The sequence below is a fragment of the Mustela nigripes genome, chromosome 2, assembly GCF_022355385.1.
Source record: "Mustela nigripes isolate SB6536 chromosome 2, MUSNIG.SB6536, whole genome shotgun sequence".
Classification (NCBI taxonomy): Eukaryota; Metazoa; Chordata; class Mammalia; order Carnivora; family Mustelidae; genus Mustela; species Mustela nigripes.
In genome coordinates this window covers 62019472-62161523 of record NC_081558.1, presented here as the reverse complement: position 1 = coordinate 62161523, position 142052 = coordinate 62019472, and the positions used below count along the sequence as shown (strand labels likewise).

At 46.5% G+C, this 142052-nt stretch overlaps 3 protein-coding genes across 8 annotated transcripts; all 3 read left to right on the top strand.

The window, feature by feature from the left end:
• The first annotated feature begins 2520 nt into the window (after positions 1–2520).
• On the top strand, positions 2521–15251 carry SLC22A13 (solute carrier family 22 member 13). 4 transcript variants are annotated; one of them, XM_059390543.1, is made up of 12 exons: positions 2521–2580; positions 4332–4445; positions 6344–6604; positions 11291–11394; positions 11590–11744; positions 11954–12122; positions 12320–12440; positions 12527–12621; positions 12835–13049; positions 13246–13354; positions 13891–14106; positions 14309–15251. In XM_059390543.1, the coding sequence occupies exons 3-12, from the start codon at positions 6350–6352 to the stop codon at positions 14400–14402; spliced, it is 1533 nt and encodes a 510-aa protein (XP_059246526.1). In that variant the 5' UTR covers positions 2521–2580; positions 4332–4445; positions 6344–6349; the 3' UTR covers positions 14403–15251. The 4 variants fall into 4 exon arrangements, with proteins under 4 accessions (XP_059246526.1, XP_059246525.1, XP_059246527.1 ...); XM_059390542.1 differs by lacking the exons at positions 2521–2580; positions 4332–4445 and having other exon boundaries at positions 6176–6604; XM_059390544.1 differs by lacking the exons at positions 2521–2580; positions 4332–4445; positions 13891–14106 and having other exon boundaries at positions 6176–6604.
• Positions 15252–40346: 25095 nt separating this feature from the next.
• Positions 40347–55016, top strand: SLC22A14 (solute carrier family 22 member 14). Its single transcript, XM_059388310.1, has 11 exons — positions 40347–40811; positions 41547–41650; positions 41853–42007; positions 43050–43218; positions 48338–48458; positions 48714–48811; positions 49063–49277; positions 49790–49799; positions 50991–51134; positions 51735–51938; positions 54815–55016. The coding sequence occupies exons 1-11, from the start codon at positions 40347–40349 to the stop codon at positions 55014–55016; spliced, it is 1887 nt and encodes a 628-aa protein (XP_059244293.1).
• A 22335-nt stretch (positions 55017–77351) lies between these two features.
• On the top strand, positions 77352–125006 carry XYLB (xylulokinase). Of its 3 annotated transcripts, none has more exons than XM_059390538.1 (19): positions 77352–77491; positions 79022–79104; positions 88217–88286; positions 90128–90208; positions 92431–92517; positions 93115–93243; positions 93971–94036; positions 95364–95436; positions 97629–97747; positions 101214–101295; positions 104278–104318; positions 104906–105021; positions 105775–105890; positions 106536–106609; positions 107993–108089; positions 115832–115890; positions 116416–116503; positions 119113–119207; positions 124665–125006. In XM_059390538.1, exons 1-19 carry the CDS (start codon positions 77435–77437, stop codon positions 124740–124742), a joined length of 1611 nt encoding a protein of 536 aa, XP_059246521.1. In that variant the 5' UTR covers positions 77352–77434; the 3' UTR covers positions 124743–125006. The 3 variants fall into 3 exon arrangements, with proteins under 3 accessions (XP_059246521.1, XP_059246523.1, XP_059246524.1); XM_059390540.1 differs by having other exon boundaries at positions 107993–108093; XM_059390541.1 differs by lacking the exons at positions 77352–77491; positions 79022–79104 and adding an exon at positions 81874–81894.
• Positions 125007–142052: the final 17046 nt, after the last annotated feature.

Below are 142052 nucleotides of genomic sequence, written 5' to 3'. Positions count from 1 at the left end.
GATGTCATTGCCACAATTTGCAAAAAAAGCTCTATTTAATCAGCGTGAGGAAAATCACTTATATGAAATAAAGACTTCAAAAACTCTTAGAAATATAAAAACTTAACCCAAATATTTTCCAAATTCTGTGATCTAGGATTAATCTTTAGTAAATAAAAGCTAGTTTAAGATTGTTGGGTTTAGGGACGCCTGGATGGCTCAGTTGGTTAAGCAGCTGCCTTCGGCTCAGATCATGATCTCAGCGCCCTGGGATCGAGTCCCACATCGGGCTCCTTGCTCCGCAGGGAGCCTGCTTCTCTCTCTGACTCTGCCTTCCACTCTGTCTGCCTGTGCTCGCTCTCGCTCGCTCTCTCTGACAAATAAATAAAATCTTTAAAAAAAAAAAAAAAAAGATTGTTGGGTTTAATTAAAACAGGCATGTCTTGGGTACGTGGGTGACTTGGTTGGTTAAGCGTCTGCCTTTGGCTCAGGTCATGATCCCAGGGCCTGGGATCGAGCCCCACATCAGGCTCCTTGCTCAGTGGGGAGTCTGCTTCTCCCTCTCCCTCTGCTGCTCCCTCTGCTTGTGTGCATACACACACTCTCTCTGTCAAATAAATATATAAAATCTTGATGATGATGATGGTGATGATGATGATGATGGTGATGATGATGATGATGATGATGGAAACATCACTGTGGGGCAGCCAGATCCTGTGGAGTCCAGGGCCGGGGTTGGGGGGGCAGGCAGTGAAAGAATTCACCCAAGGCAGAACAAAGGAGATAGAAGTTTATGGAATACACCACAGGAAGCAATGGGCAGGACTCAAAGGAGCAATGGTCTGGAGGCAGTAGTGGTGGCATAATAAGAAGGAAGGTGAGGAGGTATGGGAAGGTATGGACTTTTCCTCTTTTTTGCTACCTGTGCCCAAGTGTAAGTAGACCACTGGTGTCAGCTAGAGCTCATGGCTATTTTGAGGCAAGTCACCTGGTGGGCTTATTTGCATTCAGCCAGCCAGCGGGTCAGGAGTCACTGTGAGCCCTTCTACCTAACTCAAGTTTCCAGTGCTCAAGCCTGCTGCCTGGGAGCCAGCTGTACCAGCTCTGCATGCAAGCAAAGTAGCATGTATATTTTTGCTAAGAGAAATTATGAGGAGTGGAAATTAATTTTTGTTGAGGGAAAAGAAAATCATTTTGTTTTTATATTTAAGCTTCTTCCTCCCACCCCCACGATTGGGAAAGAGAATAAACACAAGACAAAATATGAAAAGAAAAAAAAATGAAAGAATAAAAAGGTGTTAGGAGGCTTGTAGAAAAGGAATCTTGGAAAAATAATTTCATGTGTGATCCAACTGGCTAAGATTGGAATGGATCTAATCAAACTTTTAAAAGGGATTAATGAATTTTAACATAAAAAATGTACTGGTATAGGGATGCCTGGGTGGCTCAGTGGGTTAAAGCCTCTGCCTTCAGCTCAGGTCATGATCCCAGGGTCCTGGGATCGAGTCCCCACCATGGGCTCCTTGCTCAGTGGGGAGCCTACTTCTCTCTCTGCCTCTGCCTGCCTCTCTGCCTACTGTGCTCTCCCCCTCTCTCTGATAAATAAATAAATAAAATCTTTATTAAAAAAAAGTATACTGGTATAAAGTTAGAATTGGTGTCATCTGTGCTAAAAGAATGTTTTCTGATACTCTTGGTCTTCTCTTTAAGAGATTATGAAAAGTTTTTTTAACCTTTTAAGTAATCTTTCTAGAAAACAAAGATTTTTGTCTTGTCAATACAATTTCTTTTGTTTCATATCAGATCTTTGATTACTTAAGAAAACTGAGTCTTCTCCATTACAATATTTAACATTCTGTATTTGCCAGTAAAGTTTCAAATTATCACTGTGGTTAAATAGATAACCAAATATTCTTATGCCCTGAACTATGATCCTATTTGACTGTTTTTAAAACCATTTGATATTTTTTGACAAACTTTCCAAAAATCAAATGTTAAATGAAGTCTTTTTAAAAGACTGAAAGAAAAAAGAGAATGGAAGAGAAGGGGAGGGAGGGGGAGGGAAGGAGAGGGGAAAAGGGAAGGGGGAAGGGGAGAGGGGAGAAGGGAAAAAGGGGGAAGGGGAGGGGAGAAAGAATGGAAGAGAAAAGAAATGAGAAGAAAAAAAGGAAGGAAAGAGAAAGGGAGGGAGGAAGGAAGGAAGATTTGTTGTGTTTATAAAAAGGGAATTGTTAAACCAGTTAGGTTTATTTGCTATTAAATTACAGGGGAAGCACTGTCAAATAAGAAGTGATATACCATGCCCTCTTTATGTTGTATTTGTATAGTTATCTGTAAGTGTTCCAGAAACTGTGAAATTCCTGGAAAACTGAAATGTCCTGGTGTAATGTTATCAGTCATAATTTCAGTTTCTATCTTAAAATGTTGTGTAGAGAAATAGCCAAATTTTCTTGTTGATCCATTATGATAAGCTCTCATCTGATCTTTAACTGTTGGCATTATAACTCTTTTATCATTTACAGACAGTTGTTTCACTCAGATGCTTTTGGCCAAAGCGATTCTGCAAAAGTCCTTCATCTTTGGGACACCTGGTTGGCTCAGGTAAGTGTTGACACTTGGCTTTGGCTCAGGTCATGAACTCAGGGTCACTGAGTGTGAGGCCTACTTAAGATTCTCTTTCGCCCTCTGCCTCTGCCTTCCTGTACCTCTCATGCACAGTGCATGTTCTCCCTCTCAGAAAAAAAGAAAAAGAAGAAAAAAGGTGCTTTATCTTCAAGGAGATATAGGGAAAGGACTTTGAAAAGTACAGGTTTCTGATAACTTTAATATCATAAAACAAAACTGGGTAAGGATTTCCAAAACTAATGGAAAAACTGGATTCAAGCAAAACAATATTAATTACATGGATCTGAATGAATGTAGGAGGATGATTATAATTTTTTATGACTTTTTGTTTGAAACATTGCTGGTTCCTTAATGTTTTGTTTTTCTAGATTTAAGGAAACCTTTCCTCTTAAGCTATCTAAGACTTACTTGGTAAATAACACCTTTGTAAACAAAGATGAAACATTTACTTTTTCTTGATCCTGATACCTCCAGAAATCAGAGATTTTTGAGTATTCTTTACATGGTGATATAATTATTTATTTGCATAAGTTCAATAAGAATCTGATCTCCTTGTAACTAGACACAATCTGAACACTGGCAATATTACCAAGGCTCTGGAATGTCATGTGTATAAATTCAGATAGGACTGGACAGCTGTAAGGGAATAAAGTTGACTTTATAAAGCCAGTGAAGCCCCTTGGAAAAATCAGCCTAATACTCTGCCTACAGGGTTGCTGGCAGTCTTACCTGGTGAGTAAGGAAGATCATCTCCTGACAGGCCCAGGAATCTAAAAATATTTGGGGGACCTTGAGAAAGGAAGAATTCACCCAAACCTGCCATAGTTATTGCAGGTAAAAATCTAATAATGAACTCTTGGCTTGGCTTTCTGGCCTCAGAAGCTTTGAGGAGTTCAATATGAGATTCCTCTAAAAGGAGCTTATATTTTGTTTTTGACTGGTTTGGGTCTCGGGGACAAGCTCTGAAGTGCACACAAACGTTGGGAATTATCCCGCTTACACTAGTCATTGTAGTATCCTTGGCATGCTGTAGTCTCTCAAAAGCTTTAAATGCATGCTTGCAGCCACTAACTACCAAGCAAATGATCTCTCCTAAGACCGGACTATCAAAAAGGACCAAAGAGAAAGACCAACTAAAAAATTGTGAACCTGAAGTCATGATCTGTGAACACCACAGAGATTCAGCAAAAAAAAACATCATGACCTATGACACAAAGAGGGTAAGTTAAAGTTGTGAGAACTACAGTGTGGTAGCTGAGAGTGGCACTAATGCCTTACATTTTGATCCCATCTCTTGGTTAAGCTTAGAGTCTGATCTAAAGGAAAAATTGTTTAAAAAGACATCATAGGCCCAAAATAGAGTCACTTGTGCTAAGCCCCATGCCAGCAAACCAAGACTTCACACCTGACCTCATTGCAATTTTTGTCTCTCTCAGAAATGTGACCTTTAACCAAGTCAGTCTGGAATTACCTGGTTAGCACTAGTGAGGTGATCTGATAGACTCCTACCTTCCCCCAAAAGAAGGTGGCTTTGCCGGAAACATCTACTCTTTGCAGGAAATTTTCTTTTTTCTGCCCTTTTGTGCCTATGAAAGTCTTCTGTTTTGTACAGCTCTTGGGGGCTCCTTTCTGCTTGCTAGATGGGATGCTGCCCAATTCATGAATCATTGAGTAAAGCCAATTAGATCTTTCAATCTACTCAGTTAATTTTTTTTTTTTTAAACAAGGAACAGACTCTGGATCACAGTGGATCGGTAGCTGTGCCCGGGTTTCCTGTCTTCTAGCTCAAGTTCCCTTGGTTACTTGGAGCCAAAGAAGCAAAAATCCTCTCCCTGACTGGAGTAAGAAGATGCTGTGGGCTAGGGACAGGCTCCTGTCTCCATCCCAGTTTTCTCCCATGGGGGGGGGGGGCACCATATTAGGCAGTGGCAACTGGCAGCATCTGTTTTCTTGGCAATTCTATTGAGATGATGGTAAGGACAAGCACATGCAAGAAAGCTAGGTAATGAAGAGAAGATAGAGCTGGAGACATTGGTGAGACTGGTGGGGAATTTGGGAGGGGGCAGAGAGGGAGGTGCTGTCCTTATGAAGGGTCATGGGCCCTTGCCTCTGCCCTACCTTGACCTGCCATGCATGCATGCTGGCTGACTAATAAGAAGCCAGAGGCTGTGCTGGCCAGCGAGCCAGATACAGGCATGCTGTGTCCAGAACCACCCCGTATAGGCTTGCTTCCCTGCATTCCCTTTGCCTGTGCTCCTCAGGCTCTCTTAAATTGGTTCAGAATTCAAACATGGGAAGGCTTTCCCATGCACACACAGGCAAATAAGTGAATGTGTGTGTGTGCACACGTGCAGCTACACGTGTATTTTTTCCTGATGCCATCTTCAGTCCTATCATTCCCCATCTCCCATGTCTGAACTAGAAGCTTTCCAAGCCAAGTCTACCTCCAGCAGACCTCTTCCAGGGTAAAAAGTGGGGGCTTTTTACTTTTTGGGAGATGCCTCCTGTCAGAAGTCCTGGTTATTCTCCATTCCTATAAGAATCCTGACCTACCAGCCACATTGCGCCCCATCCCTACCTTGACTCCAGCAAGGGCTTCCACAGCTGAGGTTGTGATCAAGGGAGACTTTGGCCTGTGTACCTCTGTTATCACTGAGATTATCTGTTGTGAATAAAGCTTTCCTGTGGCCAGCCACCCACTTGTGCCTTATCTTGGTCATGTGTTGATTGTTTCTTCCTCAATTAGAGTAGAGCTCAGAATGTACCTCTTGGCTCTTTGGTAATTCCTGCGTGCTCTTGGATTATCTTCTGTACTGAGAAGGGAAGGCATTTGTGCCCTTGGTGGGTCTCTTGGCCTTTTTTTTTTTTTTTTCCTTTAAAGATTTTATTTATTTGACAGAGAGCACAAGCAGGGGAGGGGAGTAGCAAGGGTAGAGGGAGAAGCAGGTTTCCTGATCATCAGGGAGCCTGATGTGGGACTCGATCCCAGGACCCTGGGATCATGATCTGAGATGAAGGCAGACACTTAACCAACTGAGCCACCCAGGCACACCTGTCTCTTGGCCTCCTTGCTGCCCTACCACATGTCAGAGACCCCTAGGAGAAAGAGAAGATCAGCAGCGTCAAGAGGCCAGATTGGGCTGCTGACCTTAGTATGCAAACTGGGTCCTTACTACTCTCCTGACTTACCCCCAATGTCTATTGTGTGCTGGTCCCTAGAAGGGACTTCTATGTCCTCTGAGTGCTGGAGCTACTCTCAGTATTTGGGGTCTATCATAATGAGAGGGATTTGAGCCAGGAATGACTTGTTGAGGGTGTTGCAATTGGAGGGAGCTGCTTGTGTACTGGCTAGAGCTCATTCCTGTGCTGGGCCCAAGAAGGTCCTCTTGTGAGGCTTGTGTTCATCATCCTGTCCATAAATGATCCTCAGATTCTGCAAGCCAGAGTGAGTGAGTTTTTCATCAAACTCTATCCTTCCCAGGCCACAGCCAGGGAGTTGAAGTGTGACAGGTCACGCCAGGCAAGGCTGGATTAAATATTAACAGTCATCACTGCTTAGAGGAACAAGTGCCCCAAAGCCAGGCTGCAGAGCTGTTTGGTGGCCCCAGGCTGACCGGTAGACATGGCTCAGTTTGCCCAGGTCCTGGCTGAAATAGGTGACTTTGGACGCTTCCAGATACAGCTGATGATACTGCTGAGTATCCCCAACTTCCTGTCTGCTTTTTACATGTTCGGCCAGGTCTTCATGTTCCAGGATGAGGCCCACCACTGCTCAGTGGCCTGGGTGAAGAACCACACTTTGAACCTGAGTACCACTGAGCAGCTGACACTGAGCGTGCCTCTGGATGCTGCAGGCAAGCCCGAGCCCTGCCTTATGTTCCGGCCGCCCCCTGACGGTGCCACCCTGGAGGAGATCCTCAGCCACCGCTTCAATGAGACACAGCCTTGCGATGCAGGCTGGGTATATCCTGAGGACAGGCCTCTGTCCCTAAAGAATGAGGTAGGGCTGCCCTTCTGTGCGTCTGCCTGTTTGGGGTTGGTCAGCAGCTCTGTCCGGCCCTCTGCCCTCAGCAGCTGGTGCTGCTGCTTCTCTGTGTGCCCTTCAGCACTCACACCTGAACGATGGACCATTGGGGTACTTTTTCTTTTTTCTTTTTGCCACTCATCCTGCTTTTCTCTTTGTCCTCCAACTATTGGCCCCTTAATCTCTCTGTCCATGCTCTCTGTCTGGTCTGTCTGCCCATCTGTCCATGCATCTCTCCCTATCTTTTTGTTTGTCCCTTTGCCTATGTACCCAGCTTGCCTTCCTTCCTTCCCTCCTGCTTTCCTGTCTTTGTTTCTTTCTCTCCCTCCAGGGTTCCCATCTATCTGTCCATTGGCCTTGGTCATTCAGTCAGTCCCTGAGCTCTGCTGTTTACCTAGCTTCCTGCTTGCCTACCCTCCTGCTTGCCTGCTGTGGGGCCCCTGCCTTCCAGCTGCTCTCTCCAGAGCTATGCCTGCCTGCCCTCTTGAGGATACCCATGACTCTAGGACTCGTCCTGCAGGTGACAACACTTGCTCTGCTGACCTTATTTTCTTAGGAAGGATCCAGGCAGGTCAACAGGTTCCCATTTCAGCCATCTGAGCAAGAAGGGCTCTCTGGAAGCATCAATGCCTACTTTGCTGCTTCCCAAGAAGCAGGGACTGAAGCACAGAGAAGAGAGATGACTTGGTCAGGGCAACCCAATGAGCTGATTGTGGAGGTAGGGCTCCCCCTCAAGTCCCTGCAGGCACAGGAAAGAACACAGACGGTCCAGAATCCTGAGGTATGGGCGTTGTTGGGAAGGTCTAGACAATTTACCTTGATGGTGGCAGATACTGAGCCTTTGTGGAGAGGGGACTTGAGTCCAGAGATTAAACATTCACTGCTCCCCCTGTGAGTAAAAAAGTATTTTACTTTTTAGAGGCTTTCAGAGGATTTTGTTTTAACCAAAGGAATTCACATTTTTTAAAAGATTTTTTAAAAGTAATCTCTGCACCCAATATGGGGCTCGAGCTCACAACCCTGAGATCAAGAGTTGCGCGCTCTACCAAGTGAGCCAGACAGGTGCCCCCCAGGCATTCAGTTTTTAAAGTGTGACCATAAACCTGCCCCCCTGAACCCTTGCAGGCTGAGGATAGGTCCTCCCTGTCTTCCTCCTGACCTTCCACTTCATTCTGCCCCACAGGGGTATAGGCAGCCTAGGAGCTCTCCCAGCAGAGCCCAGCTGGTCCTCATTGCCCTCTCCATATCCCCAGCATCACCATCATGATAGGGTCAGCCTCCCCAGGTCCTCAGATGCCACGGGTGCCTACTTCCACACGTGCTCAAACTCTCCCTACCTGTCCAAAAACCATCCTAAAAGCCCAGGCAAGCAAGCAGACTGCTTGGAGCCAACTCTAGCCCTGTTCATACTCTCTGTGCTGGAGTGTTGGCATGATTTTATTCAGTCAAAGCTCCCTGAATATTTACTGTACGGGGACCAGTCAGAGGAGGGAGGCACCTTGCTCTCCTTCTCTGAGGATTTGAGGCTCCCCCCCTTTTCTTTAATCATCAACCTAGCCTGTGCTAGCACTGGGGTTGGGCTTTGGACCTCTTGTCCTTCCCTATCATGTTTCTCCTGCTCTGGCCCTCCCAAGGACTTCGAGTCTCAGGAGAATGTCCACCTTTGGTCCTTTGCGCCCTGCACCAAATGATAACTCCAGCTTCTCTTCGAGAGCTTCATGGCTGTGAGCTCTTCTACCTCTGTTGCACATCTTGGGGGAGGGGCTCTGCCACACCAACTCAGGGGGCTCTCTCTGAGCTGACATCTCAACTTTCCTTATTACAGCAGCTGCATAATCAAATTGAATTTCAGACAGGTCTAATTTGAGAAGAAAAGAGCAAGTTGCCTCATAGGCTGTGTGCTCTTTTATACAGAGTATATTTCTCCTTCTCAGTCTACCTCCCAACATTTCCTAGGTGTCCATCCGTGGTAAAAGATAGCAGGACTCCCAGTCCTGTTGACATGAGTCTCTAAACACGGAGGGAAACACGTTTGGAGTGACTAACCACAGTGTGACCTGTCCTGGGACGGGAGAAGGGACAGGAATGGTAGGGAAGGAGAAGCCGAGAGAATGGCCATACCCGGGACTGGAGGCGTGAAAATGCTTGGTATGTTTGAGGAATGCTGACGTGCAAAGAGGTGGGGAAGTGGGCAAGAGCTGGCCCTTAAACTGTCTTCAATACAGAGCTGAGGAATTTGGGCCTTCTCCTAGAGACCAAAGGGAGCCACTAAAGCTTTTGGAACAGGGGCAGGAGATGTGACAGGTGTGTACCAAGAACGGGGGCTGGTGTCTGTGTGTCTCTGTGACAGGCCCCAGGGAGAACCATTCACTGTGGGTGTTAGGGCTGGGGAGGTTAAAGGCTGGCGTCCCAAGGGGGGAGCCCTCTTGTCTCTGATCCCTCTGAACATGATCCGCCACTTCTTGGCCCCTCTCCAAGCCTTGGTCTCTGTGGCTGCACAGTGGGAATGATAAGCCTTTATGTGGTTAGAATGAGGGTTTAATGAAATAGCAAGTCTATACACTATACGGAGGTAGTGAACGGTGGCCACTGAGTAGGGGCACTGGCCCTGGGAAACTCCTTTAGATTGGCACCCATGCCTTCAGTCTGAAATGTCTGTCCCCAGCTGTGACTTTCCTGAGCACGGTGGCCAGGGCACCCTCTGCTGAGCTAACATTTACTGAAGGCTTCCTGGGTGACAGCCCCTGTGGTAATAATCATGTTACGCATTCCCCAACAATCCTATTGTTTGCTATAAGTTATAAATCCTGTAAGTTGCTCAGTTCAGACTCCAGAGGCATCTTATTTTAAAGAGTGTCTAACCACAAAGGCAACCTGTGCTTGCTAAATAAAAACCAGACAAGCTGGAGCGCGGGGGAGTGAGTTCCAATCCCCTGTCCCGCCTCATTTCCTCCCAGGTGCAATCAGTGAATCATTCCACATATATTGAAAATTAACAGTTGTTTTTGAGAAGAGAATAGGAGCACAATGGTGTCTCCTGGGTTGATTAATTTCTTGCCAAAAGTTATTTTGACTGATGACGATTGGCTAGTTGGCTAGCTGTAGGTATTTGTTCATTTACTGATTCATTCGGTAAAAATTCTTTTAGCTTTCATGCTGTTTCCGTCCATGTCTGGGGCAAAAGGGGTATCTGAACTCCATTGCCATCCAGCAGTGGACGGAGGATGATGAGCGTAACCTCTCCTCCATCAGGGCAGTGTGCCAACAAATCAAGGACTGTCGTGAGAATTAGGTAACACATGGGAAGAATTTAGGAGACTACCCAACACAGAGGGAGCCCTCCAAAGACATGAGTCATGGAGAAGCTGTCTCCACGGGCTGCGGAGGAGAGCTCATGTGTCTAACCTGCAGACATTCCCATGCCAGGAGCCCAGAGACCAGTGGGGGTAGGGGTCAGTCACACGTGCCTCCCGATGCGCACCTGCAGCAGATGCGTGCGGAGTTACGCAGCCATGCTTTCTCCACTCAGTTTCTCAGATCATCTGTCGGGTTCTCTCTGAGTTGGCAGAGTCTCCGTGTGTGCACGCGAGTGAATCCGCACACACATGAAGGTTTCCTCCCCATATTCCTCCGTCCTAATCTCCTGCAAGTGGCGCATGAGGGCTCCGTGGGATTCTCGCTGCCTGTGAATGATTAGAGTTTCATGGAGATTTCGCAGCCAGATGAGAAAATTTGAAGGGGCCCAAGTAGGTCACAGGGGTGTCCTGGCTGTGGGAAAGAGGCCCGGATGGTCAGGAAGCAGCAATGAGTCCAGTGTCAGAGGTTCCAAATTTTGTATCCTTAGTGTGTCAGTAATTCTCCATGGCATCTCCAAGCCAAAAGAAAAACCTAACGGTTTTATGTGTTAACTAGTTAGGTCCAAACAACTTAATAATTAAGTTCTAAGAACTTAGTAGCTGTTTTAAGAAATAATGTGCATTCAGGGCTCCTGGGTGGTTCATTAAGCATCTAATTTTGGCTAAGGGCATGATCTCAGGTTCCTAGGGTCAAGCCCCTTGTCCTCTGGTTCCTTGCTAGGCAGGGAGCCTGCTTCTCCCTCTCCCGCTCCCCACCTCCGCTTGTGCTCTCATGTTCCCCCTCCCCTTGCCTTCCCCCCTCTTCCTTGCAAAAAATTACAATACAGTCTTTAAAAAATAAAAAATAATACATGCAAACTGAAAGAAAATATTTTTCATTTTTAAACAAATAGTCACCTATTAATAGGAGCTATGTATCTACTGGGAGCTGCACAGTGTCTCCGTCCTTGAACATTTTCTCTCCACATGATGCTTGCTTTTTTTTCCCAAAACAACTGCCAAAAATACAGTGTCACATCGATATGATGTTACTGAAAGGAGTGTAGCATGATCTCCTGTTGCAACAGAACTGTTCTTAATTGGCAGTTCTTGTAATACCAGACAGATGTTAAATATTCCTATATTTCCCTTTAAAATGTTAAATATTGTTCTGTACCCCTTAAATTTATTCTGGTGTCCTGAAGTGACTGCACACAGTTTGGGAACCATGGGCATCTGCCCCAAGAGGTTTGTAAGTGGGTGGGCTAGATGACAAAGGACTTGCTGTCAGCTGCTCCTTGTTCACATCCACCTGTGTCTGCCTCAGTTCAACCTGGTTTGTGATCAGAAGTACCTGAAGGAGACCTCTCAGTCGGTGTACATGGCGGGGCTCCTCGTTGGGGCTCTCATCTTTGGGCCCCTCTGTGACTGGTAAGAACCGTGACCAGCTCCCCCCTGACCTAGCATTCTCCTGTGTTCCTGGCACGGTTTCCCTCCACGCCCTTCCCTGGTGTCCAGGGCAGGACAGTGTGTCCTGCCCTGGATAGAGAGCCCAGGGCAGGGCTGGGTCTCCCTTCCTTCCCCTCCGAGAGATTCCCTCACAGACCTACCTCTTTGTTACTCCAGGATCGGCCGCAAGGCCACTATCCTAGTGCAGCTGCTACTCTTTGCCATCATCGGCCTGACCACAGCCTTCATGCCCAGCTTTGAGCTCTACATGGTCCTGCGTTTTGCCGTGGCTACTGCTGTTGCTGGGTACACCTTCAGCAATGTGTCCCTGCGTGAGTGGACCCTGAGCTGTGAGGTGGGGCCTTGGGGTCTGAGCAGTCCACGGGCGCAGACTGCCTATGGGAGCCTTGTCGGGAGCCCAGGCCACAGGTGGCCACACGCAAAGGGGTCTGAGGTCCATGTGGACAGAGCAGCAACCGGGGAGCGCCAGGGAGGGACAGTGCCAGGGGCTGGCCTGGCCTCAACCTCTCTGTTTGCACAGTTACAGAGTGGGTGGGGCCCTCGAAGAGGACGCAGGCTGTGGTCCTGGCCCAGTGCGCCTTCTCCGTGGGGCAGATGGCGCTGGCAGGACTCGCCTATGGCATCCGAAACTGGAGGCTTTTCCAGATAGCGGGCACTGCACCTGTCTTGCTGCTCTTCTTCTACTTCTGGTGAGGAGGTACTTCCCAGAAGCAAGCCACCCCCCTGGGACTAGTCTTGCGGAAGTGTGGTTGGAGTGTAATACTGACATTCGCCTCACAGAACACTCCGACAGCAAGGGGTGTGGGCTTCGGTGTGCACTGGAGCAGCTGGGACAGCCCCTGGGGCAGCGGGGGGCTCCGAGGTCACAGCCATTCCCGACCTGCAGGGCTCTGCCAGAGTCAGCACGGTGGCTTCTGACCAGAGGAAGGGTAGAGGAGGCTAAACAAGTGATCCAGAAGGCAGCCTCAGTCAACAAGCGGAAACTCTCCCCAGAGCTCCTGAGTCAGGTACTTGGTACAGACTGAGCCCAGCTCTTGAGCCTGGCCCGCACAGACCTTTCTACCTGGCCCCTCACTGTGCATCTTCCTACCAGCTCGTCCCAGAGAAGATAGGCCCCTCAGGGAATGCCCTGGATCTGTTCAGACACCCGCAGCTCCGGAAGGTGACCCTGATCCTCTTCTGTGTCTGGTGAGTACAGTAGGGCCCAGGCCCCTCCCTGAGGCCATGCATCTGCTGCGGCTGCAAAGGGCTGCATACGTGGCTGGGGGATGGTGACTGTCAGGGACGGGCTGTGTGGTGTTATGGGTTTCTCCCGCTGTGATTCCCTCTTCAGCAGGCTCCCCCTGAGAGTGACGATGTCTCGTCACCCAGCAGTCACAGGGATGCCTGGACACTTTGTAGGTTTGTGGACAGCCTGGGGTACTTCGGCCTGAGCCTCCAGGTCGGTGACTTTGGCCTGGACATCTACCTGACGCAGCTAGTCTTCGGAACCGTTGAGGTGCCCGCTCGCTACTGCAGCATCTTCATGATGCAGCGGTTGGGCCGCAAGTGGAGCCAGATGCTGACTCTGGTTCTGGGCGGCCTCATGTGCATCGCCATCGTCTTTGTCCCAGCAGGTACCAGGGCTGGCTCTCCCACGCCCTGGCCCCTCACCCCCCAACCCCTGCTTCCAGAAGCCTGTCACTTCCCTTCTAAGAGTGAAGGCTCCCCTGGGGGCCAGGTGCAGAAGGGAGTTTGGGAGGGCAGGGTAGGGGTGGGGCTCAGGGCATGGGGCCATCTCCCTGCACGCGGCTGACCAGCATCCCTCATTAGATCTGCCAGTGGTGGTCACTGTGCTGGCTGTGGTGGGCAAGTTTGCCACGGCCTCCGGCTTTACCATCTCCTACGTGTACTCTGCCGAGCTCTTCCCCACCGTCATCCGGTAAGGGCTCCTGCCCCGATGCCCTGACTTTGGCCATCCCTCTCTGCCCTCACCACTGTTCCACAGAGAGCTTATGAGGCTGGCTCAGGGGCAGCAGTGCTGGTGAGGCCCAGGGCCACTGTCAATCTAGTCCCTGTGTTATCCTAGGCAGTGGAAGACAGATACAGAAGTAGGCTATGCCCTGGCCTTGTCAAGACGGGGATATGGAGGAAGTCTAAGAATGAGTGGCTGAGAAACAGGAACACTCAGGTGGGGGTTGGGGGGTCAGGCAGGAGGTCCAGTCTTTGGTCTGATATTTGGTGGTGAGCAGGAGGGCAGCAAATGGATAGGCCTAGAGGTGGGAGAAGCGTGGTATCTGGCTGGACTACCAGCAGTTAGTATACGGAAGCAGAGAGCAGAGGCTGGCTGGGCTGGGTGAGCCTAAGGAGTCTGTGGGGCCATAATGAGGGTCTGGGCTCTCTCAAGGTGGAGCTGGGGTAGAGCTGTGGCCTGGAGTTGGGACTGGGTCTGCTCAGCTTGTATTGGCCTTCCCCCAGGCAGACGGGCATGGGGCTGTTGGGCATCTTCTCGAGGATTGGGGGTATCCTCACCCCTCTTGTGATCATGCTGGGCGAGTACCAGGCAGCCCTCCCTATGCTCATCTATGGCAGCCTCCCCATCGGGGCAGGCTTTCTCTGTGCCCTGCTGCCAGAGACACGTGACCAGCCCCTGAAGGACACCATCAAGGACCTGGAGCAGGGCCCCCAGCCACGGTGAGCTGCTTGTTTCTCTGAAGCCCAGACATCTACCTCACCATGTGTCCACTGTTGCCTAGAGGCCAATATGGGGCCCTCAGGAGCCACAGACATCTGACTGACTTTGGGCCAGATCCTCATCCTCTGGGGAGAGGTGGTGAGGGATACTGCCATGTGACTAATTCTTGGCCAGTCAGTGATGGCCCCCTGTTCCCTCCAGGCCTCCAGAGTCAGCACCTTCAGAAAAGGAGACAAAGGCCTTGGGAAGAACATCCAATCCAGGGGCAACTTTTGTGAGCAGTACATACCTCTAATTGTGTCTCTGGAGCTGGAGCAGCAGCAGCAGGGAGCTGCCCGAACACCCCCTGGAAAAGGGTGGCACCTGCCCACAAGTCCCAACTCACAGATGGAGGCAGCACACCCTGGCCTGGTCCCCATGCTGGCTGCTGGCTGCCTGGTCCTGAAGCACATGGACCTCTTCTCGGTGCTTCTCATCAACTTTCTCACCCCAGCACACTCCTAAACCCTGTTCGTGGTAGGACCTCAGGTGTATCTTGGATTTCACTTGTTCTCTGATAGTCTTGTGGGAGTATGGCTCCTCTGGTCCCCTCAGTCTGGGGTTAAGCTCAGAACAGAGCAGATGCTTATAGCCTTTCCAAGGATGTAGGAGGAAATTGTGAAGCTGTGGCCTCCATCCAGGCTGGTGGGAGAAAAGGCTATAGAAGAGAAGAAGGTTGTAGTTTCTTCTCATGGCTGGGCCAGGTCCTGCTTGCTTGGGTGGGGCTGATGAGATAATAAAAGGCAAGTAGAGGGCAAAAAACAAATGCATCTCCCTCCCCCCAAGATAAGAGTAGGGTACATGGGACATTTCTTGGACACTCGGGACTGCCCAAAGACAAAGGAAGGAAAAAGTAAATGGTCACTTGGTGAAGATCACAGATTTTACAAGAAAAGCACAATCTTAAGAATAGTCAGACCTTCAGAAATGCATAAGCTCAATTTCCTGGAAGTCCTAACATCACCTCTGTCCCCCCATATAGGATTTAAAAAAAAAAAAAAAAGACCTATAGAATCAATCATTCCTCACACTTAGATTACAGCCCTTCCTGCTCGAGGGGTCCTGTTGCCATGCTTTAATAAAATCTCCTTTTTATTTATTTTAATTTTAATTTTTATTTTATTTTGCACTGAAAAAGTCTCAAGAATTCTTTCTTGACCATTCACTCTCAGATTCAAACTCCAAATTATATCATTTTGGTGTCCAGTGTGGGGCTCAAATCTTTGCATCTGGAATTTGAGCCTCGGTGCAAACTTGGTGAATACTTACTCTTCCCTCCCTTTCATTTCAGGATCTTTTCAGGAGTATAGTCTTGTTGGAATACTTTCATGTCCATTGCTCAAACTATAGCACTCTAGCCCATGGCTATTCTATGGGGAGGAGAAAGATTGCCTTTTGGCTTGAAGTTTGCACCCTGGCGAGAATTATAATAAGACCCAGAAACTTGTTGCCCTTTCTTCATTTCTGTCCTTATACAAGGTTGTCTTTCTTGGGCATAGGACAGCCACCTCAGTCACTAGGATGGCTGCCAACTGTAAGACTCCTATGTGAGGTTTCCTCCTCACTGGTCTAATGTGGTCCCTTTCACATCTCTGGTCTGGCTGCTTTTGGTGGTGAGACATTTGCTCAGAGCTGGCCAAAACCAGTACCTGATTGGATTAAAACTCAACTTGGCACCATTTCCTAGAGAAGCCAGCTGTAAGGACCAAACCTGTTGGAATGGTGCTTAGATCATGGTGGATTTCTGGCTTCATTGTTTTGTGCCAGTGTCCCCTACTAACTACTTAAATTACAAAATTGAGTAATTTCCCCCTTATAAAACATTTTTAAGTGTTTTCCATGAGCTAAAAATGGTGGGTTCTTCATGTCATGGCATTTCAGTCCATTCCAGCAACCATTTATAGCGTAGGATGCAATGGGGAAGCAAGGGAACACCAGCATCCCTCCTACAAGGCAAGACACTTTTCCTAGCAACTACTTAGGGGGACACTGCTGGTCACTTTGACACCAGGAACCTCTGACATTTCGTGTGTGGGACACCACCTGGGAGATAGGGGGGAATTTTTTATAATGGACCTTCTCTACTTTTCTAGGAATATGGTATCATCTTTAGTCCCCAAGGATTCTCTTCTGAGATACCTTTTAATCTACTGGAGTCAATTTGGATTACAAGAAAGAGAAAATTGACATTCTCTAACTTTGAGTGACTTAGTACACTCTAGGAGATGAGGGAAAATGGCCCATTAATGGGACATCTATCTATCAGTTAGATCTCTTCTGCAGAAAACAGAGCAAATGGACTGAGGTACCCCATGCCCATGCCTTCATGGTCCCGAATCAGGATCTGGACCTAAGAGCCTCTTACAGAATGTGTCTAACCACCAATCACTTTCATTAGCCTCCCTTGGGACATAGTCGATGATGATTGTCTAAGGAGGCCCATTCCTCCTAATAAACTTGGGTTGTTGGAAGAGTCACTGACCAATCCAAACAAAGAAAACACCAGCTCTGTTACCACCCTTCCTCCTTATAAACCTCAAGACCCATCTGCTCCCAGCCCACCTGGACTTACCCTATCTTCCAGGACTTCAACTAAAATCTGGATTGCATCTTTTTAGGGAGGTTGCTAATGGAGAAATGGATACAATTAGAGTCCATGTCCCATTCTCCATGGCAGACCTGACACAGAAAAAACAACAATTAGAACGATATTCTGAAAACCCTTCTCAATGTATTGAGGGCTCCCAACAATTGTCTATTATGTTTAATTTGACCTGGCAGGATATAGCCATCATATTAACTCACTGTTGCAACCCTGAGGAAAAGAACCATATCTGGGCAGGGGCTCGAGAATTTGCCAATAAACTAGTAGCCAGAGATAGAGATCATTATCCAGTAGGAGGCACTGAAGTTCCCAATCCTGAATCTCACTGGAATTACCAAGAAGAAAGCAAAGTGAAGGAGCAGACCATATGGTCACCTGTTTAATAGAAAGAATGAAGAAAGGATTCTCTAAACGAGTAAACTTTGATAAACTTCTGGAAGTTACTCAAGGACCCGATGAAAATCCAGCTCTGTTTCAGGGTCATATGATGGAAGGCATCCATAAATATACAAATCAGGACCCAATCTCACTGTGGAAACAACTATACTAACCATTTTATAAGTCAGTCAGCACCTGACATCAGCCAAAAAGTGATTAAAATGGCTAGAGGTCCTCAAACCCCCACGAAGTGAGTATAGCTACTAGAGTCTTTAGTAATAGAGATACGGGCTTACAGCAGGAAAAGGACCAGAGAGCTCAATTGCAGGGTAAAGTACAGGCTCAAGTGCTGGCTGGTTCTCTTGTAGATTCACCACACCACCAAACCCACCAGGCACCAGAGAAAAAGTCAGTATCAGACACAGGACAAGGTAAGACCCTGCGCTACAAGTGCGGCCAAATCAGACATTGGAGCAAAGAATGTCCAAACAAAGGCTCTCCACTGGGGCCATGTCCTGTCCATAAGAAAAAAGGACCTTGGAAAAGAGACCGTCCTCCTCTCCAGAGAGAGAGAAAGACAGGAACCCACTTCCCCACCCAAGAGCAGGCACCGGAGAATCTGGCATGATGGGCCCTGAGACTGGTCCAGCTCCCTTGACATCAAGCTGACTGTGCCCCAGCTTTCCCTGATGTGGAAAGTAAGGTTTATCAATTTCCTTATTGACACATGAGCCACTTACTCTGTCCTCATTCAGCACTCTGGCCCTACTTGTCTTTCTAACCACAAAATTGTTGGCAGAGAAGGAGAAACCAAAATGTGCCACCAGACAATGATTTTAACCTGTAAATATAGAAGTCAATTGATCACTCATGTTTGTCTAGTCCTTCTGTCTTGTCCCACTCCATTGCTTGGCCGAGACTTAATATATAAACTAGGAAGTTTAAAGAAGAGGGTGGCTTGTTCCCTTTAACACCCGGAGAAGTAAAACCTTACCCTGATATCCCTTCTAATATCTGGGAGGAAGTAAATCCCCAGGTCTGGGATTATGATGTCCTGGGATGGGCTCTTAAAGCCCAACCAGCTGAAGCGACCTTAAAGGACCCAACCACTACACCTCATAAAAAACTAGAACCTAGGGGCACCTGGGTGGCTCAGTTGTTGAGAGTCTGCCTTCGGCTCAGGTCATGATCCCAGAGTCCTGGGATCGAGTCCCATATTGGGTTCCTTGCTCAGCAGGAAGGCTGCTTCTCCCGCTCCCATTCCTCCTATTTGTGTTCCTTCTCTCGCTGTGTCCTTTCTCAAATAAATAAATAAAATATTAAAACAAAACAAAAAACTATACCTTTTAGAACCTGAGGCAAAGGCTGGGTTGCAACCACTTAATGAGAAGTTTCTTAAATGTGATATTTTAAAGCCTTGTCAATCTCCTTACAGTGCTCCAGTTCTACCAGTAAAAAAAGCCAAATGGGGGAATTTATCAAATCGTACAAGATTTAAGAGCTATAAATAAAGTTGTTGTGCCTGCTCATCCCATAGTGCCAAATTCATATGCTTTTCTCACCCAGGTCCCTGGTGACGCCAAGTAGTTTACAGCACTTGACTAAAAGATGCCTTCTTTCACATTCCTCCAAGTAAGAGAAGGCAGCCACTATTTGCCTTTAAATGGGCCTCACCTTCAAGCCCTGCTCAGTGAACTTGGACAGTCTTGCTGCAAGGAGATAGAGGCCGGCCTCCCTTGTTTTGGGCTGCGCTTAACAAAGACCTCCATGGTATTTCCCTGCCTCAAGGGACTGCAGTTTAATATGTGGTAGATACCCTTTTAAGATTTATTTATTTATTTATTTGACAGACAGAGATCACAAGTAGGCAGAGAGGCAGGCAGAGAGAGAGGGAGAAGCAGGCTCCCCGCTGAGCAGAGAGCCCAATGTGGGGCTCAATCCCAGGACCCTGGGATCATGACCTGAGCCAAAGGCAGAGGCTTTAACCCACTGAGCCACCCAGGTGCCCCAATATGGTGGATATTCTAATCTTAGCCCCGCAAAAGAAATGTCTGATGGTAGTTCTATAACTTAATTTCCTGGCAGAGGGTATTTTGTATCCCTCCCAAAAAGGCACAAATACCTGAACAGAAAGTACAATAATTGGGACATGAGCTGACACCAGGTCACCATACTTTGTCTACTGACAGGAAAAAGGCTCTATTAGATCTTGGACCCCCAGGTACCGAAAAACTACTCTGTCCTCTCCAGGAGCTGCCTGTGGGTTCCTGGATTTGGCTCTTAGCCGGACCATTGTATGACTCAATTAGAGGCCCCGATGAAGAGCCTTGACTCTACACTAAAGCCCAGCAGACAGCCTTTCAAGCATTAAAAGCAAAGATTTTGTCAGCCCCAGCTTTGGTGTCACCAAATTTAGAAACACCTCTCGCTTTATACGTAGCAGAAAAACAGGGACATGCTTTGGGACTTCTTAGGCTAGAATTCGGAAATGAAACAACACCGGTGGGCTATTTATCAGAGCACTTGACAATGGGGCACAAGGGAGACCAGATTGTCTGCCGGCAGTGGCTGCTCGGCCCTCTTGGTAGAAGCAGCTTCAGGACTTACTCGGGGGGCAGTCCTTGACAGGGATGACTCCACACCAGGTCCAAAGTGTCCCAGAGACCGAAGGCCACCAATGGGTTACCGGCGGCTGACTTACCAAATACCAGGCTATGCTTTGAGGCAGACCTGAAGTAATACTTTAAAACCTGTCAAACTTTAAACCCAGCTACCCCAAGGCCTGCACTTGACCACTGTACTTCGTGCCAGAACACGACCGCCCAGAGATGATCGATTTTGTTCATTCCAGCAGATCAGATTTCAAAGATTCCTCTATTGACAATACAGATGATGATGGGTTTACTCATGGCAGTAGCTTCAGGGAGGAGGGAGAGAGAAACGCTATAGTTTAACCAAGAGCACCGAGGCAAAAGCCCTCCAATAAATACTTCCGCTCAAAAGGCTGAATTAATAGCACCTACCAGTGCCCTTCAATTGACAAAAGGCCTCAAAATTATTATGTTTATAGACTCCAAATAAGTTTTCCTGGTGCTGGGCACTCATGGGGCAATTTGGAAGGAAAGGGGATTATTATCAAGCCATAATTCCCCAACCAAATATGGGCCTGAAATTTTTTTTTAAGATTTTATTTTTTTTGTCAGAATGAGTGCACAAGCAGGAGAAGCTGCCGGCAAAAAGAGAAGCAGGCTCCCTGCTGAGCAAGGGGCCCGAGGCGGGGCTCGATCTCAAGAGCCCAAGATCTTGACCTGAGCTGAAGGCAGATGTTTAACTGACTAAGCCAGCCAGCGGGCTGGGCCTGAAATTCTTACTCTTCTTGAGGCTCTACACTTACCTAAGGAGGTAACTGTGATTCACCTCAGAGGACATCAAAAGAATATGACCTTAGAATCTAAAGGAAACACTTTGACAGACTGTATAGCCAAGCAGACAGCACAAAATAAACAAATGTTAAATCTTGTACAGTCCTAACTCCAATAAAGTACATAACTCCAGTCTATTCAGACCAAGAAACCCACATAGCCCAGGAATCAGGATATTCAAAGAATACATGGGGTTGGCTTATTAATGAGGGAAAAATCTTTATGCCCAAAATAACCAAGGGGATATAATACACGGTTTACACCAGACTAATCATTTGGGCAAAAGTGCTTTAGAACATTCGATTAAAGATATATTTGATGAGTAAATTTAACAACTACAATAGAACAGGTCTGCTGATCCTGTATTGTTTGTGTACAAGTAAATTCAAAAGGCGTAGGGCACCCCCTCCTCCACTTTTGAAACCAGTCCAGAGGCATGGAAGGTATCCAGGAGAGGGCTGACAGCTTGATTTAACACAAATGCCTCCCTGCTAAGGCTATAAATTCCTACTAGCATTTGTTGATACTTTCACTGGCTGGATCGAGGCCTTTCCTTGTAAAACTGAAAGAATCACAGAAATAACAAAAGTTTTGCTGCAAGAAATTGTTCCTAGATCTGGCCTTCCATGATCTCTTCAAAGTAACAATGGTCCTTGTTTTACTGTGCAAATAACTCAATACCACAAGTTTTAAAAGTTAAATATTTTCTACAGTCAGCCTGGTATCCACAGTCCTCTGGAAAGGTAGAGAAAGTTAATCACACTTTAAAACAACAATTTTCGGGGCCCCTGGTGGCTCAGTCAGTTAAGCATCTGCCTTTGGCTGAGATCATGATCCTGGGGTCCTGGGATTAAGCCCCACGTTGGGTTTATTAGGGACTTTGTCTCACTTTTCCTCTGCCTGCTTGTGCTTTCTCTCTGTACCAGATAAATGAATGAATGAATGAATGAATGAATGAATGAATGAAATCTTAAAACAATAGCTATCTACACTTAGTCTAGAGACCCAGGAAAACTGGATTATACTCTTACCAATAGGACTTCTCAGGATGAAGACTGCTTCAAAACAACCTTTAGGACTTAGCCCTTTTGAGTTATTAGATGGAAAGCCATGTCTTACAGTGGACCTGTTATTAGATGAAGTTTATAATTTTTAAATGATTCATTCGAGGTTGGTTTAATTCCCAAGTTACTTAATGAATATACTGATCACATGGTCCCCAAACCTGATTTAACCGTAACTGAAAGTTCACCCCAGAAGTCTGGGAGACCTGGTTTAATTAAAGATTGGAAGTCAGATACAGCAGGGAACTTAAATCTAAAATGGAGAGGTCCATATCAGGTCATATTATGTATCCCCATCGCAATGAAGTTAGAGGGGCACTCTTCCTGGGCTCAGACTCTAGAAGAAAGCCTGTGCCTCCTCCACAGGAAACCAGTGAACTAATGTGCTTCTTACTTTTGTGAATGTCCTAAGAACAGCACAAGGAGGTACCATTATTAAGACAGAATGCTGTGTATACACCCCAGGTTATCATAAAAAATGTCACAGAACTACCAAAAAACATGAATACTCAAATTAAGGCTCTATAAAATCCTTCCCTCTCTTTTGATGATTGGTTAAACTCCTGGCTCAGGGGAAGACTGTGGTCAACTCTGAAGGCTTTCTTTGTTGAACTTCTCAGTCTTACAGCTGTTTTGATTCTAACATGTTGCCTTTTTCAGTGTTTCTCTGCTTGGTGCCCAGACCCAATCACTACAATCACTTCACGTCAACAGATGGTCCTCACCAGCCACAGGTCCTTCTTTACTGTCCACACTGGGCTCAGCTGCCTCGACCTTTTGTAACTCCCCTATGCATTCCCTAACTGATCTGTGTTGACCCACAGGTAGGGACATCTCTACGACCCTATTCAACAGGAAGAAGATACAGAAGATGAGACCTTACGCCTTCAACACCATTAAATATTTAAGTGTCAAAGTCGTTCAGTGCAGGGGGTAGGGGGATGAGGAGATTAAAAAGGCAAGCTGAGGTCAAAGACATACTGACATTCCACATACCACTCTCCCCTGTGAGATGAGAGTGGGATACATGGGACATTTCTCAGGCACTTATGACCACCCAAGAACAAAGAAAGGAAAAAGCAAATGGTCAGTCATGAAGGATCATCATGAAAGATCATGGTCAGTCATGAAGGACATCAAACTCCATCAGTTTGTAACTATCTTACTGATTTACAAGAGAAGCACAATCTTGGGGCATCGGAATGGCACAGTTGGTTAGGTGTCCAACTCTTGGTTTTGGCTCAGGTCATGATCTCAAGGTCATGACATGTTCCCTGCATCAGGCTCTGTGCTCAGTGTGGAGTCTGCTTGAGACTCTCTGCCCCGCTCAAATAAATAAATTTAAATTTATTCATTTATTATTTAAATTAATTTACTTTAATAATTTAATAAAACCATAATTTTGATTAAATTGAAATTAATTTAACTTTATTTAAAATTATTTAAATTAAAACTAGTTAAAATTAAATTAAATTATTTAAATCGAGCCCTTTTTCAGTGTTTCTCTGCTTGGTGCCCAGGCTCCATCACTGCAATCCCTTCATGTCGACAGATGGTCCTCACCAGCCATGGATACTTCTTTACTGTACACACTGGAGTCCTGTGCATAGGATAAAAACCCATATGTAATCAGTCACTCCTCACATTTAGAATGCAGCCTTTTCTGCCCACGGGTCCTGTCCCCATGATTTAATAAAATCACCTTCTTTGCACTGAAAACATCTCAGGAATTATTTCTTGGCACTTCGCTCTCAGACCCAAACTCCAAATTACTCGGGGGCCCCGAAGGACATTTGATCCTGCTCAGAGAGGACAGTGTGTGCTCCCAATCAAAGCTTGGGGTTTCCGTTACCCTCAAAGATCCTCCACCCCCTGCCCCATGTTCAGCTCCGTGGTGGGGCAGGAGAGAAGGTTGGTTGATCCTCTCCTCGCCTTCCTCCTCCTGTTCACCCTTAGCTGCCTCTGGCTCCTGTGGAGATGGCTCATACAGGGCCAGGGGAAAGGGCAACTGTCTGGCTACTTGGCTGTCGTGGGCTGTGGTTCCCTCCGGGCTTGTACTGGCTAATTGCCAGGGAGTGCACAGCGGTGGCCTTCAAAGAGTTCTCTCTTCCATGGGGACATTTTGCAGGATTCCTCAGCGGTGCTCCCAGCACCCTTGCCTGTCCCTGCCTCTGAACAATGGACTCCCAGCAGACCTCTTGGGTCCCTCCTCAGCTCCCGCCCCCAGCACTGCTCCCCGCACAGTCTGTTCCACTGCACGCACCCCTTTCCTTATCAGACAGCCCTCCTGGCTGGGGTCCGTCAAGCCACAGCCGGTCAGGCTGCCTTCCCTGGCCACTACGGGGCCCACAAGAGCACCATACATCTTGCATCACCACACAGCGGAAAAGTGCCTTCCCAGCTTCACACCCCACTTTGCCCTACCCCCCAGGTGCCTCCAGCTAGCTTCCCAGCAGACCAGGAAGTTCAGCATCTCCTCCTGAGGACGGAAGGGTTCGTTCAGAACCCCGCTCCCCCTCTCCCACTTACCTTCTCCTGTGGAGACTAGAGGGGTGGTTGGTGCTGGGCTAGTTTCCCCACCTTTGCAAATCTGGCCTCTCTTGAATACACAGATATTATTACTCACAGATTTGGCTTTGAAGCAATGGGAAGAAGTTTCAGTTAGCTTCCTGTCTGACTTCAGCTTGGGATTCTTGCGGAATCCAGAGCTAAAGTCATCACTGGAGACAGTTGAAAGTCTTTCGTGGCACAGTGTGGCACCCAGGCTAAACCTGCCTGGCTGGGAAAAGCTGCATGGGATTTGTAAAGCAGCCACTTCAAAGCTAGAGGCCGTTTTCTCTAAAATGGGGACACTCACATTCTTTTGAAGCAGCTGAAAAGAGACTTAACATATCCTTCAGGACGCAAGCATCCATGAAAAGTTTCACCTCTTGCCTTTGGGCAGGTCTTTGAGGACTCTTTTTTTTAAAGACTTTATTTATTTGACACAGAGAGAGAGAGAGATCACAAGAAGGCAGAGCAGCAGGCAAAGAGAGAGGAGGAAGCAGGCTCCCCGCTGAGCAGAGAGCCCGATGCGGGGCTCAAACCCAGGACCCTGAGACCATGACCTGGGTCTAAGGCAGAGGCTTAGCCCACTGAGCCACCCAGGCGCCCCAAGGACTTTTTTTTTTTAGGGATTTTTGGGCTGTTGGGGGAAAGATTTTTCTTTTTTTAAATTTTATTTATTTGACAGAGAGAACACAAGCAGCACGAGTGGCAGAGGGAGAAGCAGGCTCCTGGCTGAGCAGGGAGCCCGATGTGGGGCTTAATCCTAGGACCCCAGGACCCCAGGGCCCTGACCTGAGCCAGAGTCACATGCTTAATTGACTGAGTACTCAGGTGCCCCGGAAAGATTTTTCTCTGAATGTACTAAAAAGTGCCCTGTGGCTCATTCTGTTTACATGGGAAATGTCTGTCTTTTGCCAGTTGCTGACAGAAGGTCAGTAGCTGAGAACCTGGGACCTCAGGCGAGAAGAATTGCAGGCCCGTCCTAACTCTACCCTGAGGAACATGACAGAAAGGGGGCCTGACAGGACGAGGAAGTTTCCAGTACAGACGGGACCATGGTGATTCTCCACAGACTGTGTTGATCAGAGAAAAGCCCAGGGTTGAGGGCTTTTCAACCACTAGCAATGGAGCCCTTATGGTTAGCTCCATAAGGGCCCCGTATGGGGGCAAGAGCACGGCTCACCGCTCAAGCCTTGGCGACAGGAGCCTGCTACATAGGCTTCCCATTTTCGAGTGGATGATTTTAGAGGTCCCTTTACACAAATTCTCAAGGACTCTAATCTTGAGTGTGAAAGGTGAAGGGCTCTGTTAGTCTGCCCCCGAGGTCCAAGGAGATAGGAAAGGAGTGCCAACCCTCCACCCTGCCCCACACCCATGGCTCTCAGGGCTGAGTCCTAGAGCATGACCCTGACTTACACACCCTGGGCTTGCCTCACTGACTGACCCACTCACCCAGTCCTCCGCCTTGGGGAACACGCTGGACCCAGAAATGCACGGCATATGGAGCCATTCAACTGACACCCCTGCTCTGGGGCCCCGGGAGAGTGTTGTGGAGGAGGAGAGGACATAGTGGGGTTATGCAAGGCAGCTGACCCAGTGTGCAGTGCCTGGGCAGTCCCCCAGGAAGGGCTTCTCGGTGGAGAAGGAAGTGCAGGGCAGATGAAGAGGAGGCAGCAGGTGCAGGAGGGCTCCGGGGGAGGGGACAAGAACAGGCACGTGCCAGGCTTGAGGGGTTTTGGAGCTTCAGAAGGCACACTCAGGGTTAATTCTGAACTTCGTCCTGAATGCAATAAAAGGCACTGCTTTGTTTTGTTTTTTCTTTAAGGAAGGGAGTGGCCTGAGCTGATCTGTTATAAAACTCATGCTATCTCTGAAGAATATGTTGGAAGAGGGCAAAACCAGGAGCAGAGAAACAAGGCAGGGCGACATTACAATGAGCTCTGGCGCACACACTTACCAACTCATCTTCTCTGATGATTAGGTGGGGTGATGGCAGTGGGCTGGAGGAACTAGGAGGTGGACAGCTGATTGGTGTTCCGCCCTGGCCTGAGCCCGGGTCACCCAGCTCGGCTTCTCTGCGCCTGCATCTGAGACCAAACCCACCGATCTGCGAAGCTTGTATATCCACGTGAATGTCCAAAGCCTAGGGAGCCCTGCTCTTCTCCAGCCAACTCCTCTATGTGTCCCCCTGACCTGGCTCCATACCCGTGCCCCCAACCCCGTGTCTCTGGAACTACTGCCGTAAATCCAGAAGAAGCTCCTGTGTCCTTAGTCCCCTGTAGAAGGTACCCGTCTCCTGCTTATTGTCCTGGGCACCTGGGCTCTCACGGCCACTACTCGCTGCTGCTCTGTCCTCCGGCAGAAACCTCCTAGTCCTGACTTCCAGCTCATTCCCCTAAAATGTCCTGGTTCCCCACTGTCCCTCCCACCCCAGCTCCTACCGTCCTCTTGGAAAAATACACGTCCACTTCCAGAGTCCCAACAATCGCTGGCCCATACGTCAAGAAATGGAGGCCTCTGGGGCGCCTGGGTGGCTCAGTGGCTAAAGCCTCTGCCTTCGGCTCAGGTCATGATCCCACGGTCCTGGGATAGAGCCCCGCATCAGACTCTCTGCTCAGTGGGGAGCCTGCTTCCCTCTCTCTCTCTGCCTGCCTCTGCCTACTTGTGATCTCTGTCAAATAAATAAATAAAATATTAGAAAGAAAGAAAGAAAGAAAGAAAGAAAGAAAGAAAGAAAGAAAGAAAGAAAGAAAGAAAGAAAGAAAGAAACGGAGGCCTCTCCTACCAGAGAAAGACAATTATCAAATGATCTTGCTGGTACCTGGAATTTGAGAAACAAGCCCGAGGATCAAGGCGTAAGGGAGGGAAAGTGAAACAAGCGGAAACCAGAGAGGGAGGCAGCCATAGAGCCTCTTAATCTCAGGAAACAAACTGAGGGTTCCTGGAGGGGTAGGGGAGGGATGGGGTGGCTGGGTGATGGACATAAGGGAGGTATGTGCTGTGGGGGGTGCTGTGAATTGTGTAAGCCTGGTGATTCACAGACCTGTACCCCTGGGTCAAATAATACATTATATGTTAATAAAACATGTTTAAAAATAAATAATCACTGTGATTAAAAAGGAGAAGAAGAAATGGATGTCTCTAATTCATGTTTCTAATCCAGACAGCCCGTCCTCTGCCCGCAGCCCCCGCAGTCCCATCCTCCGGGCTCACAAACTCCATTGTTCCTCTCTGCCCGCTTCTGCCCATGCTGCGATGACAGAGGGCCACAAACTGGTGGCTGAAAAACACGCACGTGTTTTCTCTCATTTCTGGAAGCTGGGTGCTGGCAGCATCAGGTTCTGGTGAGGACTCTTCCTGGCCACCTTCCCGCCACTGATGTCATCCCAAGGGCCCCACCACTCTCATGACCTGATCTAAACGGAATGGCCTCCCGAAGACCCATCCCCAGATCCCATCACGTTGGAGGGCTAGGGCTTCAACCTATACATTTGGGGAACACAGACATTTGCTCCACATCACCATCCTTAGCCTCACCGGGCCCCCTGGGCTGCTGACCTTGGTACTTTCTCCCCACCCCTGTCCTCCCTGCTCAGATTAGAGGGTGTCCGCTGTGGTTTTCAGGTCTACCCAGAGATAGACACCATTTCTCCCTGTTGCCAGAAGCCTACTCCTCAACCCTTCCCCTCTGGTTGCACCCAGCTAACAAAACCACAGCAGCGAATGAGCCCCATCGTCTGCCTCCTCTCTCCCAGCAGCCCAGGTGGCTGGTCCTGGTGCCACAGTCACCCGCCCAGTGGGCCTAGCCTGTGAATTCCCAGTTGCCAGCCTCCACTGGGCTTAACAGCGCCCAGCCTTCCTGCCAGGCTTTTCTAGTCTGCTTATTTTCCAGCCTTCTCCAGGGGCCATTTCTACCCTCCATCTGCATAGCTCATTTCCTCCTACCTTTCTAACAGGTAGCTTCCCTCCTTTCAGGAAAAGGAGAAACCATCCTAGGGCGGGTCCCCAAACTTCCCACCACCAAATCTTAAACCTACACTGCCTCAGGCCTCTGCTCTGTTTCCACCTCTGTTCTCAAGGCAGTTGAGCTCCTCTTTTTTTTAGTATATGTGCTGCCAAAGCGAGCACAGTTGAGCTCCTCTGACTCTCCCCCGCCACCTCCACCCCAGGTATGGGGAGCAGAATGGGCAAGTCGTGTCTGGAAGAGTGGGAGAGCTTCCCTCAGTGGGGTTTATGAGGACAGCAGGTACTCCAGGTGCCAGAACTGTCTGCCCTCACGTGGAGGCTTTCCCAGCCCACCTTGCCCCATTCTGTTTCTAGAGTCTGTGTTTCTAGGGTGTGGAAGGTGGCAATTATGATGACACCTGGCAATTGTGGGGCTGAGTTCTCAGCACAGATGTGGACAGGAGCCTGCTGGGGCCTGTTCAGCTATGAGAAGTCTGTGGAAGGAGCAGGCTGCCCTCACAGGAAATGACTTCTCAGGTATGGTAGTTGGCCATTTCCTGCCCTCAGATAAAGTGCTGCTCCCGACTTTACCTTCCTTTCCTGGGCCTCTTTTGTACACAGAACCAAATGCTTGGGGCCTGGCCACCAACAGGGGACCGTTGGTGTCAGCAGAGGAAGCAAGTGCTCTAGAGCCTTGCAGACTGGCAGGGTCCCGTGAGGGGCACACTGAAGGGGACCCTGCAGGAGGAGGCTAGTGCAGCTGGCTCCAGGCCTGAATGTCAAATCTCTGAGTAGAGCCAAGTTCCCTAGCTGGGGGGTGGGGGGGGTGTGTGTCCTCTATCCCCACCCCCACCTCTCCAACCTTACACGCATACACACTGTATGGGTTTCTGAGCCCTGCTGTTAACAAGTTACTACAAATGTAGTGACTTACCACAAATCTGCTACCTTCTAGTTCAGGAGGGTAGAAGTCCAAAATGGGTCTTACTAGGCTAAAATCAAGCGTCAGTAGGGCTGCATTCCTTTCTGGAGGCTCTAGAGGAGAATTTATTTTCTTTCCCAGCTTCTATAGACTGCCCATATTGCTGGGCTCCTGATCCCTTTCGTCTTTAAAGCCCATGGTGGTCAAGTCCTAATGGATATAGCTAAAGTATATTCATTTTCATTGTTGTACTGTAGTCCATTCATTATTCTGTTGATGGGCATTTATGTGCTTTTTTTTTTCATATTTAATGTGTGTCATCATGAACATTTTGGTGTCCGTTCCTGGATCGTATGTAAAAGTGTTTCCCCAGAGTTTATACCTAGAAGTAGAATTGCTGGGTTGTGAGATATGCAAATATTTGACTGTATAAGGCAATGCCAGATTGGTTTTCAAAGTGAAATTGTGAACAATCCTGCCAGAAATGATGCCTTGTCAAAACTTTTTAAGTCTTGTCAAGCAAAGGAGTGTAAATTTCTCATTATGGCTCTGATTTGCATTTTCCTCCTTATTAAAGAGACCGAACACTTGTGTGCCACAAGAATTTTCTGTTCTCGAAATGCCCACTCATGTCTTTTACCCAGTTTTGGATTGTCTTCTTATTATTGATTTGTAAGGTTCTTTGCCTATTCTTGATTCTCATTCCCCCCCCCCCCCCCATAATGTTTTTTACAACGTTTTTTTTCCATTTGTGGCTTTTTTTTTTTTAATTTTCATATTCCAGTAGTCAGATTTATCATTTAACAACTTTATGGTTAGCATAAAATAGCACAGCTTTTGCGTCTTAGTTAAGAAATCCTCACCCAAGGGACACCTGGTGGCTCAGTGGGTTAAGCATCTGCCTTTGGCTCAGGTCATGATCCCAGGGTCCTGGGATTAAGTCCTGTGTTGGGCTCCTTGCTCAATGGGGAGTCTGCTTCTCCCTCTGCCCCTCCCCCTGCTTGTGCTCTCTGACAAGTAAATAAATAAAATCTTTTTAAAAATCCTCACGCAAAAGTAAAACATATATTCCTTATATTTTCTACTAGGAGTTTTGTTCTTGAGATTTAAGTCCTTAAGAGGGCTGGAGTTTTTGTTTATGATGTGAGGCATATTTCTTCCATTTTTGTTTAGTCATGCTGCTCTCTCTTTCCTTCCAAACTTTTGTTTGCATAGATCTATTTGTGGGCTTTCCATTTAGCTATTCCTGAACTGTTACCACTGTGCCTTTAATTAATGTTAACTTTATAATAAATTCAATATCTGGTAGGACAAATCATTCCTCCCTATTATTCTTCAGAATTGTCTTAGGTATTCATGCCCTTTATTCTTTCATATTTTGCAATCATCTTGGGAAATTTCACAAAACATATTTTTTGGATTTTGACTGGAATTTTACTGAATCTAGAGATCAGTATGGGAGTTGACAACTTTTGTTCACGACCATTAAATATCTCTCCACGTATTTTGCTTTCTCAACATATTTTCATAAGCTTTTTTGGGGGGGCGGAGTGAGAGGGAGAAAGAGAATCTTTTTTTTTTTTAAAGATTTTATTTATTTATTTGACACAGAGATTACAAGTAGGCAAAGAGGCAGAGAGGGAAGGGGAAACAGGCTCCCCACCGACCAGAGAGCCCGACATGGGGCTCGATCCCAGGACCCTGAGATCATGACCTGAGCCCAAGGCAGAGGCTTAACCCACTGAGCCACCCAGGCACCCAGAGAAAGAGAATTGTAAGCAGGCTCTACACCCAGCTCAGAGCTCAGTCTCACAACCCTGAGATCATGATATGAGCCGAAATCAAGGGTCAGATGCCTAACTGACTGAGACACCCCGGTGCCTCCATGTGTTTAGGCTTCCTGAGCCAGTTTTTAAATTTGTGTAACAAATGAGTTGGAGATGCAATTTTTTTTCATTTTTATTATTGTTTTTTTAAAGTAAGCTCTACATCCAGCATGGGGGCTTGAGCTCACGACCCCAAGATCAAGAGCTGCGTGCTCTACCAACTGAACCAGCCAGGCATCCCTGACATGCAATTTTAAAAAGCAAAACAAAACACACACATACACAATTGGGGAAAAGTCACAAATAAATGATTCTTTTTTTTTTTTTTTTAACAAATAAATGAATCTGTGGAGACAGAGGTTTTTTAGAAACGCTATTCATGGTTTAATAGAATTAGGAGTTTGCTACCATGCTGTTTAACAATTACTTATATTGCTCAATTTCTGAGATTTCATTCCAATGAGAGCTGCATATTGTTAGCTTGGTTTAATGGCTGCTGATAGATTTCCCGGAAATGGAATACATTTCCAGTTGTTATCTTAAATGAATTTTGCTTATTGCATCATAAAAGTTGGGCTCTGATGAAGTTTCTTCTGTCGGGGGCACACTGAATACTTGCATAATTCCTCCCCAAGCCCCCACCCTCACATCTTGCACTTTTCCTGCTCCAGCCCTGGGACCAACCACGTCTCCAAAGAACCCTCATTCTTTCACTTAGAAACCTAGATCTGAGTACTGGGTGTGATCATTGCTATGAGGTGTTACTGCTTGTGGGCCTCTCAGGGAGCAGGGCTAGAAAACACAGATCCAGCATCTCTCTAGCTCTTTGTCTGTGTCTGAAGTCATGAGTTCATACTGGTACCTTTGATTCCAATCCAACGCCATGGTCTTCATTCTAGTCTTCACCTGTCCTCAGTTGTAACTCTTCTCTCTAATAGAAGCCTAGCTCTTATTACCCACACCATAGCTATTTGCTTAACCCCAGCAAATAGGCAGGTACGTAGAGTAGCTTCAGCATTGCAAATTCATACCCCTGTGACAAACAGATGCACTGACCAGAATACAGTTTTGTGCAATTCTTATCTTCAGTTTTATATCCTCGACATACTGTTTTCCAAAGTTACTTAAGTTAGTTCTTTTCTTCTCTGTCTCCTTCAATGTGGTTATGATGTTTATTTATAATACACTTAGTTTGCCATTTGGATTTTTGCCTCGTCCTGTTAATTTCAATTATTTATTTGAGGAGGGAGGTGTATGTGAAACATGCTAGGGTTCCAAGTACAAAACGTTGTACTTAGGGAAGCATCACTCCCCCTCCTCCCTTTACCCCCATTACGTGTTTGCACCCGCTCTCTCTCATAGATAACCAATCTCTTTAGCCTGTGACTTACCTTTGCTGGATTTTTTTCCTCACAAATGAGCATATACCTTATCTCTTCCTGTATTATATGAAAGGTAGCATATTATACATGTTCTTGAACATAATACTTTTCTTACTAACCACTGTGGCCTGGAAGTCATTCCATATCACTTCATAGACATTTTCCTCCTCCTTTTTTTTTTTTGAAAGCTGCATAATATTCCATTGGGCAGTTGTACCATCTTTTATTCAACCACTCTCCTCTGTATGGACATTTAGATTGTTCCTAATGTATTTTCTTATTGACTAAAGTGTATCTTCAGGGTAAATTTCTAGAAGTGGGATTGCTAAATCCAAAAGTTAGTGCGTATATAATTCTGTCAAATAGGTCACTGGTCTCCAAGACCACCCCCAGTTCTGGGATTCACTAGACCCACTCACAGGCTTCAGAAATTGTTATACTGGCAGCTAAAATGTATTACAGTGGAAGGGTACAAAACAAGGTCAATAAAGAGGAAAGATGCATGGCGTGGAGTCTTGGGGAACCAGGTGCTACCTTCCAAAAATACTCTTTGAGCAGAATTACACAGCACACTCTTACTACCCCAGTGATGGACAGCAGCAACATAGGTCAAGGCTTTCCTGCCTGGGAACTTTCCTTGAGCCTGAGCTGAGGGTTTTTACTGGGGGGTGGGGGGCGGGCGGGGTGTGGTGTAGGGAGGGGCTAGTCACATAAGCACAAAGTACCTTCATGATTAACTGCAGTTACTGAAACTTCCTGACTCAATTTCAGACCTTAGGAAGGAAGGAGATGTTCCTCATAAGGCACAAACCACATAGACAAGTCAGTACAATGTGGTTCAAAGTTCCAAGCAAGGAAAATATTCTTGTCAGTCTGTAGCACATGGCTCGATTCCCAGAAACCAGCTGAGGACTAGTCCCACATGCAGGTCCTATGAGAACGTGCAAGAATGAAGAAACTCAGGGCAGCCGGGTTAACTCTCCTGCATATTAGGCGTTGCCAGGTTGTCCAGAAGGTTTGCACAGGTTGCATTCCCATCAACAATGGGAATTTGCAGGGCGCCTGGGTGGCTCAGTGGGTTAAAGCCTCTGCCTTCGGCTCAGGTCATGATCCCAGGGTCCTGGGATTGAGCCCCATCATCAGGCTCTCTGCTCAGCAGGGAGCCTGCTTCCTCCTCTCTCTCTGCCTGTTTCTCTGCCTCCTTGTGATCTCCGTCTGTCAAATAAATAAACTCTTAAAAAAAAAAATAGGAATTCGTTTCCTCACGGTCTCACCAACAAAATGTGTTGTCATAGTTTTAATTTTTGCCAATCTGATAAGTAAAAAATGCTCTTAGCATTCTTGTAATTTGCATTTCTCTAATTTCAAGTGAACTTGAATATTTTCCCATTAAAATGGTTTATTTTTACAAATTGAATGGCTTTAGGTTTATAGACATGTAATTGACTTACATATATTCACATTATACTCAGCTAGTTTGCTAATTTCTCCTTTTGTTTCTAATTATTTGTAGATTCTTTGGAATTTTATTTTCTTCTTTCCAATCTTTATGCTTTTAATTTCTGTTTATCTCATTGTACTTACTAGGGCTACCGTACGATGTTAAATAGGCGATTGTGGACACTTTTGTCTTCTCTCTCATTTTTAAAGCGGATCATTCTAATGTTTCCCCATTTTAGGATATTAGGAGGGGGAGTAGATTCCCTTTGTTGAATTTTCAAAGAAATTGTAATTTTTTCTAGGATTTACAAAAAATCATGAATCAGTGTTGAATTTATCAAATGCATTTTCTGCATCTCTAAACATTATCGTATGGCTTTTCTCTACATTTATAAGTGTTTATGTATTTTCTAACAGTAAAACCATCTTTGCATTCCTAGTTTAAAACTGATCACTGTAGTATATCTTTCCTTTTTACACTCTATCAAATTTGATTCACTAACATTGTACTTAGAACTTTTACATCTATTTTTATGAATGAAATGGGTCTATAATTTCCAATGTTTTACTATAGTTCTCTAGTTTTGTTATTGAAGTTAGAATGATTGGGAAGTTTCTTTCTCTTCCTATTCCCTGAAAAACAATTGTATACACTGGAATAAATTGTTATATAAAAGTTTGGTAGACCTTCCGTAGAACTTTTTGGGTCTGGTGTTTTCTTTAGGAAAAGGTTCTTAATTTATGCTTTCATGTCTTCTAAAAAAATTATTCTATTTTATATTATTATTATTATTATTGTTATTATTTAGAAAGAGAGAAGAGAAAGAGAGAGATGGGGGTGCTGCACAGAGGGAGAGGGAGAGAGATAATCTCAACCAGCTCCACATTGAGCACAGAGCCAGATGTGGGGCTCCATCCCAAGACCCTGAGATCATGACCTGAACTGAAATCAAGAGTCAGACACTTAACTGACTGAGCTACCCAGGCACCCCTGCTTTCATTTCTTTCATCACTGTAGAACTTGTAAGGCTTTCTATTTATTCTTGAATTCATTTTGTCTTAGGAACTTAATTCATCGTTTCAAATTCATTGACATAAAGTTGATGTTAGCATTTAGTTAATATTTTTAATCTTCCTGAGTCTTTATATTCTTTTTTGCATAGATAAAAAACTTTACTGTATTTTGTTTTTAAATTTTTTATTTTTATTTAATTTCACCAGGGGTGTGTCTAATTTACTGATCTGCTTAAAGAACCAATTTTGGACTTTGTTGATTCTTTTATTATATTTTTTATTTCTATTTATTTCTCTCTTAACTTTACTATCTCCTTCCTTTACTTATACTACTTTTAGTATAAAAGTAGTTTATACTACTGTTTTTTTCCCCACTTTTTATCATAGGCATCTTACTTATTTTCAGTTTTTCTGATTTTCTATTATAGTTAAAGCTATAAATTTCCTACAGAGTACCACCTTTTATACCACGTACAGGTTTTAATATGTTATCACTCATTATGACTCATTTATAAATATATTAAAATTTCCATCATGATCTCCTTTTTGACTTATGACTATTCATAAATTTTTAAAAACTTATATGTATATATTTATAAGACTTATGAATATATATATATATATGTATATATATATATATTCCATGTCCATGGATCAGAAGACCTAATATTATTATTAAGATGTCAATTCTTGGGGCGCCTGGGTGGCTCAGTGGATTAAGCCGCTGCCTTCGGCTCAGGTCGTGATCTCAGGGTCCTGGGATCGAGCCCCGCATCGGGCTCTTTGCTCAGCGGGAGCCTGCTTCTCTCTCTCTCTCTCTGCCTGACTCTCCGCCTACTTGTGATCTCTCTCTCTGTCAAATAAATAAATAAATAAAATCTTTAAAAAAAAAAAAAAGATGTCAATTCTTTCCAACACGACCTATAGGTTCAATACAAGTCTCAATAAAAAATACAGTAAGCTTCATTCGCTTGGGTGGCTCAGTGGGTTAAGCCTCTGCCTTCGGCTCAGGTCATGATCTTCAAGGTCCTGGGATCAAGCCCCGGATTGGCTCAGCAGGGAACTTGCTTCCCCCGCTCTCTCTGCCTGCCTCTTTGCCGACTTGTGATCTCTCTCTCAAATAAATCAATAAACTCCTTAAAAAAATATATACAGCAAGTTGGAAGGGTGCCTGAGTGGCTCAGCTGAGTGTCCAACTTTTGATTTAAGCTCAGATCATGATCTCAGGGTCCTGGGAGGGAGGCCCGCATCATCCCACATCATTAGGCTCCCTGCTGAGCAGAGAGCCTACTTCTCCCTCTGGCTCTACCTACTTCTGCTCGATCTTTCTCTGTCAAATAATTAAAATCTTTAAAGCCTATGTGTTCCTAGGTATTTATCCAACTGATTTGAAAACTATGTCCACACAAAATCCAGCATGCAAATGTTGAGCAACTTTAGTCACAATTACCAAACACTAGAAAGAACCAAGATGTTCTTCAGTAGGTGAATGAATAAACTGTGGTAAGTGAATACAGTAGAATATTATTCAGTGATTTAAAAAAGAGCTATCGGGGTGCCTGCGTGGCTCAGTGGGTTAAGCCTCTGCCTTCGGCTCAGGTCATGATCTCAGGGTCCTGGGATCGAGCCCCATATCAGGCTCTCTGCTTGGCAGAAAGCCTGCTGCCCCCCCTTCTCTCTCTGCCTGCCTCTCTGCCTACTTGTGATCTCTGTCTGTCAAATAAATAAATAAATAAATCTTTTAAAAAATAATAAAGAAATTAAAAAGAGCCATCAAGCCATGAAAAATTATGGAAGATCCTTAAAGTGCACATTGCTAAGTGAAAGAAGCCAGTCTGAAAAGCTATATACTGTATGGTTCCAACTATACAACTTTCTGGAAAAGGTAAGATATGCAGTAAAAAGGCCAGTGGTTGCCCAGGGTGGTAGAGTAGGAAAAACAGTTTAATAGGTGGAACACAAACTTTTTTTTAGAGCAGTGAAATTCCTGTATGATAGTCTATGGTGTCCTAGGGGACATGACCCTATACATTTGTCAAAACCTGTAGGATTTTGGAGAGCAAAGAGTGAACCTTTACATATACAAATTTTAAAAAAATCATTTAGGAGACCAAGGGATCCCAGGATGGAAGGCAGACTGACAAATGCCTACAGCAGTATTACAAATGTATGTGACATACACAAGAATTCTAAATTAAGTTATTAAGCTCTGTTAGTGATTTCTAATGCAATTGTGTGTAGTCAAAAGACAATTTCTATTCTTTGAAATTTGTGGAGGCTTGTTTTCTTGCCTGGTATATGATAAAGTTTTCCAAATGTCCTAAGTAGGTACAGGAAAAATGTGTATTCTGTAGCGATTAGATGCAGAAGTTTACAAATGGCCACTAGAAAAAGCTCATTAATTGTGTTATGCAAATTATCTTTGCTACGTTTTTGTACACCTGACCCCGTGGAAAAGATGCACTGAAATTTCTTATTATAATATCAGAGCTGTCAATTTCTCTTGTTAGTTATACTTATTATTGTTTTATATATTTGAAGACAATATCAGGCTCATACTTACTTATTTATTTGAAAGGTTTTATTTATTTGTTTGACAGAGAGAGACAGTGAGAGAGGGAACACAAGCAGGGGGAGTGGAAGAGGGAGCAGACTCCCAGGGAGCAGGGAGCCTGATGCGGGCCTCGATTCCAGGATGCTGGGATCATGACCTGAGCTGAAGGCAGACACTTAACGACTGAACCACCCAGGCTCCCAGGTTCATATATTTTTAAAATTAACATTTAGATAATGAATTTCTCTATTCCAAATGATACTTTATCTTTTTATCTGGTAGTAATATGGCTAAATCAGCTTTCTTTTGATGACTGTTTGCCTAACAGAACTTTTTTTAAAAAAGATTTTATTTAATTGAGAGAGAGACAGAGAGAGCACAAGCACGGGGAGAAGCAGTCTCCCTGCTGAGTGGGGAATCCGATGCGGGGTTTGATCCAAGGACTCCGAGATCATGACCTGAGCCAAAGGCAGTCACTTAACCAACTGAGCCATCCAGGCACCTCACCTAATGGAACTTTTTTCAACCTCTTATACCATCAGCCTGTCATGCTTCTTTAAATGTGCCTTCTTACAGGGTGACCAAATTGTCATGAAAATCAAAACTCTTATGAGAAATGAAGGGGACACTATGAGTCATTATGCCAGCCCAAGGGATGGGAACTGGGTGTGTTCTGGGAGAACTGGAAAATACTGGCCATCCTCTGTAAAAACAGCATATGAATTTAACTTTTAAAAGGCTTAATCAGATGCCTGGGTGGCTCAGTCATTAAGTGTCTGCCTTCGGCTCAGGTCATGATCCCAGGGTCCTGGGATCAAGTCCTGCATCAGACTCCTTGCTTGGCAGGGAGCCTGCTTCTCTCTCCGCCTCTACCTGCCACTCTGACTGCCTGCCTCTCCCTCTCTCTCTCTCTCTCTCTCTGAAAAATAAATAAATAAATAAAATCTTTAAAAGGCTTAATCCATGGGGGCATCTGGGAGGCTCAGTGGGTTAAGTGTCCAGCTTGTGATTTCAGTTCAGGTCATGATCTCACACAGTAGGAAGTCTGCTTGAGATTCTCCCTCCCCCTCTGCCCTTGTTGCCTGCTCTCTAAATTAAAAAAATAAATAAATCATTAAAAGGCTCAATCCATGACAATCAGTGTACCATGTCTCATTTCTCCATACGTTTTCCCACTACTGCTCTCTAGGTATATCACTGGAATGGTTGTCCTTAAAATTTTATCATGCAAATATGCCTTCGAATGCTGGTTTCTCTGTCCTACACCCCAAACAATAGAAAGGTTGTAGGTTACTTTGGCTCAGATTGTCCTCCTCTTGACATATATTATTGTTGCCCATCATTCGATCTTTTTTTTCCTGCCACAAATGGACAGGATTTTTACGATTTAATACAATCAGTAGTTGGATTTGCTTACATGTTTTCCATGTTCGATTGCTCATTATTGGCATCCGAGGCTATCCTCGCGTGATAGTTTTCCTCCTCCTTGTTCTTTAGGACCTCTGTGAAATCAGGTCTCTTACATGAACACTCCCTCAATGTCTGAGTAGTTACAACTGTCTTTATTTTGCCCTAGTTCTTGATGGATAATTTTGCTGAGTCAGCAATTCTAGATTGGCTATTTTCTTTTTTCTCAAGACTTTCACTCTCTTTTGGTTTCCTTGTTGCTTATCTTGTTTCCTAACAGAAGACTGTGAACACCACACTGCCCCTTTGTCAGTGACCTGTCTTCTCTCTAGATGTTTCTGAAGACCTTTGTCACTGCCGTTCTGTGGCTTTATTACAATGGGCGTGGCTATGGGTTTCTTTTTTATGGATCCCACCTGGGATATGCTGCTTCCTAAGTCTATGGATTCATGTTTTCCAAGTTTTTAGAAAATGTGTTGCTTTTATCTCTTTAACTCTTACTTCTCCATTGCTCCTACTAGGCCTCCAACTGGATGCCTGGTAAACTTTGTATCCCCTGAGTCTCTTTGCCTCTTTCACATTTCATCTGTGTGTTCCAGTGTGCCAATCCTCTGTGTCAAATTTGACTCAGCTTTTTTCCTTTGAGTGTTTCCATTTTAGAAGTTCAGTGTCTTCCCCCCAAAAACGTCTTTTTGCTGATTCTTTTTTTTTTTTTTTTAAGATTTTGTTTATTTATTTGACAGAGAGAGATCACAAGTAGGCAGAGAGGCAGGCAGAGAGAGAGAGCTCCCTGCTGAGCAGAGAGCCCGATGTGGGACTTGATCTCAGGACCCTGAGATCATGACCTGAGCCGAAGGCAGCAGCTTAATCCACTGAGCCACCCAGACGCCCCTTTTTGCTGATTCTTATCATGAGTTCATCTTGTAATTAGGACTTTCGTGTGTTTAAAAAGTTTGTACGATAGTAGTTCTATAAACTTGGCACCTGACAGTTTCAACACCTGCAGTCAGGGGCTGCTGGTTCTTTTTTCTATTGACTCAGAACAGATTGCCTTCTCAAGACTTTTAGAACGCTTCCTTTTGAACTCTTTGCTTGATCTGCTTATATTCTTACAGTCAGTATTGCTCTCTCTCTCTCTCTCTCTCCCTCCTCCCCCTTACCTGCCTTTCCAGTTAGGCTCTATGCTGCTCTATGCCTCTCCACCATTTTGATGCCCCAGGTGTCCCAACTTCTGTGGTCACCTGACTACTCCTGATCCAGATATCTTGGGGGGTTTTGCTTGTTTTTTTGGAAGACTTTTCCCTGGAGATCTCTCCTACCTTTTATAAGACTGGTGTCTGTCTGTCGAACCAAAATTTCAGTTGTGGGGAAGCCGTGGGTAAGAAAGCTCTTCGGAACTTATTAATGACAACAGAAGCATAGCATTTTCTAAAACATTTACAAAATGCTAAGTGCACTGAAAATCAGGGATGGGTAGGGCCCCTAGGGAACAAATTATGTTAACGAAGAAACTTCCTACTAGAAGGAACTAGAGAGAACATCGAGGCTGGAATCCAAAATTCTGGTTAGTGGCTCCCCAGCCAGTCTCTGATGTCTGGGAAGTGGGGTCAGCAGAGACTGAGCTGTATCCTTTCTTTGAACAGATGGCAACAGAAAATGGCTGCAAGGTAAAGCACAGATCCCACCATTCTTCCATGAACTCGAACCAGCTTGAGGTACCAGTGCACACCCAGTCCCCGTCTCTGGAGAAGCTGTTACGCAGACTGAGGGCCTCGGACGCCCAGCAGGATGACAATTTTACCAACATCCTGGATGTGGTGGGGGAGTTTGGTACATTCCAGCGGAGGCTGGTGGCCCTCACCTTCATCCCCAACATCCTGTTGGCCTTCTTCATGTTTGCTGACATCTTCATGTTCGCAGCCCAGAAGCCCTATTGCAATACTAGCTGGATACTGGCAGTGGAACCCAATCTGTCAGAGGCTCAGCAGTTGAATCTGACCCTGCCCCGAGAACCCAATGGCAGTTTCCAGACATGCCTCATGTACTTGCCTGTGACCTGGGATCTGGATTCTATTATCCATTTTGGCCTCAACTACACACAGTCATGCCAAGACGGGTGGATCTATCCTGAGGCCAAGAAGCGATCGCTGGTCAATGAGGTGTGCCTTCTCCTGAGTTGTCTATAGCTACCCCCACAGGCCCAGAGATGTGCCCTTACCCTCCTTGAACAGATGGGGATATTAAGGCTCAGGGAGGGGAAGCAACTGGTCCATGGTGACCTTGCAGAGACAGGGCCAGGGCAGCAATGCAGGATCCCTGTTGTCTAGGCCTGGCCTCACCTGTCTTTGCCAGGAAGCTAGAGTTGACGTGGGGGTCAAGGCAAATGTCAGCTGGCAGGCTTTGCCATCTGTCCAGGGAATTGCTCCGTAGCTATGGCTCTGCCCTCTGTCTGAACTCACACACAACAGAGAACTGGGGAAAGAAGCATCTTGGATCAAGTACCTCTTGCAGGGTTTCTCCACCACAGCTGTAACCTGGGGCCTTCCCTGCACAGACCTGCCCAGTTTGAATCTATGGGCTGGGGCCGTGACATCTGCATTTGAGAAAGGGTCTTCAGTGATTCCAGCCTTTGCTCAGTTACATTTCCACCCATTCCCCATCTTGGCCTGGGCCTCTAGTCCCCTCTCTCCAGGCCTCAATTCCAGGGTCTGCCAGATGCAGGATGGGCACACGCACAGCTGCCTGTCCCTGTCCCAGGCTCCTAAAGGCCCACCCTGCATGGGGATGATGAGGGTGTGGTGGTGGTGGTGGTGGAGGGCTGTTGGCTCAGTCCCTGGACCCAGAAAGTTGATCCTGGGTAAAGGCCTGTATCCAATCTTGTGTAAAACTCCCAGTTTGACTTGGTGTGTGGCAAGGATCGGAACACGGAAGGCGTGCAGACCATGTTAACGGCCGGCCTCCTAATAGGGTCCCTCATCTTTGGGTTCGTAAGTGACAAGTGAGTGTCCTGGAGTTCCCTCTGGCCCCTGGAAGCCCCTGCCTCCTCCTCGTGGGCATTCTGAGCTAGTCTCAAGCTGGGGGCGGCGAGGGCAGGGACACTCCGGAGGCCTATAGGCTGCTCCAGACCGGCCCCGGGTGTCCTGCTGGGCCAGCTCAGGGAGGTCCAAGCACTTGGCGCGCCCTCCGTTGGACGCCCGCAGGCTGGGCCGCTACCCCACCATCCTGATGTCGCTGCTGGGGCTGACCGTCTTCGGCTTCGGGACAGCCTTCGTCAATACCTTTCGCCAGTATCTGTTCTTCCGCTTCGGCGTGTCCCAGGCCTTGGTGTGCTACGCCATCAGTAGTGTGTGTTTAGGTGAGGCCCAGCTGCCTGGTAGGGGGATGGGGAGAGGGATCCCCCTGGGGGCGCATAGGGGGCGGGGCCTGGAGGGGCGCGCACCGCGGGGGCGGGGCCAGCGTGGGGCGTGGCTGGATCGTAAGGAAGGGGAGCTGGCAGGATTAATGGAGTTGCAGTCTGTGGAGGCTGGCAGTGGAGGGAGGAGCTTCCACCCGCAACGTCCTGGAGATGCTGGAGAATCTGTGCTCAGACTGCCCTTCCACCCCCATTCTCCATCCTGGCCCCTCATACCCCACACATTCCCTGTCATACCTCTTGTGTTCCCCTGTGCCTCCCATGGCTTATATGTATTGAGCCCCTCAGACGGTCCGGGCCAGCTGCTATACCCTCTCTATGTACTGTCTTCTGTCACCGTGACAGCACTCTCTTCGGGAGGTACTCTTCTCTTACCCCTTTAGCAGAGAAGCCTCATGAAGTTAGCCAACTTGCTCAGGGCCACACAGCAGTTACATGGAGGAGTGCCATTTCATCCCAGGCCTGTGGGGTGCCAAAGCCCCAAGTTCCCATACACTCATTCAGCTTCCAGCTTCCGTGGCCTAGTGAGCTCAGGGCGCCCAGGCAGGAGACCTTTTTTCCTTGGAGCTTATCCAAGGGAACTCGCTTCTTCACAGAGGCCTGAGGGACTAAAAACAAAGCTAAAGGCACACACTCCTTGCCTCACCACATGTCAGGCCACTTGTGAGGAGTTGTACCCAGCAATGGGCCATCTCTGCGAGAGAGACACGTGGTCAGGGAGGAGATGTTGAGAGGGAGCTGTGAGGTCAGGAAGGGACTGGAGTCTATATGTGTGATTGGGAGGTCAGACAAGGGGCCTAGGACGTGTCCTGGGAGCACAGAGGCACTCCGCTTGGCTTTAAAGTCCTGTTGACCTTGGGCAGAAGAACCTTCACCCAGATTGAACTCTCCCAAGCAGGGCTGGGGCATCTCAGAAGGCTGGGTGCCGGGGTAACCCCAGGGACTCTGAGCTGACCGTGATTTTGTCCTCTTGGCCTACATACAGCTACCGAGTGGCTAATAGGCCAACACCGGACCCACGCCATCATCCTGGAACACTGCTTTTTCTCTGTGGGATTCATGTTCCTGAATGGGCTTGCCTACAGCCTCTCCCACTGGCGGTTGCTGTTTCTGTTGGGTGGGGCACCCGTGTTCCCCCTCATTTCCTATATCTGGTGAGCAAACATGGCCTGCGCAGGGATGGGTCTGATGGGCTAGAAGTTGAGGGGTCTGGAGGGTCCTTGAAGGGGGGTGGAGGGGGTAGAATTTTCCTTTGGAGAAAATACATGCAGATGAAATGAGAAAGAGCCCAGGGCAGAACTTCTGAAGCCCTAACATTAATCCCCACCAGAGATGCTCACAGAGATGTCAAAGAAATGGTCAGAAAAATCAGAAGCCAAAGTGTTGAAAAGGCAGGGTTGAAAGCAAGAAAGTTGATGCTGGGGAAGAAGGCCTTTGTGACCCTGAGGTGGCTTCAGTGCAATGGCAGGGGATTGACGAAAGAGGAGGGACTGAAGGATGGGGCCTTCCAGGAGAAGTGCTGGGAGAAGCCCACAGTGCTGGGCTGAGATGGGCAAGGGGATAGTGATGACGTGTTTGGGCAGCAAAGACAAGGTAGAGTACGTGGTGTTCTGAATTGTGGGGGGTCACAGACAGAAACCTGAGACTCCCAAGCTAGGAAGGGACAAGTGATGGCAGAGGGAGAGAAGAAAGCAGATGGAGAGTGAGAGGAAGAGACAGAAGTCTCCTGGGTAAGGACAGCAGTTCTGTGTGGAGAAAGGATCAGGATTCACCTTGACATCATCTCGGTTAATTTTTTCAACTTTGCAAAAAGGACGGGTCTCCTGTCCTGGGGGCAGAAGGGGTCGGGGGTGGTGAGAGGAGAACTGAAGCTTCAGAGGATCAAAATAACTTTCCCAAGGCCACACAGCTGCAAAGTGGCAGACCTGGGATTTGACTCAGCCTGTGTGGCTCTGAATTTTACCCACTGTGCCATGCACAACATGGATTATAAGAGGTGGTGTTACCTGTTAAGAGCAAGAGCATGTATGTGGCTTGGAGATCTTCCAAATACCAAGGCTGGCTGCATATCTTTGGCAGTCACTGACATTCCCAAGTGTGTACTGGGGCCCCGCTGTTGCCAGGGGGCATGACTCTGTCATGGGAGCTAGAAAATAGTGTTTGATGGCTTGACCTTAAAACATTTTTTTTTAAAAGCAATAAATGCATGTTGTTAAAGTCTTTATACCAAAAGGTTGTGGTGAAACATAGTCAAAAATTACAGCTCCTCTCAGCTCCCCCAGTTCCTTCCCCAGAAGCCATCACACTGTGGACTCTCAGCCCTTTCTTCTGATAGGTGCCTACAGAGTTCTACATTCTGTGAGCAGACAACTCATTGGATGGGGCACATTTTTCTTTAGACATGTCCTGTCAGCTCTTCCTTCCCTGACACTTGACAATATCTTGGGCAGCTTCCCTCTCTTTACAGTCAATTTTTTTTTTTTTTTTTTTTTTTTGGTCAAAGATTTTATTTATTTGGGATACTTGAGTGGCTCAGTCAGTTAAGCATCTGCCTTCAGCTCAGGTCATGATCCCAAGGTTCTGGGATCAAGTCCGACATGGAGAAAAAAAATCCTCGCTCAGCAGGGAGCCTGCTTCTCCCTCTGCCGGCCCCTTCCCCTGCTTGTGCTTGCACGCTCTCTCTCCGACAAACAAACAAAAAAAAAGTTTTAAAATCAGATTTATTTTATTTATTTATTTTAGAAAGAGAGAGCAAGTGAGTGGGGAGAGGGGCAGAGGCAGAATCAGTGCTAGCCCAATGTAGGGTTGGATCTCAGGACCCCAGGATCATGACCTGAGCTGAAATCAAAAGTCGGACGCTTAAACTGAGCCACTCAGGCACCCCCTCTTTACAGTCATTCTTCATTGTAAGGAAAAGTCTCATTGTGGCCATTCAGACTCACTTTGAAGCTTTGAAAAATCCAGTCTCGTCCAGTTTAAACTTAATCTTTCATCTAGTTCACAGCTTCTCCCTGGTGGCTAACCAGCTCAGGTGAGGGTTCTGACCTTTGCCCCTCCTCCTTTGTCTCCCTGCTCTGACCTTCCAGGTCCTAGGCAGGGGCTAGGGCATCAGAGAAAAGAAAGAAATGTGGGACAGGGGCTATAACCGGTGGTCAGCGTGCTCTGTAGGGCAGATATTCGGAGGCTGATGCTTTTCATGGCCCATATGTAGGTCTTCAGGGGTCCACCCGGTGTTTCCCAATGCTCCAGACACCGTCCTTATGACCTCTCCGCATCCTGTCGCTGACAGTTTACCCATAGCTTCTCTCTGCAGAGGTCTCCGTGCCCTAGCACGCGAGGTGACTTCAAGATAGCAGGGTCCACTTGGCCAAAAAGGCTCTCACCGCCCCATCCCCCAGCCTGCCATTGCAGGTGGCTTCCACCAACTTCCTGCCTGACCATATTCAGGTTGACCTTTGGGTTTGCATAGGCACTCCAACTTGAGGGCGTGGGAATTAACTCTCCCTGTAAATGAGGGCAGTCCCCTCATTTCTGAATCAGTAAGTTCCAGGCAAAGAGTGGGAGGGCAGACTCCCTTTCTCGAAGGTGGTACCCTTCACCAGGTTTGAATAGATGAAAGCGACCTGGGGAGGGCAAGAGAGTCTCACTGCCACCAACCGGAAATTTCCAACCTCTCTTGGTGGCTGAGGGAGGTGGCTACCAGGCTATTCTGTATTTTTATTAATTTTTATTTTTAGTGAATCCTGTCCCAAATGTGGTAACACCTCTCTTTAGAATAGGAGATTATCAGTCATTGTTAATAGCCTTGGGACATCAGCAGAAATTCCAAGACAAAATTTCCATGTAATGTTCAGTTACCCAGCTCTTCCTCATTCTCTGATTTTATTATTTTCTCAATAGCATTGGAAACTTGTACTATGAAGATAAAATTGCAAAACTTTCTCAGATGTTTTGAGGGATACAAGTTAGAGTTTTCTTTTTTTTTCCTCTCCTGCTCCCTACATTACCTGTGTCCTCTGGGGTAATTTTTGTTTTCTTGCTTGATTTTTTTTTTTTTTTTGGGGCCCCATTTACATTGAAAGGTCTTTTTTATTTTCCCCAACATTTTGGTGATTTTTGATCATCCCTTCATCTTTAAGAGCAAGTTACAAAGATGCTAATGGGAAGCTGTGAACAGAAGCTGATTGCCTGGTAATCCTGTAGGGCAATGCATCTCAAATTTCCAATAGCAGCAGAATCAATCTCATGGGGACTGGTTAAAACATCAGTGACTGGGCTCTGCCCCCAGAGCGTCTCAATCAGTAGGACTGGGGCAGGGCCCGTGAATCTGAATTTCTAACGAGTTCCCTGGGGATGCTGATGCTGCCGGTCCACTGACCACACTTTGAGAATGACTACCTCGGGGTGACCAAACAGCAGGCGCCTTCTCTTTGAGGGATCCCAAAGCCAGGGCGTTACCTAGCTCAGGTAGTTTTGCTCCCCAGTGGGGTTGGGAGTGGGGACTCTTGTCTTTGTCACTGATAGGGTCCGTGATCAAAGGAGCGAGACTGATACAAAGCGAAGGTCAAGCAAAGCTTTATTTTGTGCCAAGCATAAAGAATCAGACCGGTCGGGGCCCCTCTTACAGAAAGAGCGACCCCTCCCAGCCTCACAGACTAACTTTTATAGAGCAAAGACCATGTGGTTGAGCCTGGCCACACACAGGTGGCCGATGAGATTGCAACACACAGAGAAAGCTGCACAGTCATGCTAGGTCACACACCGGTGGTCAATTGAATTACAATTCACCCTGTAGCAGCCATTTGAACTAGCCTATCACCTTGGTCAGAATTGGCACCCAAAAGGCGGGGTCCACATTCTTTAGGGAGATAGTGATCGGATGTCTCCACCTGACCTGACTCATCCTTGCATTTGGGCTCTGTTATCTCCACCTGACCTGACCCTCCCTTGTATTTGGGCTCTGTTATCAGGGACTGGTCAACCATATTTTACTGCATAAACAAAAAAATGGCTGTTTAATCCGAGATGGAATCACTCTGGCTAAGTAGGCCCTTACAGTCACGCAGTCACAGGGCCTCCCCTCCATTCCCCTGTGTTTGTCCTCAGCCTGGCTTAGCCTCTGGGTGCAAACCACAGAGGGAACTAGAGTCCCATTTGGGAGGACTGGGTGTTCCAGGTGCCCTGGCTGTGTGCGGTGCCTTGTCGCCTGGTCACCGACCTGCCTCCACCCACGTCGGGGCTGTGTGTATGTTTGTGAAATCTTTCTTCTACCCGCCCTCTCTCCCACTCTCTTTGTTGATATCCACTTTCTTTCCTCTGGTTTAGAGTGGGCACATACTCAACCTCCCATCTTTTTGAAGCAGTCCCAGTTGGGTGACTTTCTTTGGGCGTGTTCCCAGACTTACCATGGAGAAGGATGGCAGGGGGGCTTCCTGCTGGCCCCTAGCTGAGGGCAGGAGCAGGGGCAGGCAGAGAGAATAAAGTTGCCCCTAGTGTCAAGGGCATTGCCCAGCTGGCCACAGGAGTTGAGGCTAGAGCCTGGATTGAGGGAGGGGGTGCATGTACAAGAAGTCGGCTCACTGATGGCACAGTTTGTAAAGAGTGCCTCATCAGGGCACTGAATTCCATGCCAGCTCTGCCTCTGTGACCTTGGGCAAGCCCTTACCGCCTGAGACTGGGAATAAAATGGAGATAATTATACTAGGTCCAGGGTTGGGCAGGAATTAAACTAACTGATTTGTATGTAAGGGCACCAAGCACATTCCCAGGCACATCATAAGTGCCTTAAATGCTTACCTGTGTGGATTCTGACAGCCTGGGAGGATCGGGAAGAATCAGGAGACCAGAGTTACTCCAAGGTCAAGGGCGGTGGGCACTGTGGGAGGGGAGGAGATGGCACAGAGGGGACCTCTGTTCACCTAGGCACAGGCTGGGCCCTGGGGTCCCCTGTATTCTCCAGGCTATTAGGAGACAGAGAGGGACAGGAGAAATGCCGACCATGAAAATGGGGCCCGAACAGAGGGTTGTGAGCATGAGCGCTCATGGAGGTAGCAGAGGGGGATGAAGCTATAGGACAGAGGCAGCTAGGCTCTGGGGTGACCCTGAGGGGCACTGGGGGCTGTGTGTGACCTGGGGAAGGGCTGACTGCCAGCAAGGGGCAGAGGCACTTTGAAGTGGAGGGTTACTTTCAAGGCCTCCAACATCCATCTCACATTACGTTGGAGATCTCTGAGGCAGCTTAGAAGGATGGCTAAGCATGGGTGGGCCACACAGGATCATTCCGGAGTCCCCTCGGTGGCTGCTGATGAAGGGGAAGGTGGAGGAGGCCAAGCAGATGTTGTGCTACGCAGCCGGTGTGAACAAGAAGATCATTCCCTTAAGTCTGCTGGATAAGGTAAGAGGCCTTGGGCCTGGAGCAGGGCCAGGGTTAGGGTGTGGAGGAGCCTCTTCCTCCTGGGACCTCTGCCCAGAGGCTGTCCCCAGTCCACCACTCGAGGAGAATGGTGACAGCAAAATTGAAGCCTGCCAGCGGAAAGCCAGAGACCAAGCTGACACTGGGCGGGGCAGGGGTGGGTGTTGAGGTCCTGTGAGGGTGGGGAGCAAGCTGGGGTCTCAGTCTGGCCTCTGGTTGGTCTTGCTTGTCTTGTAGCTGCAGCCACCCGGAAAGAAGGTGATTAAGGCCTCTGTCCTGGACTTCTATAACAATAAGTACCTCCTCAAGGTGACCTTGGTGATGGGTTGTGTGTGGTGAGTACCCGGGACTGGCCAGCAGGGAATGCAAGTAGAATCTGCCAGAAGCTCTGGGGAGGGGATGGGCAGCTGCAGGGGGGCAAGGCCCAAGGACACCAGCTTGGCTACAGATCCAGAGCTCCGAGCTTCTTTCTGTCCCCCATTCCCACCCTGCTCCACTTGTCTCTGCCCCATCTTTATTCCTGCCCTGTGTGCTGCATCTCCCTCTCCCTCTCTCTGTGTGTGTCTCTCTCCTGGCTTCATTTTAGGTTTACTGTGGGTTACAGTTATTTTATGCTGATCCTCAAGTTGAAGGATTTGGGCATAAACATCCACTTCACTCGAGTGATTCCTAGCATCGTGGAGGTGCCCGCCCGGCTGTGTTGCATCTTTCTCCTTGAGCAGATCGGGAGGAAGTGGAGCTTGATTGTGACTACCTTCCAAGGCTCCCTTATGTGCTTGCTTGTCCTTATCCTCCCCTCAGGTATGGCTCACCCTCCCCTGGGTAACCCCCCCCCCGAAACCCTCCTGCTTCCTGAGACCCCTTCTTCCTGCCCTGTTTGGCCAACAAGACACCCTGGGAGTCAGCTGCTGCACCCACGGCCTTGTTGCCCTCCTGAGCTGGTGCAGATCATTGGAGCACTGCCCTCCTCAAGGGAGAGTCCCAAACTGGGCGCTGGAAGCTCTCTCAGAAATGGGGAAGAGAAAGGGGTGCTGTCCCTGAGAGAGAGAGTGGGCAGCCTTCTTCCAGCCTGTGTCCGATCTGATGGTTGAGTGTGAACAGAGGCCCACCGATAGTCCTTCAACTGGTACCCCCAGGGCCTGCCTCTTGTCTATAACCTCTGATTGGGAAATGTCTGTTATCTGGAACTTCACCAAGAAAAAACAACCTGAGTGTGAAGGGGCTAAGCCCTCAGGAACATTCTTACAGGGAGGCCTCTCCTTCCCAAGAAGGCACAGTACCCTTCAGCTCAGAACTACATAAGGAAACTGGAGGGGAAGGGGGGTGAAGGCACAGCAATATTTTCAAAATTTCAGAGAGTCCTGGGCCGATGAATATGACCCAGGTCATAGGGCTAGAGAGTGGGATGTCAGTGTTCACTCAGTCAGAACTGCTAGCCATGAGAGCCCCCTCAGCAGCTGGGGCCAGAGCAGGGAAGCTGTGTCCAGGGGCTGCCTCAGAGTCTGCCTCCTGCTCTCTCAGGGCTAGAATTACATGTCTTGCCTGGGACTGGTCCTCTCCCAGATGTTGGCAGTGTTAAGCTGCTAAAACAAAATGGGGTCACACATGCATTCTTTTAAATTGCTGTGGCTTGGTAGTTTTTGTAAAAAGTGGGCCTATAGGGGCGCCTGGGTGGCTCAGTGGGTTAAAGCCTCTGCCTTTGGCTCAGGTCATGATCCCAGGGTCCTGGGATCGAGCCCCACATCGGGCTCTCTGCTCTGCAGGGAGCCTGCTTCCTCCTCTCTCTCTCTCTCTCTCTCTGCCTGCCTCTCTGCCTACTTGTGATCTCTGTCTGTCAAATAAATAAATAAAATCTTAAAAAAAAAAAAAAAACGAAAATGTTTAAAACTCTCAAATGTGTGAGAGAAACTAGGAGTAGAATCCCCAGTAGGTAAAACTAGATTTCTGGTTTCATCCCAGAGCCAAGAAAAGCTGGGGCCAGAGCAGGGAATGGGGTGGTGGCAGGGGCCTGCAGAAGCTCCCAGAACTGTAAGGGGTCCCCTCCTAGTCAGTGAGCAGGTGCAACCCCCCCACCAGGCTTCCCCAAGCCTGAAGAATGGGCTTTCCTGGATATTTTCTTCCTCCTCTTCCTCCCTCAATGCATACCTCTGGCTGCCCAGGGTTGAGAATCCCGCTCCAGGGACCTAACACACCCCTCCACCCCAGTACACACCCCTGCTTCCTCCACCTTGCAGAGGATAATAGGGAAGGTGGGAGGGCCCTGAGCAGGCCATGGGGTAGGGGAAGCTGCCTCAGGTGAGGTTATGGAAGACAAGAATGAACCTGGAGGCGGAGATGCTGGGGCTGAGAGGTCGTGGAATGAGCAACTCTCCCACTGCAGATGTACTAACTTCTGGCCTGGCTGGGCCTGAGTGTGCTGATCAGCTGCCAGGGTTGGGGGGATGGGGGGTGGGGAGGTAAGGGTTGGGAGCGTGGGGGGTGGGATGGGGACACGGTTTAGATGCCTTCAGGGAGGCCCAGGCTCAAGTGGCCACGTTGTCTGACCACAGACCTGAAATCCATGATGATCATCCTAGTCGTGCTTGGAGAGTTCAGCCTGGCGGCCTCAGTCTCACTGTTCTTCATCTACACCGCGGAGCTCCTTCCCACAGTCCTCAGGTAGGCGGCCTGGCGGCGGGGCCATGGGATGTGGCGAGGGCATGTTCCAGGAGCTAGCTGCAGTCTGCAGGCGCGTGCTGAGTGGTTTCCCTGGATCTCCCCATTACACCTTACAAATACCCCGCAAACTTCGTCGTTAGCCCTCTCTCAGCCAACAGGGTCAGGTCGAGGCCAGCCCGCAGATAGCAGAGCGGGCAGCCTGAGGGCAGACTCGGCCTTGCCCTGCGGTCTGAATGTGTGTGCTGCTCTGAGGGTCCGGCTGGGCTGTACCCCGTGGTGGTGGGTGGGGGTGGGTGAGGGTGGGATGGGGGAGGGGCAGGGAAGTCCGTGGTTCCGTGGTTAGGGTGGCGGCTCTCCCTCCCCACCCAGCTCCACCGCTCTGTCTTCTGTCTTCTCCTGCACACCTGCCTGCGCCCTGGCTCTCACTTCCCCTGCTCCTGATCCTGAAGCAGGCCCCAAAGCCAAACTCTCCACAGACCCTCCGTGAGTAGGCTGGAGACTGGAGCATGTGAAGTCTGGGGAGCCAGGGCTTCCACCCCACCTCCACCCAGTCTCTGGGCGCAGTAGGCCTCCTAGATGAGCTCTCACTTCCCCTTCCAGGGCGACAGGTCTGGGGCTGGTGTCTCTGGCCTGGGCAACTGGAGCCATCTCATCCCTGGCAGTCAGCTACCAGAAATTCATCATCCTACCCATCTTTCTCTGCTGCATCTCAGCCACCCTGTCCTTGTCCCTCTGCTCCGTGCTGCCAGAAACACAAGATCAGGCTCTCCCTGATAACCTGGAGCACTACTTCCTGCAGACAAGGTAGGTGTGCAAGGCCCCTGGCCCTGGCCCCTGAGACTATGTCAGGCACTGTCCACCCTTGCCTGTTGGCCAGAGGGGCCTGTGACCCCAGGGCCACTCTGTGTCTACAGCAGCTCCCCCAGCTCTCCTGGATGTCGCCACCTGCCTCCTCTCCACAGCCTGGCCCCTGCCAGCTTCTGTCCTTTTGGCTCTCCTGACCAGCCTGGGCCAGGCCTTCTCCTTTCCTCCCACTCTGCCTCCCTGTCTGGCCTTGGTGCTGCTCCTGGAGATAACCTGGGCTCTCTCCCTCCCAGGGCACAGGGCCTGGGCGGGGGGGGACTAGCTCTCTGAGTACCTCCCCTTTCCTATCTGCACTTTCAGCTTCTCAAAAATGACCCAGTCTTTTAAAAATTATTATTAACATATAATGTATTATTTACTTCAGAGGTACAGGTCTGTGAATCATCGTCTTACACAATTCACAGCACTCACCGTAGCACGTACCCTCCCCAGTGTCCATCGTCCAGCCACCTCATCCCTCCCCACCACCCCCAGCAACCCTCAGTTTGTTTCCTGAGATTAAGAGTCTCTTATGGTTTGTCTCCCTCCCAATCCCATCTTGTTTCATTTTTTCCATCTTTACCCCCCATGACCTACCACCCTGCCTCTCAAATTCCTCATAGCAGAGAGAGCATAAGATAATTGTCTTTCTCTGATTGACTTATTTTGCTCAGCATAATACCTTCTAGTTCCTTCCATGTCATTGCAAATGGCAACATTTCATTTCTTTTGATGGCTGCATAGTATTCCATTGTGTATATATACCACATCTTCATTATCCATTCATCTGTTGATGGACATCTAGGTTCTTTCCATAGTTTGGCTATAGTGGACATTGCTGCTATAAGCATTCAGGTGCATGTGCCCCTTTGGATCACTACGTTTGTATCTTTAGGGTAAATACCCAGTAGTGCAATTGCTGGGTCATAAGGTAGTTCTATTTTCAACTTTTAGGAACCTCCACACTGTTTCCCAGAGTGGCTGCACCAGCTTGCATTCCTACCAACAGTGTAGGAGGGTTCCCTTTTCTCTGGATCCTCGCCAGGGCACAGGGCCTGGGCGGGGGGGGACCAGCTCTCTGAGTACCTCCCCTTTCCTATCTGCACTCTCAGCTTCTCAAAAATGACCCAGTCTTTTTAAAATTATTATTAACATATAATGTATTATATATTATATATTATAATATATAATGTATATAATATATAATTATATATCATATATAATATATAAATAATTATAATTATAATTATATATAATTATATATTATATATAATATATAATTATATATTATATAATATATATAAATATATATAATGTATATAATATATATAATTATATAATGTATTATATATTATATATTATAATGTATTATATATTATATATTATAGCCACTATATCTGTCTTTTCCTGATTTGTTAATTTTAGCCATCCTGACTGGTGTGAGGTGGTATCTCATTGTGGTTTTGATTTGTATTTCCCTGATGCCGAGTGATGTGGAGCACTTTTTCATGTGTCTATTGACCATTCGGTTGTCTTTTTGCAGAAATGTCTGTTCATGTCTTCTGCCCATTTCTTGATTGGATTATTTGTTCTTCAGGGTGTTGGGTTTGATAAGTTCTTTATAGATTTTGGGTACTAGCCCTTTGTCCGATATGGAGGACCCAGTCTTGATTCATAACTCTACCTCAAGGTTCCAGTGGCCCAGAGCCCTATTTGGGAACTGGGCTCTGCCCCCACCGCTACAGAGGCACTTCTGGCCTCTGGTCTCCTGGTCTCATGACTGGAAGAACCATGCCTTCTGAGGTTTGGGTCAACATGACCATCACTCTCTCCCTGGACCTGAGGGGACCTGAACACCAGTGAGGGGCAGAAGCTATTTGATGTTCTCCAGGGACCTGGGCTCATTCCACAGGGTAGCTGCCTCTGGTCATCTTCTGCCCTCCTCCCCACCACCCTTCTCCTCTTTCCCTCCCTCCTCAAACTCTCACTGACACCATCTGTGCTGGGCATTGTACTGGGGCTGGACTGGTGGTCTCCAGCCTTAAGTGAGAGAAAGACATGCCAACAGTCTTCCCTTAATGGGCTCTGAGAGAGGGACGCACAGGACCTTGGGAGGAACTTTAGTTTGGGGAGTTGGGGCAGGCTTCATAGAGGAAGTGGCAATGGAGGAGTGCTTTGAAGAATGAAGAGGGGTTTGCCCCATCATAGAGAGGAGGAATGTGATGCTGCAGAATGGCTAAGAGCACAGACTCTGGAGCCAGAGGGCCTGCATTTCTGTCTCTGCTGCCACTTCCTCACATGTGCCTCAGAGACTCACCTGCTTCATTTGCAAAATGGAATGATAACAGAGTCATAAAAATCCCTAGTGCTTCCTGAACCTTGACTATGTGTCAAATCCTGCTCCATAGAGGCCTTTTCATATGTTGTCCTAACAACCACATGCAAGGTAGGTTCTGACCCTGTTCCCCATTTTACAGATGAAGAAACTAAGGCACAAAGAAACAAAGACATGTGGCCTAGGCTTTCTCTGTCTTGGGGCTTTGGGCCAGATTAAGCCCACATAACATACTTGGCGCAGAGTCTGGCATGAGCCCAGTGCTCCATAAATGCTAGAGCTGAACCCCCAAAGATGCAGCAGTGTGAGGGGCCTGGGTACGGTTAGGAGATTGCACAGCCCGGTTCTGGTGGTGAGGGTCCCTCTCGGGCACGTGACAGAGCTTGGCTGGGGACACGCAGGCGTGGGAAAGCTAAACGTCTCAGGCATGCAGAGCCCAGCATGGTTTTCCTTAGCTCCTAAAGATGCAGGGTCCTGACTTGCTCTCCAATGGCTTCTTCAGGAACATGGCGGAGGACATGTTCACCGAGGAAGTAGTAAGCAGTGAGGGGACTGCGGAAGTGATGAAGAACACCGTTCTCAGTTCCACGAAGCTGAAATCAGACTCGGACAGTCTCTTCAGCGTGTCCTGGCAGGATGTGTCTTGGCCTGGCAGAGGAAAGGAAACAGACCCACGAATGACTGATGGCCTGGCCCCCAGATGATCTTGGTGGGAGCTGAGGGTCTGGGTGTGGGGCTGTGGACTAGAGGCCACGAATTCCAGGCCCAATCCAACTGAGGGACAGGTCCGTCCTGCTCCAAGGCCAGCCCTCGAGATCCAAGAATGGCCCCTCCTGGGTGAGCTAGGGTGTGATTTATTCCGATAAATGTGCCATGTTGGACCTGAGATGGCTCAAAGTTGGTCAAAATTGGCTGTGTGTGGAAAGCCCAGAGACCCAGGGCTGGAGAAGGATGGGCCGAACAGGCTCCCTAGAGTCCTTCCTGTCCTTAGCTAACCTTGGGGACTGCGAGGTGCAGGGGCGCTCTGGATGGGTCTGTCTGTGAGGGCTGGGAGTGAGCAAGGGCAAGACTGTGCCCAAGTCACCTGCATCCTCTAGCCCAGGCGTCTGCTAGTGTGGGCAGATTTCCAGTTCATGTGCAAGCTGACATAGACTTCAGCCCCACCATATGCACTTGTCAGGGGTGGAATGTAGAGGAGTAATGATGACCTTTCCCACTTGAACCATTGCACAGAGCTTTCTCACTCTCACTTTCCCCTTTGACACTCACAAATAAGCATGGCTTTGGGGATTACCCATCTCATCCTCATCCTCAGGGTTCCTTCCCTCATGGTCCCAGCCTGGCTGACCTCTGACCACCACCACCCCAAGGATAAGCTCCCACATCTGTTCACAGTCCCCTCTGCCATGCAGGTTAGTCTGCCCTTCCCAGCTGGGGTGGCAACTTCCCCAAACAGGGTCCAGGGCTCCTCAATGATTAGCCAGACCCGAAAATCTTTGGGTTAGGCCCCGATCCCCACATCCTCTCTCCCTGGGAGTGCAGGGCCCTGAGGGCAGAGCCTGGCCCTTCTCCTCTTTCTCTGCTCAGTTTTTTGGGAGATCATCAGCTTACAGGGAGGAGCTTTGGGGAGAGGGACAGAAGAGTGCCCATCCTCATGGAGAAGAGGAGCAAGGGCAGCTCTCATGGGCAGGGCTGGAGAGTAGTGCACAGTGATGGCCCTTAGTATCTGGTCCGAGCACACTGCTCTGGGAGAGTGTTCCCAAGCTTTGGCACAGCAAGAAGCTGTTGCCCACACCTTCTCCTGCCCACATCATTTTCCAGTCCCTCGGTTTCTTACCAAGTTTCCCAGGATTGCCTCCCAGGTGGGGTTTGAAGTTCCCAGAAAAAGGAGTCTCACAAGTTATCTGCTTACGGGATGACAGGATGTTTTAAAGGCCTCCCTTGCTCTTTCTTGGCAGGGGGTCATTGCGGGTGGGGGGGATTGTCTGTGGGCTGTGATGACCAAGACAGTAGCCGTGTTTAAACACTTCACCTCAAACTACTTTGCTGGAAGGATCCAACCAAGGAACAGGAGGGGAACTGGGTTGGGACAGAGGAACAGAAAGCGGACAGGCCCTGCTGGTGTGATGGAGCTGGTGGCCTCAGTTGTGGCTGCCGGCAAGACCCAGCCCACCCCTAAGTGATTTAGATCTCCCATGGATAGCCAGGATTTGTCCCTCAGTTACAGATAAAACTATCTTGTTTATTTATCCTATCAGTGGCTAATGTGGCTCAGAATTTGACATTATGTATTTTAACCTATGAGACCCACACTGTCTCACACAATAGCCACTAGTCAGATATGGCTGTTGAGGGCTTGAAATGTGTATAGTCACAATAGATAATGCTGTGAGGGTAAAAAAACCACTAATTCTGAAAATTTCATTCAAAAGGAAACAGACTATCTTGTCAGCATTTTTATATTGGTTGTGCATAAAAATGATAAGATTTTGGATATATGGGGTAGATAAAATATTAAAATTAATTGCACCTTTAAAGAAAAACTTTTTAATGGCAGAAAATCTGAAACTACACAGACTTGCATTTGTGGCTCCAAGTTATATTTCTATTAGACATCACTCAACTAGAATCTTTTTTTATTGGTCTCCCACATCAATCTTGTCACATGGGTTTCTTAATGAAATATTGAAAATTAAATGCCAAGATTGTAGGAAGCTGCGCATTGCACAATCCTGTGAATCTGGTATCTTTATGATATAATTGATCTGCAGCAAACCTGTCAGCCAGGGGGTCCCGATGTGACCCACAAACTTGTGATGCCTGTGACTTTGTGGGGCTTTTGGCGCCCAGGTCATGATAACTGGCTTATGTGGAACTCTGTTGTCTGTGTCTCTCAGCTAGCTGCTCGGCCATTTCTCCCACTGCCCAGGCAGCAATCTACACATGGGACCCAGCTTCTTATGTTGTCAGCCTCTAACCCCAACCCCAGAGGGGTGAAGCTCACAATGTATAGAGTGCCCCTAAGCTGACAGCAGGGTTGAAGCAACTCAGAAGGGGGCTCGGGTGCTGGCCCCATGGATACCAGCCCCAAGCCCAGAAATGAATGTGAGAAGATGTGGACCTTGGAAGGTCCTGGCAGAAGCAGACACTACACCATTTCCTAGAGATGCTGGCCACAACAGCCCAAGACTCGTAGGGCTTTCTAGGGAAGATGTATTTCACCCAAGATAAATTTTTAAGTAAAAATTACCGAGCACAGGACGAAACAAACTGGTGTGAGACAGAAACAATAAACCCAAGGATTTGCCATCGGTGTGCCATCCAGGTGGGGTAGGGCTCTCTGAAAAGGGATTGACATGTCTTTAAGTTGTTCAAAGAGATGAAGCAGCCTAACTCCTAAAACACTCACTGGGAAAATGACACCATAAATCCTTGAAATGAACGATGTCATAAGTGAAGTTGAAAAAACACAATAGAAAAAAAAAAAAAAAGAAAAAACACAATAGAGAAGTGAAATTATAATAGATACAACTGAAGAAAGTGAATTGTTGCATATTCTCTGTGGGTTTCCCTTCTCGTTAAATAGCACCCCTCATCTCTACTGATACTTTTGGCCATCAATTCTAATTTGCCTGAAATTACATTTATGCCAATCTTACAAGCTTCATTGAATAACATGCAGAGAAGTGCATAAATCAGTTAATGTTCCATTTTATGAGTTATCACAAGCACATGGTATCCATCAACCACATGGAGAAGAAGATTAATAACACCTCAAGGTTCCCTCCTGATACTTCCGTTCACCCCCTTCCCTTCCTCCAAGGAAACTACTTGACTTCCAACAACAGAGGTTGAAATATAGCTAGAGTCTTAACACTTTTTCTTTTTTTTTCTTCTCACTGTGCCTCCACATGGTGGAAGGGACAAGTTAGCCCTTGGAGGCCTCTTTTAGAAGGGCATGAACCTCATTCATTTGTGCTCCACTCTCCCGACCCAGGAGAAGGGTTTTGAATGGTAGGAGGAGCCACAGTTCAAATTCCTGCATCTGGCTTCTTAGATTCATCTGGTGCCCTGTAAAAACTTTGTTTATAGGCTGTAGAGAATTCCAGTATCACAAATTGACCATAATGTATCCATCCACTCTAGTCTTGACAAACATTCTGGGCGTTTCCAAAAGTTAGACCTGTACTGTGATGAAGAATGTTTCTGCTGTGGTCTGAATGTTTGTGTGGCCCCAGAAAAGTATGTTGAAAACTTAATGCCCAAGTGATGGTACTAGGAGGTGGGGCCTCTGGGAGGTGACTGGGTCGTGAAAGTGGAGCACAAATGAATGAGATGCATGCCCTTCTAAAAGAGGTCCCCGAGGGCTAACTTGTCCCTTTCACCATGTGGAGGCACAGTGAGAAGACAGCCCTGTGCAATCTGGAGAGGGCTCCTCCCCAGATACTGAGTCTGCTGGTGTCCAGCCCCTGGAACTGTGAGAAATAAATTTCTGTTATTTGTAAGACATCTGGTCTATGGCATGTTGTTATAGAGGTCCAAACGGACACAGACAGCTTCTGTGAACTTTCTCATAACTACACTCTAGAGCACAGAAACCCATTTTTCTAGGCTCTATTTGGGAGTGAGATTGCTGGGTGGTAGGGTATAAAACACTTCAACTCTGACCTGTCATGCCATTCATCATCCAAAGTAGTTGCTTCAGTGTACACTTTTTAAAGGGGAGGTAGACGATGTCCTATGTCACCTCTTTGATAATACTTGACATTTTCAGACTTGAAGTTTTACCTAATCTGTGGCTGTGTAATGGTATCTCTTTGCGTTACAGTTTACATTTTTGTGGCTGTGTAATGGTATCTCTTTGCGTTACAGTTTACATTTTTCTCATGCTTAAGGAGATTGAGTGCCTCTTGATAAACCTATCGGCCACTTGGAGTCCTTGTTTTATGAAATACCTAGTCAAGTCTTTTGCCCATTTTTGTGTTAGGCTGTGTGTTCTTCATATAGGTTTGCAGGAGGACTTTATGTGTTCCAGGTGAGTCTGTTGTCAGCTATATGTGTTGCAAATATCTTCTCCCACTTTGGTTTGCCATTTCACTCAAAATATTTTTACAGTTCCCTTTTTTCAAGAAATATAGGTACCTAATTTTGCCAGGATCTCTTATTGAAAAGATTTTCCCAGCTGTCCTCAGCACCACCATAAATCAAGTGACCACGTATGTGGTCTGAGTCTGGATTCTCTCTTCATTAGCCTGTTTGTCATTCTTGTGTCAACACCATTTTTTCTTGGGTGCTGTGGTGTATTAAAGTCTTGATATCCAGGACATCCTATATTGTTTGTGTTTAAGAGGGTCTAGGTTTTTGTCTGCCCTCTGCAGTTCCTAATGGATCCTGGAGGCAACTCATTAAGTTGCAGAACAACAAATGAAAAACACCTATTGGAGTTTGGACTGGGATTGGGGGGAAATCTATAGAATAATTTATAATACTGAGTATTCCAATCCAAGAACATCCTAGATTATCTCTCCACTTATTTAGGCCTTCTTGAAAGCTCGTCAGCAAAGTTTGATAGTTTTATGGTTTTCTTTATAGGGCCCTGTATGCTTTTTATTTTTCCTTGGGTACTTAATTTTTTGAAGCTATCATAAATACTACCTTTGGTTTTTGTTTTTAATTTCATTTTCTATTAGTTGCTGGTAGATGGCCATGCCATTGGCTTTTGTATATGAATTTTATATCCATAGTCTTACTAAAGAAACTATCTCTTCATTTCCAATATTTATGTTTTATATTTCCTTTTCTCCCCTTACTAGACTCTCACTGGTTCTTCTATTATAAAATGGAACAGAAGTGGTGTGAGCAGGCATCCTTGTCTTACTCCTGATTTCTGAGAAGACATTCAACAAACATTTTAACATTTAGTATGATGTTTGTTGTCAATTTATTGTAGATAGCCTTGATCAGATTAAAGAAGTGCTTTACAATTTTTCTTTTTCTAGAAGTTGGGTTTTTTTTTTTTCCTTCTCTGGATCCTTGCCCTTTTGGAAAGATGCCCCTCCATCCTGGGAGCTATTCAGAGTAGGTGGAGGTCTGAGATACCAGCTAATTCATTCCCCAGTTTGTGGTCTGCTCCAGCCACCTGCTCAGCAGAGCTACTTCTGAGCTCTGGGCAGTGTTTTATTTCTAATTCTGGGAGACTAGGGCTGGGGTGCAGGCCAGAGCCTCAAAGCTGGTGGAGCTTTGGTCCCAGAGGTGCAGGGTGCAGGCCTTCTCACCGAGCACAATTTCCACCACCAGCCTGTACTCCTGTAGCTCACTGCTCCTATGGGGAGTTGGGGGGCTGAGGTTAGGAAGGGGGCCTGGGACCCAAGGGTGATGGTATTTGGGGGCCTGTTGACCAGTCGTGCCTCCAGCAGCTTGCTGTTTGGAGATACCCTGAAGGTCCTAGGGTCCTTGTCTGACTCCTGCTGGCCTGCTCCAAGGGAAGGGAGCACACAAGAGCATAGGCAGCTCCGTGTGCTGCCCCAGAGAGCCCCCCGCCCCACAGCTCAGGCGTGCCTTTCTGGTCCAGCCCAGTGCCACGGGGTGAGGCTACCCTGGGATCACTTGGGGTCTGGGAACCGGCCATGGGCAGGACCCCCTGGGTGGTGCCAGCCTGTAGGGGACATGGGGGACAGGTACAGCCTACCCAGTAGCTCTGACAGCTACTCATTTTCATGAGGTAGACCTCCCGGACCTGTCCCTGGTTCACAAAGCAGGTCCTGAAGTCCACCCAGCTGGTGGAGAGCGACAGCTCGGGCACGGCCATATGGGGGACAAAACTTGGAATGTGGGGCTTCATCCCCTCCATCTGGGCTCAGGGCCAGGGTCTCAGGGATGCTGGGCCCTGCTGACCCCAAGTCCTGACACTTCGGAGGAGCACACGGGCAGGAAGGGGGTTGGCACCAGCATCTAAAACCAGGGCTGGTGGGGGTCTGCACCGATAAAGGGTCCCGAAGACGCTATCTGCTCTCCCTCCCCCCCCCCCCCCCCGTCCCCTGCCCTGATCAAGCCCTGTGGTTTCTGCTCCCTGGTTAGGCCACCCTTCCCCTCTGCCCCCATCCCCTGGGGGCCCAAGGCTCAGCCCTTTGCTCCTCCTGGGCTCTGGGCCATCTCACCTCTTCCCTTGGCCTTGGGCCCCACCTGTGTGCTCACCTGCCCAAGCTGCCAGGGATCCCCCCACATCTGCCTCAGGCACTGCCACATATACCTCATCACCTCAGCCTTCCCCACCCCCAACCCCCGAGCCCCAGCAGCCACCCAAGGACCGGGCTGGAGGGCCTCCCTGGTCACAAATGGATTCTTCCTCCGCTCGGGCCTCCCTAGAATCCACCCCTTAGGCTATTCCTTTCTGTTTCCCGCCTGGACCTTCCCGCTGGGAGGCTTCATAGGCCACATGCCTCCTCCAGGAAGCCTTCCTTATTTCCCACCCTCCAGCACCTCACCTGGTTCTGTGCTGAGACCGGTAAGGAAGGATGACCCTCCTCTCTCCAGGGAAAGGCCTCTTCCGGGGCAGACCAGGCCCTCGGGGCGAAGAATGGGGCTCTTCCAGGGCAGACCAGGCCCTCGGGGTGAGGGCTGGGGCTCCTCACTTCTGAAGACCCAGTGGGCTCTGTCCCCCTCTGACCCAGGAGAGTGGAGTCGGGCCCATTTCTGTCCTCTTGGACATGGGGCGCCCAGGACTGACCTGAGTGGTCTGGTTGGCGTACTCCAGGAGCAGGTTCTGAGTGAACACCATCTCCTTCTCCCGGCTGGCAGCATCTGGTCAGCCGGCAGCTTCTGATAGAAGAGAGGCTCCAGGGACAGCGAGAAGGACACGTGAGCCAGCTGGTCACCCGAGGGTGCTGGAGGCAGGCGGCAGCTTCCCCTCCCCCTGGAGCCCCAGCCTCCTTCCCTCCATGGCCCACACCCAGCCCATGGGGCCAACCCAGACTGAGCCAGCCCTGCCGGGCCAGCAGCCCAGCATCGCTGTCTGTGGCATTCAGTCCACAGACATGGTGCCCTGCTCTGTGCCCGGCACCTGGTAGTCCAGGGGACAGGGCCCTGCCTGCCCTCAGGAGATGAGAATCGCTAGTGGTGACTACAGACAAACTGCCCTTTACACCTTGGCATGACCAGGGCTTTGGGCAGGTCTGTCAGCCAGCTACTGCCTGTCTTTAATCTGAGGACAGCAAGGAGACCCTCTGATGGGTTGTAGTCAGGGGGACATCCAAATCAGCTTTCCCTTCCTCGGAGGTCACTCTGGCTGCTGTGGGGAGGTGGGCCAGGGGACACAGGAGTCAAGGGGCCAAGGTATAACTTGATCCAACAGGATGGGGCTCGGATGTGGGACTTCCACACCGATCAGTGGATTGAGCTCAACAAATGTACCTAATATATCTGTTAAAATACAGATTCCTGGGCCATGGGGTCAAGAGCAAGTCAAAAGTACAACCAACTGTAAGACCCTTTATTACGACTTTGAAAGATTTAAGGCTGTGCCTCCTAGACCCTTTAAACCAGACCCAAGAGGGTGGAAATGGGTCCAACTCCACTCTCCCAGCTGGTTTATCTTTTTTTTTTTTTTTAAGTTTTATTTATTTATTTGAAAGACAGAGATCTCAAGTAGGCAAAGAGAGAGGAAGGGAAACAGGCTCCCCGCTGAGCAGAGAGCCTGATGCTGGGCTTGATCCCAGGACCTTGGGATCATGACCTGAGCCAAAGGCAGAGGCTTTAACCCACTGAGCTACCCAGGCACCCCATCCCAGCTGGTTTAGTAGAAGCTTCTAGGCAATGTTCTATATGTGTGAGGTTCAAAACAGTAGCCACTAGCCAAATATAGCTAGAGTCTTAACACTTTCCAAGAAACAGGAAAGACTGAAACAAATGAGTTAGGTATTTCAATGTAAGAAGTTAGAAATAGGATAAACATGTCCATCAAATACACAAGGAATGAAATGATAAAGAGCAGAGAGTAATGAAATACAAAAGCAAATAAGGCTGAAAGTTTGTTATTTAAGAAGATTAGTTATGGAGACATGGAAAAACCTCTGCCAATAAGAATTCTTTAAACAGAGGGAGGAGAGGGGGGGCAGACAAAAACCAACCAACAAACAAAAAAACAATATTAAGAATTAAAAGCGAAAGAAAGGGCAACGGGTTGGCTCAGTCAGTTAAGCATCTGCCTTCAGCTCAGATCATTATCTTGAGGTGCTGAGACTGATTTCCGCATCAGGCTTCCTGCTCGGTGGGGAGTCTGCTTCTCCCTCTCCCTCTGCTGTTCCGCCTGCTTGTGCTCTCTCTGTTTCTGTCTCTGTCTCAAATAAATAATAACTTTTAAAAACCTTTAAAAAATTAAAAGGGAAAGAACCTCCGCAAGAGGTCAGACACGGTCCGACATTTGGATATACTGTGTGGTCTAGCACCCCCACAAAAGAAATATATACCCAAGAGAAACGAAGCATCCACTCACACAAAAACTTGTGTGAGAGTGTCTGCAGCAGCACTTTGTGTTTTTGTTTTGTTTTTTAAAGATTTTATTTATTTATTTGACAGAGAGAGATCACAAGTAGGCAGAGCAGGGGCGCCTGGGTGGCTCAGTGGGTTAAAGCCTCTGCCTCCGACTCGAGTCATGTTCCTAGGGTCCTGGGATCAAGCCCTGAATTGGGCTCTCTGCTTGGCAGGGAGCCTGCTACCTCCTCTCTCTCTCTCTGCTTGCCTCTCTCCCTACTTGTGATCTCTGTCTGTCAAATGAATAAATAAACAAAATCTTAAAAGAAGAAAAAAAAAAAACAAGTAGGCAGACCAGCAGGCAGAGAAAGGGGGAAACAGGCTCCACACTGAGCAGAGAGCCCGATGCAGGGCTCAATCCCAGGACCATGAGATCATGACCTGAGTCGAAGGCAGAGGCTTAACCCACTGTGCCACCCAGGTGCCCCTGGTTTTTTTGTTTGTTTGTTTTAAGATTTTATTTATTTGACAGAGAGAGACACCGTGAGAGAGGGAACACAAGCAGGGGAGCAGGCAGAGGGAGAAGCAAAACCCCCACTGAGCAAGGACCCCCCCCCCCCCAATGGGGCGCTCGATCCCAGGACTCTGGGCATGACCTGAGCTGAAGGCAGCCGCTTAACCGACCCAGGTATCCCCATAGCAGCATTTTAATAAGAGCCTAAAAGTGGAAACAACCCAAATGTCCATTATCTGCATAAATAAAGTGTGGTATATACATGTGATAAAATATTTTGGGGCTTAAAAAAAAAAGGAATAAATACTCACCCTGCTACAACATGGAGGCATTTTTGAGAACTGTATGCTAAATGAAATAAATCAGTCCTAAAAGGCCACATGTTGTGTGATTCTGTGTATTTTAAATGGCTGGAACAGGGAGATCCTCAAAGACAGAAAGTAGAATAGTGCTCGCTAGGGATAGGTGCTGGGGGAAAATAGGAAAGGGTGGAGAATGGGATTTCTTTTGGCAGGTGATGAAAATGCTCTAACCGGTTGTGGTGATGAAGATGAAGGAGGGCACTTGTGATGAGCACCGGTGCTGTATGGAGTGTGGAATCATCAAATTTACACTTGAAACTAGTATTAGGCTACATGTTACCTAACTGGAATTTCTTTTTTTTTTTATTATTAAATTTATTTTCAGCATAACAGTATTCATTGTTTTTGCACCACACCCAGTGCTCCACGAAATCCGTGCCCTCTATAATACCCACCACCTGGTTCCCCCAACCTCCCACCCCCCCGCCACTTTAAACCCCTCAGATTGTTTTTCAGAATCCATAGTCTCTCATGGTTCACCTCCCCTTCCAATTTCCCCCAACTCCCTTCTCCTCTCTAACTCCCCTTGTCCTCCATGCTATTTGTTATGCTCCACAAATAAGTGAAACCATATGATCATTGACTCTCTCTGCTTGACTTATTTCACTCAGCATAATCTCTTCCAGTCCCGTCCATGTTGCTACAAAAGTTGGGTATTCATCCTTTTTGATGGAGGCATAATACTCCATAGTGTATATGGACCACATCTTCCTTATCCATTCATCCGTTGAAGGGCATCTTGGTTCTTTCCATAGTTTGGCAACCGTGGCCATTGCTGCTTAAACATTGGGGTCTTTTTCTTTTTCTTTTAAAAGATTTTATTTATTTATGACAGAGAGATAGCAGGAGAGGGAACAGAAGCCAGGGAGCGCTGGAGAGGGAGAAGCAGGCTCTCTGCTGAGCAGGGAGCCCAACTCTGGACTCTACTCCGGGACCCTGAGATGGTGACCTGAGCCAAGGGCAGCAGCTTAACGACAGCCACTCAGGCGCCCTCACCTAACTGGAATTTAAATAAAAACTAAGCTAAACTGGGGTGCCTGGGTGGCTCAGTGTGTTAAGCCTCTGCCTTCAGCTCAGGTCATGATCTCAGGGTCCTGGGACAGAGCCCTGCATCGAGGCCCACATCAGGCTCTCTGCTGGGCGAGGAGCCTGCTTCCCTCTCCTCCTCTACCTGCCTCTCTGCCTACTTATGATCGCGCTCTCTCTCTCTCTCTCTCTGTGTCAAATAAATAAATAAATTTTTTTAAAAAAATCTAAGCTAAACTAATTGCACGACTCTGTGAAGACACTGCAAACCATGGAACTACGTACTCTAAATAGGTTAATTGGGTGGAATATGATTACGTATCAAGAGGGGAGTTAGTTTAAAAAAAAAAAAAAAAGATTAGCAGAAGGCAGAACCGTGAAGAAGCAGAGAGCAAGGGACTCTCCTGGGCAGGAGAGCAAATTGTGCAACATTTCTGGAGGGCAGTTTGGCAATACTTGCAAACATTTAAAATGTGTCTACCTTTGGACCTGAAATCCCCCTTCTAGGATTTACTCCAAGGGGATCATTACCCCAGTATGAACGTATGTGTATACAAGGATGTTCACTGCATCTTTGTTATGTTAAAAAGACACTTTTTATAAAAACAACCTTTAAGTCATCATCAGGAGCCTCTACAGTTCTGAGGAAGTAATTGACACAATTTAATTCCAACAAAGTAACTGATACAATTTACGATAACACTCTATTTCCTGGCATGCATGGTGTCAGAAGCATAATGTTGTGGGAGGTAAGCAGTTTACAGAACGACATGTAATACATCCAGTTATATAAAATTTAGACATATATTTATACATAGAAGAATTTTCAAAATGTTGAGTGATTTCCACTGGATAGAAGATTTTAAGGAAATACTTTTGAAAAATTTTTATTTGTATTTTTCTATTATGCTGGAAAATTTTTTAAAAGATTTTATTTGTTTGTTTGAGAGAGAGAGAAAGAGAGAAGGACCAGGGGGAAGGGGCAGAGGAAGTAAAAGAAGCAGACTCCCAGCTGAATGGGAGGGCCGATGTGGAACTTGAGCCCAGGACCCTGGAATCATGATCTGAGCCAAAGGCAGACACTTAACTGACCGAGCCACCCAGCCAGCCCCATAATATTGGAAATTTTAAAAATATATATGCATGATGCTTATAAGATGTTAAAGCTATTCCCAAAGAAGAGAAACATTAAAAAAATTTTTTTAAAGGAAAGAAGATAAAAAGGTAAGTTCCACTCATCAAGGAGTATACAGTCCAACCTTACACAAATTTCTCCAGAAGACAGTGAAAGACAAAATAGTTGTGAAATGTTTATGAGGCTTGTAAAGTCTTGATAACTACAAGGGAACAGCTTAGGATTATTTAGAAATGGAAGAGTACATCTCATTCTCATTCATGAACAAAGATGTATAATTTTAAGCAATCGATTACAAACAAAATCCAGGAAAATATAAAAAATGGAAATATATTCTGACCAGGTTGAATTTATTTCTGAAACTCAAGATTGACTTAACCTTATAAAATAGGTTAATATATTTTGGGCGCCTGAGTGGCTCAGTTGGATAAATGGCTGACTCATTTTCAGCTCAGGTTATGACCCCAGGGTCCTGGCATCAAGGCCCCTATTGGACTCCCTGCTCAGCAGGAAGTCTGCTTCTCCCTCTCTCTCTGCCCCTCCCCCATGCTCGTGCACTCTCTTTCTTTCTCTCTCTCTCAAATACATAAACAAATAAATCCTTAGAAAAATAGATTAATAGGGGCGCCTGGGTGGTTTAGTTGGTTAAGCCACTGTCTTCGGCTCAGGTCATGATCCTGGAGTCCTTAGATTGAGTCCTGCCTGCATTGGACTCCTTGCTTAGTGGGGAGTCCGCTTCTCCCTCTGACCCTCTCCCCTCTCGTGCTCTCTCTCTCTCTCAACTAAATAAATGAATGAATAAATAAAATCTTTTAAAAATAGATGAATATATTTGACTGCATTAATAGAATTAAAACTATCATTTACAAATCCATTAATTTCAAAACAACTGTTAGCATAAACTCAAGGTGAGAGAATTTGTTTAACCTAATGAAGGGCATCTGTGATGATGTTCTGTGTTAACCTGACTGTGCTAAGGGTTGCCCGGGGAGCTGCTGAAAACACTATTTCTGGGTGTGTCTGTGAAGGAGTTTCTAGATCAGATTAGCATGTCGAGGAGTGAAGAAGAGGGCCCTCCCCACCTCCAGTCCAATGAGCCCTCTGACATAGGCACACTGGGTTCTCGGGCCTTCAGACGGCACAGGAATTTACATCACAGCTCCTCAGCCTTCCAGCCTTCCAGCCTTCAGACTTGACTGGATTACACCACCAGCTTACGGGGTTCTCCAGCTTGCAGGTGACTGACGGCAGGGCTTCCCGGCCTCCGTAGCCATAGGAGCCAAGTCCTATAAGAAATCTCTTATCTAGCTCTCTATGCATCCTATTGGTTCTGTTCCTCTGAAGAGCCCTGGATGTTACAGTGTCTATATAACACTGTACAACAGAGATTGTACTCAGTGGTAAAATGTTGAAAGTGTTTTCTTTGAGATCAGAGAGAAGAACATCTGTGCTCTCACTGCTTCTCTTCTGCAGCTACTCGACATCCGAGGCAGTGTGGCAAGACAAGTAACAGGACGAGCATGTTGAAATGTCATCATTATAGTTGCAGATGATATGGGGGTCCCTGCAGGAAGAGTTTAAAACTCTGTGAATAAATGAGGGACGCCTGGGTGGCTCAGTCGGTTAAGCATCTGCCAGGGTCCTGGGATTGAGCCCTGCATTTGGCTCCCTGCTCAGCAGAGAGCCTGCTTCTTCCTCTCCCTCTGGCTGCTGCTCCCCCATTCCCATTTATGCATGCACTCTCACTCTCTCTCTCTTTCTGACCAATAAATAAATAAAACCTTTAAAAATAATCATCATAAAATAGAAGGATAAAGAATAAAGAAAAAATAAAATAAAAATAAATATAAATAAAATAAAAATAAAGAAAGAAAAAAATAAAATAAAAAGAACAAATGAAATGAAAGATACCACTAGCTGTTCTCCATGCAGATTTCCAGTCCAAATCCACACACCGTCCATGAAGATCTTGGGAGCATGTTAGCCAAGGAGCAAGCCTCCTTTCCAAGTCCAGGCCCAGAGTGGTACCCAGATGGGGAACCTGTCCATCTGCACCACTGCTTGGTGCAGTGCCCTTATTAGGCAACTTCTGGAAGATCGTGGAGTATGAGAAGAGGGCTTCAAACTTCAAATTTCACCAAGACAGTGACCTCAGGAAGGGTTACAAAATTTTGTTGAGGTGTGTTAAAAGTTCAACATTATATAAAGTTTTTGAAAAGACAGGAAAGATCTTTGATGGGGCATCTCCAAAGCACAGGACAGCCTTACCCCTGCCACTAAGTGGGAGTGTAGGGGTGGTGAGTGATACTCAGTTTAGCATCTTTCTTGCCCTCATGTTTGCGCTTAGATCTCCAAGACCCGTGGACTCATCCTCCCGAATGTCACCGGGTTCTGACCTGTTCTTCCTTTCTTGTTGTCGCCTCCACGTGAGCAAGCATCTAGGAAAAAAATTATCAACTTGCAGGAAAACAGTGAGCAGGAGAACATTGTAGGTGACACCCCAGAGTGCATTCAACAAAATTCACATCCTAAGAAACCCTATGGAGCAATCAACCCATCTTCCGCAATGAGTCATCTGTGAGGGAAAAAAGATGGAAGGAGAACCCGCAGACGGAGGGAGGCATAAAAGACGATCAGCTGATCGCAGTGTGTGCGTGTGTGGGAGTCCAGACTCAAATAAATATTTATGGCATTCATGAAACTATTGGAAATTTGAGCATTGACTATTCTAAGACATTCTTTAAAGTTTTCCTTTAGGTTTCATAATGGGGTTGTGGTTGTTTTTTAAAAGGTGGTTTTTTCAGAATGCTGAGTGGCTCAGTCAGTTGAGTGTCCAACTCTTGGTTTCAGTTCAGGTCATGATCTCAGGGTTGTGTGATCGAGCCCTGTGTCTGGCTCTGGCTCTGGCTCAGTGGGGAATCTGCTTGTCCCTCTCCCTTTGCTGCTCCCTCCACTCTCCCTCTCTCTGACTCTCTCAATAAATAAAATAAAATCTGTTTTTTAAAAAAAGGTTATTTAAAAAAATTACATTGGTATGAAATGATGTAGCATCTGGAATTGCTTCAAAATAATAATAAAGTACCGGAAATGATGGGTGGAAACGTGTGGCTGGGTGGGGGTTGGGTGATATGGGCCATGGGTGGTGGATTTGGGGGCTGTTTGATGGGTCCAGAGGGGTTCATTATACCATTCTATCTACTTTCATGGATTTTCAAAGAAATCTCCACTAAAAAGCCTTTAAAATTTTAGTGATATAAAAAAGAGAAATGGGTTTGAGCAAGACTAAGCATTCTTTTGGGAAAACATGAATATTTTTTGCCAAACCCTCTAAGCGTGTACAAATACTTAAAATGTAAAGTATTCCCTAGGCTATGGTTTGTCAAAAGGTTATACCAGCAAATTAACATTTCACTCACATATAGATATGATTCTATATTGCCAATGTCTCAAAATTAATATAGTTTCACAATTTCATTTTTCAAAACTAGACCCCAGTTTAAACAGAAGCACACCCTGACCACGTCCTTGCCCTGTTCCCGTCTTCCAGTAGCATCTGGTTGTCCTCAGCCCCTGACTCACCACTGAGGAAAGGCCACTGTCTCTGCTGCTCACCTCCCTCATTCACCCGGATGAAGAGGGGGAGCACAGAGACTCACAGGGCATGGGACCCAGGGCCCAGTGGAGAGCTCTCAGGGAAGGACCATACCCCGGGCTTCATCAGAGCCAGGAGGGCTGGGTCCTGGATGCCTGCAGACAGCCTCTCTTTAGACTGGAGACCAGCAGTTTCCTGTACCCTTTGAGGACTGAGCTGGTGACCAGGCCTGAGTGCTGTGATAACAGGGCCTGGCTCAACATTGTGGTTTTTAACCTTAGGAAGTTTTTGGGTTCTTTTTCTCTTTTCTGATTTTGTTTTTTTTCAAGAGGTTGATCTTTTTCTCTGGAGTCAAAGACTAGCTCCTGGATTATTTATCTTTTTTGTGAATGGGCTATATTCTTATTGTTTTTGTCTTGTTCACCTTTGTTCTGTTTTCGTTCAGGCTCATGTTTTTGTTTTTGTTTCCTAACCTCCTGAATTATGGGGTGTATTAGTTTCTTAAGGCTGCTTAAAAAAAAAAGTACCATAAACTAGTTGGCTGAAAGGGAAACAATCTTTCACAGTTTTATAGGCTCGAAATCCGAAATTAAAATTTTGGTAGAGCCACACTCCTTCCAAAGGACCTAGGAAGGAATTCTTCCTTGCCCCTTCTAGGCTTCTGGTGGTTGCTGGCCTTCTCCCCTGTATGTGTGTCCATGTTTAAATTTCCCTCCTCTTATAAAAACACCCATCACTGGTGGGCCCCCCGGGGGGCTCAGTTGTTACATATCTGCCCTTGGCTCAGATTATGAGCCCAGGGTCCTGGGATCAAGCCCTGCATCAGGCTTCCAGCTCCCTCTCCCACTTCCCCCGCCCCCACCCATAGTGTTCCTTCTCTGTGCTCACTGTCTCTCTGTCAAATAAATAAAAGCTTTTAAAAACCCAAAACAACAAAAAAACACCAGTCATTTGATTCAGACCACCCTAATCTGATATGTACCTCATCCTAACCTGACTACATCCACAAAGACCTTATTTCCATAGAAGGTCACACTTGCAGGTACTATGAGTTAAAACTTGAACTATATTTTGGGGGGGAGCACAATGATGCTTACTACATAGAGTTAATTTCTTTTCACTCATTAATGAAAACACTCAAGAATCTGCATTTAAGAATATGACTCACCTCTGAGTTAATCCCAAAGATTCTGCTAAAGATGTTTTTATTTCCTTGCTTCCTAGAGAGCATGTTAGATTTTGATTTCCTTTTCAACCCAGAATTTTTTTTTTTGACCCACAATTATTTAAGAGAATGAGTTAAAAGTCCTAAACACCTTGAGATATCCCATTATTGCTGTTTTGTTTGCTTGTTCTCTTTTTTAAAAAATTCTTTTACGGTGCCTGGGTGGCTCAGTCAGTTAAATGTCTGTCTTCAGCTCGGGTCAAGATCCCGAGGTCCTGGGATGGAGCCCCACAACTGGCTCCCTGCTCAGGGGAGAGTCTGTTTCTCCCTCTCCTCTTGCTCCTCCCCTCTGCTCATGCTTTCTCTCTCTGTGTCGAATAAATAAATAAAATCTTTTAAAAAGTTCTTTTAGTCCAAAACTTGAAAGTTCAATAGTTTATCAAACATGGTAAAAAAAAAAAAAAAAAAATCCCCACAATACTGAGTTAATTAAAATGGCAAAGTTACCCACTAACCACCAGTTTCTAAATCCCATTCACACAGATAATTGTTAATTACTTGGAGTTAATCTTTCCAGACCTTTCTTTCACATATACATGTTTAATTATCTGCCTCAAATGCTCATGGAGGGCGGAAGGGCAGATACCAAGGCACAAATGCAATAAAACCAGAAAAATGCAAGATACCCACACCAACATTTAATTTTCCTAAATCAAGTTTGTTTCTGAGGGGAGTACAAACACATACACAGCAGGTGTATCCACACTCTGATGAAAATAAGCACTTTCCTCCTCGCGGCTCTTGAGAATTCGTTTGCTTAAACATTAAAGTCCATCAAACTTTTCTCCAGATATAAACACAAAAATCAGCTTCAAAAAATCTTGACCTCAGCTAAATAAGTTACTGATTTAACTGGAGGCTGGACCACTCTTTACCCTCAAACTTAGACAAACAAATCTCTGTGACATCTGCCCTGTTAGGGATTATAGTTCAAAATATTTCTTTTCCCTCATAACAGCTTCCCACTCATTTTACAAAGAATTTGTACTACCTTTGATATAGAATAGACGGAAGAACTATTTAATTTGTAACATATCCCAAGATGAAATCTATAGAATTTCAGAGAGATATAATAACTTAGTGAACCTGAATTATAATTGTCTATTTCATTCCCTAATTTCTGATTATTTTTTTAAAAGATTTTATTTATTTATTTGATGGGGTGGGGTGCACAAGCAGGGGGAAGGGCAAAGAGAAAGCGAGAATCAGACTCAGGGAGTCCAACTCAGGGCTTGGCTGGATCCCAGGACTCCAGGATCATGACCTGAGCTGAGGGCAGATCCTTAACTAACTGAGCCACCTCGGCACCCCCTGATTATTTTTTATTTTATTATTTTATTTTTATCTTTGTCTTAGAAGTGAAAGGAGTGGGAATTAAAGCTATCGACTGTTCCTAAGTTTTCACTCTTAAGACTACTTATTTAGAAAAAAATATTTATAAGCCTGGATGATTTCAACAGTTCAGTTCTAACGAACATAGATTCAGCCTGGGTGGGATAAAAAAAAAACACAACTAGTTTTCTATTTTTACATGAACGAAATAAAACATTTTGGAATTTATACACACTGCATCTTTAGAAAGAAAGCATATTTTCTTCAGGACTTTTGCAAAGAAAAAAGGATTATTTTGAGAAAAATCCATGTTTACGTAGAGAAAAATCCATGTTGTGTCTGCCAACTTCAAAAAATGAACAGATACTCTGGTGTTGCTTCATTAGAGACCAGATTTGAATTTAGGCTTGTCTCCATTTTCCTATGTTACAATGAATTTCATTATTGTATGTACTAAATGAAAAGTTTTTTCTTTCTCTGAAACACTTGTATCTAGTGTTTACCTCAGACTGATTAATTTTCACTGATTTCTGTATTATGATGTAATTTATCCAGCTGACATGCACCTACATTCAAAGAAAACACCATAATTCAAAAATCAAAGACCTTCCTACTGATGAGGGAGCAGGAGGCTGGCTGAGAACGGAGCAGGGGCTGGCACCTTGCACCCCCTCTCCACCCACTCCCCTTGGTAATATGTGTGACATTTCACAGGCACCCCTGACTGCCCTAAAAGAAGAGCAAATGGTTATCTTGCAGAGATCACAGTCCTGCAAGGCAGGAGTCTCTCTTGGTTTACAAATGTCCTTGAGATTTACAACAAGAAGTTGCCTTATCAATAGCCCAATTTCCAAAGATACATAACTCAGTTCCTCAAGCCCTAATGTCACCCTCCCCTCCATAAAAAACCGAAGGAGACGGAGGTAGAAGGAAAAGTAAATAAAGTTAAATTTCTTTTAAGACCTAAATCTCATTAACAAGGAAGCTTGATAGCAGGAATGTAACATTCCACCAGGAGACTCCCAATTGTCATTATGTTAGTGCCTCATTAGAGGGAAAGTGGCCTTGGTTTGATAGTAACCAGGCCTTCAATATCCTGACAGTCTTCTTTACCCCAATAGCCCTTCTGGACACCCCTTTGTCCTCACCTACCCAACTCCTGTGTATATAACCAGCCACTCGTCACATGCCCGGCGCAGCAGCATCTCCGTCTGCTCACGGGTCCTGTCCCCGTGCTTTAATAAACCACCATTTTGCACCAAAGATGTCTTAAGAATTCTTTTAGTCGTCAGCTCCGAACCTCACCCCACCTAGGTTCAAGAACTTCATCACTACTAGAAGAAAATGTAGGCTGATATCTCTGTAGAAAAAGTCAGATAATAGCTCTGTGGTCTGACAGCAATACTGTTTAAACAAGATCAAACAGCTTTGACACTAAGGAGAAAAATCGATAGATTTTATATTTCAGTTAAAGATTTCCAACCAACAAAGGTCAAAATGGAGAAAGTCAGAAGATAAATTACATACTGGGAGAAAAGATTTGCAACATCTGAAAGAGACAGGGGATTTATACCTTGAAATGTCAGGAACTCCTGCAAATTCACACAAAAAAGCAAAAACGTCTTAACGTCCTTTGCCCAACTGAAAAATGGGCAAAGGGCATAAGCATTAAGTCACTGAATGGAAAATCCCAAATGTCTAATAGGTATATATGAAGAATTGCTCAAATTCATCAGTAATGTGGGAAATGCGAATTAAAACAATGAGAAATCACTCCTCACTTACTAGATTGACAAATATTAGAAGGATAGTGTTATCCTTAAAGTAAAAAAAAGTGCCCATCTCATCAGCAAAAGCTGGTTTATTTGGGAACAGCAGAGGAGAAGTGAAATCACGTACAACCGCACTACCAGAAAACCGTAGGCAACTTTGCGGAACGCAGGAGAGGACCACTCTTTTATAGAGGAAATGGGGGAGGTGGAGGCCTATGATGTAAACAAAAAGTCCATTGGTGGAAACTAGGAGTTTGAAGTATGGTGGATTTTGATTGGCTGAATTGTGATTGTCTCTCATTGGCGGGGCTCTTGATGGGGGGATGGGGATGAAGAGGCCTTCCTTCCTCCTGCTGGGATAGTAAAGTAGTAATTAAAGTAGCCTAGGGTAAGGTCCTTGTCTTCCTATGGAGTCTGCAATTGACTAGTGGTAGGGTGTGAGAGCTCCCCCTGCTGGCCTCTGTTCTTTATTCGAAATGAAGTTTGCAGTGGGAATACCAAGGACTTTATGTAAGATGTGGGGTTAGAGATACCTTTGTGCACTGTAGCCGGGAGTGTAGACTGGCAGAGATTAGGAGTAATCCAGCACTTCAATCAAACTAGTTATGCACACACAGTAGAAATCTTACTCTTGGATATATAACCCTGAAAAATTCCCCCACACGGATCCATAGAGCCATGGATGAGGAGGTTGTGTGCAGTGCTGTTTGCATTAATGGGGAGCTGACGTCCACCCAGGTGTCACTCATGGGGTGGCACAAAAATGCGGTACAATGAAATACAGTAAAATGCGGAGTTGGCATACTATTGAGTATGATGAAGCAGTTAGAAGCTAACAACGAGATCAGGGATTCCCAAATGTTCTCACTTCACAACACCCTTAGAATCCCAACAAATTTTTCATGCAACTCCTAGGCCAAAAGCAATGGCTATGAATTCTGTGTATTAAGTAGTTACATCCAAATAGGTGAATATATATTTATGTTCTAACAACTTAGTAGTATTTGAAGAAAACAATGCACATAAATTGGAGGAGAAAATAATATTTCACTGCATTCTATGCAAATCCGACCATTGACTTCCTAGGGGTTGGCTTTGCCCGGACGCTGGAGTATCAGTTAGAGCCCCAGATGAGGGAAGGAGCCTCACTGGGGATTGTGAGTATCTTGGTCACTGAGAAGAGACTTCACGAGGGCAGTTTCTGCTTTGTTCCCAAGTCAGTGCAGGGGCTCTCTAATGGGTGCTGCGCAGGGAGACAGGTTCAAGCTTGGAGTAAAATAAGCAAAAGACTGTCTTCACTCAGGCCACAGCAGCTCTTCCGCAGGGTCCCCCAGAAACACCTCTACTGCTTGGTGTGCTTTCTCAGGGCATCAGAAGAGAGGACAACCTGAGAGACAGCAACGACTTGGAATTACACTTTCTGTCCTCATTCCTTGCTAACGGGCTAAGTCGCAGATGGGTGCTTTCTTATGTAGGCAAACGGGCCCTCAGACTTCCAGCCTTCTCTGGCCACAGTGAAAGGGCTGTTACACCAAAAGAAAGGATGAGTCACCAGAATGGGGTGGGTGCCACAGCCCACAGAGAAAAGCACCCCTGAACAAGAGAAGGCCTCCCTGTGAGACAACTTGAGACCGAGCCAGCAGCCTTGTCCTTCAAAGAGATTTGTATTTTGCCATGGGCCTTCTCACAAGACTGCCCAGAAAATTGTCTTGTTTTGTGGTTAAACACTCAGATTCTGGAGTCAAACTTACTGGTGTTTGAGCCCAGTTCTGCCACTGATCTAAGAACCTCTGGCAAAAGGGAGAATCTAGGCTCTAAGCAGTTCAAGTTCAGCAAGAGGGACAGCAAGGTAATCAGACCTTTGCAAAAGTGTGAGAGAGGCTCTGATGGGCTGGGAAGGCCCTGGGAGAAGCATCTCACCTGGCAGATCTTCCCAGAAGTCAGTCCTGGGAACAAGAATGACATAGCCAGGTAGAATGTGGGAAAGAGATGATGTTCTCGGTTCCAGGGGAGAAGGGAGTGGGTCTGATTTTGTTTCTCATGCGCCCGCCACATGTCTGGCACACATTAGACTACCAATACTTGCTGACCCCAGGAAGGAATGAGCCTCCCTGTCCAGAACATGGGAAGCTCTGATTTTAAATACAGAGGCGGGATGTGGCCCATGTCAGACCTGGGTAACCATTCAGATTTGCTAGGACCTGACAGGGCCCACTAAAGCCCAGCGCTCCAGGGTACATTTGCCTGTGACCTCCGTGTCACCAGCATGAGGGGACAGCTGCCTTAGCACCCAAGAGACAGCCATGGAAGCCTCCAGGGTCAGGGCCACGAGAAAGACAAGTAGGGATAAACTAGGTTAAAGGTGGAACCTCTGGCCCAGACATCCTCCTAGGGAAGCGAGGCTGCGTTAGGGCAAGAGATGTGCAGGAGAGCACAGGCATAGGTGGATGAGGGGGAGGGCAGGGGAGGAGATACCTGTGTTGCACAGGTGTGAAGCGCGCCAGGGCCCGGCGGGACGCGTGTCCCCGTCCCGTCCCCCGGCAGGCGGCGCCAGAGCGCAAGCCCGAGAGTGACACGGGTCCGGGAGTCCAGCCGGGCGGAGCGAAGGGCGGGCCCGGCGTCTCTGGGCGCTGGAGCGCGGCGACACTGCGGCCCCGGGAAGGACGGACGGACGCGCCGCCGGACCGTCCGCGGCCATGGCCGAGCACGCCGCTCGCCCATGCTGCCTGGGCTGGGACTTCAGCACGCAGCAGGTACCGTCGCGGGCCCCGGGTCCGGGCTGGGCGGGGCGGGGCGTGCTGCCTCCTCCGGGACGGCGGGCTGGCTGGCGGGACCCGGGCGCGGGGAACCCTGGGCCGAGCCGCGGGCGAGCCTCCCTCCTGCGCTTCCTGGGGGTGCCGGCGACCCCTTCCCCCTGATGTCTAACCCGTGCCGCCTGCCGGCTAGATGCGGCCGCGACCCTGCCTGGACTCCTGCCCTCCCGGAAACGGTGGGCGCCCCCACCCCCAGCCCCGGCGGATCCCGCGGGCACGTAGCGGGAAGTGCCCGGAGCGGCCGGGGTCCCGAAGCGCTCGCCCCTCGAAGGAAGGAAAGGAAGGACAGGAAGGACAGGAAGGACGTTAGTCGGCCGCCTGAGACTCGGCAACAGACAGACGGTAGACGTGCACGCGGGCATAACCAGTGACCTGGAACCAGATCACTGCTTGAAACTTTTTAGGTGGAATGGGCACGATGTACGCATGAACTTTGTTCCACCCGTGGTTGGCACCAGCATGCCCAGGTCAACGTACCCGGCACTGCTGGCCCCAGGACGGGCTGTGCTGCTCCCGGGGCTCTGCGGACAGAGAGCAGAGCCAAAATGCCTTCAAACTGCGTGTGGGGTGCCATGGGGCTACTTTTCCTTAACTTGGGAAATCAGCACGGGTGCAGTCAAACCCCACGGTCTCCGAGATGGGTCTGGGAGGGCAGGGTTAGACCAGTTTTGACCAGAAATTCCTATGGGACTGGGCAGTGAGGTTGCCTTGCTGGGTCTCAGTGCCCATCTGTCCGGGAGAGGAGCTGTATACACCCCAGAGTTTGGAGGTCTGCTCCATCCGGACCTGTATGTCTCTGGACCATGATCATGGCCTGTGGGAACAGCCCAGGGACTTTGTCTGATCTCTCAGGTCCCTGCAGACGGGGTCCCCAGAGACATCTCCAGATCCTGCCTCTCATTCTTTCCCCTACAAGACTTACTCAGGAATCCTTGCCAGGCTCTGGAATCAGCTCATCTATGAACATCTGGTTCTAAGACGATCTTGGCTTTGGTTGTTTAGGGGGCAAAGATGCCTTGAGCTGTATGGGTGTTTCTACTTTGCCTCAGCCTCTTCATTTTACCTACTCTTTGGGTATGTTCCCAGAGGAGGCCTCTGTTACTGTGGTTACAATGATGTACCCCCAGCCTTCTGGGAGGTCTCCAGGCTGAGCCACTCACTGGGGTGTGGGGCTTCACCTGGTGATGTTCCTACCCCTGGACCAGTGTAGAAGCTGAGGAAAATTCTATACACCATTTTTTAAAATTATTTTTTTAAAGATTTTATTTATTTATTTGACAGAGAGAGATCACAAGTAGGCAGAGAGGCAGGCAGAGAGAGAGAGGAGGAAGCAGACTCCCTGCCAAGCAGAGAGCCTGATGTGGGACTCCATCCCAGGACCTGAGATCATGACCTGAGCCGAAGGCAGTGGCTTAACCCACTGAGCCACCCAGGCGCCCTCTATACACCATTTTTAAAAATGCCTTGCAGGTGAAAGTTGTTGCTGTTGATGCAGAGCTGAATGTGTTCTATGAGGACAGTGTGAATTTTGACAAAGACCTTCTAGAATTTGGGTATGTACATAGTATATATGTGTTGGGGGGGTTGGTTTTGGAGTTGTCCCTTAACCTTTTACATTCATTAACCACACTATTCTGGTGTGATATTGTGATTTAGAAGAAATACATATTTGGTCATTCAGATGGCCAAAATATATTTCTCACATGCATTTGGTCTTCATCCATAGTTCCTGCCTCACAGTTCCCCAAACCCTTGGAACTTCCTAAGAGTTGAGAGTTAGAAAGGTGTCTTTTGTTATGTTAATGGAGGTGACTTTTGGACCCCACCTGGGGGTAGGGGCTGGTTGCCCAGAAGACCAACCATGTGATTAGAGGGTTGGAATTTTCAGCTGGAGATTGAAAGGTCAATGGCCAATGACTAAGTCCTGACTGTGTAATGAAGCCTTCACAAGAACTCAAAAGGACTGGGTTTGGAGAGCTTCTGGGTTGGTTTGGGCAGAGTGGCGTGCCTGGAAAGGATATGGAAGCTCCCTGCACTTTCCCCATACCTCACTCTATGTACGTACCTCTTCATCTGGCTGTGGATTCCTGTCCTTTATCATGTCCTTTAATAAATTGGTAAACCTAAGTATGAGTTTCCCTGAGTTCTGTGAGCTGCTCAAGCAAATTAAAAGAACCTAAGGCCACTGGAACCAACAATCTGTGACTGGTTGGTCAGAAGCTTAGGGCTTAGGGAAAAGCTTAGGGCTGGTGCCAGGTATCTAAAGTGGGTTGGGTGGGCAGTGTTGTAGGACTGACCCCTACACTGGGATTTGATGCTGTCTCTGGGTAGATAATGTCAGATCATCTTCTGGTATCCAAGAATTGCTTGGTGGTGTGTGTAGAGGACCACCATCCCTACCTGTCCCCTACCATATTAGAGTTGCGTCCAAGAATCTGAGAGCTGATATATCTATAGATCCATTTTTATCAAACTGCAGGCGTGTTGGTCTGGGAAGACCTCTCAGCATCCTTTTTTTCCTGTGCCCTGAATGTGTTTTCCATTCCTTCCCAGTTCCATGCACTTGTTCATCCATACTTGCAGTAGGTATCAGTTGAGACTTGCTTTGTGTCAGGCACCATGCAGGGTATCAGGATTTGATGGTGAACCAGGGATGTGGTCCTTACTTTCCCAGAGCTTCCTGTTAAGTAGGGGAGACTGATACCAATCAAGGACTCTGACAAAATATTTGATTATAGACTCAGAGAAGGCCATTAGAGGAAAGGAACTCACTTCTCCAAATGTTTATTAGAAAGGAATGTGACCCAAACTTGGGGAGTGGTCAGGAAGCATCCCGAAGTAGTGTTTTAGCCAAGGTCTGAGTAAGTGGAGTTTGCCTGGTGATGGAAAGGAGAGAGCGTTTTAGGCAGAAGCAGCAGTGTGTGCAAAGGCCCTGTGGCAAGAAAGAGCACTGCTTATTCAGTGAATTGAAGAAGGCCAGTGTGGCTGGAGAGCAGAGAGGGAGGTGGAGGCTGGGCTGGATCACATAGGCCTGGGTACAAGTTTCTCTATTAGGATACTAATACCTATGAACAGCCCCCAAAGGACCATACAGATGGGAGTAAGTTGTGACACAGTTGTATTTGTATTTTGAACAGATCTCTCTGGGTGCAGTGGGAAATCAGTTGGGGTTTGGTCAGTATGCATGTTGGGAGACCATGGAGGTGTGTCAAGATCATCTGGATGGGAAATGATAGCATCTTGGAAGAGAGAGCTGGGTGGCAAAATTGACAAGTCCTGGGGAAGAACTGAATTTGAGATATGAAGGAGAGGTTTCTGGGTGGCCTTCTGGATGACGGTAGACTGAAAAGATTTTGTCTTAGGGAGAAAGATCATGAGTTTAGCTGTTGTATTAGTTTGCCAGAAAAAAATACCACAGACTGAATGTCTCAAACAACAGAAACTTATTTTCCTATAGTTCTGGAGCCTGGAAGTCCTAGATCAAGGTGCTCGTAGGGTCAGTTTCCTCTGAGAGGCCTCTCTCCTTCATTTGCAGATGGCTACCTTCTTGCTGCCTGTCACACTGTCATTCTCTGCCCCTGCATCCCTGGTGTCTCCACTGTGTTGTGTCCCCGTCTACTTTTATAAGTGCACCAGTCATACAGGATTAGGGTGTACCCTGATAACATCATTGTAAGTTAATTGCCTTTCTCAAGGCTCTTTCTCCAAACACAGTCACATTCACAGGTACTAGGGATTAGGACTTCAACCTAAGAATTTTGGAGGATATAATTCAGTCCATAATAGCTGTGGACTTGTAGATTCTGAGGTGTCTCTGAGAGGGGGTTGTGGTGGAAGTGTCCCTCCACAACTGTTTTAGATGCCCCAGAAGTGGGGCACCTGGCAGGATCAGTCAGTAGAGCGTGCCCCTCTTGATCTCAGTGTTGTGAGTTTGAGCCCCTTGTTGGGTGTGGATATTACTTAAAAATAAAATCTTAAAAAAAAAAAAGATATTACTTCCCTGTTGGCTCTTTGGCATGAATCACTGCTGCTCATGTCGTAGACTTGCTTTGAGCCGACGTTGGAAGCCATCTTGCATTTGTAGTTTGTATTACTGTAGACTATGTATTTAAGTTTTGGTAGTTTTGTCTTTCAGGGATTAGTCCATTTTTTTTTTTTAAAGATTTTATTTATTTGACAGAGACAGACACAGCAAGAAAGGGAGCACAAGCAAGAGGAGTGGAAGAGGGAAACAGGCTTCCTGTGGAGCAGGTAGCCCAATGCAGGGCTCCATCCCAGGACCCCAAGATCATGACCTGAGCCAAAGGCAGACACTTAATGACTGAGCCACGCAGATGCCCAGGGTTGGTCCATTTTATTTAAGCTTTTAAATTTGTGGCTACAGAATTGTTCATAATATTCCTTTATTTTCCTTTGGTGTCTGTGGGATCAGTAGTGATGGCCTTCTGTCATTTCTGATATTGATCATTTGTGTCTTCTTGCTTATTACCTTGGTTAACCTGGCTAGAGGTTTATCAGTTCAATGATCTTTTTGAAATGTCAGCTTTCAGTTTTGTTGATTTTTCTCTACTGCTTTCCTCTTTTCATCTCTCATTGATCTCATTGATCTGTGTTCTCATTTTTAAAGACTTTTTTTTTTTTAAGATTTTATTTATTTATTTATTTGTGAGAGAGAGAGAGCGCGCACAGGAGAACACAAGCAGGCAGAGGCAGAGAGAGGCAGGCTCCCCACTGAGCAAGGAGCCAGATGTGGGACTCGATCCCAGGACCCTGGGATCATGACCTGAACTGAAGGCAGTAGCTTAACCTACTGAGCCACCCAGGCATTCCTGTGTTCTCATTTTTAGTATTTCTTTTCTTCTAACATGGGGTTAGAGGTGAAGGTGTTTCCTGTGCTACTGCACTTCTCAGCCTTTTCCTATTGCTTTCAGATTTTGAGTCACAGTTTGAAAGGCCTTCCCCATTCTGAGATTGTGAAGCAATTTGCCTGCATTTTTTTCTAGTTCTTGCAAGGTTTCCATTTTCTTACATAAAAATATTTGAAGTTTATCTAGGTGTATGGCATGACATTTGTATCCAGCTCCAATTTTTTACTGATGACTCTCCAATTGTCTTGCTACCATATTTTAAAAGCTCATCTTTACCTCACTGATTTGAGATGCCAGCTTTATTTGCTAATTTCTGTGTATGGTTAGGTCGATTTCTGGGTCTTTTCTTTTGTTCCATTAGTTGGGTCTATTCATGAGCCAGTAACGTGTTTTAATATTCCAGCTTTATAATATGATTTAATATATAGAATTGTTGGTCCCCTCTGACTGTTGTACAGTGTCCATGGACATTCTTGTTCTTTTTTTTATTATTATTATTTAAAGATTTTATTTATTTATTTGTCTTAGAAAGAGAGCACAGGCAAGGAAAGTGGCAGGCACAGGGAGAATCAGGCCCCCCGCTGAGGAGGGGGGGTGTTTTTTTTTCCCCCAGGACTCTGGGATCATGACCTGAGTCTAAGGCAGATGCTTAACGACTGAGCCACCCAGGCGCCCTCTTGTTCTTTTTTGATATATACTTTTGAATCAGCTTTTAAAGTTCCAGAAAGCAAAATTACTAATATTTTTATTGAAATCATATTACTTTTATAAATTAACAGTTGCAGAGAGTTAGCAACTTTATGAGATTGAGTTTTCCTGTCAAAGCATGTGTTTGTTCCATTTGTTCAAGCTTCTTTTGAATACTTCACATGGTCTGGATATGTTGTTTTTTTTTAATTACTGGAAATTTTATTTATTTCTTTAAATATTTTGTTTATTTGGGAGAGAGACAATGAGAGAGAAAGAGCATCAGAGTGGTGAGGGGCAGAGAAAGACGTAGATTCCCCAACAGGCAGGGAGCCCGATGTGGGACTAGATCCTGGGACTCCAGGATCCTGATCGGAGCCGAAGGCAGTTGCTTAACCAACTGAGCCACCCAGGTGCCTGGGTTTGACATATGGATATGTTGCAGAAAAGACCATTCTACCCACCCCTCCCTATACCCAGCCCCTTTGCAAAGTGAGTTTGTAGCTCCTTCCATCGAGAGATGGGAGTCATTTCCTGACCTGCAGATTTTTAACCAGTAGAATGAGAGGAAAGGAACATTGTGCAGTTCTAGACCTAAGCCTCAAGAAGGCCTTGCTGACTTCTGCTCTCATCCTTGGAACCCTGCCCAGCCACCACGTGACCAAGCTCGGGCCAGCCTGCTGGAGAATGTGAGGCACATGACTAAGTTACCCGGTATCCCCAGCCAAGAGAAGCAGCAGCTGGCCCCCAGAGGCAGAGCCCTCTGGCCCTCTTGCTACTGCTAGCCGACACACAGAAGGAGCCCAGCCAAGCTCAGCCCAGTGACCCACAGAATTGTGAGCTAAACAAGCTTAGTAGGTTCAGGTTACTTAGCCATGAGGTGGTTTGTAACAAGGCAAAACCACGTGGTACCTCTAATTCATTTTAAACTTTCTGACTGTTGTATCTTTTTACTAATGTAGATGGGGACTTTTCTGTAGCGATTGAGCAGCAATCTACCAGGCTTCTTTCCTTCTCCTGGGCATACCCCCACCTTGCAGTTTTGGTCCGTTGTGTGACTTAAGTCCTAACCAGCAGAACGTGGGAGAAAGTGAACAGGGCTCTCTATCAGAACATACAACCCTGGCTGTGATCCTCTGCCCTGTGTCTTTCTGGGTCCTGTGGCTGGATGCGAGTGTCCAGGGCACCTTGGAAACCGCTTAGAAGATGAGAAGAGCCCCTGTCCTCCTGGGTATCTGATTAACCTCAGAGAACAGAGAACTGCCCCCGCCCCCACCCCCGCACTCCACATTCCTGGTCCCCAGCACTCCACTGATGATGCTTTGCATGAGTGGGAACTAACTTCAACTGTGTCAAACCAGGGAAATTACAGGGTCATCCCTTCCCATCACTTGTTTTTTTTTAATGCTCTATTGAGATAGAATTCATGTACCAAAAAATTCACTCTTTTAAAATGTACAGTTGCATGGTTTTTAATATACTCATAGAACTGGGTCATAGTCTCCACTATTTAGTTTTAGAACATTTTCATCTCCTCAAAAAAAGAAACCCTGTATCCACTAGCAGTCACTGCTTACGCCCCCTCCTCCAGCCCTGGCAAGCAGTCTTGGCGGATTTGACTATTCTGAACATTTCCTATCAATGAATTTGTGCAATGGCTGGTAATTTTTGGCAAGTTTCTTTCACTTACCATAATGCTTTCAGAGTTTCTGTTGTATGCTATGAGTACTTCATTCCTTTCTATAATATACTCAGTAACGCTCCATTTAGTATAGTTATTACATTTCGTTTATCCATACATCAGTTGCCAGATATCCAGCAAAGATAATCCAGATAATCTTTGAGCTCTTATCAACAATCCTGCTGTGAACATTCATGGATGTTATAAACTATGTTGTGCCCCCTTCCTGTCCTCTGAGAAATCCTGTTGAAGCCCTAACCTCCAGTGTGGCTGTAGTTGGTATTTGGTGATAGGGCCTGTAGGGAGGTAAGTCAGGGAAATGAGGTGGTAAGGATGGGGCTCTAATCCAACAGGACTGGTGTTCTGGTAAGAAGAAGGTCTCTTTCTCCTCCCCGAGTCTGCACAGAGGAAAGGTTATGTGAGGACACGGTAAGAACATGGCCCTCTGCACATAGGAAGAACACTTTCACCAGAAACCAAAGTTGCCAGCACCTTGATCCTGGGCTTCTTGCCTCCAGAACTGTGACAAGATAAATGCCTGTTTAGACCACTCCATCTGTGGTAATTGTTACGGCAGCCAGAGCTGACTAATCGAGTGTATGAGTTTTTGTGTGGACATGTGTTCTCATTTCCACTGGGTATATACCTAGGAGTGGAATGAACAGACTTTTCCGAAGCAACAGTACCATTTTATATTCCCATGAGTGGTATAGGAGGATTGCAATTTCTCCCAAGTTTTTGCCCAACTTGGTTTTTTACTATTCTTCCAATTACAGATTATAGCTGTACTAGTGGGCATGAAATGGTGGTTCATGGTGATGGTGATTTGCATCTTTCTAAGGACCAATGATGTTGAATATGTTTGGCCATTTGTGTATCCTTTTTGGAGAAATGTCCATTTGGATCCTTTGCCCATTTTTCAGCTTCCTTAGTTGTCTTTTTATTATTGAGTTCTGAAAGTTCTTTGGCTAGTCTGAAGACAAGTCTTTTAACAGACAACATGATTTCAAAACTTTTTTCACATTTCTGTGTGTTGTCTTTTCACTTTCTTGATGATCCTTTGAAACAAAAGTTTTAAATTTTAATTGTCTATTTAATCTTTTTTTTTCTTTGTTGCTTGTACTTTGGTACAGTATTTGTTAGGTTTTGGTGTTGATTTTGTATTTCACACACAAAAAATTGGAAATTTCCAAGGTGCCCTGGAACAATATAAATACTATTAGAAATACTTGTTTTTTAAAGGTTTCAGAGCATTTTCTGTGAAACATTTGGGCCTGGTGCTTTGGCAGGTGTGGGGAGCTCCAGTCTTCCCTCCTAGCAGAAATTGCCAATTTTAAGTTGTTAAATACATGCGGACTGTTTAGTTGCAATTATCATGTGTTTTGTAAAGGCAACATTTTTTTCTGATGGTTTTTATTGTCTCTTTTTATTGGGAAGTTTGCTGCTCTTTTTCACCTTTTCCCTATAGTATCTTTTCAAAAATGTCAGTATTATTTAGTATAATTTGTGTATAAAAAAAGGACATCCATTAAAATGTACACTCGAGTGCATTTTCATAGAGGCAGACCTATAGCTGGGAAAGTGCCACCAAAATTATGATATACAGACTATCTACGTCGCTCCGAAAAGATTATTTGTGCCCCTTTGCATTCCATCCTTTCTTCCCCGCTGGACTTGGAAAACCACTGACATCCTTTTCCACAACAGGTGGATTTGTGCTTTCTGGCATTTGATATACATGGCGTCATATAATATGGACTCTTGTGGGCCTGGCCTCCTTCACTCAGCATGATCATTGGAGATTCATCTCTGTCAGTGTGTGTATCAGTAGTTCACTTTTTTTTTTTTTAAGATTTTTATTTATTTATTTGTCAGAGAGAGCAGAAGCATGGAGAGCTACAGGCAGAACTGGCAGAGTTGGCAGAGCAGGCAGAGGGAGAAGCAGGCTCCCCACCGAGCAAGGAGCCCAATGTGGGACTCGATCTCAGGACCCCGGGATCGTGACCTGAGTGGAAGGCAGATGCTTAACCCACTGAGCCACGCAGGTGCCCCAGTAGTTCACTTTATTATTATTACTATTATCATCATCATGTAGTTCTCCACCACACACACACATACATACCATAATTTATCCATTCACTTGCTTGGGGACACCTGAGTTGACTCCAGATTTTTTTTTTTTTTTTAATATTTTATTTATTTGACAGAGAGAGACTCAGTGAGAGAGGGAACACAAGCAGGGGGAGTGGGAAAGGGAAAAGCACACTTCCCGCTGAGCAGGGAGCCTGATGCAGAGCTCAGTCCCAGGACCCTGGGATCATGACCTGAGCCAAAGGCAGAGACGTAACAACTGAGCCCCCCAGGCGCCCCTAACTCCAGTTTTCTGTTGCCACAGATAAGGCTGCTGTGGAAACTTGTGTACAAACCTGCCTTAGAACTTTTACTTTCATTTCTCTTGGCTGGAAAATTAGGAATAGAATCTCTGGGTCCCATGGTTATCTCATAGCATCTAGCTATGGATTCTGAGCTGTTTGTTTGTTAAAGATTTTATTTATTTATTTGATTGAGAGAGATTTAGAGAATGAGTGGCAGGAGAGGCAAGAGGGGAAGCCGACTCCCAGTAAAGCAGGGACTCGTGGGACTCGATCCCAGATAACCCCAGGATCATGACCTGAGCTGAAAGGTAGATGCTTAACCGACTGAGTCAGTCAGGCTCCCTGTTGTTGTTGTTGTTATTGTTTTAAACTCATCCTTGAGGGGTGCCTGGGTGGCACAGTCGGTTAAGTGTATGCCTTTGGCTCAGGTCATGATCTCAGGGTCCTGGGATCGAGCCCTGCATCAGGCTCCTTGCTCAGTGGGCTTCTGCTTCTCCCTATACCTCTGTGCTTTCTCTCTCTCAAGTAAATAAACAAAATTTTAAAAATAAAGATAAACGCATCATTGAAAGAGTTGGATTTTGTCAAATCAGTTATTTGCACGAGGGCCTTATGGGGGGACGAGGGTAGGGAGAGGGGTCCAGGCAACTTTCCAGGCTTGCAATTCAAGGACTCCCTGGTCTGATGGCCAAGAACGTTTCCTGCAGACGCAGTACCTCTGTGTGGCACATCCTTTCTACCTCTCCAAACCCAGTGGGCTTGGGAGGGTTTTAATCCAGCTCTGCACCCCCTAGTGCCCTCATGACCACAGTGCAAGTGGTGCCATGCCTGCCTTCCAGGGCGAGCCCCTCATATTTAGAAGGCTTAGTTTTGCTGGTGTCGTCTGAGAATCACCACCCCTGAGCAATTCCCTAGGTCTCCTCTTTCCCTCCTGCCAGCGTTGTTCAGCCTCGTTCAGTTTAAAGTGTTCCCACTGACGTTGGGGAAGGGGCATTTCTATCCCCACCGGGTCCCTGCCCAAGGCCCTGCCCAGCACTCTGTCTTGTTCTTGTAGGACTCAGGGTGGAGTTCACATTCACGAGGATGGACTGACAGTGACCTCTCCAGTCCTGATGTGGGTCCAGGTAAGCACAGGGAGCCCAGACTCTTTGTTGAGACCAGGTCCTCATTGGGTGAGGGAGTCAGCCTGGCTCCTCGGGCTAGACTCCCCTCAGCACTCAACACGTGTCAGTACTTCCAAGCCAAGAGGGCACAGAAAGATCTAGCAGATCTGGTGCTAGAGCACTGGCAGGCCCTGCCGGGAAGTAGCCATCCTGAGAATACCGCCTTTCCCAAACCTTTGCCAGACACTGCGGGAGGCCCTCTGGCCAACCTTCAAACCCTGAGATGCAGACACAGCACTGGCGTTTTAGGGTTCGGGCTCAGATGGACCCCAGGCCAGGCCTGCTTGCTCAGGACCAACAGGAAAGGAAGTTGCCTGTTGCCGAACATGGGTGACCCATGGTGCCGTGGGACCAGGGGTATGGCCAGTACAGAACAGCATGATAGGGCTAGGTCTGCCTCGGGGGTCCCGAGACCCTGAAACTGGAAGCCAGCCAAAGGCAATGTTCAGTGTGTCTGCCAAAGCTGGTCCAGTCCTCTGGTACCTGGTTAAGCAGTTCCCTCTCCTGAAATCTTTCTGTTAAGATAACTAGTGTAATTTAAAAATTTTTTTAAATCAACTTAACCCTGACTCATACTGGAGGATTAGGGTAAAAGACAGCTTTCTACCGGCCAGGCCAGCTAGAATGGACTTCCCAAGGCTAAGCCAGACCAAGGGGTGCTGGGGTGACAGGCAAGAGTCTGTGTCTAGAGGTCCCAGTGATAATGTCAGGGACTTTGATAGATTGGGGCCTTAACTTGAGGTGATGAGCAATAGGTAGAGAGCCAGACTTGGGGGTGGGGCCCCATGATTTCTCATTGTGAGCAGCGCCCCAGGATTGGACCTGTTCTAGCTTTGCCAGTCCCCTGTCCAGCTATGCCCCATCCCCTGCTCAGGGTTTGGCCAGGAGGGCCCAGTTGGCACAACCTGGGCTGCGAGAGGAGCCCTCCCAGCAGAGGGTAGGGATGGTGGAGTCAGGTCAAAGCTCCAGTGGCTGTTCTACCCTCGAGGGAAACACAGCCTGGAGTGACTCTCTGATTCCTGCCCTGAAGTCTTAGGGAGCATTAGGCTGTGCTGGGCAGCATCATCAATCCCACAGTTCGGGTCTTGCAAGAAAGAAGATTGCACCCAGATGGTGGGGGGTGGAATGGGGATTGGGACAGATGGCCATCTCTGCCTACCCTTTCCAGCCTGGTGCTCCTGGACACAGAGTCTAGGCCTGGTCCCCTCTCCCTCCGATGGGGGCTGTCTACTTTGCTCTTCCCCTCTCTGTTGCAGTGAAATCACACCAGTAGTTCAGAGGTTGAAAATGCAAATAAAAGAAACCACAATTTTTTTTAAAACATTTTATTTATTTATTTGTCAGAGAGAGTGAGCACAGGCAGAGTGGCAGGCAGAGGCAGAGGGAGAAGCAGGCTCCCTGCTGAGCAAGGAGCCCAACTCAATCCTAGGACGTTGGGATCATGACCTAAACCGAAGGCAGCCACTTAACCAACTGAGCCACTCAGCCATCCCAAGAAACCATAATTTGATGCACTTTGTTTTTGCTCTTTCTGAGTGCTTAGGCATCCCAGATTGGAGAAGCAGAATTTGAGGGGCCCATGGTTTCTGACTCCTTCTATTTAAGCTATTTTTACTGTGGTTCATCTTTTTATTTGATTGGTGCTGACTTTAATGAATTATTCCAGGCCTTATCCATCCTAAGCAATCAGCTCTCTTGCATCTCCGGGATAACGGCAAGCACTAGGGTTTCAGGGCTCAGCCCATGGGTTTGCATGACTCGGTGGTTCTGGACAGTTATGGTGGGCTCTGTTTGTCTTTCAGGCTCTGGATATCATCTTGGAGAGGATGAAGGCTTCAGGCTTCGATTTCTCTCAAGTCCTCGCCCTGTCTGGGGCAGGCCAGGTTTGTCTGTAGCAGCCCCCTGTGGCGTGTGGGCAGCCATTGGGAAGGGGTGCGGGGCTCCCCTAGAGGGAGTGCTTTCCTCGAGAGTCACTGCACACTTTCTATTGTTGGTAGAGCCCTGCTGCTCTGCTACCTCGGAGAATGTAGAGTGTGTGCCTTCTTGCAAAGGATCGGAGGTGGCTGGAAATGTGCAGCATTATCCAGAACAGGACCCTGGGTGAGGAAGAACTGGATAGAGGTCGTCGATTGAGGTAGAGGAAGCATTTGGCGTGCATTGATGATGCCTGCCTGGAAGCACTGGCATTGCTTTTCTGTTTCCTGGAAGTAGAGGCAAAGTCAAACATTCGACTTCTAATGAGAGCAGTTTTAATAGTAGTAATATTTGTAAAAATAATAACAAAACATACCGTCTGAGCACTTAGTGCAGGCCAGGTGCCGCGCTGAGCGTTTTACATAGACTGTCTTTTTGTCTTTTTAAGAAAGAGAGAGCATGAATAGGGGGAGCAGTAGAGAGAGGGAGAGAGAATTTCAAGCAGACTCAGTGCTCAGTGTGGAGCCCAATGTGGGGCTCACAACCCTGAGGTCATGACTTGAGCCAAAACCAAGAGTCCACTGCTTAACTGAGGAGCCACCCAGGCGCCTCTTACTTAGACGATTTAACCTAATCGCTACAGTGTTTTAGGAGGCGGTGTCAGGGTGTGGTTAGCATAGGAGCACTGGGTCTGCTGCCAGGCTCTATCCCCAGGCTCGCCATTTAAAAGTAGTGACCAGGGCATGTCATCGAACTTTCTGGGGCCTCTTGTCCTCCTCTGCCTGAGGTTCAATGTGAATGTGAAATACTTAGTGCATTAAAAACTTCATGTAAGTTTTAGCTACTACCTTTAGTATCATTGCCATTTACCTGAGGACACTGAGGCGCAGAGGGGCGATGCCACTTACCCAAGGTCACACAGCTGCCTGGTGGAGGAATCAGGACCCAAGCTGAGTCTTACCCTCTGAATCACTTTGCTCCGTGGTGGATTAGCCTGCTTTCACATCCTTGTGAGAGAGTGCTTACAGATTTTTCTGAGCCACCTCTTCTCCTCTGTCCTCCAGCCTAATAGGAATTTAACGCTCCTGTCCTGTTCGACAGATTCCCCGGGAGATCTTGCCCACCTCGCTCATCTGAACCACAGGCTGGGATACCCTGTCCCTCCTGGGCATCCCCTGATCCCATGCCAGGTGTCCCCAAGAACACCTCCAGCTTACCCCAGGGCCACAACCCACCTGTCATCTTTGACTGTCTAAGGGGTCTCCGTGCCCTGTTGATTTGTTATATGACTCTTGAATCTCCCACCTCCTCTCCAATTCTGCCTCTCTTGCCCCAAGCTGAATATCTACGATTTTTCTTTGGGACTCTGCTTGGGCCTCTCTGGCTCCCAGGTACCTTCTCCATGACTCCTAAACCCTTTCATACACTCAGCCCTGGCCATGGCACTCCCTTGCTAACCCAGAGTTCCCACACCTCCGAGATAAGTCCCCACCTCCAGGCCCTGGCGCTCAGGCTGCCACCTCCCCCCTCCAGCCCCCACCACCTCCCTCTTGCCCAAGACTAAGCCCACTGTGTCAGGTGCCACCGCTCCCTACACTTGCCAGCCTCTCTCAGCCATGCCTGCTCTCTGCATGGAGCACCCATGCGCTTAGCTCCAGCCCCTTTCCTACTAAACAGGGCCCCTTCTGCCAGCGCGTTCAATGGCCCTCCTCGGTGTCCCCACTGCCCTGCCACTGCACATCCACAGGGTTTTGTAATTGTGTGTTTGTGTCTTCCTCCCTGACTCACTGACCACATCGTAGAGAATAAGGACAGTACTATTCTCTTCATCCACCCCGTTGCCCGGCATGACCTAGGTGCTCCGTAAATGTTCGTTGAGTGAACGAACGGGTAACTGAATAAAGGAATGAATTTCAGGTACTATTGTGAGCGATATGTTTTTACAGTACAGTTTTATGAGGATACCAAGATCCAAACCACTAATTCTTTCTTGGACCCTTCCTTTAAATTTTGAGGGGGACAGGGCAGAGTTCTCATTTTCTAGAGCTGATAACCAAGTCTCAGAAAGGGTGAGTTCTGTAAGAAGTGGCAGGGCCAGGCTTGGAGCCAGTTCTTTGGGGTGTGGTCTGGACTCTGGGAGGTGATCCCAGTGTGTGGCCATGTGAGCATGTGCTTGGTTTTCCCTTGACAGCAACATGGAAGTGTATACTGGAAGGCTGGGGCCAGCCGCGTGCTGACAAGCCTGTCACCAGACCTCCTGTTACATAAGCAGCTGCAGGTAACCGTGGGAAGAAGGGCCCAAGCCCCTCTGGGCCCTGAAGTCTGGGGCTTTTGTGTATTGTCAAGGGTTTGGGAACTTTGGCTCAGGTAGTAGTGTAGTAAACAGGGTCTGCCCTGCCTCCTGCTGGGTACAGCTGGTGTCTGGATGGAGGGTCAGGTGCTGACAGCCCTCGTCTTGGGTCCCTTCCTGGTAGGCATGGCTCTGGCTAGCTTCCCCCTCAGAGAGCTTGCCTTGGCGTGTGATGCCTCTGGGTGGTGCTGGGAAGGCAGGCTCCGTCTTCTCCATGGTTCCCCGCCGCAAATGCCCCTGGGAAATGGCACTTTGTGGCAGCTCTAGCCCTCCCCTGCTTATCTCCAGTATCGCCAGTGGTGCTCAGGTGTCCTCCTCAGAACCTTCTACCTTGAGCTTTCTGGGGAGAGACACCAGTGGACCAAGCCGAGGTTTGGGTGGGAAGGGCTTAACCACGGGTCTCCCAAGGTCACGTCCAGTGGGGAGGTGACCCTGCTGTCATAGGTGGTGGAACCACCAGTGCTGGGGCGGCTTCCAGAGTCAGCAGGCAGAGTTCAAGCCTGTGCCTTTGTTCCTCCTTTCCAGGCGTGTTTCTCCATCAGGGACAGCCCAGTATGGATGGACTCTAGCACCACAGTCCAGTGCCGCCGACTAGAGGCCGCCGTGGGTGGGGCGCAGGCTCTCAGCTGCCTCACCGGCTCCCGAGCCTATGAGGTAAGCAGTGCCTGCCTGGGGCTGGGGGCCAGGGTTGGTCCTGGGAGGAGGGTCCTGTTGCTGGTTTTGGCCCCCTGTCCCTGGGTGTCTGGGACACAGCTGGTGACCTGCCCCAGTGGGGATCCCATGAGGCCCTGTGTGTATTGCCCCTGCAAAGCCAGCCCAAGGCTGTCCTGCCTCCCTCTGCTGCCCACAAGCAAGGATGGGTCTCTTGTTGCCCAGCAGGGGACCGAGGTGGGATCATAGCCATGCTCTCTGCAGGGTGATGATGGCACTTCCTCTGACCTGGGGATAAAAATAGCACTCATGCTTGGGACAGTTTTGAAGCCGAAGGGAGTCAATGTATGCAAGGCATTTAGTACAGCTCCTGGAAAAGTAAAAGAGGAATGAATAAATAAAAGGAATGCCTCTTTCCTGCTGGCTTCAGCCCCTGTTCCTGGAGCTGGCTCTGACTAGCCCAGTTTGGCTCATGATTGGGGGTAGCGAACATAGCCTCTTCTCCTGCACAGGTGCTCTTGGTCAGCACAGTCCCTGCGGTGGGGGGTGGCATGGGGTGGAGCAAGGCGTTTCCAGTAAGGGTGTGCAGCAAACATTTCTAGGTTTGAGGCCTTTGTAAAGCGTTCACGATACTAACTCACATCCAGAGCATGCTACGGCGACCTCACTTTGTGGAGATGATCACTGCACATAGGATTTGGGTTTTTAAGAATTTGCGCTCTTTTTCCAGCGTTTTACAGGAAACCAGATTGCAAAGATTTACCAGCAGAATCCTGAGGCCTATGCACACACAGAGGTTAGTTAAATGATCTTAATTTGATTTAAGTCCTAGTTGAATTTCTTTTATAATACTACCTTTAGCATAAATAGATCTCATGTTCATTGGCCAAAAATATTGATTAGCAGACATTAGAACTGGTGTATGTTTGGCTTACTTATTTCTCACTGGTAAGCCATCTCCAAAGAGGAGGGGAAAAGGAAATCATGGGAAAGAAAAATCAGGGCCTTTCCCCACCAGTGGGGTGGAGGTCAGGGGCAGAGGTCAAGGAGAGGGTGGGAGCCCTGAGGACTGGTGTCTTCCTGGGGCCTCCTGAGTAGGAGATCCAGGTGCACCTCAGTTTCCTGCCTGCTTTGTGCAGGATGGCTACCAGGCACTCGATTGGCGCCGGCTCACTGTTTTCTTTGGAAATGGGGAAAGCTGGACCCATATGGCTGCAGCTGTGGCCCTTCTGCCAGAGCCTGTGTCCCAGGAGCTCAGATTCATTCTTTGATCCACAAGCGGTGGAAGGCAGCACTTAATGCTGCCTGGGAAGTAGTTCCATACCTTGGCTAGTGATTTTCATCTCCGCATCATTAGAAAATGATCAGTGTATATTAAACCAAAGTGCCTTTTTAATATTGGAAGTTAACAACATCCCATTTATTACGTGATGACTCAAGTTTCCAGATTTCTCTGCAGCATTAGCTGTGTAGATTCCCGGGGAGGAGAGGGCAGAGACAGAAAAACCCTCTCCACATTCTCTGTGTAGAACAAAGGTGGCCTGAGTGGGGACAGGAGGTGTTGGCATTCTGCTGTGATTCCTGCCTGGAAGCACAGACCCTCGGGGACATTGGAAGTCTGTTATCCATTCCTCCAGCTCATGCCTGGGGTTTGTGGCTTCTGAGGAACTGACTTCCACTCACACTTATTCTGAACCCCCAAGAGTGTCTTTGTTGGTTCTGAATCCTGTGGCCACGCATCCCACTTCCCTTGTGACTAGATATAAAGACCACAGAAACAGAGAAAGGAAATCAGGCTCCTTGGATGCCCGGCAGAAGGGCCACTTCTCTGAGCACGGCTTTTCTACAGGCCTTGTTGCTCTTCCTCTTTGCTGGACTTGATGGTTCTCTGGCTGGTCAGAAACTGCAGAGTGAGGCACTCCCCCAAGGACTCGGTTCTTGGTATTCCAGATACATATGCCAACAGTCCTGTCTCCAGGATACTCTCTCACCGCCATTACTGGGCCATCTCGCTCCACGTTTCCGCTTCCCTCCCTGATTTAAAACTCTTCTCAGGTGGTGGGTATCAGAGTATTAAGTTGCTTATGGTATGGCCTATTTCACTGCCTCTCTCTCTTTCACAGAGAATTTCTTTGGTTAGTAGTTTCGCTGCTTCTCTGTTCCTTGGGTCTTACGCTCCTATCGACTACAGTGACGGTAAGCCTTCAGAGTCCTGGCGGGGGGTGCCTGTTCAGTATGTGGGTGGACGGGTGCACCTGTGGGCAGCGTGGGCAGGGCAGACTTTTAGCCCTATCATCTTTTGCTATGAAGGGAGTGTGTTAGTTATCTTTTGCTGTGTAATGAATGCTCCAATGCTTAGCAGAGTAGGAACTTTTTTTTAAAAGATTTTATTTATTTACTTGACAGAGAGATCACAATTAGGCAGAGAGGCAGGCAGAGAGAGAGGGGAAGCAGGCTCCCTGCTGAGCAGAGAGCCCGATGCAGGGCTCGATCCCAGGACCCTGGGATCATGACCTGAGCCGAAGGCAGAGGCTTTAACCCACTGAGCCACCCAGGCGCCCCAAGTAGGAACTTTATTTCTTAATATTTTATTTATTTGAGAGAGAGAGAGGGAGAGGGAGGGAGGGAGAGCACAAGCAGAGGGAGCAGCAGGCTCCACTGAGCAGGGAACCTGTTGCCAGATTTGATCCTGGGAGCCTGAGATCATGACCTGAGCTGAAGGCAGACGCTTCACCGACCAAGCCACCCAGGCCCCCTGACTGCAAGTGTTTATTATCTCACAGGATTTCTGCAGGTCCGTAGTCTGGGAGCCGGTAAGCTGGGTGGGCCTGGTCAGGAGCTCTCATGAGGTGGTGGTCAAGCTGGCAGCCAGGACCAGCCATCGAAAGGCTTGACCAGGGCTGGAGGATCCATTTCCAGAGCCCCAAACTTCTTAGCCAGAGGCCTCACTTCCTCACCACATGGGCCTCCCATAGGACATAGTGACAGTGGGTGGATCCCCGCTCCCCCACCCCCGCCTGAGCGAGGGATGAGACAAAACTGTGGCCAAGCAGAAGCCGCAGAATCTCTACACCTTAACCTTGGAAGTGATGTGCCATCCCTTCTGGCTCACCCTGCTGGTCGCACAGACCTTCCCAGGTGCGGGAAGGCAGGGACCTCACTAGGTGGGAACAGCAGGGCTCTGGGTGGGCCTAGGCCGCTTGGAGCCTGGTTCTTACAGGGTGTTGTTTCTTGAAGTTATGTTCACACCTGGGGAACTCAAGGGAGTGGTGAGTTTCTGAGTCAGTGCCTTGCCAAAAATTAATGTAAGCAATGCCAGTGAGGAAGGAGAGCCGGGATGAGGCTGCCGAAGGTAGTTTTGCGTGAGGCCATGCTAAAGGCCAAACAGCAGAAGGAAGCAGAGTGCAGAGCGAGAGCCCAGACCGATGCTTGTGACCTCAGAGGAGTCTCGGAAGGCTCAGAGCCCCCTGGAATCCAGCTGGAGTTGTCCGAATGCTGTCGTTGGCCACATACTATTCTAGCGTTCAGGGAGAGAAAGTAAGGTGTCAAAGAGGTGGTCCCCGAGCTTCACTCACAATCTGGGGAAGACAGGGTTCCCACAGGTAGCTGCACACAAGTCAGGCTAGCAGGACCCTGAACCTAGAATAGCCCATGTCCACCCATCTTCGCCATACCCACCCTGGGGCTGTTATGTGCTGCTGGGAAAAGTCACAGCCTGGCTCCCGTCGGTGTTCCAAAGTTCGGGTTCTATAGCCTTGCTGGGCCCTTGGCTCCACTCTCCTCACTCCCCCGAGAAGTCACTCCCTGATTTACCAGGCATCTCACTTCCTTCCTTGGGTCCCTGCCGATGGCTGTCAGCCTCCACCTGGGCCCAGTGGAGGAGGAAGAGAAGAGCCCTTCTCTGCTCTGGCTTCTCTCCCCTTTGCCATCCTCAGGAAAGCGTTGGGCGACATAGATTGTTTTCCGACAGACTTTGGGAGCTGATCCCCGTGATGTTCTTGAAAAGTTAGAGGTGACTAGGGAAGCCTGAGGGCTGACCCACATCGGCATGGAGCCATCTCTGCACAGACCCCTCGAGCCCCAGGGGACACGGAGAACAGTTCCTCATCAGCGTAGTGCCAGGTCTTAGGACCACAGATTCCTAGGCTGACATGAGGAATATTTGGAGGAGGTGGTGGGGCTGTGTGTTTCCAAGGCCCCTGCTGACCTCTGGTTCTCCGGCTTTCTAGTTGCCTAATGACCCAGGCACACTGCATGCATTGCATTGGGAAAGAGCTCCAGGTATGATTTTGTGGCAAGAACTGGATCAGCTTTCCACCAGATGGGCGCATGTTCACCACAGGTCCTTTGCAAAGATGTTTCTGTTTCTCGTTTCCTTCATTCCTTAGGTTCTGGAATGAATTTGTTGCAGATCCAGGACAAAGTCTGGTCGCAGGTCTGCCTTCGCGCCTGTGCACCTCATTTAGAGGAGAAGCTTGGCTCACCTGTACCGTCATGCTCTGTGTTGGTAGGTCCCCGTGCAGGTGACATGGCTCATTTCCAAGCGGGCAGCTACTGGGGCAAGCAATGCAGAATACACACACACACACACACACACACAGAGTCACCCTCATTCATTTCTTTACACACAGGCATACAAACGCGGATTTTCAGGCTAGTGTAAGGGAAGTATTTGATGTACAGCAAAGCCAAATGTCTGGATCAGTGCCTTGCATTTAGCAGGGACTCAAGTGCACATACAGATGACTGCCTCGTGGCAGCAAGGTGTGGGGAAGGGGACCTGGGAAAATTCCACTAGAAATTTATTAGAACAGGAAGAAAAGTAGAAGGTATAAGTGGTGGGTGATTACGCACTTTAGGAAAAAGTACACAGAATGCTGACATTCTAGGGCTAGATACCACCTCTGAAGCTTAAAACGGGCAGTCTGGAGAAAATAGAAATATGAACAAGCTGAGGGAGAACGCAGGCTGTGTGGCAGACTGCCCAGGCTGGATTCCTGCCTCGGCTGCTCACCAGTTCTGTGACTTTCTTCTGTACCTCAGTTTCCCCATCATTTCCATAATTCCTGAAATAGTGGGAATAATGATATTCTCTGTGTCATGCAGACTTGTGCAGAATAAATGAGGTAGTGCATTTAAAGCGCTTAAGATGGGGTGTCTACCTAGCTCAGTTAGAGCATGCATCTCTTGATCTCGGGGTTGTGAGTTTGAGCCCCACTCTGGGTGTAGAGATCACTTACAAATAAAAGCTTTATTTATATGTGTGCCTGGGAGGCTCAGTGAATTAAGCCTCTGCTATGGTCCTGGGATCGAGCTCCACATCAGGCTCTCTGCTCAGCAGAGAGTCTGCTTCCCCTCCTTTTTCCTGCCTCTCTGCCTACTTGTGATCTCTCTCTCTCTCTCTCTGTCAAATAAGTAAAAATCTTTTTAAAAATTTAAAAAAGAAGAAAAACAATTAAAGTGTTTAAGATAGTGTCTGGTCCCAAGGGTAATATTAAAAACATTTACGGCAGCCACATGCAAAAGAATGAAATTGGACCCCTGCCTTACACCGTACACAAAAATTAACTGAAAATGGATTAAAGACTTGAATGTAAGACCTGAAACCATAAAAACTCCTAGAAGAAAACGGGTGTTAGTGACAATTTTTTGGATTTGACACCAAAAGCAAAGGCGAGAAAAGCAAAAATTAAGTGGGACCTCATCAAACTTAAAAGCTTCTGCACAGCAAGGGAAACCATCGATAAAACAAAAAGGCAACCTATGGAATGGGAGAAAATATTTAAAAATCATATATGTGACAAGGAGTTAGTATCCAAAGTATATAAAGAACTCTGCTCCACAGCAAAAAGGCAAGATAGTGTGGTTTAGAACATTTAACCATTAGCACAGAATCCCCATTCAGCATAGACATCTAGTTAACTACATTCGTGGCTGTTCTGTGGGGAGAATGGAGTAGAGGGAGACTGGGCCCTGCCTTCAGAGGACCTTTGGTGGGAGCACACACCACACATTCAGAAGAGCGAGAATTCTCAGTGTTTCTGAGTGTCAGTGGGAAGGAAGCAGAAGGTCCCTGAAGCCCGCTCGTGCTGCCTGTTCCAAGTCCCAGCCACTCTTTGAGATTGACTCCGATGTACGGAGCTGAGGGAGGAGAGGCCCCTGCCTTGGAAGGGGACAGTTCAGGACCCAGGCCTGCTGAAGCCCAGTAGAGAGAATAAGAAAGGGCCAGCAGGAACTGGCCACGCCTCTGAGATTGGTATTCCATGCATGGCTTTTGGTTTTGTGTGAGATGGAGAGCAGTGTTTGGTCCATGGCAGCGGGCTTTGTTTGCCTTATGCCAGGAACACATGCCTCCAGGAGGGGGCCTGTGCACAGACCGGCAGCTTGAGGAATGGAAAAGAACTGACTCTGAAAGGGTCTTTTCATTTGTACATACGTACCCACGTGATGGGGGGAAACAAGCCGAATTCATGTTTCCCAGCATCCCTTCTTCTGCAGGCAGTGCCCATATAGCTTTGTCATTTCCGGCAGGAACGGGTTTGGGATATATGGTATCGGACTTCTCCAGCCCCAGTTTGCGGCCTCCTCACCCAGTTATTTTGCCAGCAGCCGTGGCTTTGTGCAGGTGTTACCCAGCAGCACCCTGCCCCAGCTGCGTTCATTTGTCTTACCTTGCCTGGGGCTTCTGTGACTCCATGTTTGCGCCCTGCAACCCTGGAGATCCAGGGAGTTAACACCCCAGGGGGACAGCCCCTGCATCCTTCACACACAGCTCCTTGGACATTGCCCACAGTGAGGACCAGCTTGACAGTGTACCTTTAGGTGGGCTCTCCTGCCTCCCCACTTCCCCTCTCGTTTCTTGGGATTGCTTCTCCCAAATAAGCCACCTGCACATGAACCCTGTGTCAGGCTCTGTTTCCTCAGGCAACCCGGGCCAACACATTTCTCTCCTGGGAGATGGCTTATTCTGATGTAAATCTGATTTTTTTCCTGGAAGGAGCAAGATTTTCTCTTCCTTTTTTTTTAAAATTAATTATTTTTATTAACATATAATGTATTATTTTGTCTGTGAATCGTCAGGCTTACACGTTTCACAGCACTCACCATATCACCTACCTCCCCTACAATCAAGCAAAATATTCTTTCCAGACACCAGGATGGCCCATCATTCATTTAAACTTTTGGAGTTTCGGTAAAGTCAGGGAAAGGGGAAAAATGTTTTTCTTTTATAGCTATGCTCTCTAAAGACCCCTCCAGAGGGGTCACTGCTGTCTGGTCCCACAGCTCCCCTGGGAGGAGACCTGGAGGCCATGTTTCCCCAGGGGTGTTCCCTCCCCACACTGCTGTTTTTGGTTTATTTTCCTTAGAAACTTGACCTGTGCACTTGTGTGTTTGGTTAATCAGATTGCTGGGCTGATAGAGCAAGGGTATGGGGCCTTCTCTTCTTCCATGAATTTCTTCCTGTGTGTCCTCTTGTTATTTATTTTAAAATTTTTTAAATTAATTTTATTTATTTATTTGAGAGATCATGAGCAGGGGGGAGGGGTGGAGGGAGAAGCAGACTTCCTACTGGGAGGGAGTGTGGGGGGAGTGGATAGCCCAATGCGGGATTCCATTCCAGGACCACCTGAGCCGGAGGCAGACGCTTAACCTACTGAGCCACCCAAGCACCCTCCCCTTACTTATTTACCACTAATGCTGTCTCAGAATTTGGAACTTACAAAATAAGTACACATTGGGGATTGGTTTGTTCAAGCTGCCTCTCAAAATCCAATGGTGTTCAAGGCGGGGTGACCTAATATTTGTGCTTCCAGTCCTGGGCTGGGCTCCTCTGGCTTCTCATGAACGGGAGGGACATCCCTGGTTTAGGACAGGGACTGATGTACCTGCAGGCGTGGTGACCTGAGGCTTGGAGGGCTATGCAGAGTAGGTCAGATTTACCTCAGGAGGGCATGCTTGCTTTTCTTCCTCAGGGAGCCATTTCCTCCTACTTTGTCCAGCGCTATGGATTTCCTGCAGGATGCAAAGTGGTGGCCTTCACTGGGGACAACCCTGGTGAGTATCTTGAAGGATTTCACTCTCCAAGTAGCCTGACTTGGTCCATGCTGGACATTTGAGAATGCCAACCTCTGGAAACCCTTCTGTGGCAGGCCCCTTCCTCCCTGGCCACCTGCCACACTGCTGGCCTGAAATCTGACTCCCTGTACTGCCCTATCTTGGCTCCGACTCTGTCCTCTGCCTTTCCCTTCCAGTGTGAATGATCAGCAGTTAAGGCAGGCGGTCATGCCCACCCCTCCCTAACTGCCTTTTCTGTTCCAAGCTAATCTTCTCAGTTCTCCAGCCTTTCCTCTAGGACTTGGTTTTGTATCTCCTTCTCGTCATTTGATCTATAGGTGTGAATTACTCTCCATCCAAACACCTTATCCTTCCCCTAGCCGCTCCAGGAAGAGTCATCAGGTCTCTGAAGAAAGGGCAGGTGGCCGCACTGTGCCGTATGTGGTGGCACCTCAGCCCCACCCCTGCAGCCCTTTTCCTAGAGAGCCACCAAATTCAGGTTGCCAGGCAAATGCAAATACAGATACAAGGACACCCAGTGTGCCTTGACTTTCAGAGGAATTATGAATAATTAGTGTAATAAGTGCATTCCATGCAATATTTGAATTTCACATAAGAAATGATCTCTTAGTTTAAGTATGGCCCAAAGTATGTCTCTCTGAAATTCAAATTTGCTCTTAGAAGGTCAATGTAAAGTACGTAGTAGAGGACCTGGGCTGCTGCACAGGTGGGGCCAGGGTTTGCTGTCCTAGGGAGGCTCACTTCCTTCTTAGAGCCTCTCCTGCTTCTCTCTGTAGTCAGGGAGTGTGGCTCCCTATTTCTTATGCTTTGCTCTCCTTTTAAACACATTTAAGTTTTTTTTTCTGCCTTCAGCCCTCCTTCCGGTTTCAGCACCCACCAGCCTCCCTGTACTCTCCTCCTGTTGGCTGTGTAGACAAGCAGGACAGGGGCATCCAAAATAAATAGAGAGAGATGCATATGTCTGCGAGTTGTATGCCTCAAAATAGAGCGGATGGTCCTTGTTAAAATTCATTCTTAACAGCGAGAGTTACTTTATCAGTATTATTATTAGAGTCCCTATTTTCTTCAGTGTTTCTGTATATTTTTGTGATCAGGAAAAAGCACTGAAGTCGCTACTGTTGTTATATGCGTCACTAAGAATAATGCTCATGGCGTTCCTCGGTCTCCTTCCAGCCTGGAGCTGAGGGCATGGCAAGCTCGTCCCTGCCACACTTGAGGCCACCTCAGTGTCCTGGGTGTGACCCCTCCCTCCTGGGACAGCCTTGGCTCTGGCATCTGGAGGGAACCCCAGGAGCCAGACAAGGGCCTTTCCCATCCCTGAGCCATTTCTGGAGACGGTCATGCGGGACCTGTTGGCCAAGCACAGAAACTAACAGAGCAGGTTTGGGAGAAGTGATCCCAGTGTTCCTGGTAGGAAGGTGGAGGGGAGGCAGAGGCTGGTGTTTAGAAGCCAGATTTCCACAGTGACAAGGCATGAAGGCCCAGGCTGTCCCTGGGGTTGAGAGGAGGCTCCAGGCTGCAGTGTGTGGGTTCTGGTGCTCCTGGCCCCCATTTCCATATCCCTAAGAGCTGGGAGGTCCAGCCTCCCTCAAAGAAGAACAGTTGGTGTAGGAACACCAACTTAGGAAAGTTTTCCACTTCTGTGGGCCACATCTGTTTTCCTTTCAGAATGAAAATAACTTTGTTGAGTCTCATTAGGCCATGTATAGTCTCGTACCCCCTCTGTCAACTAGAAGAATGTCGGGGGAAGAATGGGCCTTTATAACCACTGAAGTGAGCACCTGGGTTTGTCTGAGCAGGAATGACAGAGAAGCAGCTTTCCTATCCTACCTCCTGGACCTCGGTTTCAGGCTGAAGGTTGGCGATGCCAGGCAGGTAGCCCTCAGTCAGTCCCTCCCGAAGTGTGACCTTGAGGGTGCGGCTGTTTTAAATGATGCATTAGTTGCTTCTCCATTAAAACAACAGCAGTGATGAGCAAGCAGACTAACCAAGCTCATGCTCTTTGTCTTACTCACAAGGGATACCTCTTCACTGCAGGGAAAGAAAAAAAAAATTAAACACTGACAAACCAAAAGAAGGATGTAAAAATCATCCATAATCTCTTAACCCAGAGATAATCACAGTTAAAATTTTGATGGCTATCCTTCCACATTTCTTTCTGTGCTCATAAATAAACATATTTTGTTTTAGTGGGCAGCATCATTTCAACGGTTGCCTAGGGCCCAGTGGTCCCACATTTATCTCCCTAGTCCCCTGTGGTGGAGGTCGGTGGGGCTTCTGTGCGCTGGCAGTGCAAACAGTGATGATGTGCACACCCTGTCCTGTCCCTCATCCCTACAGGCTAAGTTCTACAAGATGGGGCTCTTGGATCCAAGGCTCTGACACACACGGCAGCAGTGGTGGAGGACACCTGTCCCTCCCACATTTCTCCTTCACTCGCTCAGTCAGTCACATTTAGTGAGCAGCCCCATCCACGCCCCGCCCCCGGCCCGGTCCATGCTAGACCTTCTTTTAGTTCCAGAGTGCATCAGTGAGCCCAGCAGATGCGGACTGCTATTCTGGGCCCCCTGTCTCGGGGACAGACCGCTCTTTACATTCTGCCCCTTCACACTCCTGCCTCACCTTTGTCTTTCCCTGCCATGTGTCTGATGTCTTGACTCGGTTCCCTTGGTTCTCTGCACTCTTGGGAGCACCTGATGGTGGGGAGTTGGACCCTTTTAGAAGACGCATCCCAGCTCAGATCAGAGGCCCTACTGATCTGAGACTACAGGGACTCTATCCTTTCACACCGGGGTCCTCCCCTTGGGCTCTCCCAAACCCTCAGCTCATCCTTTCCTACCTCTACCCTGGTATGTGGCTTGGGGCGGGAGGTTCGGAGCTGGCTCCCACCTGGGGGTGACTGGTTTGCTTTGTGGCTCTGTGTGACCTCCCGCTAACCAGAGGTTCCCCTCCCATTCTCAGCATCGCTGGCAGGCATGAAGCTGGAGGAAGGTGACATTGCGGTAAGGCGACTTCTCACATCTCTCACCCATAAGCAAAGCCCACTCTCTCTGCCCAGGGGGACAAGGGCCCCAGCAGCATCTTTGTTGCCTATTAGAGGGTCTGGCGGTCCCAAAAGGCAGCTGAGGGAGGGGATAGGAAGACCCAGGCCCCAGGACCTGCTCATATCTCCTCTCTTAGAAGGTCATGGCCTTTGCCCGGTAGGCAGGTCCCCTTATTGGCCAGTTTTGGTGGATACAGTGGCAGAGAGGTCAGGCATTGGAGCGGAAGACTGTGAGCTCTCCGGATGAATAAAGAAAACAGAACCTGTGCTCTTCTGGGTCTAATGGGAAAGTCATCTGGGAACCAGTAGTCACCCAAACAGTTAGTTAGATACAACTGTGGTTAAGTTCTAGAAAATGGGCCCACAGTTTCCATGAGAGCCTAAATCTGGTTGCTAATTGGTTTGTCTGGTGTGGGAGGGTCAGCAGAGGTTTCTCTGAGGAAGTGGTGTGTACTCTGAGGTCTGCGGCATGAGGAGTGAAATGATGGAGGTTTGGGGATGGTGGAGTGGGGCAGAGGTGCCTCATCTCTGGCCATTTCTTCCCAGGTCAGCCTGGGCACCAGCGACACCCTATTTCTCTGGCTCCAGGAGCCCATGCCCGCCCTGGAAGGGCACATCTTCTGCAACCCGGTTGATGCCCAGCACTATATGGCGCTCCTGTGGTAAGCTTGGTGGGCAGTGGGCACGTCAGGCACTATCTGGAGCCCTCGAGCTCTTCTTAGCAGGCTTTCGTGGCAGCTGAGACGCTGGGACTCACTGGGTTTTTCTGACAGCAGAGCTGGGTGGGGAGGAACCCAGGACATGGAGTGCTCCCCAAATCCAGATTCGAATCCCATCCTCAACACCCATATCCTATGTGGCTGGGGGCAGACCCCAGAGCGTGTCTCAGCCACAGTCTCGACTCATGAAATGTGTTGTTAGGACATGCGTAGCACATGGTAGACGTTCAGTAAATAGTAGGAAGCACGCCCTGCCCCTTATGGTTGTCATGGAGGATGTGTACTCTGCACCCTGATCACAGGCCTTTGGAAACCCACCAGAGGCACCTAGGGAGGTTCCTGAGCCTCTAAACTCTAGGAACCATTGGAGAATATGTAGGTCTAGTGAATATAGCTGGCTCTGTTCCATTGTCCAGGTGGTATAACGTGTAGAAGCTACAACTCCCCATATTTCCCTGGGGTGTCTTCGTGGCAGCCTCTGTAAACAGACCCCAAGACAGGCCTTCCCCAGTTACTCCCAGGGACCTTCGCTGGGCGTAATACCTGAGGGAGAGCCTCAGATCTCTGCTGTCCACTGCCTGGGGTTGTGGTCCAGCCCGACCTGCAGCCCTTCAACCTGGGACTCTTCCCCAAAACACATGGGTCCAGCCAGCAAGCACTGGGTGCCCCCCCCCCGGGTTCTGTGCACTTCTGCAGCTTTAAAAATGGCTCCCTCATGAGAGAGAAGATCCGCGATGAGTCCGCTTCCTGTTCCTGGAGTGATTTCTCTGAGGCGCTGCGGTCCACGGAGATGGGCAACAGCGGGAACCTGGGTAGGCTGTTTGGTGATGCACTGGCCTGTGAAGGGCAGCAGCTGCTGGCAGGAGGGCCCCAGGGGAATGGGGAGAGAGGACCATGGAGCAAGCCAGGGGAGCCCCAGCTGTCCGTCCTTCTGCTCCATGGGCCTTCCAAGCTAGCATGAGACCCAATGATGTGAGTTAGTAGGGCCATTCTCTGTGCTTTGAGTGGAGGGCCCTGTCTGCTTCAGAGCCCCTGGTGACTACCTCAGGGATGGCAGCCATGGCTCCTGCTCCACTCTGGTGTGCACCCATCCATAGCTTTCTGCCCCAGCTGCAGCGTTCTGTTCAGAAGAGGGCCCAACCTTGGGCCAGGCCTCCTGAGCAGGGAGGGGACGCGCCACCCTTGGCCAAACCTGAGCTGGTGTTTTCGGGGCATTGGGGCAGCTGCCTCTGGTCTGGGCTGTTGGGTGAGTGTTGGCGGAACTGTCTCTAAGAAGATATAGCCCCAGCACTTCCAGTTCCTGTCTTTCCTGCTAGAGAGCAAGACGGGAAGTATTCCCGTCTCTTCTGGGGGCCAGAGATGTGGGGTCACGTCACCCTATTCCGTCCTAAGTCTTTGAGAAGCTTATATTTTGCTTTTGATTACTGACAATGAATCTCTTCCTGGTCTGGTTTCAGGTTTTTATTTTGATGTAATGGAGATCACCCCTGAAATTACTGGGCGCCACCGGTTTAGCGCAGAAAACCGCCAGGTATGTGTGGTATGGGAGGGACATCGGCTCCAGTTCTGAGTGTTGAATTCAACAATTGCCTCCCAGGTTCTGCTACTTGAGGGACTTCCTGTACTCCGCTATTGCTTGAGCAAACATTTGGATGGGCCAAAGTGCATTTCCGTCCTGGGGAACCCACAGGATCTAAGACACTGTTGTCTCTCACAAAGAGGAGTACAAACAAACAAACAAAAAAGCCTGCGGGCTTTCCCCTGAGCTAACACATGTCCACGCTGACCGCCACTGAGAGCCGTAGAGCCTGTTCCCTCTGCAGGCTCAACCCTGCACCCCCAAAGACTCACACTTTCTCCAGATCAGGAATTCCTTCCTGATCGAAAGCCTTGGGGACAGGATGCATGAACATTTACTGAGCGCTGTTTCCCTCCAAGCACACCGTGCCGGTGGCTTCCCGCATCCTCCATTGACTGCTCAGAGCATCTTGAGGTCCAGAGATGCTGAATCATGTGCCCAAGTCAGCAGGACCTAGGAGGTGGAGGGAGGGGGCCTCCAGACCCGATCCTCCCTGGCCCTGAAGCGCTGTTTCCTTTCCCCTCCACTGTGCTGCCTTTCCTGCGTGGGCCTGAGTAATTCCCTCTGTCTAGTAACTGTTACAGTTAGAGTTGGCATCAGCTTTGTGGCTGATGAAGTCACTGTATGTTGGGTTGTAAGTGGAAAGCCTTATACAAACTCTAGCGGGGAGGGGCTCATCTCAGTCTTCTGAGGAAGGGTCTCTTTGGTTTCTGTTGTTCCAACAGAGAAGACGTGCCTGTTCCCTTTTGCATAAACCCATCAAGGTCTGTCAGGGAGAAGGTAGGGTTTGTCACTGGTCTCAGGGGCTAAGGCCTGGGTGAAGCTGGGGTTGCCACCTAGCAGCAGTAGCCTGCACGACACTCCACAGTGTTCTGTGGGTTCTCAGCATAAGCTCCGGGTTCTCACTTGGGACCAAACACCAAGATCCAGCCCTGTTGTGTCATTTGATCTTTAGAACCACCGTGAAACTCAGGTACCGTTATGGCCTTGGTTTTGTTAAGAAAGAAAATGAGAATCCCAACGAGATTTACAGAACTTATTCGAGGTGGCAGAGCTGAACCCTCCGTGGCCTGAGACCAAGCTCCCCAATGCTCTGGCTCCCTGAAGTGAGCACACCTGAGGCTGGGGTCACGTATGTGTGGGGGACATGCTTGTGTGCACACATATGGCAGGTGCTTAGTGGGTCAAGAGCTCCAGCTGTGTGTGAGCTGCCCAGGAGACCCGATCCCTGAGTTCCGAATCTGGGCCACATATGCACACGCACGCACAGACGCGTGCACACACAGTGAAGGGACAGCAAAGGTTTTCACGGTGCCTACTTTCTCTTGGGGACAGGTCTCAGCATTCCCGGGGGCTGTGGAGATCCGGGCACTGATCGAAGGGCAGTTCATGGCCAAGAGGATCCATGCTGAGGGCTTGGGTTACCGAGTCAGTAAGTGAGTGGCTGGCGGGCTGTGTTCTGGGGCGGGGACCCTCACACCCTGAGGTGCTTGTGATCCTTCCTGGCCTTCAGGTCAGGCACTGTCTGTCGAGGCTTCACTCCAGGGGCTGGAGGAGAGGGAGCCCAGCCCCAGGTGGCTAGGGAGAAGGTGAGTCAGTGGGCAGGGATATGCAGGCAGGCAGGGGATGAGGGGACACTTGTTCCTGCTTCTCTGCTCTGTCCCCAGTAGCCTGACCTCTTAGCAAGTAGCTGTAGCACTTAGAGACCTTTCTGTAGCCCAGACCTGAGACAACATGATATCCCAAGCCCTGGACCCTGAGGACATGGGCAATGCCAGTGGGAGAGGTCTATGCTGGGGCCACCTGCCTCTGGGGCACAGCCTAAGCACTTCAATTTGGACAGAGAAGAGTGGGAATACAGAACCACTGTCCCCACTGAGAGATCTGGAATGGAAAGGCAGGGCAGGATGGATTGGGGCAGGCACCCACGGAAAGAAAGGGATTTCTAAGAACTTGAGCTATGGAACGGGCAGCCTCAGGGGGGCAGCGAGTTCTCCTTACTGCTGGCCCTGGAATGGTCTGGGGCACAGGCTTCTGCCCTAAGGGTGGAGTCCTCATGATACTTTTGTGGACAACCTGAGCTCTGTGTAGTATGTTTTCTGCTTTTGAGCCAACCAAGTGCAAGCGTACTCTGGAAGTCAGCACTAGGTAAGCCTTTCCGGGAAGCCGCACATGCACACACACCCCGGCAGTCGCGCCTCTCTGTGAAGGCCTAACGGAGATGTGTACCCGTGGGCTCTAGAGACGTACAGGAGAGCAATCGTCGTGGCTGGTGCCCACCGGCCCCATGCTGCAGCCCGGCGCCTGTGGGTGGTAGGCAGGACAGGTGTATTGTGGGCTATTCATGCAATGTGACGTGACAGAGAAATGAAAATAAACCAGCCTCCACCCTGGGCAACGAAATGGATGAAGCTCGCACATGTCTCTCAGTGCGAAAGAAGCCAGGCACAACAGTACGCGGGGTGGGATTCCATGTCTGTCAAGTTCAAAACCGGACGAAACGATTTGCTGTCACTGGAAGCCAGGGTGGCGAGCCTGCTACCTTTCAGAGGTAGAGGGCCTCTGTGGTGCTGTTGGTGTTCTCTAAGTTACACGCGAGCCTGGAGTTTGTGAGAATTTGTCAAGCGGTCAGCTTATGAGGCGTTCTGCATGTTTTTTGGGGTATATAAGTTCACCACAAATTTGAAAGTAAATAAAATGAGCATGATAAACATTTCCATTTCTCTCCATTCCGTCACTCAAAGTCTGAAAAGAAATTCCCTGGGGCACCTGGGTGGCTCAGTCGGTTAAGCATCTGCCCCTGGCTCAGGTCATGATCCCCAGGGTCCTGGGGTTGAGCCCCATGTAGGGCTCCCTGCTTAGCAGGGAGTCTGCTTCTCCCTCTCTCTCTCTCCCCATCTCCCTCCACGTGCTCTCTCTCCCACACCCTCTCTCTGCGTCTCTCAAATAAATAAATAAAATCTTAAAAAAGAAAGAAAGAAAAAAAGAAAGAAAGAAATACATTCTCCAAAGATCTCCAAAGATTTCAGAATCTCCTGAAAAGTGAGACTGGTGAGCAGGGCAGGGATGGGGCTGAGGTTGGCGCTCACGTCTGGCATGAAGGGTTCTCCGGCCAGCAGAAGGTGGCACTTCGTCGGGAGCTGGCCCTGAGCAGTGTGCAGGAAGAGGCGGTCAGAGTAGAGAAGTCCTCCTGGGCACTGGAGAGGGGAAGGGATTATGCCACCATTCCCAGCCTTTAAAGCATTTTTGTGCAAACCCACATAAAGTTCTTTATCCTCTTAGCAAGCTTAAAGGCAGTGTCAAACCTGTCCTGCCGGCTCTGCTGGGTTCCTCTCCAGTAAGATTACATAAATGAACATGCCTGGAACCAAGCAGGGCTACACGAACGTGAGGCATCATTCTCCCAGCTGCTGTGTGGACTGACCCGTGTTCTTAGGGGACTTGCTTCTATAACTCGACATTATGTTTATGAATTCCTCCGTGTGAATACTTTGCTCATTATCGGCTCTCCCGGTGGTGTGGCGATCCATCACGGGCTTGTACCGGGATCGACTGATCCACTGTTCTCTGACGGACGTTTGCGCTTCCCAGCTCAGTGTCATGAACTGTGCCGTGAATGGTGCATGCCCTTGGCTGATTTTTCTTTACTTCATCCCTCCTGTGTGACAGGGATCAGTAAACTGACCACCTGAGTGTACGGATTTTTTTTCTAGAACTTGTCATGTTTGGCTAGCATAATGTTTACTTTGCTAATCAGATACCTTTGGGCTGGGCCTGCTCACTCCGGGGCCAGTGTGGCACAGGTGCAGCTGTTCCCTAGCCCAGTCCCCTCAGTTACTCCCTTCTCCTGGCCCCGCAGATGGTCCTGTTGTCGGCACCTGGGCCTACAGCTCCTGCTTCTTCTTTTTTTAAATTAGATTTTATTTATTTATTTATTTGTTTGTTTGAGAGAGAGAGACAGCACGAACAGGTAGGAGGAGCAAAGGGAGAAGCAGGCTCCTCCATGAGCAAGGAGCCCATGTTGGGACTCCATCCCAGGACCCCCGGGTCATGACCTGAGCCGAAGGCAGACGTTTCACCAACTGAGCCACACAGGTGCCCTCTTGTTTTTTTTCTAGTAATGACTTAAAATTTCAACCTAGATACCAACACTTAACTGCTTTGGATCACTGTTTGGAATTTATATTCTCTTTAGTAATTATATCCCCCACTAAAAGACATTATATTATGCTTCTTCTTTTCTCTTTTTTCTTTCTTATTTAAAGATTTTATTTATTTATGTGAGAGAGAGAGAGAGTGAGCACAAGTAGGGGGAGGGTTAGATGGAGAGGGAGAAGTGACTCCCCACTGAGCAAGGAGCCCAGACGCAGGGCTCAGTCCCAGGACCCTGGGATCATGACCTGAGCTGAAGGCAGAGGCTTAACCTCCTGAGCCACCCAGGTGCCCCCTCTTCTCTCTTTTCTTTACCTCCCATTTTCCAGTTCCAGAATGCTACTGTTCAGTGTGCATTATGCATCAATAACTATTTAAATTGTACACTTGGTGGCTTTCCTTGATTACCACTATTTATTATATCACACATCTAAGTGGTTTTGTATCTTTCATCTTTGCTTCAGGACATCCTTGATTAATTCTTTCATGTAGAGGTGGAGGTATGGGGTATGGTCTCTGTATGAAAATAGGTTAATTTTGCCTTCACACTTAAATGCTACTTTTTATAATATGTGGAATTCTGAATTCAAACATCATATTATTTTGCAACTTTGAAAATAACATTCTGTAGTCTTCTGACTTAGAGTGTTGCCAGTGAGAAGCCCATCTGAATGATTTTGTTTACAGAATCTTCTAGAATCTTCTTTCTTAGGATTTTGAAATTTCTCAACTTAAGTCTAGATATCAGGCCTTATGCTTTCATTGTGCTGAGCACCTGCTGGCCCCTTTTGCCTGAATATATATGACTTTTTCTAGCTTGGGAAAATTTATTACATAATTTCTCCAATGATTTCATTCCTTCATTTCCCCCGTTCTTTTTACTAAGATTTATATTAGACCAGTGGTTTCTGACTAAGGTGGTTTTGCCCCCCAGAGGATATTTGACAATATCTGGAGACATTCTGGTGTCACAAACGGGGAGCCCTCCGGCATCCCACCAGCCTGGACGCCGCTGCACATTCTGCAGTGTGCGTGACAGCCTCCCCTTCTCCCCTCCCCTGCGCAGCCAATGATTATCCAGCCCAAGTGTCAGCTGTGCCCAGCTTGAGAAACTTGTCTAATACAGGCCAGGTGTGGGCTCTCTGGCCCTAACTGCATGTTGCTTTATTTCATCATAGACTTGTCATTATTGGGGGCCCCAGGCTCAGTCGGAAGACCATGCAACTAGTCATCTTGAGGTCGTGAGTTCAACCATGTTGGCTTTAGAGATGACATAAATAAGTAAATAAAATTGTTAAAAAATGAACTTGTCACTATCATACTCAGTTTTTAAATTCATTTCTTTATGGACTGTCCTTCCTCAACTAGGAAATAGGCTCTTTGAGAAGGAGAATCTCATCCATCTTGTGGAACCATCTATTCCCACTTAATAAACCACTGCCAGGTGGTAACTGGGCACCCCCTAAGTATTTGCAGACTGAACAGCTCTAAAGGATAAATGAATTCTGTGTCTTCTGACTTCATTCTGTCACTTTCCTTGTCATTTTAAATCATAGGGAATTTCCTGGACTGCATCTTTCAGTTTATTGTATTAGATATGGCCGTGTTTATTCTACTATTTAGTTTTTCCACCTAAACGTGTTTGTCATCATGTATCATTTTTTATTTTTATTTTTTAAAGATTTTACTTATCTATTTGAGAGAGAGAGAGCGCGAACACAAGCAGGAGAGGGGCCAGAGGCAGAGGGAGAAGCAGACTATCCGCTGAGCAAGGAGTCCGATGTGGGACTTGATCCCTGGACCCTGAGATCATGACCAGAGCCAAAGGCAGATGCTTAACCGACTTAGCCACCCAGGCGCCCCTATATATCATTTTTTAATTTTTAGAACTCTGTCTTGTGTCCCAGTTCTTCTTCGTAGTGGTTTATTCTTTTTAATGGATTATATACCTGTTCAAGTACACGAGATGATAAAATATTGGAATTTTTTCAAATTTGCCTTTTGTTGCCTGGGTTCTTTTCCTTCTGAGGTAGTCTGTTCACAGTGATCCTTCTCTTTCACACCGTTGGTTTTTCTCAATCACTTTGGCTGTGGGTTGGTAGTACCGAATGAGTAACTGGGTCTCAGTGTAGACAGGGAGCCTAGGTTGCTGTTCACGTACGAGGCCCCTCCTCCGTGTCCCACCCGACCTGCCCTCTCCAAGCTGCAGAAGTAGATGGTGTGACAATAGGCAGATTTAAGTTGAAACTTGTGAGCATCGGATAAGCTTTAAAGCTGGAGTCCTCCCTACAAAGGCTCTCCACATGCTAAAATCAGCAGCATTTCATTCTGTTTGTTTTTTTTTAAGATTTTATTTATTTATTTGACAGAGAGAGATCACAAGTACTCAGAGAGGCAGGCAGAGGAGGGGGGGGCGGGAAGCAGGCTCCCCGCTGAGCAGAGAGCCTGATGCGGGGCTCAATCCCAGGACCCTGAGATCATGACCTGAGCTGAAGGCAGAGGCTTAACCCACTGAGCCACCCAGGTGCCCCAGCAGCATTTCATTCTGATTGGAAGATGAATGCATCTTATTTCTCTGATAGGTGATTGCCTGTCCCTTTCCATGTCTGCCCTCTTAGCTCAGTATTACTTCAAGTTCTGATTCCCCTCAAGACCTCCAGGCCCCCTCCCAGGCAGCAGCTCATTTTGGCTGGAGGGCAGTTCTTTTTTTTTCTTTTTAAAGATTTTATTTATTTATTTGACAGACAGAGATCACAAGTAGGCAGAGAGGCAGGAAGAGAGAGAGAGGAGGAAGCAGGCTGCCCACTGAGCAGAGAGCCCGATGTAGGGCTCGATCCCAGGACTCTGAGATCATGACCTGAGCCAAAGGCAGAGGCTTAACCCACTGAGCCACAAAGGCACCCCAGAGGGCAGTTTTTTTTTTAATCTGGGGGTCAGATGCTGCTGCTGATCAGTGGAAGTGGGTAGGGACAGAGGCTGAGAGTCTTGAGGTTCTGAAATCACTGGTATATTGTCAGTGCATGAGGGCTTCCGAGTCCCCACCAACACTTAGCATTAAGCACCTTTGAATCCTTTGCTAATCTGAGGGATATAAACTAGTATCTCAGTGTTACTTTCATTTGCTTTTTTTTTTTTTTTCATTAATAATGATTTTGAACAGCTCTTTATAACTTTGGGTTTTTTCCTCTATGAATTGGCTGTTTGTATCTTTTACCATTTTCCCCACATTGGACTTCCCATCTTTTTCTTAACCATTTGCAGGAGTTTGTCATATACTTCGAGTAGTACTAGATCCTTGTCAGCTTTCTGTGTCACAAGCATCTTCTGTCATTTGTCTGTTATCCTTATTTATAGTGTTGGCAACTGAACAGAATTTTGATTAAATTAAATCTGCCAATATTTCTTTTTAAATTTTATGCTGTTGAGATGCTGTTGAAGAGGTTTTTCCCCTCTTCCAGTGCCACAGAAATTTTTTTTACATTTTGTACTGTTCGTGTAACTTCCACGTTTAGAACTTCTGGAGTTCACCTTTGTGAATGGTGTAAATCAGGATCCGGTTTAATTTTTTTCCACATGATGACCCCATTCCCTTTTCCTTCACTACTTGTAGTGCCCTTTTATTCATATAGCAAGTTTTTATATATATATGTGGGTCTCTCTCCGCATCCCCTTTGCCATTCCATTGGTTTATTCATCTGTTCTTGGGACAAACCATCATTACAGCTTTGTAGTATGTACTAGTTGGCCAGGTTTGCATGACACAGTACCATAGACTGGATGGATCAAACAACAGATATTTATTTTATCACAGTCCTGGAGGCTCAAAGTCTGAGATCAAGGTATCAGCAGGGTTGGTTTTTCCCACGGTCTCTCTCCCTGACCTGTAGATGCCTGTGTCTTCACATGGTTTTCCCACTGTGTATCCTAATAGACTCTTCTTATAAAGGCAGCAGCCATATTGGATTAGAGCTCACCCTAATGGCCTCATTTCAATTAACTACCTTTTAAAACATGTATCTGTCTTTATCTCCAAATACGGTCACATTCTGAGGTACTAGGAATTAGAACTCCAACATACAAATTTTGAGGAGACATAGTTCAGCCCCAAACATGTCTTAATATCTAATATAGCAACTCATCCCTCACTTTTCTTTTTTCATTGTTGTCTTAGCCATTTTTGGGTCTTTATTTTTCCATAAATATACTAAATTGATTCAGTTCTTTTATTAAAAAAATCCAGTTGGAATATATGTTTAGGTTGCCTTGAATTTATAAATTCATTTGAAAAAGTTGACACTTTGATAATGTTAGTTCAAATCCATCCAAGACCATGGGACATCTTTTAATTTACTTAGGTATTCCTTTTGTACTTTAATAAGTTTCCATTTTTTTCCCACATAGATACTTCTGAATTCTTTGCTAAGGTATTTCCTGGCTACATTGTATTTCTGGTTGCCATTGTGAATGGCAACTATCACATTTGGTAATTGATTTTTGCTAGAAATGCCATTGTTTGTTATAAGTTGGTTTTTGTATCTGGCAACCTTATTAAACTTTAATTAGTTTGCTTATTTTTTATTTTTCTAAGTAGTTTGTTATCTGTAAAATAATGGTAGTTTTATTTATTTTCTTTAAATCCTGATACATTTATTTATTTTTCTTGCCTTATAGGCATGGCTAGTATAACTAGTACTATGTGACAGAGTAGTGGATGATATTAAGTCTTTGTTTTGTTCCTACTATTTATTATCTATTGCTATGTAACAAATTTCTTCAAGACCTAGCAGCTTAAAATAACAGTGAACATGTATTATCTTACGTGGTTTCTGTGGGTCAGTAATTTTGGATTAACATAACTCAGTCATTCTGGCTGAGGTCTTCTTCTCAAGAAGACCTGAGCCCTGTGTGATAAGCAAGAGGCATTGGCTCAATACAAGCCCTCTGTGGCTGAAGAACTCTGCAAAAGTCTTTTTTGTCTTGGAGAGATTGTTACAGCCATCAATGTTTTCTTCTTCCTTGCAGTGCCCAAGACAAAGATTCTGGCCACTGGAGGGGCATCTCACAACAGAGACATCTTACAGGTATGTGATGATAGCAGCCCAAGCAGTAGGGCCTCTTCCATGTCTGTTACTTCTAAGAGCCAGACACTGTCCTTATTGGACTGCCTCTGTTCCCACTGCTGCAGATGTCTGAACACCAGACTATCACATCATGGGGCTGTCAGTGTCTTACTGGGACACTGAGAAGTTTCGGATGTAGCCTGAGGCTGTGTCAACTATTGACTTATAATATACCTGTCTTAGATAAAAATTCTCTAAAAGAAGAGCCCAAGTTGGGAATTCTTCTATAAGTGGATTGTTGAGAAAGTGCTCCCAGGAGACAGTGAGGGGGGCGGTAGGGCCAGGGGAGATGCTAAGGCCCCCAGGCCACCCTGACTCTATTATTATTAGGGTGGCATGGTCGAGTATACTTACTGTAAGGCAGTAGAGGTGGAATGGAAGGCATCAGAAGACACATGAGGAAAGAGAGCATAGAAAATGTGTGCCAAATGTCTGTGTTCCCTCCGAGGAACAGCTTACCCCAGTAAGAACCTCCTTCCTTTTCAGGTGCTTGCAGATGTGTTTGGCGCCCCAGTATATGTCACAGACACTGCCAACTCAGCCTGTGTGGGCTCCGCATACCGAGCTTTCCATGGTAGGTCGAGGGATGGAGAGTAGAGCCTTCTGGAAGAGTTGGGGCACTGGTTGGGCTAAAGGGGATAGAAAAGGGGAAATTGGAATGTTCCCAGTCTTTAGGGACATTGGAGTCTTGAGCTTCAGTTTCATTTTTCTCCCTCCTAGCAGGCAAGAACCAACTTCAAATCTTCTGTTCTTTTATTCTGTATTTAAAGTGGGGAAAGAAAAGTAGGTTCCTAACTGAATGAGGCTTGGTCACACTCAGGCTCAGCACAGGGACATTGGGAAAGGACGTGGGACATGCTGGAGGGCACATGGGGGGGGGGGTCTGGACACCTGGTGGGCGGGAGAAGTGGATGAAGTCCAGGGCCATCATTTCAGCAAATGCAGGAAGTGGAGACAAAGCTGAAGGCTTCAGAGCCAAACAGTCCAGTACCCTGGACAGCTCCATGAGGGCCCATCGCTCTGATGGAGGCCTTGCTGAAACTCTGATCCCCCCTTCCAGGCAGGTTCTCCTGGGAGCTGCCCCTGCCCACAAGGGGCCCATTTAGTCAATCTGCCCTGTGCTCTGCTGGCTCCGACTGCTCCTCCAGCTGCCCATTTATCTCAAGGGCTCTCTTCCCTCTGGCAGTTCTATTCATGCATTTACTCTTCGCTTTTTAACACACCAATTTAAACTTACATGTTTCTATCAACATTGAGAATTAATCAGGGACCAGCTCCTTCTCTTAATAATTAACCTCTTACTCTTTGACACCCCTCCCTCCTTACCCTGTCTACCTCACCCCACCTCATGCCACCTCCTGTGTCAAGATCACTGGGTAATTTATTTCCAGATTGTGTTTTTAATTAAACTTTACATCATATTGGCTTTTATTTGTATTTCCTTATGAATCTCTCTCTCTTTCTAAATCTGTGCATTTTCTTTCTCCTTTTTCTTTTCCATGGTAGTTTTGTTGGACTCTACAACCTAGATAAGTTTAAGAGGAAATTTAATAGGTGATAATTTTGGAGGCGTTACATACCCTGCATGGACTTTGTTTTACCCTCTACAAGAATGCTACCTTCTGGGGCACCTGGGTGGCTCAGTTGTTTAAACATCTGACTTTGGCTCGGGTCCTGGAATTGAGCCCTGAGTCAGGCTCCCTGCTTAGCGAGGAGTCTCCTTCTCTCTCTCCCTCTGCTCTTCCCCCCACTTGTGCTCTTCCTCCCTCTCTCTCAAATGAATAAATAAATAATATTTTTTTTAAATGCTACCTTTTTTGGGCAAAGGACCCTAACTTCAAAATTCTCCCAGCACCTTGAAAATACTGTTTCCATAATCTTCTGGCCCTTAGTGTTGCCCATGAGAAGCAGCTCAGGGCCCACTTCTCACTCCTCCTCCTGCTAAAGTGGGAAAAGCGCTGCCCTTTAGGGCCTCCACTGCTATGTGGCACTGCATTTCTTTTTTATTTTTCCCTTTCTTTGCCTATTGTTTTGCCAGAGGTTACCTGGGGCAATACCCCACTCTGCCCTTCAAAACTGCAGCCCATGCAAAGTCCAAGCACACCGGCCCTCACCCTGAGGTGTCTCAGCCACTTCATGTCTGTTCTCCCAGCTGCGTCCAGGCTGAACCTCACACATAGGCAGTCTCTGAATGAATAGACAAGGGACCAGTGTCTTTTGAGTGGTATCTCTGCTGCCCCCCGCCCCACCCTGTTCCCAGGCAGCTCTAAGCCGAGATATCCCAGCATTTTCTTGGAAACTGGGCCTCATGTCTTCCCCAGGCCCTGCCTCACTCACGGTGGTCTTATGTTTCCCTGCCAATCTGATAGCACTCCTTAAAAACTGTCTAGAAATTCCTCACTTTTCTGCCCACTGATGGTAGACTTCCCTCCTTCCCAGCCCTGTGCTCATTTGCTTGGGAGTATTTATTGAGTGTCTCAGGTATGCAGGTGCTATGTGAGGCCCAGTGCCTGGCTTCACAGAGCTTTGGGCTCAGCAAGGGCAGGACCTTAAATCTGGGGCCAGAAATTGTACGAAGTCTCTGGGGACAGCAGATGGTACTTAGGGGTGGAGGGTTAGGGAGCCTCGGAACAGGTGACATTGTAAACCACAGGTTGTCTGAGAAGAGCATAGGTCCATGAAGAGAGGAAACGGAGACTCTCCATACAGTGAAAAGGCTCTGAGGTAGAAGGAATCCTAAGAAGCCTGGGGTGGCTTCAGTGCCCTGAGCCATGGGAGCCAGGTGAGGGAGGAGAGGCAGGCAACTCCTCCTGTCAGGTGTGGGGTCAGGGAGGTGGCGGGGAGTGGGAAGGGGGGTTGGTGTTAGCTGCCCTGCTGGGACAGCTGCTGTCCCAGCGAGCAAGACAACGTAGGCCCCGCTGGGGAGAGGTCTGCACATCAAATTTCTCTCTCTTCTCTCTCTTTTCTTCTCTAACAGTTTTACTGAGGCACAATTTATATGACAAAAAAATCACCCAATTTTAAGTGTACAGCTCAGTGATTTTTTAGTAAATTTACTGAGTTGTGCAACCATCACCATAATCCCATTTTAGAATAGTTTATCACCCCAGAGATAAGATGCTATTTTTAGTTAATGTCTTCATTTGCAACATGCACTGATATGAAATGAGCTTTCCCTTCTAGGCCTTGCAGCTGGAACAGACGTGTCCTTTTCAGAGGTGGTGAAGTTAGCCCCAAATCCCAGATTAGCTGCTACCCCAACCCCAGGAGCTTCTCAGGTGAGAGACCTTCAGAATCTGGTCGTAGCCTTTGCATTGTGAAAACCAGCCACAGTTAACTCTTGAAAAACACAGGAATGATGGATGCCAGTCCCCTTGCAGACACAAAAATGTGCATATAACTTTTGACTCCCTCAAAACTACTAATAGCCTACTGTTGACCAGAAGCCTTACTTATAACATACCTAGTCAATTAACACAAATTTTCTATATTATATGTGCTATATATTACTATAACCAAATAAACTAGAGAAAAGAAACTGCCAAGAAAATAATAAGCAAAATGCATTTACCATTTACTCTATTGAAAAAAAAATCCACCTGTAAGTAGACCCACACAGTTCAAACCCATGATGTTCAAGGTCAACAGTAGGTTTGGTTCTTCTTTCCAAAAGGTAAGTTTGGCTCTGTCACTTAATGTTGAAGTTGATGTGTTCAGCTAATGGGGAAATCATCCTTTTGGGGTTTTAACTGTCAGGGAAACAGAGCAAAAGGAGCCAGGTTGTCAGCTGAGATTCACAGATACTGATGATTTTATAGCCCCAGGGGTCAGATCTATTGCTGGGTATGTCTTCAGTGTTCCATATGCCTCAGAACGAGCCCTTATACTTCGAGGGTTACAGAAGCCACAGAAGGACTCTGTCACTTAAGCATAAGACGTGCTGCATTTGTAGCCCTCAGATCTGAAGTCTGGATCCAACACAGGTGTGCAGAAAATCCAGGAAATCCCCCCTTGTTACAGCTTGGGTTCTCTGGAAAGCAGACCCTGAGATGCTAATTGGGGTGCAGGACATTTATTGGAGGTGCTCTTGGGATCTACATCCATGGAGGGGGAAATGAGGAGGCAGGTCGGGGCACAGTGAGGAGGTGAGCCATGGGGCAATCCCTGTGGAGACCTCAGCCAGCCCTAGGGCAAGTTCTGAAGCTGGGCTGACTCTTTGGACTCTAACCTAGCTAGGGTGAGGGGGCTGGGCCATTACACCTCATGTCAGCTGGTCTCCGTATGCAGTCCACCCCAGGATGGGGTAAGGCAGCGCTCTCTAGCCAAAGCCATCCCCAAAGGGGGCTGTCAGCTGAGGGCTGGACGAATAAGGCCTTTATTCTTAAGGAGCACTTTGGGTGGTAGGCCAATGCATCCAGTATGCCTCTCTTCCTGTTTGCAGAATGTTCTTGCAAAACATTCTGGGGCTGTGCAGACAGAGGGCGTTATTACTGATGCAGCAGGCAGTAGGGGCTTCATGCTTGTCCCAGATTGCCTTGGCCCTTAAATGCCATGGGACAATATGGAGTGGGCCCAGGAAGATACTGTGCACGCACTGTGTCTGTGTCACAACCGAGTGACCCCAAGCTTAGGAAACTCCCAAATTATAAAGGACCTGCAAGGCAGATCTGCCCAACCTTTGCCCTCGATGGAAACATTTTCTGTACTAGCCTGGTCAGCAAGTAAATTTTCCCTCTGCCCTGAGGACGACTCTATCTCTATCTGCCAGTGCTATTTGCTGTATAAACATTGAAAAGATAGTCTGCAACAAAAGCTGTCACTGGATATGTAGACACATCATGGAGAATTGTCTCCCAACCTATCTTGGGCCAGAAGCTCCCCGTTTCTGGGTGACCACAAAACCCACACATGTAGGTGTGCCCTAGCTTCTATTACTTTGTCCTTAAGTTGTGTGTCGTTACCTTTAAGAGGCAGCTCAAGGCTATAGGAAGATCTCAACTGATATAAAGGACCGTTGCGTTTTCATTCTTACCTTGCCTGTCCTACAGCATGTGACCTTCATCTGACCTTGAGCAGCATTTCTCATCTCTGAGCCTATTCGTCTGTGAAGTGGGGATAACATCTGGTCCTGCCTACTTTCAACCCGCTAACTGTGAGGCTTAATAAGACTCCTTGGGAGGCACCTGGGTGGCTCAGTGGGTTAAACCTCTGCCTTCGTCTCAGGTCATGATCTTGAGGTCCTGCGATCGAGCCCCACATAGGGCTCTGCTCAGCAGGGAGCCTGATTCCCCCTCTGTCTCTGCCTGCCTCTCTGCCTACTTCTGATCTCTTAAAAAAAAAAAAAAAAAAAAAAAAACTCCTTGGCTCGAATGGCTTTATTATGTAACAAGAAGTCTGACTGTAGTCAGGGGGCTGGTTCTGTGGTTCCACAATGTCGGGCTCTGGGTTACAGTCCCTGTGGTTCTACAGATCAGCAACGGACAATGGCAACATGATAACCACCTATGTCACAATTTTCTAGAAGTCTCATTTAAAAATAAAAAAAGGAAAAATAAATAAATGACTAACTTCAAATATATTTTTTATCTAATCCAGTATGTCTGAAATACTGCCATTTCAACAGGCAGTCAATAAGAAAAATCGCTAATGTGCTATTTTACATTCCTCTTTTTTGTAAGAAGCTTTTGAAATCTGATGGGCATTTAGTCTTGTAGCACTCATCTCAGTTCAAGTGCTTTCAACTGTATAAGACTTATAGCTCCTGTGTTGGGTAGCCCAGCTCTCAATGTGCTCCAGGTAACCCCAGGATGTCTGCAGCTGCTCCAGACATCTCACTCCCCACCCCACACTGTATCCATAGGCAGGACTGAGAGCCTGGCATTCGGCAGCCCCTCCTTACACACTTCTTGCTCATCAGGGAGAGAATCCTGGTCTGCTCTCAACTCCCAATAGGACCAGGCTGCCAGTTGGACCTATGGTCACACTTGGTTGTAAGAAAAGGCTGGGGTAGGTTCTGGCTTTTTTGTCCTCTAGAAGGAGACCCACGAGGGAGAAGATAGTTGGAGAAAGCTTTAGGGCGGCAGACAACTGCACGTGTCTCCTTACAGGTAGCAAACACTCTGTGTGTGTACCACCACCTTCCCTGGCTTGCCCATGACCAGAGTCCCTAAGGGCTCCTGGAACTCCATACCCTTCAACCCAAGGGCAGCATCAGAATCCTTTGGAATGCCAGGTTATAAGCAGCAGCAGGCTGTGTCTGTTGGTGGAATGACCTATTGGAGGTGGAGGACTGGTCTGTAAACTCCTTGGGAATGGGGGACCGTGCTCTGTGTTCTTTCTGTGGCACGTACAGCAATCAGTGTGCTCAATGGGAAACTCAAAACCATACCAGTGTTTTCTGCCTGCTCAGCTGAACATTGCAGTTTCCTCCTAACAGAGGAGGTCCAAGCTCTCGATGAGTTCTCTGTTCTCTGTCACCTTCACCAAGCTGCTCCAGATGCGCCCAGAGTGGGCCCTGGGTACATAATCAGTGACTAAAGCACTTGACTTTGGAGCCAGTTAAGCCAAATGAAGGAGTGGGATTGGCATGAGCGAGTAGTGGCATTTGTGAGTCAAAAGGAAATCTGGGTCCCTTGGTTAAGTGTTGCTTGTCTATAAGACCCCATGTGCTGACCGGAAGTGCCCACATTTCTCAGGCAAGGCTTATTGAGTCACGGATGAAAGCAGCTTAAAAAAAAAAAAAAAATGAGGGGGGAAGGAAGGTTAAGAATATGGAGTTGTAAAAAAAAAAAAAAAAAGAATATGGAGTTGTGAGGGGCACCTGGCTGGCTTAGTCAGTGGAGCACGGCACTCTTGATCTCAGGGTGCTGTGTGTGAGCCCCACATTGGGTGTAGAGATTATTCAAAAATAAGATCTTTTAAAAAACCCTTTTCCCTTATTGGTTTTTGGTTTGGGTTGATTATCCAACACACTGCATATATAATTTTATAGCCCACTTAAAAAAAAAAAACACTACAGTATAACATGAGTATTTATATTCTTTTTTTTTTTTAAGATTTTATTTATTTATTTGACACAGAGAGAGAGATTACAAGTTGGCAGAGAGAGAGGGAAGGAAGCAGGCTCCCTGCGGAGCAGAGAGCCCGATGTGGGACTCGATCCCAGGACCCTGAGATCATGACCTGAGCTGAAGGCAGAGGCTTTAACCCACTGCGCCACCCAGGTGCCCCGAGTATTTACATTCTTAAAAATGAACATATAGGGGCACCTGAGTGGCTCAGTGGGTTAAGCCTCTGCCTTCGGTTCAGGTCATGATCTCAGGGTCCTGGGATCGAGCCCCGCATCGGGCTTTCTGCTCAGCAGGGAGCCTGCTTCTGCCTCTCTCTCTCTCTCTGCCTGCCTCTCTGCCTACTTCTGATCTCTCTCTCTCTCTCTCTGTCAAATAAATAAAAAAAAAAAAAAAAAAAAAAAAAAAAATGAACATATACATTATTTTTAATGACTGCAAAATATTCTGTTTGGCCGTAATTTACTTGTGATTTTATATGTCTTAGAGCAGTTGCTTCTAGTTTCTTTGTTTTCTGTTTTTGTTTTTACAAAAGATTTTGCCCATTTACTTGAGAGAGAGAGAGAACACGAGCAGGGGGAGCAGCAGAGGGAGAGGAAGAAAGAGGCTCCCTGCAGAGCAGGGGAGCCCGACGCAGGGTCTGATCCCAGGATCCTGGGACCCCAACCCGAGCCGAAGGCAGATGCTTAACCGACTTAGCCACCCAGGCGTGCCTTCTAGTTTTTAAATTACTGTATTGAAATTATGTGGGTAAAAGGTTGAGAAAACTTTTTCCTATTCTGCATGAGAATTTGAACTTTGGTTCAACTACTAGCTCTGTTTCCTTTGGAATGTCAACAGTATTACTATGCAACATCGCCGATGTAAAAATGTCCTTTAAGTGCGGCCCTGCATCTAGAGCGGGGAAAACCATATATGCCTGATGGGAAGTCATACTTAGGGCCTCCCTGAGCCCAGTGATGTCTCATGGGCATGTGTCTTGCCGGCGGAGTTGTTATAAGAGATATTCCCATGGGGCATGAGGTTTCAAAGCCAGGGTGCCTCTTGCACCTGTACCATGTGGATTTCACTCCCTTGCATCTGAGCTGTAGCATAGGGGGCAGGGAGACCCTTTCCTGGACACTGGTCCTAACTGCTGTTAGGACCACTACGTCGTCTTTGACTCAAGTTTGCTTCTCCAGTGTGCCGTACTGGTGTGGCCCATGGTGGTCTTAGGAGATTGGACAGTTAGTGGTATGGCACCCTACATTTAGGATGGTTTCCTTAGGAGAGCTTGTAGAAGTAGAATAACTGGGCCAAAGACTGGGCATTTTCAAGCCCTTTAATACCAATGTACAGTCAAGTTGATTTCCAGAAGGGTTGCACCACCAACTTCACCAGTTGTGCAACAAGATGGCATTTCCAGATATCTTCACCAGAATTTTTAAACATTTTGTAGATTTGATAACAAACTTTTTGGTCCTGATTTGCATTTTTTAAAAAACTTAAGCTGTAGGTTTGGGAACTACTAGCGTTTCCTCTTTTGTGAATTGATGCCTCCTTTCTTTTGCCAAGCACAAACGCTTAAATTGCAAGTACATGGCATGCTAAATTTTAAAATTGCAAGTTGCAAAGAGATGAGAGGCACCTCTCCCTTCCCATTCTAAACTGCTCTTTCTGCCCCTCCAGGTCTACGAGGACCTTCTCCCACAGTACGCCAAGCTTGAGCAGAGAATCCTGTCCCAGACCCCGGGGCCTCCAGAGTGAATTCCTCAGGCCCAGGCATCCCACTTTGAGACGTACGTGCTCCTCCTGGACAGCAGGGATCCTCTTCCCTGTCCGAAGGGACTCTGCCTACCCGTCTGACTCCTCGTGGTGCTGCCTGGAACTACCTGAAACCCACCTTAGCGCATCTCCCTGAATGTAAATGGGCTGTTTCTGATTCTGTGCCCTTGTGCCCGGGGCAGGAAAGCCTCTGTCTTCTCCTGCCCTTTATCTCGGGGGGCAAGATAAAGCAGTGAGTCTGGGATATATCCAGTAAAAATTGTGACTTTGCCTCCTTTCAAATGCAGAAGTAAAGTGAATACAGGGACCTAAATTGGGTGAACGGTGGAGACAAAGCTGCCCCCCCATATTCCGACCCCAGCAGCCTCTTCCCCAACTCTCACTCTGGCTTCTCCTCCTCAAACTGTAACCCACAGTCACCTGCCCCCTCCGTACTGTGACCCTGCAGTCCATCCTCCTCCTCCCCACGCCAAACTGATCTCAGCTGCTGCCTCCCTCCTCATTTCAGAGTCTGAAGGGCTTCGTAGTAGCTTCCTTTCTTGTCTTTCCTTGCTCACCCTGTACCTTCCATCCTTGTCACCTCCCAGCATCTGCCCCTTCATCCTTCAAGATCTCTCCTCCCTCCCCACGCCCACCTTTTGTAACTCACTGCCTCTTACCCAAAAAGCTTGACAGGCCTAATGACCAAGCTTTCTGTCCCCCTCCCATCCACCCTGCCCACTGGCTGCCTTACTCCCCAGAACACCAGACCACTTGCAGGAGCCCTCTCCCAAGTGGTACAGGGTAGCACCTCTCTCCCTCCGTCCCTTCCTTCAGGAAGAATTTCCCTAATTCTGGATTTCTTTGATTCTGTTTCTGTTTTGTCATTTAACATATTCTCTATCTTCTGTATTTCCTATAAATTCCTATAAATTGGTGATTGGCTCTTCAACCTCCGTGCTATTGACCTGGAGCTGGGTAAGTTTTGGTTGTAGGGGCAGCGGGGTCACTGGCCTTGACCCACCAGATGCCGGTAACACGCCCTCCCCAAGTTGTGACAATCCAGAATGTCTCTAGGCATTGCCACGTTACCTCCTGGTGGGGATAGGAAGACAAAATGGCCCCTAGTTGATAACCACTGACCTGGAGGCTTGATCTGATGCACATGTGATTATTTCCCTGTTTATGTCAGACAGCTTCCTAAGATGGTGGTGTGTTCTTCCATCAGGAGGCACATGTGTCTGGTTTTCTCTCATTTGAGGGATGTTCATGCCTAGCTCCATTAATTCACTAGGGATACAGTCTTGTTATTCCTCTTCATTTACCCGGGATTCTTCTATGTGACAGACATTTCCTATCGACTTACCCAAAAGAGCTAGGAGAGGCTTGTCCTCTGTTCACCAGTTTTCAAAATAATGGGTTGATTCCCAAGCATCGTCTAACAGCCAATAGTTTTTTGTTTTTAGTGCCAATAGGATACATTTGATATATTTTATGTATTTTAATCCATTATGGTAATTATTTCTGTCCTTGCCTTCTTTTTGATAGTCATTCTCTGCAACTTTTCTACTGTTTTCCTGATCTGCCATTTCTTACTTACAGGTACAAACGCTCTGTGTAGTCCTTAATGACTGCTGGGCCCCCAGTTTTTATCCTCATCCCTCTTTTTCTCCCATTTTGTCCTCTTTTATTGGATGATTTTGTCTCTTCTTGGGTTTCCACTACTTATAGGCCAGGAGCACTGATCTTTGCTTCCATCCAGAACTCTCCTTGGAGTCTACCAGAATTCTCACTCAGAGGAGTACTTCATACTCCACTTACCTTCCTTTGCCCTTCCCCAAACCTCCTCCTCTTGTGTTCCTGTTTCAGTGAATTGACACCACTGTTCATCCATCCATTGACTGAGGAACCCAAACCCCAAATGCAGATGTCCTCCCCCTTTCCCATGTCAGCCTCAGATCAGTCACCAAGCTGAGTTTGGTTATTCCTTTGTTAACTCCTAAAGCAGTCCCTTTCTCTCCTTCCCTCCAGTTTTACTTTGGGCCCCTTTATTCCATGCTCAAGTTATCCCAAAAGCTTACAGATAAAGTCCTGTGTGATCTGCTTCCTGCAGAGTCCCCCCAATTTTACCTTTGCTGCAGGCCCTTGCCTGAATTGGAACCTCAGTTAAACCAGACTACTTATGGTTTGCACCCGGGGTGGAAAAGTGCTGCAAACCGGGTCTGAGACCTGGTCGGTCAAGGCAGTGGATAGGTGGACATCAAAGGAAGAGACTTAGAAAATGAGTGGGACCAGTGGCTTCTCTTCTGAGAGAGATGAAGTCTTGAAAGGAAGCAGTGTCCCTAGCAGGCTTGGTGGATGAAGAAGAAAAAGAAAGCAGAAAGCTGAAGATAACAGCCTCTCGGTAGCAAGTCAAAGATTCAGAAGAAAATGGACAACTTCCCCACCCCTAGTTCCTAGACATTACTTATTAAAGACACTTTACAACATTAACCAGTTGGAAAAGATTCTCTTGGACCAAGAAACAGAGAAAGCCATTCGATCAATCCATTTTACCTCTGCCCCCAAAGAGTTGCGTGTTATTGCAAGCATGTCAACATAAATAGATCAAGGAATTCACTGTGTATACAAATACAGGAAGTAAACAGAGTGAGAATCATAACTTTTCAAGCCAAGGAAATACTCCAAAATAAAGAGAACAGAAGAGAGTAAACCATAACAACCCTCCAACATCTCTAAAATAAATTTTGGAACAGTTGTGGATAGGAAAGATACCACAGTTCGGAAAATTTAAAACTCAGAATAAAAATGAAAAAGCAACAGGAATATATGAAGAGAGAAATGACCAAGCTTGGGAAACAATTTGAGTGAAAAATTAAAATCATCATAGATAGGAAGACAAAATCAATAGAGATGACTCCAAGTATAGTAAAGCCTATAGAGGTTGGGAATGACAAAAGCTAAGAGAGCAAAAAATACAGAGGAAGAGCTGAAAAGGTACAGAATGAAAATGATAGGTAAAGAAGTAACAGGCAAAACTGGAGCTCCCAGAAGCTACCAAAAAAGAAGACAGTGGAATTGGTTAATAGTTAAAACTGCTCCAGGAGAGGGACGCCTGGGTGGCTCAGTCTGTTAAGTATCTGCCTTTGGTTCAGGTTATGATCCCAGGGTCCTGAGTTCAAGTCCTGTATCAGGCTTCCTGCTAGCCTGCTTCTTCCTCTGACAAATAAATAAATACAATCTTAAAACAAAATAAAACAAAAAACCTGCCCCAGGAGAAATTTCTGAAAAAGCACAAAGAAGACCTAAATCTTTATCTTGAAAGGGCCCCTTTGTTACATAGAAAAATTGACCCAGAATGATGAATATCCTAGCAAACTATTAAATTTTGAAGGTGAGGGGAAAAAACCCCTCTGGGCGCAAAGAGCTAATTTCTTACAAAGGAAGGGTCAAATTGGCATCGGACTTCTCAAAAAGCAAGTAGCAATGGAGCAACATTTTCAAGAAATATAAAGAAAAACAAAGGAACTAAGAATAAGTGTTTTGTATCAAGCTAAGCTGTCCTTTAAATATCAAGGATATGTATAAGTTTTTTCTTAAGATTATTTATTTATTTATTTGACAGATCACAAGTAGGCAGAGAGGCAGGCAGAGAGGAGGAAGCAGGCTCCCTGCTGAGCAGAGAGGCCAATGCAGGGCTCGATCCAGGACCCTGAGATCATGACCTGAGCCGAAGGCAGAGGCCTTAACCCACTGAGCCACCCAGGTGCCCCGGTATGTGTAAGTTTCAATCATGTGAGAGCTCGGGAAAATACTGTACTCATAACCCCTCAGGATCTTACTTCAAGACAAGTTTCAACCAACTAGGAGATGATTGGGGAACTTCAGCAAAAGGACTGGTGGTAAGCATTGAGTATCTAGTTTCAGATCTAAAACCAAAATGAAAGAGGAGATGGGGTAGTAGAATAGTATCAAATGATATTCTTTGAAAAGGTAGACGTCACAGTGGAATAAATGAAAAAGAAGGGAGAGGAGGAGGACAGGACAAAGAGGTCTTTGTTGCAAAGGCAGTGTGTACAAGGCAAAGAGCATCATTTAAAGTTGACAAACCTAACAGTTGGGGTTTAAATAAGGAAAAAGGAGACAAAAGGAGTATGAAAGGGTACAAGATAGTTACTAAAATAAAGATAGAAATCTCCCTTACTGCTCAAAGATACTATAATAAAAGCAATAAATCACATAGTGAAGAATAGCATCATACCCAGTAAATACAAAAACAAGCATAGAGTTAAATTACTAAACTAAAAGGCTCAACTCATCTATTTAAAAAAAAGTTCAAAAATGAGCAAAGGGGAAAAAAAGGCAAACCAAGAAACAGACTGACTTTTTTTTTAGAGCAGGCTCCACACCAGCATGGTGCCCAGTGCAGGGCTTGAACTGATGACTCTGAGACCAAGACCTGAGCTGAGATCAAAAGTCAAAAGCTTAACCGAAGACTGAGCCACCCAGGTGCCTCAAGAAACAGACTCTTTAACTACAGAGAACAAACCGGAGGTTATCAGAGGGGAGGCAGGTAGGAGGATGGGTGAAAAGAGGTGATGGGGAGTAAGGAGTGCAGTTGTGATGAGCCCAGGGTGATGTATGGAAGTGTTGAATCACTATATTGTACACCTGAAACTAGTATTAGTTCTGTATAAGTTAACATGTATATGTATGTTACCTAACTGGAATTTAAATAAAAACTTTAAAAAGTTCAGATTTGCTTACAAACCAGCATCCTATTATCTGTTATTTACAAGAGACCTCTGAAGTAATTGATCCATAAAGGCTAAAAATTAGATGGGCAAAAATATAATAGGCAAATACAAATCATAAAAAGCAAGATTACAATATTGATATATGACAAAGGTAAAATTCAGGAGAAAATTAAATCGAAGAAGGACACTATAATGCTAAAAACCACAATTCACAATGAAGGTATACTAGTTACTAATGTTACAGCTCTATTATTTCATTTCTCAACATTAAATTATTTTCTTTGATTTCACCTATAGATTCCAAAAGAATTTGTATGTCTTCTGAATATATATCGCACTTTGCATCTTTTAATAAGGAATACTAATACATAATTGAGGTTATGCCTATTCTCACAGAAATTTGCCATTTATTATATCACAAAGAAAACCTCTAATTTCCACAAAATAGAGACAATACAGTCTTCTTTAACCACAGTGCAATAAAATGAGAAATGGGGGCGCTTGGGTGGTTCAGTGGGTTAAAGCCTCTGCTTTCAACTCAGGTCATGATCTCAGGATCTTGGGATCAAGCCCCGCATTGGGCTCTCTGCTCCGTGGGGAGCCTGCTTCCCCATCTCTCTCTTCCAGGCACTCTGCCTACTTGTGATCTCTGTCTGTCAAATAAATAAAATCTTTTTTTTTTTAAAGATTTTATTTTGGGGGGCGCCTGGGTGGCTCAGTGGGTTAAGCCTCTGCCTTTGGCTCAGGTCATGATCCCGGGGTCCTGGAATCGAGCCCTGCATCCGGCTTTCTACTCAGCGCGGAGCCTGCTTCCCTTCCTCTCTCTCTCTCTCTCTCTGCCTGCCTCTCTGCCATTTGACAGACAGAGATCACAAGTAGGCAGAGAGGCAGGCAGAGAGAGAGAGAGAAGGGAAAACAGGCTCCCTGCTAACCAGAGAGCCCGACTCGGTCCCGATCCCAGGACCCCGGGATCACGACTGGAGCCGAAGGCAGAGGCTTTAAACCACTGAGCCACCCAGGCACTCCAATAAATAAAATCTTTAAAATGAGAAATGAATAAATATATATTTTTAAGTCTCACCTGGGGAAAGACTTTCTATGAATTACTCTTGGGGCAAAGGGGAAATAGAAACCAAACTTTCAGAGCTTTTAAAAAAAGATTGATAATTAAATCTGTGGAAATAATTAAAGCACTGATAGGTGAAATATAGCTTTAAAATACTATCACACGTGTCAATTATACTCAAAAATTTTAAAATACTGTAACATTGATAAAAAAGCAAAATAAAAATACAACTCAAAAGCAAAAAACAAAAACAACAAAAACCCCAAAAGGAATATAAGAAGTAATGATAAAATCACACATTAGGAAAACAGGAAAAAATAAAATTAATGAAGAGCATTTTGCTTATTTGAAAAACAACTGAGACACCTGCGTGGCTCAGTTGGTTAAGTACCCCACTCTTGGTGTTGGCTCAGGTCATGATCTCAGGTTGTCAGATAGAGCCCTACATCAGGCTCTGCACTCAGCATGGAGTCTGCTCATTCCTCTCCCTCTGCCCCCTCCCCTGATTGCATTTTCTCTCTCTCAAATTAAAAAAAAAAAAAATCTTAAAAAAGGTAAAAAGAAAAAACAATCAGAAGAGACAAGCCATTAGCTAACTTAAGTAAAAGGGGGAGGAAGAAATATCAAAAGTAAAAATACTAGTGAAAAATTGACATTAAAACAAAATAAATTTTAATTTTAAGGACTATTTTGTACAACTTGGCAAATAATTTGGTAACCTAGATGAAATGGTAACAACCTTAGGTACTAAAATGACTCCAGTAGAGGAAGTTTAAGCCTTTCTAGGTCATAAGGGAACTAGAAAAGATATTCAAAGAGCTGTAAGATGAAAAAGGCTCTAGTTCAGATGGTTTCACAGGAGGGTTCTACCAAACTTTCATTGTTCAGGTAATCCCTTTTCTACATAATGTATTCCAGAATGCTGGAAAAGAAGAAACACTTCCAGATTTTTATGAAGCAAGTATAACATTGATCCCTAATATTAGGTTGCAAAAATAACCCCAATTCTCCACTTATCCCTATATCTACATACTTGGTCATGAAGTTTTGCTGTGCCCTCCCTCTCTGACTCTGGGCTCAGCCATGCAAGTCTGGTCAATGGGATTTTCACAAACAAGGTGCAAGCATTGGCTTGGAAAGTCCTTATGCCATTGAGATTTCTCTCATTTTGCTTCTCTGCCTTTATTATGAATTATTTGTGCCTAACCTTGCCTGACCAAAGCCATCCTGGGTTAGTCAAGGTCACTGACTGTCCCAGACTTGTGAATGGGTCCAGGTGAGACCAGAAGCACTACCCAGCCAGGTCCAACCTAAATCCCAGCCTGCAGATTGATGAGCTAAATACATGTTTATTATTTTAAGGCATTAAGATTTAAAGTGATTTATTCACAGTAATAGATAACTGATACACAAATTGGTGCCAAATAAAAAAACTAATATCTGCAACATTGGAGCTGGGCTCTGGGTGGGGCTTGGAAAAATGGTGAGAAAATTATTTTAGGGGGCTGAAAAATGCAAAGAAACTGAGCACCTGTGGTAACTTGGAAGATAGAAAATGTACCTCCTGAACATTTGGGCTTGAGAAAAGACATTTCTAGGCAGAATATTGAAAATGTCAGCTGACTAAATTGTACAATTTAGATGGAACGTAAAGGTGCTAGAACAACAACTTTCTCATCTCCATTCCTTTAAGCCTACAAAGATATCAGACTTAATGATACAGCTTTAGGTGAAAACAAAATCAAGGGCTGAAAGACACTTTGCTAAGACCTCTGAAAGAATCAAGGCATCGTCTAATGGACTTTTCCAGTTGACTAAAATGATTTCCAGGAAATATAAGATTCTTGTCCCACAGTAGCCTGATACCTAAAGTATCAGTGACTAAGCCCAGAGGGCAAGTGATATCTCAAAATGATTGGGTATGGCTTTTGGTGTAGAGAGTGGATTCAGATCAGACACAGAAGATCCACAGAACATCTTTATGGAGCTATACTAATAAAAGTGACATCAACCTAGATTAGAAGGGACAAAATGTAAAAAGACTCTGGGCCCCCAACTTTCTTTGGACAGGAAGCAGACTGAGGAAGTTATTCAGAAGACATGTTTTCTAATGCCTTCTTCAGAAGTGTCTAAGGAGAGCAATGCAAAGTGAAAGATGTAGAGGGTGAAACCAGGGGCCATGGAGAATGATGGACTGGATGCCACTTTCAGTGTCGCAGATAAACTCTAAAACGGCCCGTAATGTATTCACACCCTTGTGTTACTCCCACCTCCTGAATGTGAGCAGGACCTGTAACTCTCTTCTAATAAAAAATGGCCAAGGTGATGGGGAGTCACTTCTGTAATTATGTTACCTCTGATTATAACTGCTATCTTCCTGGCAGGCTCTAATGAGTCTTCCTTGCTACCTTTGATGAAGAAAGCTGCCCTATGGAGAGACCCATATGGCAGGGAAGTGAGCAGCTTCTGTGTAATGATCATCAAACAAATGAGGCCCACAGTCCAGCAATTCACAAGCAGCTGGATCCGCATGACTTTGGAAGTGATTCCTGCCCTAGCCAAGCTTCAGATGAGACCTCAGCTCTGACCAACATCTTGATTATAGCCTTGTGAGAGGTTCTGAAGCAGAGGACTAGAGGACCCAGGTAAACCATATCCAGATTCTTGACCCACTGAAACTCAGATAATACATGGATGTTGTTCTAATCCACTAAGTTTGTGGTTATAACGGTAGTTACTACTATGCAGTGTTAGATAATTCATACATCCAAGGAATGAAGCCTTAATCACAAACCATTCCCCATCTCTAGATATACATTCCGGGTGGGACTTTAGAATTGCTATGGGCAAGTGACGGCTATATGCTTTCATCCTTACACTTTCCAAATGATAGCACTTTTGCAATGATCTTGCACTTGTTTCTACCCACTTATGTTGCTTATTTGAGAAGCAAGTAATTTGACTTTTTGCTTCATATGTCTTTGGACCAAGACTAGGCACAACCGGGGCACCTGGGTGGCTCCTCGTTTGAGTGTCCAATTCTTGACCTCAGCTCAGGTCTTGATCTCAGGGTCGTAAGTTCAAGCCCTGTATCTGGCTTTGCGCTGGGTGCAAAGTCTGCTTCAGATTCTCTCTCCCTCTTCCATCAGCCCTCACTGTGCACAAGCACGTGCTTTCTCTCCCTCTCAAACAAAACAAAACAAAACAAAAAAACAACAGTGGGTACAACCAGACTTTACTTAGATTGTGAAATCCTAAACCTGATTGAGATTTTTGCAGCGCTTTGGGATGGGAATGTGTATATTTTACATATGGGAATGGTGTGTATAACTGGCCATGAGGGAAAACTGAGATAGTTGCAGAAACACCCCCACATTCCTCATTGTGTTCATATGCTTTGTTGCACAACTTTGCCACGCTCTCCTATTCGGACTCAGGACTGGTTGTGTGACGGGCTTTGGCCATGTTTGTAAATGAGATGCAAGCTGAGGCTTGAAATAACTTGCAAGAGTGAGTTTTCTGTTTCTTGCAAGAACAGCATTATTATGATAACATGAGAAGGTGACAGACACATGGAAAGAGCCTGGTTGTTCCAGGTGCTCCAGCCAACACCTGGCTGAACTGCAGATGTGTATGCTCGCCCAGCCCGTATCAGAATCACCTCAGTCACAGGATCTATTGCCTTTTACTGTTGTAAGCCTCAAGCTTTCCAGTTGCTTGTTAGGCAGCATTATTTTAACGATAGGTAACCACTACAATACCTAACCTCATAACGATTACACAAAATAAGAAACTACATATCAAACTCTCTCTCTCTTTTTTTTTTTTTAAGAATTCTGTTTTGGGGGGGGGTACCTGGGTGGCTCAGTTGGTTAAGTGACTGCCTTTGGCTCAGGTCATAATCCCAGAGTCCCAGGGTCAAGTCCAGATTGGGCTCCCAGCTCCATGGGGAGTCTGCTTCTCCCTCTGACCTTCTCCCCTCTCATGCTCTCTCTCACTCTCTCTCTCAAATAAATAAAATGCTTTAAAAAAAGAATTAAATAATTTAAAAGAATTCTTTTTTTTTAAAGGATGTTATTTATTTCTTTATTTGACAGAGAGAGACATGGTGAGAAAGGGAACACAAGCAGGGGGAATGGGAGAGGAAGAAGCAGGCTTCCCGCTAAGCAGGGAGCCCAATGCGGGGCTCGATTCCAGGATCCTGGGATCATGACCTGAGCCGAAGGCAGATGCTTAATGACTGAGCCACCCAGGCATCCCCAGTATCAATCTCTTATTAATATTAATGAAATTATTAGCAATTTTGTCAAACTGTCTATGATTTAGTAAAAATCATATTTATAAATGATGAATTTATCAAATATTGGATTAATATCAGTTAGAAAATCCCAAATGAAAAGATCAATAAACAGAAACCAATAGGGCATTGAAGATGATCTGTCATGATCAAGTGCAGCTTATTCCTGAGTGGTCCAGTATTAGGAAATCAATGAATACAGTTCCCCATTTTAATAGACCTAAGAAGTCAAACAATTTGATCATAGCTGTTGAAAGTCTTTTGACAAAATTCAACACTCATTTCTGATTAGGAAAAACACACCCACCCCTGGTACAAGGCAGCATCAACTTAATGAAGAAACACTAGAGGTATTCCTGCTAAAATCAGGAATAAGTCAAGGAAGTCCACCACTGCCACTACTATTTAATAGTGTATTAAAGTAGTAGCCAGTGCAATTAGATCAGACAAAACCAAAGCATAAGAATAGGAAAGGAAGAGATAAAACTCAAGAGAATCAATGTTAAAAATAATGCGAATAAGAAAATCCAGTAAAGTAGCAGAACATCGTTTTTTAAAAGCAGTGTTGACATATGTAATCAATAAAAAGGATATGTTGTGAAGGACAAGAGCCCAATTACAATAGCAGAAAAAAAGTTAAAATACTTAAAATAGAGGTATAAAAATAGATGTACAAAACACATGTAAAAATAGATGAGCAAGGGATGCCTAGGCGGCTCTGTCGGTTAAGTGTCTGTCTCTAGCTCAGATTGTGATCCCAGGGTCCTGGGATTGAGTTCTGCATTGGGCTCCCTGCTCTGTGGGCAGCCTGCTTCTCCCTCTGCCTGCTGCTCCCTCTGCTTGTGTGCTCTCTTTCTGACAAATGAATAAATAAAATCTTAAGAAAAAGAAAATGGGGCACCTGGGTGGCTCTGTGGATTAAGCCTCTGCCTTCTGCTCAGGTCATGATCCCAGGGTCCTGGGATAGAGTACTGCATCAGGCTCCCTGCTCGGCAGGGAGCCTGCTTCCTCCCCCCGGTCCCCCCTCCCGCCTACTTGTGATCTCTCTCTGTCAAATAAATAAATAAAATCTTTTAAAAAAAGAAAGAAACAAACAACAAAATTTATGCACAGAAACAATACAAATACTTTTAAAGAGTTTTTAAAAAATGCTCAATCTCCTCTATGATATCATTTCTCACCTATAAAATTGACAAACATCCAAAAATTTGATAAAATGCTCTGTCACGAAGTCTGTGAAGCTTGGTATGAGTACAACTAACAAAACTAAGTATGAATGTGATCTAACAGTTTCGCTAGGAATCTGCGTACAGACAGAACTCCAACATACAAAACATCTATACAGGGTCATTTATTGTGAAGGTGTTAATAAAGCAAAATATTTGGAAAAAAGCAAGTATTGATTAACATAGGACCAGTTGAATGGATTATGGTACACAAGAAAAAAGATTAAGGAAGATCTGTGTGTACTGATTCCCCAAACATGGGCCATTTTTATTTACTTCTTTCTTTCCATTTACTGCTTTAATTCCCCTCAGCTAAGTTTTCTTTTCTATTCTATTCTTTTCTTCTCTTTGGAGCGAGAGAGAGAGAGAATGGAGGGTGACAGAGGGAGAGAGAGAGAATCTTAAGCAGCAGGATTCACGCCCCATGCAGAGCCCAACACAGGGCTCAGTCTCACCACCCTGAGATCATGACCTGAGCTGAAAGCAAGAGTCAGATGCTTAACTGACTAAGCCACCCAGGCATCCCAAAGTTTTCTAATTTTCAGTGTTCATGTCTTACAAGGATTTTGTTAAAATCATTGTTATTTAAGTGCTTTTTAAGTTGTGCAGAAATATACATAAAGTTTACTATTTTATGTATATTGTAATTGTATATTGTATTTTATATTGTAATTATGCAGAAATATGTATAAAGTTTTATACATATTTATAAAATATGTATATATTTTATATTAATATATTATATATTATAAAATATGTATATAATATATTTATACATATTTATAAAATATGTATAAAATTACTATTTTATGTATATAATTCAAGGCCATTAAATACATTCACAGTGTTGTGCCACCATCACCACTGTCCATCTCCAGAACTTTTTTATCATCCCAAACAGAAACTCTTTAGCATTAAACTACAACTACCATTCCCTTTCCCCCAGCTCCTGATAGCCACTCTTCTACTTTCTGCTTCTACAAATGCTTCTATGAATACCTAAAATAGATTCTTCCTGTAAGTGGAATCCTACAACATGTGTCCTTTTGTGTCCTGTTTGTTTCACTTAGCAAAGAGTTTTCAAGGTTCATCCATGCAGCGAGGCTGAATAATTTTATGTGTACTCCACATTTCATTTATCCATTCATTGGCTGCTTGATGTTTGAGTCCAGTCATTTCTGTCTTTTGGATACTGCAAATAGTGCTGCTGTGAATATTGATGTACAAATTTCTGTTTAAGTCCCTGATTTCAATTCTTTTGGGCATTTACTTACAAGTGGAATTGTTGGATTATATGGTAATTCTGTGTTTAATTTTTTTTTTAAGATTTTATTTATTTGTTTGAGAGAGAGAGCACAAGCAGGGGGAGCCGGAGAGGAAGAGACAGGCTCCAATTTGAGCAAGGACTCGATCCCAGGACCCTGGGATCATGACATGAGCTGAAGGCAGACACTTAACACATTGAGTCACCCAGGGACCCCATGTGTTTAGTTTTTTAAAGAACCACCATATTATTATTTTCCACAGCAGCTGCACTATTTTACATTCACACCAACAATGTGCGAGGATTCTAATTTCTCCACATCCTTGTCAGCACTTGTTATTTTCTGGTTTTGTTTTGTTTTGGTTTTTTGCTTTTGGTAATAGCCATCTTTGTGGGCGTGAAGTGGTATTCATTGTTTTGATTTGTGTTTCCCCAATAACTAATGATGTCAAATATCTTTATGTGCTCATTGGCCATTCATATATACTTAATGTTTTCTGATGCTGATGTAAGGATTTTTCATTTTTAATTGTTTCTTGCTAGCTTATAGAAATGTTCTGTGGTATCATTGCTAGCATACAGAAATGGGTTTTTGCTTAATCTTGTATTTTCTATCTTGCTAAATTCACTTATAATCTCTGATAGTATTTTTGTACTCATAGAATAGGTAAGATTTTCTGGGATGCTTGGGTGGCTTAGTCGGTTAAGCCGCTGCCTTTGGCTCAGGTCATGATCCCAGGGTCCTGGGATCGAGTCTCGCATTGGGCTCCTTGCTGGGCAGGGAGCCTGCTTCTCTCTCTGCCTCTGCCTGCCACTCTGCCTGCTTGTGCTCTCTCTCTCTCTCTCTTTCTCTCTCTCTGACAAATAGATAGATACATAGACAGATAGATAAAATCTTTAAAAAAAAAGAGTATGTAAGATTTTCTGTGGATGTCATTTGTGAAAAAAAGACTGTCTTACTTCTTCCTTTCCAATATTTATTTCTTTTTCTTGCCTTGTTGCAATGGGTAGAACATCCAGTATAATGTTGAATAGAGGTAGGAAGAGCAATCATCCTTGCCTTATTCCTGATCGTAGGAGATGATTTTCTTTTCTTTTCTTTTTTTTTTTTTTAATGGTAAACTGCATGTTAGCTGCAGGATGTGATGTGATGTGATGTGATGTGTTGTGATGTGATGTGTTGTGATGTGATGTGTTGTGATGTGATGTGATGTGTTGTGTGTTTATCCTCCCTGGTGTTTATCAAGATTTTCGGATCTATGGGATTCTAGTTTTCATGAAATTGGAAAAAAGCTTAGCCATTATTTCTTCAAATACTTTTGCTGTATTCTCTGGGATTTCAGTTAGATATGTTAGACAATTTGTTATTGTTCCATAGAGCATAGAGTTTCTGTTCATTTTTTTCGAGTCTTTTTTCTCCCCATATTTAATTTGGCTAGTTCCTATTGCTATGTCTTCAAATTCATAGATCTTATTTTTCTGTAGTTTCTTAATCTGCTGTCAGTTTCATCCAGTTAATCTTTTAAAAAAGATACTACATTTCTTTTATTTCTAGAAGTCCATTTTGGAAATATTTCAATTCTCTCTTCATTGTGTTCATATTTCCTTTAAATCTTTCGGTATATTTATAATAGCTTTAAAAAATCCTTGATTTATAATGATTTATAATTCCATCATTCTCTGTCTTCTTTTTCTATCAACTGATTTTTCTCCTATTAATGGGTCACATTTTCCTTTTTTTTTTTTTCATGTCTAGGAAATTTTTATTAGATTTTGGGTTTTGTTACTGCTTTATTGCAGAATGTCAGAATTTGTTGAATTTCATTTAAAAGTGTTAAACTTTTGTCTGGTAAATTCTTAAATTGCTTGTGTATCAGCTGGATCAATTCAAGACTTGCTATTGTGGACTTATAGGGGGAATCTTTATTCTTGGCAAGTTTACCTCTACTTCTATGGAATGACCCTTTGTGTTTCCACTCTGACAGTCTTGGCTGTTTAATGAGGACTTTCTACTGTGGATGGTTAGAACTATAAAAACTTCCCTTTCCTGTGTGAGTTCTTGGAGCTATTCAGCTTCTGTCTTTCTTTCTCTCCCCCCATGGAGTTTCATTGTATGCATGTATAACTCAGAATTCAGGAAAAGACACAAGGAGACTCCTCTGCAGATGTTCAGCTTTCTTTATGTAATTCCCTCCTCTCTGGTACTCCGCTAGAGTAAAATTTGCTCTTAAATTTGCTGCAGCCTTCTCCATCTTCAATCTCATTCTCTGTTCTCAACTCTGCAAAGTTTCTAGGCTCTGCTTGGGATATGCTTCCTCCATTGTGGACTGCAATTTGTCTTCAGGCAGAAAGCAGGGTCAATTAAAGGCTCCCTTCATTTTTTCCTCTTCTCTCTCTCTCTCTTTCCTCTTTCCTCTTCTCTATAAAAGCTGTCTTACCGCTTGTATAATGTCTAAAAATAGTTCCCTCCTATATCTTGTCCATTTTTCTTGTTATGGTAGAAGGGCAAAAGCCGTTCCAGTTACTGTGTGATGGCTGGAAGAAAAATCTTATCCAGCTCAATATTGATTCCATTTCTAGAAGTTTCTCCTTAATGTAGGAGTCTGATCTAAAACAGAAGCCTGGATAATCAGTTTTTTTTTTTTTTTTTTTTGTAAGATTTCATTTGTTTGTCAGAGAGAGAGAGAGAGCGAGCACAAACAGGGGGAGCAGCAGGCAGAGGGAGAAGCAGTCTTCTCACTGTACAAGGAGCCAGATACAGGATTCGATCTGGACCTTGGGATCATGACCCAAGCCAAAAGGCAGACACTTAATCAACTGAGCCACCTAGGTGTCCCTGGCTAATTAGTTTTAAAAGTTCACAGGGACAAACTGTCCTAGCTCTTTCTATTCTTACCAGAGTCTCCTTGCATTCCCTTGTGCTCGGACTGGGGAAGCCCATCCCAGTTTCACCTACTGTTATTGAACCATGCTTTCTGATGAACCTCTCTTAGCCTTCGCGGGATTCTGTTGTTCTCAGGAACCTTATCTAGGCTGCTGCGTTCTTCAGGTTCCCCTTGCACAGATACTAGTCCATGCAGATTGCATTGCTGTTGGTAGTTCATAGTTTATATCCATTTTCTTGTATTTTTGGTGTTTTGGGGGAAAACCTTGTCACCTAGTTTTCTTGTAAATGTACATGGGTTTTCTGTTTTTTGTTTTTGTTTCCATGCAGTTGTTCTGTGAGAACTATGGAAGAATTAAAAAACCATGTAGCCACCAACCTTGCTACCACTTTCCTGGAATCTGATAGAAGTTTTAAGAGCCTGAATATAATTTACTTTCCCTCTCTCACTGCAATAGTAGAAGCATGTATCAAAATGTAACCTCCATTAGCTTGTGTCACTGAGTTGTTACAATGAATATAACTTGCTTGGTGACTCACAATGGGCAGGTAGCATGAATGAAAAATAAATTTGGTTGTAAGCCATTGAGACCTGAGGATTTCCCATTACCACAGTGTAATCTAATCTATTTGAGAGACCTTTATACCCAACCCAATTAAATTTAGTTGACCTGAATGTGGTCACTGTAAGTTAAGAGAGAGTGTGAGGAGAAATATGAAGATAGGAAGAAAAGAAATAAACCAGCTTGAGAATTGTCTAGGAAATAACTTTTAACATTGATGGCACACAGAATAGATTGGAAATAAATGGATAGCTTACTAAGTTTGGGGGGAATTGTATTGCCAAAGAACTATGCACCACCCCCATTATATAGGGTGAATAGTATCCTCCGAAATCATTTAATGTGGTACTGCTGTAACTAAATTACCCACTATTCTAATATATGTATGTTACCCTATATCTCTCATAATAATAACCCACCATAGCATATCTTTAAACAATGAACTGAGAGAGGCTCGGGCCACTTTACTTTTTTTTTTTTTTTTTTTAAGATTTTATTTATTTATTTGACAGAGAGAGAGAGAGATCACAAGTAGGCAGGGAGGGAGGCAGAGAGAGAGAGTGGGAGAAGCAGGCTCCCTGCTGAGCAGAAAGCCTGATGCAGGGCTCAATTCCAGGACCCTGCGACCATGACCTGAGCAGAAGGCACTGAACCACCCAGGCGCCCCTTCACTTTTTTTTTTTTTTTTTTTTTTTTTTTTTTTTAATGAAGAGTTCTCAGAGTAAAATTACAGAAGTTGTGGTTATTTTAAGAGTTTATCTTGACAAATAAATGCATTTAACCTTCACCATATAATGCCCTATAACAATTCAGATACCAAATCCTATTTTAATGCTATAATTGTCCATCTTCTTCCATTAGCTTGATACTGAGGGAAGCCATGCTCAGTTGTTTCTTCCCAGTTCCTTGGTCTCTGACTTTGACCATTGAGCAGGGCGGGCAGTAGGGGAAGAATGGTCCTAAATACAGAATTCCTGAATGACACAACTCCCTGCCATAAGTCTTATAGTACACATTTGTTGTTTTTTTGCCTTTCAGCTTCCAGTTACCTCATTTCTGATACCAAATGAGGTATTTAATGTTCTTGTAGTTCAGAAGAACAGAAAACCCAAACCAAACTTGATTTTCAGATATCCACATCATCTTTCCCTATCAGCCTAGTATTGGTTCATGAACAAAATGGTAGCAGAGTTATAGGCTAATCTCATGAGCTCAGCAACATAGATTTCAGCTCTCCAAGAGAGTCAGATAGTGGT

Excerpts from the sequence above, each read along its gene's own strand:
- SLC22A13 (XM_059390542.1), top strand. The coding sequence starts at position 6,227 with ATGGCTCAGTTTGCCCAGGTCCTGGCTGAAATAGGTGACTTTGGACGC. Across the intron at positions 11,395-11,589 it reads TTTGGGCCCCTCTGTGACTG|GATCGGCCGCAAGGCCACTA; the intron begins GTAAGAACCGTG and ends TTGTTACTCCAG. Across the intron at positions 12,622-12,834 it reads CTGATCCTCTTCTGTGTCTG|GTTTGTGGACAGCCTGGGGT; the intron begins GTGAGTACAGTA and ends GACACTTTGTAG.
- SLC22A14 (XM_059388310.1), top strand. The coding sequence starts at position 40,347 with ATGAACTCGAACCAGCTTGAGGTACCAGTGCACACCCAGTCCCCGTCT. Across the intron at positions 40,812-41,546 it reads AGCGATCGCTGGTCAATGAG|TTTGACTTGGTGTGTGGCAA; the intron begins GTGTGCCTTCTC and ends TAAAACTCCCAG. Across the intron at positions 48,812-49,062 it reads TTGGTGATGGGTTGTGTGTG|GTTTACTGTGGGTTACAGTT; the intron begins GTGAGTACCCGG and ends GCTTCATTTTAG.
- XYLB (XM_059390538.1), top strand. The coding sequence starts at position 77,435 with ATGGCCGAGCACGCCGCTCGCCCATGCTGCCTGGGCTGGGACTTCAGC. Across the intron at positions 79,105-88,216 it reads AAAGACCTTCTAGAATTTGG|GACTCAGGGTGGAGTTCACA; the intron begins GTATGTACATAG and ends TTGTTCTTGTAG. Across the intron at positions 116,504-119,112 it reads CGCATACCGAGCTTTCCATG|GCCTTGCAGCTGGAACAGAC; the intron begins GTAGGTCGAGGG and ends TTTCCCTTCTAG.